The sequence below is a fragment of the Lathyrus oleraceus genome, chromosome 5 (assembly GCF_024323335.1).
Source record: "Lathyrus oleraceus cultivar Zhongwan6 chromosome 5, CAAS_Psat_ZW6_1.0, whole genome shotgun sequence".
Taxonomy (NCBI): domain Eukaryota; kingdom Viridiplantae; phylum Streptophyta; class Magnoliopsida; order Fabales; family Fabaceae; genus Lathyrus; species Lathyrus oleraceus.
Window position 1 is genome coordinate 456,013,044 of NC_066583.1, and position 144,179 is coordinate 456,157,222.

At 38.5% G+C, this 144,179-nt stretch overlaps 1 protein-coding gene across 1 annotated transcript in view; it reads left to right on the top strand.

Moving 5' to 3' along the window:
* LOC127085392 (2-hydroxy-palmitic acid dioxygenase MPO1) overlaps positions 1–162 on the top strand; it is a 1,083-nt gene extending 921 nt beyond the window's left edge. Inside the window, exon 4 of the mRNA XM_051025908.1 lies at positions 1–162. This exon is cut by the window's left edge and continues 71 nt beyond it. Within this exon, the coding sequence (XP_050881865.1) occupies positions 1–46 (46 nt within the window). The 3' untranslated portion in view covers positions 47–162.
* The last annotated feature ends 144,017 nt before the right edge of the window (positions 163–144,179 follow it).

Sequence of the window (144,179 nt, forward strand, 5' to 3'; positions counted from 1 at the left end):
TAATATCAAAGAATGGAAGGGCAAGCAGCGGAAGAAAGTTACTTAGCTTACAAAAGATTGTTAGAAAAGGAAATAAAGAAAACTAATAATTTATAGGAATCTAGATAAGATGGATGTTGTTGATCAATATTTGGGGATAATGAAAATGTTGACGTATTCGTAGATGAGATTTTCAAAAAAAAAAAATTGTTATTATTTAAATTAAGATTTTTTTTAGAAATACCCATTGTTAATAATTTAGTTACACTTTAAAATGGCTGAATTAAAATTTTAATATGACACTTTTTCTATAAATCTACTTTCACGTATTCTCTTTCTTTTCTTGGGTTCTCACCTCCTCTTCATTTCAAAATCAAATTCTTTCACCATTGACTTCTCATTTTAAAATCAAATTCTTTCACCATTGACTTGTTAATAAAAACACTAAAGGCCTATTTCAAATGCACCCTAAAAACTCTTTTTTAGTTTTTGAAAATTTAAAATTTAAAAATTTGTTTGAATATAATATATATTTCTAAAATTCTTTTCTATTTTTCAATTTTTAAAAACAAAAAAATCATACAGTTTAGTTGTGTTTTTGTTCTTACTTTTTAGTTTTTAGTATTATAAAACTTCAAGAAAAAACATAAAAATTTATAATTTTCATTAATAGTATTAATGTAATTTTAATAATTTTTATATTTTAAAAATAAAATAGAAAAACGTATTTGAAAGAGTATGTTATTTCTTTTATTTATGCTCTTTTTATGTATAAGTAATCTTTTCAAATATATTTATTTATTTTACTTAATTTTTTTTGTGTTTCTTAATTATTTTCACTATATAATTTTTTTTCTCTATTAAACGTGAAATACCATTTTTTTACTTTTTTTTTTATTATTATTACAAACAAATGCTATGTGATTTGTAAAATTAAAAATTGATTTAACGCAATTATTTGTATTCGACCAAATATCAATTAATTTTTTTAAGTTTATAATATTTTATACAATAAAATAGATTTTAAAAGTAAATGACAAAATATGCATTTTTATTCTCTTCTTAAAATACTATTAAAAGAGTTATTTGAACCCATTTATTGATCATTTAACATCCATTACATTAAAAAAACTCTTATGCAATAAATTTGTGTACGTTGATCCAAATATATATATATATATATATATATATATATATATATATATATATATATATAAATATATAAAAAAAAAATATATTATATTTTAATTTTTTTTAAATAAATTATTGCACTTGCGCGACCCGTGCGAACGCACGGGTCCTTTACTAGTACTATTAAAAGATCAGATTATCAAACAAGTTTTTTCATTTTCATATTTTCAAAACAGTTTTTAAAAATTAGTTTATCAAACAATTTTTTTGTTAATTTTCTTCTTAAAAATAGTTTTTTAAAATAGATTTGAAAAACAAATTTTAAGAACTAAAATTGAAAAGTGTTTCAAACAGGCCCTAAGTCTTCGATGCTTTATCTACCATAATTCAAATGCTTTATAGTTTTTAAGAGATATAAAGATAGGACCAGATAATTAGTGAAGGAATGAATTTAATTGTTACATTGAAGAATTGAATTCTCGGTTTCAAAAATAATTGATGGAAGAAAATGAGAGGTAAGTACCTTCTTCCAATGCTCCTAAAAATGGGAAGGGCGGAACCTATTTTCTTGGCATATGAGTTTCCAGACTACAAAGTTCTTATAAATAAATTAACTATGAAGTTGAGAGGGGTCTAGTTCACTTTGCAAAATTATAACATACAGCTTCACATTATCCATACCTAAGTTTGTTCTAACAATAAAATAATTTTTAAAATCTCTGACAGTTCTATCTAGCAAGAGGTAGTCCTATATTATATTTTTAACAAGTATAATTGATGTATTAAGCCCAGTTAAAACTAAATTAGGTCACCATAACAACATTCGGTTACATGCAGATAAATTCATGTCTTTGAACACTCGTCGTGAGCATATCTGACGTGAAGTCCTCCATATGCACGATATTCCCGACCGGGGGGGGGGGGGGGGGCTACCATCGGTAGCTAAGTTTAATAGGCGTAGTGACCCATATGAGCATGTTTCCCCCACTAACGCGTAAATGGTGATTGATGGAGCTTTTGGCTCTTTAGCACTTTAGAAATGCAGCTTTGAGATTGTACATGGGCTAGCCGCGACTATCGATCACCATCTATAAGGACTTAGTGAAAAAATTGATTCGTAATTTTGCAGCATGTAGGCACAGAAAGATGATTTCCACCATCCTTTTCAACATTCTCCAAGGACCCTCTTAATCTCTAAAGTAGTATCTCGCCCGTTTCAATGAGGTGACGGTCAAGGTCGTCAACCCCAACTAGGAAATGTTCATAGGTGCATTTCAAAATGGGGTAAGGGCCAATCATTTTAATGAATCCCTTACTCATATGCCTGCAAACTCTCTGGCTGAGGTAGTGACACATGTAGAATGTTATATATAGGGCAGTGAACGAAATGCTGAAAAGAAGGCTAGGGATGTCAAAATTATACCACTAGTAATCGTGACAACTCACAACGTTACGGAAAAACTATTACACCACTCCCATTAGAGACAGGGCAACGTTCAAGCAAAACGGAAAACATGCAGATAAATTCATGTCTTTAAACACTCGTCGTGAGCATATCTGACGTGAAGTCCTCCATATGCACGATATTCCGGGGGGGGGGGGGGGGAGGCTAGAGAATTTCAAACCACCATCGATGGCTAAGTTTAATAGGCGTAGTGACCCATGTGAGCATGTTTCCCCCACTAACGCATAAATGGTGATTGATGGAGCTTTTGGCTCTTTAGAATTTTAGAAATGCAGCTTTGAGATGGTACATGGGCTAGCCGCGACTCTCGATCACCATCTATCAGGACTTAGTGAAAAAATTGGTTCGTAATTTTGCAGCATGTAGGCACAGAAAGATGGTTTCCACCATCCTTTTCAACATTCTCCAAGGACCCTCTGAATCTCTAAGGTAGTATCTTTCCCGTTTCAATGAGGTGACAGTCAAGGTCGTCAACCCCAACTAGGAAATGTTCATAGGTGCATTTCAAAATGGGGTAAGGGCCAATCATTTTAAAGAATCCCTTACTCATATGCTTGCAAACTCTCTGGCTGAGGTAGTGACACGTGTAGAATGTTATATAAAGGGCAGTGAACGAAATGCTGAAAAGAAGGCTAGGGATGTCAAAATTATACCACTAGTAATCGTGACAACTCACAACGTTACGGAAAAACTATTACACCTATCCCATTAGAGACAGGGCAACATTCAAGCAAAACAGAAAACATGCAGATAAACTCATGTCTTTAAACACTCGTCGTGAGCATATCTGACGTGAAGTCCTCCATATGCACGATATTCCGGGGGGGGGGGGGGGCTAGAGAATTTCAAACCAACATCGATGGCTAAGTTTAATAGGCGTAGTGACCCATGTGAGCATATTTCCCCCACTAACGCATAAATGGTGATTGATGGAGCTTTTGGCTCTTTAGAATTTTAGAAATGTAGCTTTGAGATGGTACATGGGCTAGCCGCGACTCTCGATCACCATCTATCTGGACTTAGTGAAAAAATTGGTTCATAATTTTACAGCATGTAGGCACAGAAAGATGGTTTCCACCATCCTTTTCAACATTCTCCAAGGACCCTCTGAATCTCTAAGGTAGTATCTCGCCCGTTTCAATGAGGTGATAGTCAAGGTCGTCAAACCCAACTAGGAAATGTTCATAGGTGCATTTCAAAATGGGGTAAGGGCCAATCATTTTAAAGAATCCCTTACTCATATGCTTGCAAACTCTCTGGCTGAGGTAGTGACACGTGTAGAATGTTATATAAAGGGCAGTGAACGAAATGCTGAAAAGAAGGACAGGGATGTCAAAATTATACCACTAGTAACCGTGACAACTCACAACATTACGGAAAAACTATTACACCTCTCCCATTAGAGACAGGGAACCGTTCAAGCAAAACGGAAAACATGCAGATAAATTCATGTCTTTAAACACTCGTTGTGAGCATATCTGACGTGAAGTCCTCCATATGCATGATATTCCATAACCATCACCTCCAAAGTCGAATGTAATGAGACTTGAGGCTAGTAGATGGTGCAAGTTCTGCGAGGCCAAAGGGCATCATACCAATGATTGCTATCAACTTAAGAGTGAGATATATCACCTCATCCAAGATGTCCATGTAAAGAAAAATGCTAAAGGATATGCCCAAACGACATGTGGGTCTAGCTCTTGAGGGCAAGATGCCTTTAGGTGCCCTAGGTCTAAAAAGGGCAAGGAAATAAGCAATGGGGGTGAGGACAAAACTGTTGAGATATGATATTGTTTTATTCTTAGTGTTGTCTTTCCCCTAATTAATGGATTGGTTAGTATATCTTTTCCTTAATTAGTGGGATTAGTTAGGAGGGTTACACACACACACATGTGTCTGTGTGTACCTGCTTGTGCTAGTATGTGTGTGTGTGTATTCTCTCTACATAATTGAATCAGAAATTTATATTCAACTTGGTATCCAGAGCATGGTTTAAAACCCTCATTTTCCTTTTTTTTCTCTTGTTTTGAAACCCTAATTTTTTATGTTTTTTTCTCTCTTGGTTGTTCAAGAGTCTATTTTATTCAAATATGTCGCCGTTGAAATAGTGTCACGCAACCTTCTACGTTTTATGGAATTCACCAATCTCCCACATGTCAAAACCGCACCACCAATTAACCTGCCACACACCATCATCTATATCTTCCACGCGCTCCACTCTCTCCATGCCAGACGCTTGAAGGCCACACGTCGCCTTGTGACCGTCTATTTCCGATGATAATTGTTGCTACAAGATTGATTTCTCAATATAATTTCATTAGGATGACTTTCAGTGTCCGAGTCTCATGTTGAAGATGTGTTTCACGCCGTTCTTTGCCTCTGACATATTAGTATGCTATTATTGGGTGTTGTTGAGAATTTGTTACCTTGTTGAAGCATCAAGACTGAAAAATTCCTAGCCAAAGAAAGTTGTTGTTAAGGAGAATCCTCCTAAAAAGAGTATAATTTTTTGTGTTTCAAGGAACACCCGTTATTGCCACTAAAAAATTTAGTGATAATAAGAATTATTTGAATTGGTATGCTTCAGGGGAGTTATGGTTTTTGGGTCAATGTCTTCCAGACCGTCTTACTAAGAAGGTTTTAGAAATTGATGCAGCGATAAAAAATGATTGGGAATCTTTTAATTATGAACTTTCATCATTGTTATGGAATTCTATTGAGCCAAAGTTTATGGCACAATTTCGTCCATATAGAACATGTTATGAGGTTTCATAGAAGGCTAAAAACCTTTATTCTAATGATATTCAATGATTGTATGAATTAGTCTGCACCTTGGCCACTCTTTAGATGAATCAAGACTTATCTAAATATTTGACTCGTGCTCAGTCCAGTATTGATGGCCTTAAACTTATGCTGGTTAGTGAAGATATTATGAAGGTATTAGGCAAGCTTGACAATATGTTCATGGTGTTTGCTCATCATGGTCTCCCTAAATAATATAGTTTGGTTAAAGACTAGACGCAAACAAATATTATCATCCATACGGTATAAGAGATAATAGATCTCCTTGTGTGGGTATCCTTACCAAGTGATGACACTTTTGTTTCTAACTTTAGTAATGCATGACGTAGTGGACGTGGTAGAGGACATGGTAGAGGTAAATTTTATTGTACTCGTTGTAAGAAATATGGGCACACTCAAGATCGATGTTTCAACTTACATGACTTTCCCAACAAAATTGCTAACATTGCTCAAACCTCTACAATCCTTGAGTCAAAGGGTGAACTCGAAACCACTTTTTTTGTCGATGAGTATAAGGAGTATTTGAAATTTAAGGCAACATAATATTCCACCTCCTCGACTATCATTCCTCATACTAGTAATTCTATGATTTGTCTCTGTCACTTTACACCTATTGGCCGGGTTATGGATTATGGTGCTTCAAACCATGTGACTAATAATGCCTCAATTTTCTCTAATTTATTACCACTAAAATATCGACATTATGTTACTCTTGCGAATGGATCTAAAGTTGAGGCAACTGGTGTTGGACAAGTTTCACCTATTCCCTCTCTCTTTAAACTTTATTTTATTGATTCCTAATTATCCGTTCACTTTGTTTTCTATAAGAAAATTAACCATCTCTTTAAACTGTGCCATAACCTTTACATCTAATTCCTTTTTTATACAATACTAGAATACGGGATAAAAGATTAGAGTCAGAATTGAATCTAGTGGTCTTAATCATCTTCAACCTCCCAGTTCCACTACATGTGCTACTACTGAATCTTCTGATCTTTTTCATCATTTCTTAGGTCATTCGAATTTATAAAAATTGAAGAAATGGTGTCTGACCTTCCTCATTTAGACTACTTACACTATGAGTCTTGTTAGTTAGGAAAATATGTTCTAGTTTCCTTTTCCAGTCATATTAATAACAAAGTCATGTCTCTATTTGATGTTGTTCATTCCGATGTTTGGGATCCTAGTTGGGTTCCTTCTGTCTTAGGGTATACATATTTTGTTACATTTATTAATGATTTCTCAAGATGCACTGGGTGTTTTTAATGAATGATCATTTTGAGTTGTTTTATATTTTTAAGAATTTTTGTTTTGCAATCATGACACAGTTTGGCAAAACTAATTTCTTTTTACGCACCGACAATAAAAAAGAATATTTCTCTGATCATTTTAACTCTTCCATGCACTCCAAAGGAATTGTACATTAATCCAGTTATCCTTATACCCTCAAGAAAATGTTGTTGTTGAAAGAAAACATATACACATTGTTGACACTGAATGTACCCTATTGTTAAACGGAAATGTATCTCTGAAGTTTGGGGTGATGTTGTTCTTATTGTCAAGTATTTATTTAATAGGATACCATCCTCTGTGTGGAATGATGATGTTCCTCATTCCCTGTTTCACCTTACATATCCCTTATATGCTGCCCCCCCCCTCCCCCCGTGTCTTTGGGTGTACTTGTTTTGTTCATGATTTGTCCCCAGGTCGTCATAAGATGTATGCTCGTGCTATCAAATGTGTTTTCCTAGGTTACTCTCACGTTCAAAAGGAATATTGGTTTTACTCTCATTCTACATTGAGTTTACACGCCGGGAGATGTTACATTCTTTGAGTACATACCATACTTTCCCAACTCAAATGTTCCTGAAACTGATTTAGATAAAGTCTTCTCTATTTCGTATTTTTAAGTCGGTTGAGTACACTCCTTTATCATCTAGTCCACCCGTTGTGATAGATGAGTTTCCACCACCATTGGACCAGTATGGTATTTACCTATTATAAGAGGTTTGGACCACGTGATTCAACTCTTATTCCAAACGTCTATACCCTTGCTTCAACTATGTCTCATGATTTTCCCATTTCCATCCGTAAAGGTAATCATTTAACCTGTAACCCTTATCCTATTATAATTTTGTGTCTTACTATCAATTATCACTTACCCACTATGCTTTTGTTATTTCACTTGCATTTGTTAATATTCCTAAAATTATTCAGGAATAATTATCCCTTCCAGGGAGAAAATTAACAATGCTTGATGAAATTATAACTCTATAATCTAATCATACTTGGGAGCTTGTTCCTCTCTATTATGGTAAATCTATTATCGTTAGTAGGTGGATATTTAATGTTAAGGTGGGTCCTGATGAATAGGTAGATTGATTGAAATCTCGCCTAGTGGAAAAGGGATATACTTAATTTTATGGTCAAGATTATAGTGATACTTTTTCTCTAGTTGCGAAGATGGCATATGTTTGTCTCTTTCTGGGCATTACTGCCATGAAACAATGACCTTTATTTCAATTGGATATCAAGGATGCATTCTTGCATGATGACTTGGAAAAGTAGATTTACATGGAGCAACCTCCTGGTTTGTTGCTTAGAGAGAGTGTAATCATGTATGTAAATTACACAACTCTTTGTATGGGTTAAAACTATCACCTCGAACATGGTTTGGAAGATTTAATAAAGTGTTGCAAAAAAAATTGTGATGAACAATTGTGAATCAGAACACTCTATTTTCATTAAGTTCTCCTCACCAAATAAATATATGTATCTAGTGTTTTAAGTTGACGACATTGTAATTACAGGTGATGATTCTAAGAGTATAAAGGCTTTAAAACAACATATATTTCCGAACTTCTAGACTAAGTACTTGGGTCATCTTCGTTACTTTTTGGGAACTGGGGTAGCTCAATCAAAGTCAAGTATTTTTATTGCTCAAATGAAGTATTCTTTTGATATTTTAGAAGAAGAGGGTCTTACAAATTGCCAACCATTGACACTCCTATGGATCATAATGTAAATCTTCTTCCTAATCACTAGGGCATATAGTGATCTAGAAAGATATCGAAGACTTGTAAGGAAGTTGAACTATATTACCTTGACTAGACCCGATATATCTTTTCTAGTCAATTCCTGAACTCTCCTTGTGTCAACCATAGGGTTGTTGTTAGTCGAATCCTTAAGTTTATCAAAGGATCACTTGGAAAAAGGGCTTGTTTTTTGTGATAGAAACAACACTGATATCATTGGATACTCAAATGTTGATTGGGCACGAGGTGCAAGTGATAAACGTTATACATCAGATTATTGTGTTTTTAATGGTGGAAATTTGGACTCATGGAAGAGCAACAAGAAAACAGTTGTTGATCGACCAAGTACAAAAGTTAAGTATCGAGCCATGGCCCATGCCACATGTGAAATCTTGTTTTTAAATCATCTACTTCAAGAAATTTATTTTTGTGAAGTCTGTCTTATGGAACTTGTATCTGATAACGATTTAACTTTTCAACTCTCATCCAATCGCGTGTTTCATGACAGGACCAAGCATGTAGAAGTCGAATGTCACTTTCTTAGAGATAAGATTTTCACCGGGACCATCAAAACCTCATTTATTAACTTGTCGAACTCTTCACAAAGTCTCTTTGGACACCTCATATTATTTACATATGTGACAAGATGGATGCTTATGATATATGCACCACCTTGAGGGGGAATGTTGAGATATGATATTGTTTAATTGTTTTTATTCTTAGTATTATCTTTCCGCTAATTTAGTTGATTGATTAGTATATCTTTTCCTTATTTAGTGGAATTAATTAAGACACTTTCACACACACACACACACACACACACATACACACACATACACACACACACATACACACACATACACACACGCACACTTGAATGTGTGTGAGAGAGAGAGAGAGAGAGAGAGAGAGAGAGAGAGAGAGAGAGAGAGTATGTGTGTGTGTGTTTGTATTCTCTCTATATAATGGAATAAGAAATTCATATTAAAGTAAAATAATATGCCACACCCTTAATACCATTAAAGGAGGATTCTGCAGGGGTGGAGATACCAGTTTCTCCCGCAAAAGGTATGCTTGCCAAATCCTAACAATGGAAGGCTCGCCCACTAACTCTGGTATCGGTGTTATACCCTTAAATTTTCCGTACCCTTTCATCAACCTCACTTGGATCATGACTTTGGGTTCATCTGCATACATCTATCCCAACCATTCGTTCTCATTCATTTTGCATAAGGTAACATCATTGGTTCAAAAGATTTATGATTTCAATTGGCTTGTCTCAACATTTTGGATATTGATGTTTTGATCATATGACTGTGATTGATGCTCATATTGTTACTTATGGAACAATATATCATGGATTACATTTGAGGCTATTGGATCAAGGCTTCATTCTATGGCAAGTCTCCTGGATTAGGTTCTTGGTGGGTTTACTTGGAAAAAAGTGTTATGTTACAGTTGACCTTTTGGTCAAAGTTAACTTTGGAAGTTGACTTTTGACCTAATTCTTGGAAGTATCTCCATCTCTTATTCAAGCTATGGCTATTGAATTGATGCACATCATAAGAAGGAAGGGTTTGGAAGTCATTCATGACCTAGTTGAATTTTCGTCCACTATTGACTTCTGGTCAAACAATTGACCAAGTCTTTTGGAGTTCTTACTTTAACTTGGGCTATCAATTTTTGATCAAAGTTCTTCACTCAATTTGACTATTGCAAAGTTCAAAATTCAAAAGAAAAGTCATATTCAAGTTTTAAAGGGATGGAAATCTTTTTGCATTGCTTAAAGAATAAATTAAAATCCATATACAACAGTAATTACAAGCAAAATGAAAGTTACATGAAAAAAAATCCAAGTTTGACCTATAGTTGACTTTTGGTCAAACAGTTGACCAAAGTCTGAGCACACTTATCCTAAGCCTATTTTCTCTAATCTTCATCTTCACCATGTCTTCATGTTATCTTCAAGTTGTTGCACCATTTCTTGAAATCCATGTCCTTACTATGTCCAACCACCAAACTTGCATCACCATGTCCATGCCATGTTACCAACCTGTTATGTCACAAGTACCTGCATTGGGCCAGCTGCTCAACCTACAACATCAAGATACAATAACATCAATATATCATTTGGAATCCAAATAAATGCTCATGACATTACACATTTCCATCAAGTCCAACATACAAAATCAGTTCAACTCAGATCAAATACATACACAAAATGAGATAGCATGACTTCATGCCAAAGCCATGCCAATGCACACATACACAATGCCACATAACCAAACAATACACCTTAAGTCCGTGACAATTCACATAATTTCAAAACCATCAAACCTACATATCCAAAACAAGCCATGATACAAACATGCCATCCAAACATACATTAATTTCCACCAAATGATAATATATTATTCATTAACATATTCCAAACAATACAAACCACAAAGCAAGTTGCAAATCCAAGACAAATCCAAGACAAATCCAAACAATTCAATGCCATGTTTAACTCAATGCAACCACCATGATTATGCAATTCATAATATTTAGTCAATTCAATGCAAATCATGCTCAGCTACAATCATCCACACATCATCACACCTTACAATCCATAGCATACCATTCAATATAATGTAATCAAAGGCCATTCTACAACCAATAACAAACCAGACAACATGGGATCCAAATATGATGCAAGCATTTTGAAATCTAAGTTATTCAACCAATACCTACAACTAATTCATATGATCAATTTCAACTTGTGCTCACATACCATGAACTTAATGCTCACCACACAATCACCATAAACATAAAACAAAATGCTATACAAATAGCTTAATCATACATCATCATAACTATCATAACAACAATACATACATACAATTCTCATTCATAATAACCTAAACATCCAACTAACCCTTAACTATAACCAACTTTTAACTAATTTCAACTGACCTAACTACAAGCTAACCACACTCTTAACTTCCCTAACTTTACCTCTAAATAACTATGCCTCATTATATAATTACCCAAATTAGTTAGAAGTATTCCCAAATTTTTAATTGAAAAAACTAACATATAAACCCCTTCTAACCTGTAACCTTTTAACCTATCTCAACTAACTTTGCAACAAACTTATAACTGCCTAACAAACCCGCCATGTGTCCCAAAACAAAATTACTAAATTTCCCCTCATTTGAAATTCCCTCCAAATAAAGTTCTAAGCCTAACTAACTCTAACGCACAATCTAACTTCTCATCAATCACTCTCAACCATTGATTAACCCTAGCCTAGGATCACTATCCAAAGGATATAATTCAATCATTCTTAACCTCCTTAACTAAATCAATTAGCTTTCCCTGTGAAAACCTCTCAACCCTCATCTAAACCCTAGCCAATTTCTTCATCCCTAAGTTTCAATTACACTAAAAAAGCTCTGTCAAAATCTATTCCCAAACCTCACAAAAATATCACTCAAAGCTCATCAATCCACCATTCATCAGAGCTTCAAGTTGAATCTCTGAATCAATTGAGCATTAACCTTCATTATACAACCCTAATATGTGGCATCCTCAACCTCTCAGTTACTCATCAAACAACAACTATTACTTAGTCTCTCTACAAACTCATATCCATATTATTATAATACATCAATAACAACAACACACATTGGGAAAAAAAAAGTAAAAATCAAGAAGGAGAAGAAGAAAAGAACCTTATGAAGCATAAACAACAAGGAAGAAGATTTAATAGCTAGATCATGAAGTTCCTTTGGGTTTCTTTACCATCTTCAAGCTCTTCGCAACGTTCACCAGAGTAAACCTTCGCTTCTTTGGTAAAACTTTAACTTCAATCTTCTTCATCTTTTTGAACCTTTCTCCTCACCATGTTATACCATTAGAATTGTTGAAAAAAATCCCTAAGGTGGCGCCCTGATTCCATGGATCAAGGACATTTAATTTTACCTAGAAATTTCTAGGGTTTTCAAGGTTTGAAGTAGAATAAGGTTTTTGGTTAAATATTTAGGGAAATGGAGGTTGGGATGGAAAGAGGATGAGGAAATGAGTTTATTGATGGTAGTTAGGTTTGATTATAGGTCGCGTCGCCGCCGGAGGTGATTTCCAACGCGACGATTGCGATTTTAGGCGACCATGAGAGAGTGAGAGAAGGGAGAGATGAGTTTGAGATTGATGAGATGAATGAGGGAATTCTCACACCTTTGGCCCTTTCTGATTTCCTCATGGGCAATGGATCCAAGGCACATTGGCATTGGAAAATAATAATAAAATAAAAATAATATTGGTCCAATTGAACTATAGGCCTAGTGCCCCGTAATACTTCAAGCCTTCTTTTAACTTTGCATCCCCAAGCAGGTTAGCATTTTATTTATTTTATTCCTATTGTCTTTTTAATATTTTTTTATACACTAAAATGAAAATTTAGCTATGATTAAGATATAATATTAACTAATTTTAGGACTAAATTCCTAAATTAGGATTAAATTTGATAATTAGGATTATATTGGAATTAATTATAAAATTAGGGTTTTGTGACATAAATCTTAATTTATTTTCTTTTCTCTATATTCAAAAATCCACAAAAATCATGATGATTATTGCTTAAATTGTTTAACGTGTATGAATTGTATTTTTGCATGATCCCTTCATTGTCTTGATTTAATTAATTGATTAAATTCTATTTGGTAAATTAATTAAATTAATGACTTTAGGATATTATTTGATTAATCCTTTAGGTTAATTAAGTGATCAAAAACCCTAGGGTGAAAGCTTTGGAAAACATGTATGATAACATTAGGATTAGTAACCTTTTGGTACATTGATGTATCTTGCTTTGTCATCCCAATTATATTTGGTTAGTTTATCCATTTAATACTAAACTCTTTTTCTTAATAAACCATAAAATACCTAAAAATAATACTATGTGAATTGTGTGCCACGAGCTTTAAGAAATGGAGAAGAATGAGAGCGTGTATCTATATCCTTATTCTGAATATCTTTGGATATAGGATGAATGAACCATTTGTTAAAAATGTTCACCTCCAATCTTACAGTTTAGTGAAATTCAAATCAAGGAAATTTTCATAATCAAAGGAAGAAAAAGGAGGAGGCTGTAGACTACCTCTCCCTGAATGATTCAAACACTATTGTACAGCTCCTTGTCTGAATATTCATCTTCCGACTAAAATCAATCACAACCAGTATCAAAAACATTTCATAATCAGTCTCTCATGGTTCCAATACAACTCTTCTTGGTTTTGACACCCATTCTCTTCCTTTATCCCATTTTCCTTGTTAATCCCCTGGTTTAGAAAAACTCTTATTTCTTTTCCTGTTTGCCTTGTTGATCCCCTAGTTTAGACAAGCTCTTCTTCCTTTTTCCCATTTGCTTTGGTAATCCCCTGGTTTAGGGAGACTCTTATTCCTTTTCCCATTTTCCTTGTTAATCCCCCGGTTTAGACAAGCCTTTTTTCTTCTTCATATTTGTCTTGTTAATTTACGATTTAGGCAAACCTTTACAATTATTTGTCCTTGGTTAAGACACCGCCTTTACAATTCTTTGTCCTTGGTTCAAGCCAAACATCAATTTCTTTTCATAAAAGACCTATTATAATTCATTCCTTAGCAGTTAGACCCACAACTTACAGCGTCCGAACCAGGATTAAATAGCTAATTTCAAAATACTTCTGGGATACGATTATAACATTGTTCCCTAAAATTTACTAACAAACACTTATTTTCTACCCAACGAACTACATAACTCTAATTTTCTCATTGCATAATGGGAATACGTAGGCACATGATTTCGAAATCTTTGCGAGCACATTAGTTACAAACTTATTTTTCCCCTTAATTAAAACCAATCGCAAGTAACATTTATATAATAATACCCATATGCATAAAGAACAATTAAAATGATTCCCTTTGAGTACAGCGGATGTGAGGGGTGCTCATACCTTCCCCTTTCATAAACGACTCCCGTACCCTTTTCTCTTCCCGTTGAGTTTTATTGATATTTTCCATTTCTATTAGAATAAATAAAATTTAGTGGCGACTCTGTTGTATTTCGAGCGTGCGATTCGCTCAGGTATTTTTTCATCGAGACAGTTGGCGACATTGTTGGGCATAATTCTTAACCAAGTCAATCCTAGTTTTGTTTTTTCATTTGCATGTTTGGGTGTTTATCTTTATTGCTTTACTTGCTTTATTTTATTTAATTTTTATTGCTTTACATATTCATTATATTATGGATATCTTTTATATTCTCTATTGAAGGTTGGGTTTCATGATGCTACTTGAGAGAAAATCTCCCTACCCGAGCTTGAGTATATACACATGATAGAATCGTGGATAGTCATATTGACTTGCGTTTCACACGTTGGTTTGGCACAAGACCCATACCCATACTAGATTCACATGGAATTACCATTGTCCTACAAGCATTTTCTACGACAAGGTATTTTCATTTGAATCCATGACTCTGGGAGGCCTTTTTAGGAACCGCCTTTTTTCAAGACTAGAACCAAAACGTGTGAGGGATATGGTTTTTTGTGTGTGCAGGAAACCTAAAACTCTACCTACCTTGAGAATCGTGAATGCGTCGAACCTTTGAACCTATACTTTGAGAATCATATGCAGTTTATCCAGAATATGTCGAACCTTTGAACCTATGATGTTGCATATCATTACATCATATCATCATGAAAAACTAATTTAGCACATGCATACCATTTCCAGGGGATCCAAAAGTATTAGTCTTTGTTAATAATTTCAAAGAAGATGAGTACTAGCAGAAAGAGTACCTACAATTACAAGTTCATGGAACCTTAGTTGAAGGCTCTAAGAGGATTGTGGGTCTCGTTTGGTTCTTGATAACAAAGATGATTTCAAGAAAGGCTATGGCAACCTTCTGAGTATCTTGAACGCTGGAGTCAATGTAATAGCCATCCACACTCTTGTGCAATTCTATGATCCTCCATTGAGATGCTTTACCTTTCAAGAATATCAGTTGGCTCCTAAATATCTTGGGAATTGAGATCAAGGATCAAGTTCCACTCAATAGCTCGAAAGAACTTCCTAAGTTTCACCAGATAGATGAAGCACTCTACTTGAGAAAAAGGGATGTATAAATCAACCTCAAGCCTAAGGGTGGTACTTATGGTTTCACCTTGAAGTTCTTGATGGACAAAGCTATGACCTTTGCTGATATATGAATTTTGGATGCTTTCAACTTAATACTTGCTCTCCTCATATATGAGATAGTCTTATTCCACCATATTGAGGATTTTGTGGACTCGACCTCAATCTGCATTTACATGACCAAGAATATTGTTCCTATCTCGCTTGCTAATACTTATTATTCAAATCATTCAAGGAATAAGAAAAGGAAGGGAAATATTATATGTTATACACTCTTTCTATATAAATGGTCCATGGCCTATTTACCCAACAAAGGCCCTTTCTTGAAAATAAGGGAAATCTCAAATGGTCCTAGAGGATTATGTCTCTAACAGCTAATGACATATCTTGGTATTATTAAGACTACAATGATATCAAAATCATCCTTAATTGTGGTAATTTCCTTAACATACCTCTCATAGGAATTAAAGGGGGAATCAATTAAAATCCAAGTCTGGCTTTGCCTCAATTGGGTTAGCAGATGATTTAGAAACATGATACTAAGCTATTCAAAGAATTTTTCCTAACTGAAGGGGTTGATAATCCAGAATTGCTGAAGAAGATAAGAAAAGCTTGGGACGAGATTCACCATCATGGGAAGGCTGAACTGGGTAAAAAAACTGTATTGCTAAAGAGCCCTACACATAATGGGTCAAGGAGAGAGTCAAGGAGGTCATGTTACCTTTTCATTTGGAGCCTTCCATGAATACATAACATGTTGAACCAACTCATTTTCTTATCTAAAAGTTCAATTAACTTAAAGTTATCATCCAGGGAATGAAAAAAGAAAATTAAGAGTTACGAATGAGCCTCAGTCAAGTCACGCGTAAAAAGGATGACATGGAGCTCGACCTTGACCATAAGAGAAAGTAACTCCTTAAGAAAACATAGATGATCCAGGATGAGAACAAGAAAAGAAAATGAATAGGATAAGTGTTAAGAGACGTTGGCAGTAGTCTCAGCATAAAAAATCAAGAGTTGGCCTAAGCCCATCGTCAAAAGATGGATAATTGGTGGAAATTGGTCATGAAGGTTAAAAAGGAAATAAGGGAAGAATTTGAAGCTCAAGTGAAGAGTCTCCAAGCTGAATGCAAGGAAAACTAAGACTACCTAAAGAGCGACCAATGCTTAAAGGACCAATTTGAAAACCTGCTCACTAGACGTCAGTATGAGTTAGAAAATGCCTTCAAGGATATCAGCAAGCTTAGGGATCAAGACCATCAGAATATGGTTGCTTATGATTAGCTAAGAGAAGAAAGCTCCTATTAGGAAGTTAGAATTCATCACCTAGAGGTCCTCTTAGATCAAAGGGAAACGTTCATTCAAGACCTTATCCAGGGTAGAGATCAGAGGCTAATTCAGAATCTTCTCTGAAATGCTCAAGAATGGAGAGAGAAACACCCTTATCTAATAGAGTTTGTGGACCAAATAATTGAAGATATTCTGAAGAAATTGAAGATGACCTTTTCTGTTCTGATTCCCTAAAACACCCCTAGGGAGTTTTAAAATTTTGTTGCTTCTTGTAAAGTCATGATGACCGGATTTAGAGCCGAAATTAAGAGAGACTAATTGGCAAATAGATTGTAGCCCAACGATTGTAATCACTTATTCAATTGAATAAAATGAGTATTTTTGGCTTGTGCATAACTTTTGGTCTTATCTTTAGTCTTTATTTTCATGCTTTACGACTCATTGTCATCCTTCAAATTTTGCACTCCCCTTTTCACTTTTCATCTGACTTTTGGTTTGAGATTCATTTGCACTCATTCATGAAAAATACATTATATCATTCTTCCATGATTAGCACTATCAAACACATAATCATATATTCAAAGTTTGTGGTTATTTATACCTAACAAGAGTTAGGGTTTGCTTGAGAATCATGTGAAGGTGTGAAAAACAGAAGAGGGGGGGTTGAATTGGTTTTTTAAAAACAAAATATTTTTAACCAACTCAAAAACTACACACAATCAAAAGAATAAAGAGATAAAGACACTAGGATTTTTATCCTGGTTCACTTGAAATCAAAGCTACTCTAGTTCACCCGCCAAGGTGATTTCACCTTATACACAATGACTTAATCCATTATAACCAAACAAATTACATAACTCACAAAGAACAACTTTCTTTGTCTTCTCATGGATCCGAAAATAAATTAGTCTCCTTAAGGAAATCACAAAGAATAACTTTCTTTGTCTTCTCAAGGTTCCGACTACAACTTAGTCTCCTTAAGGAAATACAAACAAAAAAGTTTTAATATAGATTTTTGTGTTACAAGTTGCTTATACACAAGAATATTTTAGACAAATGAAATACAAACACTTAAAGAAAAGTATGCACAAAGTTGAGATCTTTCTCACGTAGAAAAAAATCTTGTAAGTTGTTGCATTAGCTTTCTTCAAGTATCCAAGTCCCACTTATATAGCATAAGAAAGTGATTGTTGGAGGGCAAATCCAGGATACCAAAAAAAAGTTGTCCACTAACGGATTAGTGACAGGTGTGAAGAATAGTATTGTCCTTCACCCATTTTTTCAGGTACTGGAAGGAATATTTGATTTGTATTATGTACTATTTGATCACGTATCCATTTTGATTTTATCTTCAAATTCACTGGCATCCGATGAAAAGTTGATGAAGCATGAAAATAATAAACACAAAGCTGAAAATCAGAATCTTCAAGATCCTCGGTCAGAACCTTGACCACGTTAGCGTCTGGCTTGAGATATTAAGACTCTTCAAGTAAGTAACAAAACCTCATAATCTTTAGTCAGAATCTTGACAGCATCAACGTCTGGCTTGAGATCTTTAGAATCTTCAGCTAAGTAACAAAACTTCGGAATATTGCCATTCTTCATAAGCTAGATAATCGGAGTCACATCTAGAAGCAGAAGCAGAGAGATCATTGTAACAACAACATATCGTCTTTCCAGAACTTCTTAGAAGTGAATCGGCGTAAAAGCAGAAAGAACATTGTAGCAACAACATAGCATCTTTTAGAACTTCTTAAGAGTGGATCAACATAAAAATAGAAAGAACATTGAAGTACCAATATAGAGCCTTTAGAAATTCTCATGAGTATTTCAACGCAGAAGCGAATTTGGAACAAATATTCAGAAACTGATGATATTGCATGTCATAAACTCAGAATCCAAACTGGTTGTTAAAGCTACACAATAACAAACCATTAGAGTACCAAAATTGTTCTCACACAAATACTACATTGTTATCATCAAAACTCAAAGGTATAAATGCAAAACTAAATCTTATTCTAACATCAAGCCCTAGGAACTGTGGTGATACGGTAAATATGGAATCCCATCATATGGATCAAGGTATGAAACCCTAACCCTTGGTGCTTGAGACCTTGGAGATCGCCTCATGGTGTTCACTCATACCTAAACCCTAGTTCTTGATCTTGGGAACTCACAGATCATGTGGTTTGCATTGGTGGACCATTTGGTTTGGAAGCCTTACTTCTTGGTTTAAGGTCTTTGATTGTATGATTTTCATCTTGATCTAGGTCTAACTATGGAATCCTGGTTCATTGAATGGGAAATTTGATCATTGTGTTTTAGAATCAATCATATATGGATCATGGCTTGTTATATGTATATTTGTTTGATGATTCCTTTTATCCAAGCCCTTGTTTCATTCTTGTTTTATTCATGCTTTCATTCAAAACCATAATCTCATGATCCATTTAGAAATCATTGGTGCATTACTAGTTCATTGGTTCATGTTTCATAGTGTTTCATAAATTAATTTAAGTTTCATAGCTCTCATTAAAGTCCATTGGTTAAAGCTTATAATTCATTCATTATCCATTAATTTAAAGAAGGACTTTTGGAGGGAAAATGGTTTCAAACTAATTTTAAATAAGGACTTTTGGAGGGAAAATTACAATTTGAATTTAAAGCATGTTTCATTGATCATAAGAGATTTTCTCATCTAAAAAGCTTTCATTTTATTCATATAAGATTATATTACAATGTCCATACAAGAATGCATACAAAATTACACAAAAACCCGATTTTGACCTACAGTTGACATTTTGGTCAACCAATTGACCAAACTCAACTCATCAAAATCCCTAAACTTAATACTAGTTTCATCTTTGATTCTTCATGCTTGCATCCTCATTTTTGACTTCATGACCAAAGATTTCTTCACTTATAAGTAACCATGTTTCTTCACATTTCATCCATGGCATCTTCATTCCAAGTCTTGATAGTATGACTCCAAATGTGTAGGGCATCCTGCATTCATATTACCATAGGCATATCAAGATTTGCAACATGACAATGCTATGAACACTTAACATACACCAAACACACAAGACAACTTGGAATTTAAATTTCATTCATCACATACCAAACATATCAAAAATTAATACCAAACAAAGCTCAAAGCAACTAGTAACCCATAACCTAGAAGCCACTAACCATTCAACCAACAAAATCAACATGTAACCATTCACTCAATCAAGCATCATAACAAGCATTGAACCAAAATCTCAAACAGTCCATAATCATACATGTTGATCATCACAAGGCCTGTCCAATAGCTGCAGTGATATTTTCATGCAATCCACAACATTGCATCACATCTAACCATTATTATGTTTAGTTTACATTTAAGTTCCATCACTATTTTTAAACAAAACTAACATGACTTTTATCATTGCATATAAAACAAGCATGAGCATCATTAATAGGTAATAATTAGCACCCTACCAGCCATTGCATCCCATTAGAATTAACATGCCTTGACAGAGTTTAAGTTTCAATTGATGGAACAATATCCTTGCATCAAAATAGTCCATAACAGAAAAAGTTATCATATCATCTACCTTCACCAATAAGAAAAACTAATTGTAGCAATGCATTTCATTGCAAAATACCTAGCAGGCAATTTTCTAATATCACATTCCATCTGTAATACCTCAAAATTTCCCCCCCTCATTCATGCATTCATTTTTAGGTCATTTAACATTTCATATTGCATTTCATTTAACGAAAAAATAACGAAAAAAAGAAGAAAAAAGAAATAATAATAATAAAAAAAAACGAAAACAAAAAATAATAAAAGAAAATAAATAAATAAATAAATAAATAAATATATATATATATATATATATATATATATATATATATATATATATATATATATATATATATAATATATATATATATATATATATATAATAGAAAAATCTTGGACTTGGACCTCTCTCATTTGAGCCCACAAAGCCACGAAAATCAGGTTATAAATTCTGAAATTTCAGTAAAGGAAAAAGAAAGAGAGAGAGAGGGAGAATTGGTGAAAACTGAAAACACTCTGAAGTTTCTTTGGAACAAAACCCTAGAGAGATTCTAACTAATTCAGAGCAACCTCCAGAGACTGAAGGGAACTCATCTGCAAAGAACCAATTCCCTCTCATATAAACCCTAAGATTGTTCTGCAAAGCCAATGGTGCAATTCAATTTCAATCAATCCTCCCCAATCAGGTATGCCCTATTTCCACTACTTTATACTTTCAACCTGAAATTTCTGAATGTATGAGGTATTATGGGTGAATTTGGAAGAGTGGGTATCGTTAGGTTTTGCATGTGGGCACATGTTTTAGTATGTATGTCATGCCTTGATGTGTGGATCATTTCCCCCTGACTTTGAATTTTGATACCCTTTTGATGCATGTGTTTGACAAGAGGTTTAGGCCTCCTACACTTGGTTGCTTTTTGTGAGCTCTTTTTGTGAATTTTAATGGCATGATTCATGTGGTTACATTTTGACTTGGGGCAACTCTTGATTGCACCCCATCTTGTCACTTTAACCTGTTTGTTGAGTTTTTTGTGAGGGCTCACATGACTCCTGAAAAGATAGCTTGCTTGGCATTCCACTTTATTTGTGGGATACCATTTGGAGATTTATTCCGATTACCTGTATTGACTTGCTTTCTTTGATGGTGCCAGCTCGAGAGATCTCTAGGTTTCTTATTTCTTTAGCTGTTATTACTTTGGATCTTTATCCGTGTGGTAGACCTCTTGATCCCTTTATCTTTCCCGCATTTGACTGCTTTCTTAGCTGGAAGACCTCAATAGTGTTGGTGTAAGCCCTAGAGGCCAATACTTTTGGTACTTGTATCGAATTATTTAAAGGCATTTTCTTTATTATGGTTGATTAATAAAGTCCCTGGAATAGATAGTCTGTTTAATGTATTAAGTGTGACTTAATCATGAGAACACATTAAACATAAGGACACTATTCTGAAAGTATCCGTAGTCGAGTTTTAGTGTGAAGTAGGATAACATTAAAGCATTAAGACTATTATGTTTGTAGACTGATGATCACATCTCATGGATCATGGATAAAGAGTTATCAAGTCTTAAACATAGGTATGAATATTAGGAGTAATATTTATACCGGATTGACCCGCTATGAGAATACTATATAGAAAGTTATGCAAAGTGTCATAAGTTATTCTCATGGTGATAATGGTGTATACCACTCTTCGACCTGAAACCACTATGGATCCTAGATGTAGAGTCGAGTGCTTTGTTGCTGATCCAACGTTGTCCGTAACTGGATAACCATAAAGACAGTTGATGGGTACTCCATAAAGCATGCTGAGGGACATGAATGTCCTAGATGGAATTTGCCCATCCTGCGTAACAGGATAAATGTCTATGGGCCCAATATTGAACTGGACAAGGGTGACACGGTCTATACCTTGTGTTTAATATAGACATAAGGGCAAAGGGGTAATTATACACATAATTATTATCACAGGAGGTTTTGTCAGATCACATGACATTTTCATGACTTGGGTAGCAGTGATGTGTTGCTAGATACCGCTCACTGTTTATTATGTTAAATGCGTGATTTAATATAATTGCCAACGTCGCGAAAACCTATAGGGTCACACACAAAGGACGGATTGATGAGAGATAGAGTAACTAAGGAACACCGTAAGGTACGGTGCACTTAAATGGGAGACGAAATATGGTAAGGTACCAAATACTTAAGTGATTTTGGGCATATTATAAGATATGGGCCAAAATACACTTAAGTGGGCTTTTTAGCTTGAAGCCCACACAAGTGGTTCTATAAATAGAACCCCTTGGGTAGAAGCATTGTAACTCCAATCCACTCAGACAGAAATTCAAGTAGAGACTTGGAATTTTGTTTCCCTCTTTCTCTCACTCAAAGCCTTCATTCATAACAGCTAGCACTGCGATTGAAGGAATCCGTTCGTGTGGACTGAGTAGAGACGTTGTCATCATTCAACATTCATGATCGCCCCGTGGATCTGTATCAAAGGTTTTGATCATTATCAGAGATCTGTACCAAAGGTTTGAATCGCCACAAGAGGTAACGATTCTATCACTGATCATGGCCATTCGTAAGGATCACTAAATGGAGAAAATTTTAAATTCCGCTGCGCCTTGGATGGCAATTCTCCTACAAATAGGAGGCAATATTTTCTTTTGTTTGTTTAATTTTGTGCCCAAAGACCTCCAAAAGGAGGCACCAGTGCTAAAGACCTCCACGAAGAGGCAATTGACGGATAAAAGGGATTAGTAATCAATCCCCAGTTATTCAGTGTGTCGTTCTTTATGCTCGCACTACATGCTGATGCTTCAGAACAAAAGCCCAAGATCTTTTGTCCGGTCAGTCAGTGGAGAAGGTTCCACCTTTCTGAATCCCCATTTTTTGTCATGAGCTCACCCTGTCCAGGGTTAAGAGCTATGAGGTCTTATCCTCATTACCCTTTTGATCTGCTCACCCTGACGTTCAATATCAGTGGTTAAGAGCCCATTTGATTACCTATTCCATGGCTTGTTTGTCGAGGTTGATATGACCCCTCTTGACTAAAGCCCTACCCATGTAGGTTTGAGCCCCCTTGGTGGCATTTTACTTTATGCATGTTTGTTTTGTATGGTGTGATCATCTCCCCATAGGATTGCTAGGCTTCGTATAGTCTCTCGTTTGCATGTCAATTAAGGTAGCACTGTTCCTTCGTCTAGGACTTTCTTTTTTGCATGAGCATTCCTAAAACCCAAACAAACTCATTGATTTTTCTTCTCCTAAGAACACGTTAACTCCTTCTACTACAGGCGAGTAAGTCTCCAAAGGTCGAGCATCCGGTAGATTGCGTAGTAACGTCGTTCATCTAAAAAACACAACTTTTAACCCGTAGTTAGCCGAACTATGGCTTGCTCTGATTCTCATTCCAGATGAGATACGTAGGCATAAGACGCGATGTCTTAGCGAGCCCACTCCTCTTTAACCCATAGGTAGCCGAGCTACGAAGACTCTGATTCTCATATTCAAATGAGATACGTATGCAGTGGATGCGACATCCGTGCGAGTCATTTTCTTTTGACCCCCTCTTTTAGCAAATAGTACATTAGATAAACCCACACCCTTTAGACAAGAACAACAAAAGTGGATCCCGTAGAGTACTACGGATGAGTAGGGGTGCTAATACCTTCCCTTCGCATAATCGACTCCCGAACCCAAGATTTGGTTGCGAGACCTTGTCTTTTCCTTTCCCTTTTCCAGGTTTACTTCGAGCGTTTCCTTTCCCTCCTTTGGGATAAATAACGCACGGTGGCGACTCTTCTGTCATTTCTTTCTCGCCGGTTGTTTTTTCGCATCTCCTTTTTCAGGTTGCGACAGCTGGCGACTCTGCTGGGGACCCTGGTTTCCCTGAGCGAGTCCCTCCTAGCTTTTGTAGGTTGTTTGTTTATTGGGTGTTCATTCTTTTGTACAGTTATTTATTTTTCAGCATTTACCTGCTTCATTGCATTGTGTACATATCATTACTATATCTGTTGGCTCCGCTGTTGGTTTGTTTGTTTGTTGGGATGGGGTGTTCTATGAGAGATAAGCCCATTACCCAGGCTTGAGTGTACACACAGGTTTTAGAGTGGATAGTCATGAGGCTTGCGTGGCGTGTTGCTACGTTAAGTCGTTCATGAAGACCCACATCCAAACGAGGTTTCTTTTGGATATATTCTGTCCTATGGGTGTTCCATAACGGCAGATGTTCCTCTAGAAATCGTCAACTCTGGTGACCATTTCCTGAGAACTCAGTCGAGGCCTCTCCTTCGAGACGTGATTATGTTAGCTCTGATGGGCGCATTATCGTTGATCAATCCGAGGACCCCAAGACTGGGAACTTGCTATTAGGATGTCCTGTTGAGGGGAGTCAATGGAGGTCTTTTATCCCGTAATAATGCCAAACCTTCAGTGGTAAACGTATTATTCTCGACTGAAGGGTCGAAGTTGAGAAACTTCTGTTCTTAGAACCTACCAGTGAGGGGCGGGCTAAATTCAGGAAACCTTAACCTCCAACCAACCCGGTTTTCTGGAGCAGAGCTTTGGTCTTGTATTATATTCTTCAGTGGGTTTCTCTTCAGACAGTGCAACCCGACAGATGTTCAAGCGGATCCAGCAATCCTGATTCCCATGTCACTGCACTGCATCACATCGTTTTGCATTCACATCATTGCATCACATCATTTTGCATTCATATCATTCAACACATGTTTATCTATTCCCAGGGGTTTATATCTTCTTCTTGATTCTAGTCGGGGTTTTCTGGTACTTTTAAAAGGGATATTTTATCAAATGTGAGACTGGAATCAAGGGGGTAGAATGCCCTTTGGAATTGATAAACAAGTCATTGCATTTGCATATCCATCAGCATGTCTTGCATAACAAGTACTGCCGCAGTGTTCTCAGTTGTTTGGTGTTCCACTAGCATGATAGCTGACTCAGGCATTCACCGGTACGGTACCCGCAGAAACCACCAGAGAGCAATGGAAAGCCTACAAGCAGAGCTCGCCGAGATGAAGATCCGCATGAACCAATTTGTGGATGTGGTTCAAGGGGTGGCTCAGGGACAGCAAGAGCTCAGGCAGATGATGCAGAGGAATCCCACCACTACTCAACCAGAGACGTTGACAGATCCTCCAACTGGAGAGGTTAACGGACCCAGTGGATCGGGGCCTACCCCGATCCTACATGTCACCTCCGGTCAACAACCCGTCCATGATGACCAGGAGGATCAGTTCCCCTTGCTTCAGGAAGACTTTGGAATGAGTCATGGTATGAACCCTATGTTTCGGAGACTAGAAGAGAGGTTGAAGGCAGTGGAAGGACAGAGTCCTCTGGGAGTAGACGTTGCTGACTTGGGATTGGTCCCAGGCGTGAGGGTGCCACCGAAACTCAAGGTCCCGATATTCGACAAATACAGCGGCAACTCTTGCCCGAAGACCCATGTGCAAGCCTACTTCCGTAAAATGGTTGCATACTCTGACGATGAAAAGTTGCTTATGTACTTTTTCCATGATAGCCTAGCTGGGGCATCCTTGGAATGGTATATGAGGCTGGACAGAGCCCACATCCGCTGCTGGAGGGATTTGGCTGAGGCTTTCGTGAAGCAGTATCAGTATAATGCAAACATGGCTCCGGACAGAACTCAACTTCAGAATCTGTCTCTTAAAGGCAATGAGTGCTTCAGGGAATACGCTCAACGCTGGAGGGAGACAACTTCCCGTGTTCAACCTCCTATGTTGGAGAAGGAAATGGCTAACATGTTCATGAACACTCTGCCCGGACCTTATTTGGAGCGCCTGGTGGGTTGCAATGCCTCCAACTTTGTTGATGTAGTCTCTACCGGAGAGAGGGTGGAGAATTATCTGAAGACATACAAGACCCAGAATGGAGGTGGATCTTCATCAGGGGTGAAGAAGCCGTTCATTCAGGGGCAGAAGAGGAGAGAAGGGGATGCAAGTGCCATATCTTCTTATCAGAACAGGGATAACCGGAGGAATAACTTTCAGAACTATCATCAGCAACCGTATGTTGCGGCTGTGACCATTCCAGCTGCAGCACCACTACAACAACAACAACCACAACGTCAGCAAGCTCAATACCAACCACAACAACCGGGTAACAGACTCGCTTATCAACAGAGGCCAGGGACGATGGACCGGCGTTTCGACACTCTTCCAATGTCGTACGCTCAGTTGCTTTCTAGTCTTCAACAACTACAACTTGTGCAGTTACGCACTCTGGCTCCTCCCGTTGGTAGACTTCCGGTGGGTTACGACGCCAACGCTAGGTGTAGCTTCCACTCTGGGGCACCTTGCCACAATATTGAGAACTGCAAAGCTTTTAAGCACGTAGTTCAGGACCTCATAGATTCAAAGGCCATCGACCTTGCACCGGCTCCGAATGTCTTCAACAATACCATGCCCCAGCATGATGGTGCAAATGTTAATATAATGGAAGGGGAAGCCAGATCCGTCAAAGATACGTTGAAGCTGAAGACTCCATTGTCGGATATCAAGGGATACTTGTTGAAGGCCGATGTTTTCCCCGGTTGTGGGAAGGTTTGTTTGGATTGTGCTATTCAGAGTGGAGGTTGTTTGAAGCTACAACAGGGTATCCAGGTCTTGCTCAACAAAGGTATCCTCCAGGTTGAAGATTTGTCTGTCCAAGAGTCTGCGGAAGGGGTTGAGGAAGAGGTGGTTGAAGATGCTACTGATGAATTTGCAGATGTTGTTCCTACTGATTCTGTGATCCATGATGATGTTGCTACTGATATTCCAAACATGGCGTTGGATTCTGATGTACTTGTTGAACTTGATTCCGATGTTTCGGATGTGTGTACTTCAGCGCCTCAGACTCGTCAGGGGCCGGTTACTTTCTCTAGTGCTGGCATCATTCAATATGGCCAGATCTCTACGGTCAACGATGAAGAGGGGGATAGTGATTACGACATCGATAACTGGGTGTGTCCGAGGATCCCAGGTGAAGTCATCAACAATTGGTCTTCTGAGGAGATTGTCCAAGTCACTTTTCTGAAGGAGTAATTTTCTTTGTTTGTTCATGCATATCCAAGTCTTACGTTCCGCCCAAGGCGTAATGACTCATTGTAGGGCTCATCTATGTGGATACCTGCATTTTTTATTATAAATAAAGGACGTCTTTTTGCATTCAAATATTTTGTTCATTGTCTTTCTATTTTTTGCAGTTTTTAAAAAAAATAAAAAATACATTTTGCGCAATGTTTTGTTTAGCTTTCATTCCTTGTTCACACTCATAAGCACATACCATAACTCATGCAGATGCACGTCACCGGATCCTATTGATAACAGTTCTGCTATGGCTCGCTTCGACTTTGAAAATCCAATCTTTCAAGCTGAAGATGAGGGTGATGAAGACTGTGAACTCCCTGACGAACTTACCAGGTTATTAAAACAGGAGGAAAGGGTCATTCAACCGCATCAAGAGTCTGTTGAAGTGATTAATCTCGGCACCGAGGACGCCAAGAGAGAAATCAAGATAGGGGTTGCTTTGGAAGATAATGTGAAGAAAGGGCTGATTGAATTGCTGCAAGAATATGTTGACATCTTCGCTTGGTCTTATCAGGACATGCCAGGGCTTAACACAGATATTGTGGTACACCGTTTGCCTCTCAAAGAAGGTTGTCCTCCGGTCAAGCAGAAGCTCAGAAGAACAAGACCATAGATGGCTGTCAAGATAAAGGAAGAAGTGCAAAAACAGTTGGATGCAGGGTTTCTAGCGGTCACAAATATCCACCATGGGTTGCAAATATCGTTCCAGTACCTAAGAAGGATGGAAAGGTACGGATGTGTGTTGACTACCGGGATCTGAACAGAGCCAGCCCTAAAGATGATTTCCTATTACCTCACATTGACGTTTTGGTGGATAACACAGCTCAGTTCTTGGTATTCTCCTTCATGGATGACTTTTCTGGCTATAATCAAATTAAGATGGCACCAGAAGACATGGAGAAGACAACATTCATAACCCCATGGGGCACCTTCTACTACAAGGTGATGCCGTTTGGTCTAAAAAATGCCGGAGCAACATATCAACGAGCGATGGTGACTCTTTTCCATGATATGATTCATCATGAAATTGAGGTTTACGTTGATGATATGATTGCCAAATCTCAGACGGAAGAAGAACATTTGGTGAATTTGCAGAAATTGTTTGAGCGTTTGAGAAAATTCAAGCTGAGGCTTAATCCGAACAAATGTACTTTTGGGGTGAGATCTGGAAAATTACTGGGTTTTATTGTTAGTGAAAAAGGGATTGAGGTGGATCCGGCCAAAGTGAAAGCGATACAGGAAATGCCTAAGCCAAGAACAGAGAAACAAGTCTGTGGTTTCTTAGGGAGGTTGAACTACATTGTAAGGTTCATCTCTCACCTAACAGCCACGTGCGAGCCAATATTCAAATTGCTGAGAAAAGATCAGGCTATTAGATGGAATGATGATTGCCAAAGGGATTTCGAGAAGATAAAAGAGTATTTGAAGAATCCTCCTATCCTTGTGCCTCCGGTCCCAGGAAGACCGTTGATTATGTATTTGACAGTACTAGACAATTCCATGGGTTGTGTTCTCGGTCAACACGACGAGACAGGTAGAAAAGAGCATGACATCTACTACCTGAGTAAGAAATTCACAGATTGCGAGTCGAGATACTCGATGCTTGAAAAGACGTGTTGTGCACTTGCATGGGCTGCTAAGCGATTGAGACAATACATGTTGTCTCACACAACCTTATTGATCTCCAAGATGGATTTAGTCAAGTACATATTCGAGAAGCCAACTCTCACTGGAAGGGTTGCTCGTTGGCAAATGGTACTGACAGAGTACAATATCCAGTATATATCCCAGAAAGCCATCAAGGGGAGTATTCTGTCAGACTATCTTGCTCAGCAGTCGATTGATGATTATGAGCCGATGAAGTTTGATTTTCCAAATGAAGACATCATGTTCCTCAAGATGAAAGACTGTGAAGAGCCAGTTGTTGAGGAGGGACTTGATCCAGATGAAAAGGGGACTTTGTTGTTTGATGGGGCTGTCAATGCCAGAGGAAGTGGAATTGGCGTTGTCATTACTACTCCGAAAGGTGCCCACATGCCTTTCACCGCTCGTCTGACTTTTGAGTGCACAAATAATGAAGCTGAGTATGAAGCCTGTATCTTGGGTATCGAGCAAGCCATTGATTTGAGAATCAAGACTCTGGACATCTTCGGAGATTCAGCTCTAGTGATCAATCAAGTGAATGGTGATTGGAACACCCTCCAGCCCAATCTGGTCCCTTACAGAGATTACACGAGAATACTATTGACTTTCTTCACAATAGTAAAGCTGTATCACATACCTCGTGATGAGAACCAGATGGCAGATGCTCTTGCCACCCTATCCTCCATGATCAACGTGATTCGGTGGAACCACGCTCCCAGGATCAATGTGATGCGCCTCGACAGGGCCGCGTATGTGTTTGCTGCTGAACTGGTAGTTGACGACAAGCCCTGGTATCACGACATCAAGCGCTTTCTGAAGAATCAAGAGTACCCTGCAGGGGCATCCAACAATGATAGAAAGACTTTGAGAAGATTGGCAGGCAGTTTCTTCTTGAACAAAGACGATGTGCTGTATAAGAGGAACTTCGATATGGTTTTGCTCAGATGCGTGGATAGACACGAAGCAGACATGTTAATGTAGGAAGTTCATGAAGGCTCCTTCGGTACTCATGCCGGCGGACATGCAATGGCTAAGAAATTGTTGAGAGCGGGATATTACTGGATGACCATGGAATCTGATTGTTTCAAATATGCTCGGAAGTGTCATAAATGCCAGATTTATGCTGATAAGGTACATGTGCCGCCAAATCCTTTGAATGTGATGTCTTCGCCGTGGCCTTTTGCTATGTGGGGCATCGATATGATTGGAAAGATTGAGCCGACCGCCTCTAATGGGCATCGCTTCATCCTTATTACCATCGACTATTTCACCAAGTGGGTCGAAGCAGCATCGTTCGCGAATGTCACCAGACATGTGGTTGCCCGTTTCATCAAGAAAGAAATCATTTGTCGCTATGGGATTCCCGAAAGAATCATTACTGATAATGGTTCTAACCTCAATAACAAAATGATGAAGGAGTTGTGCCAGAAATTCAACATTCAGCATCACAATTCTTCCCCTTACCGCCCTAAGATGAACGGTGTTGTTGAGGCGGCAAATAAGAACATAAAGAAGATTGTGCAGAAGATGGTCGTTACGTACAGAGATTGGCATGAGATGCTACCCTTCGCCTTGCATGGGTACCGTACTTCAGCACGTACATCGACCGGGGCAACCCCTTACTCCCTTGTGTATGGTATGGAAGCAGTCCTACCTGTTGAAGTGGAGATTCCTTCTCTAAGAGTCCTGTTGGATGTCAAGTTAGACGAAGCTGAATGGATTCGGACAAGGTTCAATGAGTTGAGTCTTATCGAAGAGAAGCGAATGGCAGCCATTTGTCATGGGCAGTTGTATCAGAGTCGGATGAAGATAGCCTTTGATCAGAAAGTGCGTCCTCGATGCTTCCAGGTCGGAGATTTGGTGTTGAAAAGGATCCTTCCTCCTCAGACAGATCACAGAGGCAAGTGGACTCCTAACTATGATGGACCGTATATTGTCACCATGGTTTTTGATGGTGGGGCCTTAATGCTTGCAACTATGGATGGTGAAAACTTCACTTCCCCTGTGAACTCAGACGCAGTTAAAAAATACTTCGCATAAAATAGACCCGCTGGACAGTAAAAAGAATAGTCCAGGCAAAAATGGGCATCCCGTCGAACCAAGAAAATGAAAAGGTTCGGGCAAAAATTAGGGATTAAAAATGAAAAGATCGTACACCCGGTAAGTTGAAAACCTGAAAAGGCAACTTAGGCAAAAATGGGTATCCCGGTGGATTGAAAACCCGAAAAGGGCGATCCAGGCAAAAGTTAGGGATTAAACGAATTACTGCATTCTGAGTAGTTCTGAATCTCATCTCGTGTCAATGACTGGAAACTTTTGAAGGATAGGAAACAGTCCAATCACTCTTTTCAGAAAGCTGATCATCTGGAGGATCTTGAAGACGAGCAAGTCATAGCAGAATTGGAACCCAATAGAAATCCATTTCACATTGCCATTAGATTAATTTCTGTTTTATATTTTGTGCGATTACCTCTTTCCAGGGATTGCTTCCTGATGTAAATGCCTATTCAGAGGCCATTCAATCAATAAAATCATGTTATTCAGTATATCTCTGTTTTCATTTCCATTTTACTGTTTTGTTTGCAAAAATGACGTCCGAATTTTTGATAAACATTGCATCATGAAACCTAAGAGCTTTACAAATACATGCTTAATAAACATTTAAAATTGCTGTAAATGTTAAGTGCTTTAGATCATCTATTCAGAACAGGTACCCTCGGGGCATTTCCTTAAGGTTCCCAACCGATGAATGCGAATGTTTTCCCCCAACAGTCGAAGTTGGTATCTTATCCCTGCAGAGCTGATTAGAACATTGGATTCTTCGATCCCCAACAGGCTCTCACTGCTGTACCTCCCCCAAGCGGTTGTTTCAGAATATACACTCCCCAGTAGAGTTGACAGTGCCAGACTATACATCCCCAGCGGAGTTGACAGTGCTTGACTGTATCTTCCCAGCAGAAGCGGCTGCTCCTCAGGGTTCGATGCCAGATCGATGATCTCGACGCCAGATCCATGGTCTCTTTCCTTGAAGCAGAATCTCGGTACCGTATCGGTGTTTGCTTCCCCTGCTAAGTCGTCTCTCTCGCAGATTATGGTTGCCAGAACCACTATCGCTTTCCTCAGCAGCAAGTTTTCAGTGCCATTCTCTCGCCAGTCAGGGTCTCGGTATTTCGTCATTGCTAGAACACCGTGTGGCAGATCATTTCCCCACAGAGTTCTTTGCGTTGTGCATCCCCAACAGCCTTGCCAGGGTCCAGAAGATGGTGATCATTTCCTCAGCAGATTCCCTTGCCTCCGCTTGGCATTCTACCCAGCATTTCGCATCCATGCATGTAGAATCGTATTGCATTGCATCCTCCCAAATCGCGTAGCATTTCCATTTTCATGTAAGCATAAAACATTCTCGGTATCCCAAGTGATAAGCCAAAAGTTGTTTCCGGTACTCAGACTGAAGATTGTTCATGACTTACCTTTATTATCCCCAGCAAGTGTCATTGGCCCATGCGCCGCCTCTATTATCTTTCCCTATTTCTGCCGATGTTGACAGACATGAAGTTTTTCCAGTATTCAGACCGAAGTGGCATTCAGGCCAATTTTCCGATGTTCAGATCGAAGAAGTTTTCGACATTCAGGTCAATGTAACTTGTGGCATTCAGGCCAGTTTTCGGTATTCAGACCGAAGTGGCATTCAGGCCAGTTTCCGGTATTCAGACCGAAGTGGCGTTCAAGCCAGTTTTCCGATGTTCAGATCGAAGAAGTTTCTGACATTCAGGTCGATGCAACTTGTGGCATTCAGGCCAGTTTCCGGTATTCAGACCGAAGTGGCATTCAGGCCAGTTTCCGGTATTCAGATCGAAGTGGCGTTCAGGCCCGTTTTCCGATGTTTAGATCGAAGAAGTTTCCGACATTCAGGTCGACGCAACTTGTGCCATTCAGGCCAGCCTCTCGGTATTCAGACCGATATTAATAGTCTCATATCTTCCGATGTTCAGATCGATGTCATTTCCAGTATTCAGACTGATGAGCGGCATTCAGGCCATGGTTATTTCTGTGTTACCATTTATTTTGATATCCAGGTTAATATTCTTTTTCGGTATTCAGACTGACTCTCACCGTACCAGACGAATTCTTCTTTCAAGACCACCTCAGTGCATTGTTACTTCACTTCACTTCACTTCAGTGCAAATTTTCGGGCTTTTATTGTATTCAATCCATTAATACCTCGAAAGTGCGAAAGTCGCTGCTATCTTCTTTTCGGGTCTCCAGTTGATTGAATAGGGGCAGCTGTAATACCTCAAAATTTTCCCCCCTCATTCATGCATTCATTTTTAGGTCATTTAACATTTCATATTGCATTTCATCATGTCAATCGGAATTAGATACAAGAAGCTTGAATATCATCCAAGACACTTTGTGGGTCCTATCTGGGTGATCAGTCAACACAAGGGAATGGCTTGAGATACTTCCAACATGTTCAAATGGGGTCTATTCATCAGTCAAAACGTTAATCTTGAAGGAGCAAAAGTTTGTTCATGAGCAGTCATGCTCGCTAGGCGAGCAGAATGGGTCGCCTAGCGAGTCCCAAGAAAAGCCACCAGAATCACCTGCGCTCAGAGGAAATTTCTGAACTGTCATGCTCGCTAGGCGAAGCCCACGCGTTTTGAAAAAAAAAAGAAAAAAAAAGAAGAAAAAAAAAGAGAAAAAAATAAAAGAAAATAAAAGAAAAAAAGTAAAAAAAAGAAAAAAAGAAAAAAAGAAAAAATATATATATATATATATATATATATATATATATATATATATATAACAGAAAAATCTTGGACTTGGACCTCTCTCATTTGAGCCCACAAAGCCACGAAAATCAGGTTATAAATTCTGAAATTTCAGTAAAGGAAAAAGAAAGAGAGAGAGGGAGAATTGGTGAAAGCTGAAAACACTCTGAAGTTTCCTTGGAACAAAACCCTAGAGAGATTCTAACTATTTCAGAGCAACCTCCAGAGAATGAAGGGAACTCATCTGCAAAGAACCAATTCCCTCTCATATAAACCCTAAGATTGTTCTGCAAAGCCAACGGTGCAATTCAATTTCAATCGATCCTCCCCAATCAGGTATGCCCTATTTCCACTACTTTATACTTTCAACCTGAAATTTCTGAATGTATGAGGTATTATGGGTGAATTGGAAGAGTGGGTATCGTTAGGTTTTGCATGTGGGCACATGTTTTAGTATGTATGTCATGCCTTGATGTGTGGATCATTTCCCCCTGACTTTGAATTTTGATACCCTTTTGATGCATGTGTTTGACAAGAGGTTTAGGCCTCCTACACTTGGTTGCTTTTTGTGAGCTCTTTTTGTGAATTTTAATGGCATGATTCATGTGGTTACATTTTGATTTGGGGCAACTCTTGATTGCACCCCATCTTGTCACTCTAACCTGTTTGTTGAGTTTTTTGTGAGGCCTCACATGACTCCTGAAAGGATAGCTTGCTTGGCATTCCACTTTATTTGTGGGATACTATTTGGAGATTTATTCCGATTACCTGTATTGACTTGCTTTCTTTGATGGTGCCAACTCGAGAGATCTCTGGGTTTCTTATTTCTTTAGCTGTTATTACTTCGGATCTTTATCTGTGTTGTAGACCTCTTAATTCCTTTATCTTTCCCGCATTTTACTGCTTTCTTAGCTGGAAGACCTCAATAGGAGGCAATGTTTTCTTTTGTTTGTTTACTTTTGTGCCCAAAGACCTCCAAAAGGAGGCACTAGTGCTAAAGACCTCCACGAAGAGGCAATTGACGGATAAAAGGGATTAGTAATCAATCCCCTGTTATTCAGTGTGTCGTTCTTTATGCTCGCACTACGTGTTGATGCTTCAGAACAAAAGCCAAAGATCTTTTTTCCGGTCAGTCAGTGGAGAGGGTTCCACCTTTCTGAATCCCCACTTTTTGTCATGAGCTCACCATGTCCAGGGTTAAGAGCTATGAGGTCTTATCCTCATTACTCTTTTGATCTGCTCACCCTGACGTTCAATATCAGTGGTTAAGAGCCCATTTGACTACCTATTCCATGGCTTGTTTGTCGAGGTTGATATGACCCCTCTTGACTAAAGCCCTACCCATGTAGGTTTGAGCCCCCTTTGTGGCATTTTACTTTATGCATGTTTGTTTTGTATGGTGTGATCGTCTCCCCATAGGATTGCCAGGCTTCGTATAGTCTCTCGTTTGCATGTCAATTAAGGTAGCACTGTTCCTTCGTCTAGGACTTCCTTTTTTGCATGAGCATTCCTAAAACCCAAACAAACTCATTGATTTTTCTTCTCCTAAGGACACGTTAACTCCTTCTACTACAAGCGAGTCAGTCTCCAAAGGTCGAGCATCCGTTAGATTGCGTAGTAACGTCGTTCATCTAAAAAATACAACCCTTAACCCGTAGTTAGCCGAACTACGGCTTGCTCTGATTCTCATTCCAGATGAGATACGTAGGCATAAGACGCAATGTCTTAGCGAGCACACTCCTCTTTAAGCCATAGGTAGCCGAGCTACGAAGACTCTGATTCTCATATTCAGATGAGATACATATGCAGTGGATGCGACATCCGTGCGAGTCATTTTCTTTTGACCCCCTCTTTTAGCAAATAGTACATTAGATAAACCCACACCCTTTAGACAAGAACAACAAAAGTGGATCCCGTAGAGTACTACGGATGCGTAGGGGTGCTAATACCTTCCCTTCGCATAATCGACTCCCGAACCCAAGATTTGGTTGCGAGACCTTGTCTTTTCCTTTCCCTTTTCCAGGTTTACTTCGAGCGTTTCCTTTCCCTCCTTTGGGATAAATAACGCACGGTGGCGACTCTTCTATCATTTCTTTCTCGCCGGTTGTTTTTTCGCATCTCCTTTTTCAGGTTGCGACACCATCCACTAACTGCATAAGTGCATCAATAGACTTTCACAATTCATCCATTAATAATTCACTACTAACTCACGAATAAACTTAACAACTAACAAACTATTTTCATCTAACATGTCACAAATCCCTAAGATGATAACTAACAAACTACTTACAACCAAATCTTGCCCTTTTTGCAAGTAACCTCCAATTTCTTGTTTTCTCTTGATCAAATGTATCCATCAACCTTATTTTCATGATCCTTGAGTTGAGTAGTCCATGGTTGACCAAAAATGTCAAAAGTCAAACTTTGACTTTGCCTCAGTTGAATTTGTTCAGATGAATCCAATTCTTGCAATGTTTAATGAATGAGATCTCTTGGGCGCATTGGATGATGTGAATTGATCAATTATGATCTATTTGGAGTCTTTGAACCATAATTTAAGCTTTGGGATCATGCCTTGGCTAAAAAGTCAACCAGTTGACGTTGTGGTAAAACCCTAGTTGAGGGTATCATATGAACTCCGACCTTGATGAATTTGAGATGGAATGATCTTGAACTTGATTCTTATTGATGGAAGTCACTTGATCACTTAGGAAGAATGAGGAGTTTGAAATGTTGAAACTCATGCCAAGTCTTGATTGATCAATCTTTGAAATCTCTTGGTGAAAAACCCTAGCTTAAAACAAACAAAGTAGAAAATATTTTTGTATTTTCAATAGGTTAGTAATACAAAGATGTTATATGTCATGCAAATAATACAAATGATGATGGCATCTTAAGGTTGAAAATTAGGGCATGACAGATGCCCCTATTTAAGTTTCTTCAATCTGGAGATATTAATATTGGAATTTTCATCTCGACGTGATTGGAGAGACTTAAATACAAAAATGCATAATTTTTTGCCCTAAGAGGCCACCAAATGCTTATGATATGATATGTATGCATAACTCAAGAATTATGTGAGGAACAATGTCACAGGAGAGTAATATTAGTTGAGAAAACACACAGGGATAAAGGAACACCACTGTGGGGACAAACAAAAGGAAATTCCACTGAGGAAAAGATTACAACTTCAGTTGAGGAAGAAGATTTGCAAATTCCAATGGATCAGGGCTTCCTGGGGAATAGATCATTCCAAAGGATCGTGACTGCAACTGGGTAAGGGGTGATGGCTCCAAGGGGATGAGATTATCAACCCTTATGGGGAATGAGACTACCAACTACCAATCACGAGGCAACATAAACAATAGGGTAGCTCAAAGAGGGAGGTATATTACCTACTACCAAACATGTGGTAGCCTAAGCAAAGGTAATCGTCTTGTTAGAAATATATTGGATCGCAATAGGTTTCTCAAAGGTAGAGATGGCCGTCTGTTCAAATAACGAGTCCAAATAAAAGTACGCTTCACTGAGGAAATATCTTCGCAACAGGTTTTCTCAAAGGTAGAGATGAACGTCTGTCCAAATAACGAGATAGGCTTTGCAACAGGTTTTTCAAAGGTAGAGATGACTGCCTGTTCAAATAACGAGTTCTAGCTTTCACAACAGGTTTCTCAAAGGTAGAGATGACCTCATGTTCAAATAATGAGTCCAAATAAGCTTACATGATCAAAACATGATTCAACCTCTTTACTCAAGTATTCCACTTAGAAAAGGAAAAATAAACCTATCCATGATTCGGGTCATAAGCCAACGAACGGACCTTGGTTTCTTCTTTAACCAAGTCTTTCTCTTGAAAAGGATCAGTGAACAAGCTCCTAAAAAGGTGACCACTTGTTGGGGAAAGAGAAGTAACTTCACCGGGGATATTCAAAGGATGCGGGTCAATTAATCTTATAAAAAACTGGAATTCTCAAATAAAGAGAAAATCACAGTAAGGATCTTCAACAGACTTCCACCATGATTTACTGGGGAAAGTACCATTGGTTATGATTAACACCTCACTAGTGATATAAGTTCTTGTAATGGAACACCTCACCGGGGATATAAAGTCCTATGATAAAAGAAATGTGCTTGTAGTAGTCTTCAACAAACTTCTTTGAGGAAATTTTCTTGGCAGATGGCCTTTTGTTGGAAAGAACGTTTGATATGTTGATAACTTCATTGGGGATAAACAAACTTCTCAAAAAGAGACTACCATCTGTTATTCAAAATGGGCGTCCAGAAATAGAATTAGCTTCTCGGGAAAAGATATCTACTTACTGGGGATCAAAGATCATGAAACAGGTTTCTCAAATAAAGAGACAACTACCTGTTGGAAGTCTTCATCAAACTTCTCTAGAGAGAAAACCATCTGATGGAAGAAAACTTTTATGTTGATAACTCCTTCGAGATAGACAACCTTCTCAAAAGAGTTAACCACTTGTGTCCATACCGGGGAAAAGGATATGTCTTTATTGGAGATAATGAAGATGCTTCTCCTGGGGAGACAGTGCAAAATAAATGCATTCTCGATCTAGGTTTAACAGGCTAGAGAGATTCACCATTAATTTCCAAATATTTGGCTTACTCTAGGAACAACTGGAGAGAAAACAATCAAGTAAGACTCTACCCATGGGGAATGAAACTGAATTGGGAATTTATCCTATCCAAAGATGGAAAAGGACAACTAAAGCAACCATCTTCCACGAGGAATGAACTCAGTGGGGAATTAGAAATGATATAAACTCTCTGCTTAAGGTTAATGACTCCTATGGGGAAGGAAACATAACACCCAAGGATGAACATAGTCAAAGAAATTAAGGTAAACGTCATCAAGGAATGTAAAATGGATGTGAATTTGGTTATTCATGATATATATGCATGTATGTGTATATGCATATATGCACGTTATGTTTATGCTGACAAAAACAGACAAAACAAACACGCTGGGGACATAATATGTTTCATAGCTTAACATGAGATTGGCTAGTTTTATTAAGGTGGAAAACATCACTAGAGATGAGTTAAAGGTCATCAAAGGATAAAAGTCTCATCACGAGGTCCAATTCTCTCTAGGGAGAGGAAAATGCTTCATCTGGGGATGAAATATGAACCTTTGATGGAGCAAAGATCTTGCTGCAGGGTTTCAATTTCTTTGGAGAAGAAAACTTCACTTAGGAAATAAAAAACATGTAGACTCTACCAAGGACGGGTGTAAATTGGTCATGAAAACCTTCAAAATGATTCTTTCGGGGACATCATCAAAATTTACAGCTTCCATCGGGGATAATGAAGATCGTTGAAAAAGCTTGACTATTTATTTTAAAGCTTGATAGAAAATCCAGGCTTAGCACTTTGCTGGGGAACATTGAGTTCCAACATCCAACACTTCACAGCTTATTCGCCGCTTGGGGATTTAACTGTGGATGTTCTATTTTTGCATTAACAAATCAAAAGAAAACAAAACTTTATTTTGAAAAACAATTTTTTTCAAATATTCGTTTCAAGAATCGTTATCAAAGTAAAAATGATATTTTTACGGAGAAGAAATAAAATAAGGATTGCCAATAAATGGATAAGTCTCGAATTTTATTGATAGAATGGTGATCCGCAAATGGCGTGACCCCATGGATATTTACAAAGTTAGAAAAATGGTAATATGGGAAAAGGCTACATTAAAATACAATGAAACCATTCTCCCTAACAAACTTGAATTCCAGATGTATTTGGGCTTTTGATAAGAGCCAATTGAGAGCTTTGATAGGAAGACATTGCTTCAAGTGATCCAATCTGATCTGATGCAGTTACTTGCCATAATGCTTTGTTTTTGCCTAGATTGCCTTTTCAGGTTTTCAATCTACTAGGATAATCATTTTCTGTTTATGTCTCTAATTTTTACCTGGACCTCCCTTTCGGGTTTTTAGTCCACCGAGACACTCATTTTTTACTAAGCCGCCTTTTCGGGTTTTCGACTTAGCGAGCTGTTTTTTTACTTCTAGGCAAAGTATTTCTTGACTACGTCAGTACTCACAGGACGTGGGAGCTCCTCACCATCCGTATTTGTAAGAATCAAGGCCCCACCGAAGAAGGCTTTATTGACAATATATGGACCATCATAATTAGGAGTCCACTTGCCCCTAGAATCAGATATGAAAGATTGAATCCTTTTAAGCACAAGGTCACCTTCTATGAATACGCGAGGTCGAACCTTTTTGTCGAATGCTTTCTTCATTCTCTACTGATATAACTGACCATGGCATAAAGTCGTCATCCTCTTTTTTTCAATCAAACTCAGTTGGTCATACCTTCTTTGACACCATTCAGCTTCATATAACTTAGCTTCCATCAAGACACGCATTGACGGGATCTCTACTTCTATTAGGAGCACTGCTGCCATGCCATAGACAAGAGAAAATGGGGTTGCCTCTGTTGAAGTGCGGATGGACATACAAAATCTATCAGAGCAAAAGGGAGCATCTCATGCCAGTCCTTATAAGTCACTACCATATTCTGAATGATCTTCTTGATGTTCTTGTTGGCAGCTTCAACAACACTATTCATCTTAGGTCTGTAGGGAGAGGAATTATGATGTTAAATATTGAACTCTTCACACATTTCCTTCATCATTTTATTATTCAGATTTGAACCATTATCAGTGATGATTCTGCTTGGCACACCATAACGGCAAATAAGTTGATTCTTGATAAATCTGACTACCACCTGCTTGGTCACATTGGCGTATGAGGCTGCTTCAACCCACTTTGTGAAATAATCAATAGCCACCAGAATGAAATGATTTCCGTTGGAACCTTTGGGATCAATCATACCAATCATGTCGATGCCCCACATATAGAAAGGCCATGGAGAAGAGAGAACGCTGAGAAGAGTCGGAGGTACATGTATCTTGTCATCATAAATCTAGCATTTGTGACACTTCTTCATATACTTGCAACAGTCAACTTCCATTGTCAGCCAATAGTGACCCGCTCTTAACATTTTTTTAGCCATTGCATGTCCGTTGGAATGAGTACCAAAGGAACCTTTGTGAAATTCTTGCATCAACAGGTATGCTTCATGGCTATCCACGCATCTGAGCAAAATCATGTCAAAGTTTCTCTTGTATAACACATCTTCATTAATAAAGAAGTTACTAGCCAATCTTCTCAAGGTCTTCTTATCTTTGTTTGATGAACTAGCTGGGTAATCTTGACTCTAGAGATAACACTTGATGTCATGGTACCATGGCTTATCATCAAAGACTTCTTCCATTGCAAATACATGAGTGGGTCTATCAAGACGCATAACATCAATCTTAGGCACATCATTACAATGATACACAATGATCATGGAAGCCAAAGTTGCCAATGCATCTGCCATTTGATTTTCCTCACAAGGGATGTGATGATATTCAATCTTGTTAAAGAAAGTAGATAACCTCCTTACATAGTCTTTGTATGGGATTAGGCCGGGTTGACGAGTTTCCCATTCTCCTTTAATTTGATTGACAACTAGAGCCGAGTCTCCATAAAAATCTAGATTTTTTATTCTAAGATCAATGGCTTCTTCTTGACACATGATGCAGGCTTCGTATTCTGCCATGTTGTTCGTGCACTTGAATGTTAATATTGAAGTAAAAGGGATATGTGAGCCATGAGGAGTGATGATTACTGACCCAATACCATTACCATAAGCATTAACTGCTCCATCATATATTAAACCCCATTGAGAACCTGGCTCTGGCCCTTCATTTGGCAGTGGTTCATTGTAATCTTTGGCTTTTAAGTACATCACATCTTCATTTAAGAATTCAAAATTTATAGACTCATAATCGTCGATTGGCTGATGAGCTAAATGATCGGACATAACACTTCCTTTGATATCCTTCAGGGTGTGATACTCAATGTCATATTAGGGTAAGAGCATCTGCCAACGAGAAATTCTTCCGGTCAATGCAGGATTTCAAAGATATACTTAATCGGATCCATCTTGGATATCAAACAAGTTATGTGATTCATCATATATTGACGAAGACGCTTGGCATCCCAAGTAGAGTACAACAAGTTTTCTCTAGCATGGAATATCGGGACTCCCAATCAGTGAATTTCTTGCTCAAATAATAGATGGCATACTCTTTTCTTCCCATTTCATCATGTTGACCCAAGATACATCCCTTAGATTCTTCTAGCATAATCAGATACATAATCAATGGTCTTCCCTCAACTGGAGGGGACAAGATAAGAGGTTCTAGAAAATACTCTTCGATACCATCAAAGGCTTTTTGACAATCATCCGCCCAAACACAACTCTAATCCTTTCGGAGGAGCTTTAAAATGGGAGCACAAGTAGCAGTCATATGAGACACGAACCTTGAAATGTAGTTCAAATGTCCAAGGAATCCCCTCACCTGCTTTTCTGTTTTAGGTGCTGGCATTTCCTGAATGGCTTTAACCTTGTCGGGATCAACTTCAATACTCTTTTGACTGACGATGAATCCTCAGAGCTTTCCTGATCGAACCCCAAAGGTGCATTTGTTTGGGTTCAAGCGGAGTTTGTATTTTCTCAAATGCTTAAATAGTTTCGAAAGATACTCAACATAATCTTACTCAGTCTATGATTTTGCTATCATATCATCTACATAAAGTTCAATCTCTTTATGCATCATGTCATGAAAAAGAGTAGTCATAGCTCATTGATAGGTGGCACCAACATTCTCCAAGCTGAAAGGCATTATTTTGTAGCAAAATGTGCTCCAAGGTGTAATAAACGTTGTTTTCTGCATATCTTCGGGTGCCATTTTGATTTGATTGTAACCGAAAAATCCATCCATGAAAGAGAAGACCTTGAACTTGGTGCTGATATCGACCAACATGTCAATGTGTGGCAGAGGAAAGTCATCCTTATGACTGACTTTGTTTAGATCTCTGTAGTCAATGCATATGCGAACCTTCCCGTCCTTCTTTGGAACTGGCACAATGTTGGCCAACCACTGCAGATACTCTGATGTGATAAGGAAACCTGCATCAATCTACTTTTGCAATTCCTATTTGACTTTGATCGCCATGTCTGTACGAGTTCTTTTTAACTTTTTCTTGATCGGTGGGCACTCGACCTTAACGGTAAAGGATGCTCCGCAATATCGGTGTCCAACCCTGGCATGTCTTGGTATGACCAAGCAAACACATCAGTATATTCTTGAAGAAGCTCTATCATCCTCTCTTTGACCTCTGGCGTGAGCAGTGCTCCAGCTTTAACTTCTTTTCTATCCTCTTCAGACCCCAAGTTGATTACTTCCATAGGCTGTTTGAATGGCTGAATGGTCTTTTCTTCATTTTTGAGTAGTCTAGAGATTTCATCTGGAATTTCTTCCTCTTCTTCTTCTTCCGCTTCGTACACAGGGAATTCAAATTTGCAAGAGGGCATAGGGACATTGGTTTTAATGGATATGTCATGAATTAATTTGCACATGTGATTTTATGCTTGTTTTAGAAACAATTAAAAGTGTGAAGTTATGTGCAACTATCTTGAAGTGTTTATTTGTTTATTTTAGATTACCATTTTCAGTAAAAACAGCAAAATAATAAAAACAACAATATGGAAACAAAATAACAGTTTCATTGATTTAATTCTTGAAACACAAGCCCAAACATTGTCACTTTCGCCTTAGGCATAACGAAAGGTTTTTTTGAAAAGAAAACAAACAACAAAATATTACTTTGAAATGTGAACAACAACAGGAACATCAACAAAGATCCAGTTTTGGCGAATCACTCTGCGAGCTATGAAGTTGGCCGGAACATCTTTAGGATTGTCTTCCACAATGGCATTGGCTACAGCTGCTTCGTCTTCTGACCCCGGGATATATTCAAGTTCTCTATGATGAGGAAAGTAGAAAGGCACATATGCATCTTCTGCCTCAAGATCATATTCAGGATCGTCGCAGTAGAGTTCACATGCTAAATCATCATCCTCAATGATGGCACTAACTTCTGGCAAAGTGGGATTGATGAACCCTCCACTATGGAAAGTTTCTTTGAACGAACATATCTACTTCCTTCTACAATCTTCTTGGAAGTAGGATAAAATCCTAAACCCTCTCGGTGTTTGTTTTTTGGGAAATCAAAAACTATTCCCCAACCATCGGTTATACCATCATTTACTAGCCGTTGTGCATCCTTGAATGAAGAGATGGATACTCCTCGCTTGACATATTTGTCAATTAAAGAAAAGGATTAGAAATGAGTTCCAACAGCTTCTTCAGGTTCAAGATAAGAGAAAGTTGATAAGTGACTCACAACCAGTGTTTGCTCCCCACAGACTGTCACTAGCTTCCCGTTCTTCACAAATTTAAGCTTCTGATGCAGAGTGGAAGTGAATGCCCCAACCTCATTGATCCAAGGACGACCCAATAAAAAACTATATGCAACTTCTAAGTCCATCACCTGGAATGTCATCTGGGAAGTATGAGGTCCGATGGTCATAGGAAGGTCGACTTCTCCAATGACTGTTTTTCTGGAACCATCAAAATCTTTGATAATAATCCCGCTACTCTTCATAGGAGCACCTTGAAAAGAAAGTATAGAAAGTATCGACTTCGGCATGACATTGAGAGATGAGCCTGTATCAATTAAAACACTTGACAAAGAGTCATTCATACAGTTGACTGAGATATTTAGTGCCATGTTATGATTTCTTCCTTCTTCGGGGAGCTCTTCATTACTAAAACTCAAGTTGTTGCAGGCCGTGATGTTAGCGATGATACCATCAAACGGTCCGACCATCACATCGTCGTCTACATAAGCTTGTTCTAAGACTTTCTGCAAAGCTTCATGGTGAGCCTCAGAGTTCATCAACACAGATATCTTGGAAGGTGTATGCAGTAATTGTTCCACCACATTATATTCACTTATCTTGATGATCTTCAACACCTTATCGTCATCACTTTTCGGAATCATGTTGTCAGATTGGCCAACTGGTTCAAAAGGGATCTCAACATGAGCCTGCTTTCCTGCTACGATATCCTCAGTCCTATTTGTAAATATATGCCCACTCCTTGTGACCCTCCTTACATCAGCGACATTAACAATGGAGGGTAGAGGAACATCATTTCCCTTATCATTCATTGTAGCATTGTACTTGTGAGGCACGACTTTATCAGATTGGTAGGGAACTGGGCCTAGTAAGTTAATGACCAGAGGAGTCACAGAAGTCTTTCGACTGTCATAAGTAATCTATATAGGCTCGGAGTCGTTGAACTAAGGAACTATGACATTCACTTCGTTATCACTATTGACCATATAGACCTGATTATAATCTCTGGCTTGGTAGGCTACAATGTAACCTTGGTCCATTTGATCCTGGAGATCCATTACAACAATTAGGCATCCTTGAGAGTTCTTAGAACAAACCCTGCAAGAGGCGTATTTATGTGGAGGCACAAAACGATTCTTGCTATATCTGGCGTGTTTCCTTACTAAGTTCTCGCCTAACAACCGTACATCAGAGATCCGAAAACTTCCCAGGAAACCATATACCATGTTAACTAAGGTTGAACCATGTTGCAGTAGAGGATTAACTTGAACATTTGGGTTTATGTCCTTAAATGAAAGGATACCACTCTTGATGAGCCTCGGAGCATCTGACTTTAGACCAAAACAATTTTCAATGCTATGACCTGGTGCCCGTTGATGGTAAGCATAAAATTGATATGCCTTGTACCAATAAGGAAGGTCCTTTGACATAGGTGGTGGAGACCTTGTCTGGACATGATTTTTAGCTAGCAGTGCAGGAAACAATTCTGCATAGGACATTGGGATAGGATCAAACTGTGGACTTTTTTTAATACGATTTTGATTGTTGAATTGAGAGAGAGCCTGTTGTGGAGGCTGTTGACGCCGTTGATTTGATGGTTGTTGTTGAACATATTGTTGTTGCTGATGCTGTTGAGGATACTGTTGTTAATGTTGATGCGAGAACTGTGACTGATAAATTGGCGCTACCATTGGTGGACTAATGATTGGTGAAACGACTGCAACATGTGGATACTTTCTTCTTTGTCTGCCATATGAAACGACACTAAGATCCGATTCTTTCTTCTTGGAGAAATTATTGGCGAATTTCTTAACATGACTAGAAGGGTCGACTTCCTTAGTCAAACGTCCCTCTCGGACTGCTTCCTCAAGTCGCATGCCCATGTTTACCATCTCGGTAAAATCACTGGGTGCAGTGGCAATCATGCGGTCATAGTAGAATGAACTCAAGTTTTTCAAAAAGATTTTAGTCATCTCTTTCTCTTCAAGTGGAGGGAAAATTTGTGCAGCAATTTCACGCCACCTTTGAGCATATTCCTTGAAACTCTCTTTGTCTATCTGAGACATGGCCCAAAGTTGATCTCTGTCCAAAGCCATATCTATATTATATTTGTATTGACGAACAAAAGCTTCACCAAGGTCGTTGAAAGTATGAGTCTTCGCGCTGTCCAAGCCCATGTACCACTTAAGAGTGGCACCAGTTAAGTTATCTTGAAAGTAGTGGATAAGAAGCTGATGGTTGTCAGTCTGAGTGGACATCTTCCTAGCATACATCACCAAATGACTTTGAGGACATGAATTTCCTTTGTATTTCTCGAAGTCTGATACTTTGAATTTGCACGGAATTTGAACATTAGGAACCAAGCAAAGTTCAGAAGTAGTCTTGCCAAAAAGGTCCTAACCTTGAAGAGCGTTGATTTCCCTTTGCATTTCTAAGAACTGATATTGAAATCCCTCTTGTAGCGGGGTATTCATTACCTTTAGATTTATTGACTAAATCAAAAGTAAATCATACAAGTCGAGTCGCCATCGCACTTCTATTTATCCAAAGGAAAGGTTAGAAAGCAAACAAAAACCGAGAAGTTTTATCGAATCAAAAACTAATAAAAATATCAGAGATCGGGGTAAGGGGGTTGGTTATGCAATGGGAAAGTTTTAAGCATCCAAAACATCCTAGGTACTCCTAGGGAGCCCTTTTCACACTTGTTGTAGGGTTGGTATTTTTGTGAAAATTTGTTTGTGCAAACATGATTGAGGAGATGAGAAGAGAATATACAAGTTATTTACAATTTGTGTTTGGATGGATAAACCCATTGCCTATGTACCATATTAAAAAGATTAGGATCAAAACCTCGTAGTTCGGGGTAAAAATCTCAAAACAAGTTGGTGAATTGGTTGGTCCAAAAGCCTTAAGGTCTTTTGTTATCCAAGGGAGAAAACTCAACCTAAAAACCACAAATCCACCATGTGAGGATAGCTTCAACATGCTAGTGAGGGGTTAACCCTATAATAAGCATGGAAGACTCATTGTCCATCACTAAGGATATAGGTGAGTATTACATCTACCTCAAGGATAACTCAAACCTAATAACTAAAGGTTATGAAAAGTTTTTGATAAGTGGCCATTGAAACCACAAAAGTATTTGAATGAGTTATATTTACCAATGAAAAGTATTTACAAAAATATGGTCAAAGTTGACTTAAAGATTCAATTCAAAATAAGTGTTATGAAAAGAAAGTTTAAAAATCAAAAGCATAATGCTTAGGTTTCTAATGTTTGAAAACAAGTGTTAATGTTTGCACAAAAGTTTTGGCTTGGGTTAGAGTGGAGGGAAGAAGAAGAATGGCTAAAGTCCTAATCATACAAGAGATAAAGGATAAGAAACAAGACCGCAAATGGAGTTCCTCTCTTGAGATCATATTGATGATCCAAGTAGCTCCCATCCTTTGGAATAAGCAATCAAATAAGTGTATACTCAAGCAATCAATCAATCAAGCAAAGCTCTTAGGAATCTTCCAATGGCTCTTGGATCTCTCACTTTAGAAGCACATAACAATGGTTCTTCAATTTGGCTCAAATAGGATTCCCTAGCACAAAAGCACACACATCAAAAAGTTCCATGAAGTAAATCAAGAATGGACAAGAGTGAGTTTAGAGATTTGGTCCTTCTAATTCCTCTTAAACATTAAGGCCTTTTTACTCCATTTTTGCATAGGGAATGTCCTAGAATCTAAGTCCTTTTTGTCCATTTTGCATTTTGGTCCACAACAATCAAAAGAAAACACAAGCACAATAATATATACACAATTATATGCTCAAGTGAGCAAAAGACAAATTGCATTAACATAAACATGTGCTCAAATGAGCAAAAGGCAAAAGCAAATGAATAATATGTGCAAGAATAGTAAATTGCATAAATGTAAAGAGCAAGAATTAAATGTTAATGGTTAATGGTTAGTGTTAAAGTTAGTGTGCCATAAGGCAATTTAGCGCTATGTTAAGCAATCGTAATTGGACTTATGTAGAAGTCACAACTATCTGAGGCCGATCAATAATAATCTAGGCAACAACACAAGTTAGAGATTTTGATTAGTGAATCAAACTCCTACAACTTGCCATGCCAAAAAGAAGATGAGAAATGATCTTGTATTGATTTAGGTTCTTTGCTTGATTAGGAAGCAACTTATCCTTAATGCAAAACCATTCACTTGATCCATGATCAAGATTAATTAGATTTGAATCAAGGAAGGTTAAACCTCCCATGTATCAAGGCTAACCACCAATCTTTAACTCATTGATCAAAAAAGAAAAAGAAGAAGATGAATATTAAAGTACATTAATGGAAATGAAATGAAATAATCAACAAGCATTGACCAATGATAGAGAAGATCAAGGTCAAACAATTGTAAACAGAAGCAAGATGAAGATTAGAAGTCAAGAAACAAATAGAATATTTTTTGTATTTTTTAAAATTAAAATAAAACTTGAATTAAAATAATAAAGAAAGGTCAAACTTCAAACTCACTTCAAATCAACTTTGAAAAGTCCAAGTGAATTATCCTAAGTTCGACAAGGTCAAACAAAGTTTGACAAAAAATTTCAGCATTTTTAGAAGTCAGAAACTATTTTTTATCAATTAAAAATGCATAAAAATAACCTAATTGAATTAAAATCTCAAATAAATCTCAAATCAATTAATAAATTGATGAGAATATTTTTCATAGATCTATCATCATTCAAAGAGGTTGGAAAAATATTTTTGTATTTTTTGAATATCAAAAACTATTTTAAATGAATTAAAAATAACCAGAAAAGAGAGAATTCCTAAAAAATATCAAATGATAAAATAAAAAAATTTAAAAATCATTTTTAGAAACTAGAAATTAAAAGAAGAAAAATGCAACTGGTCTCACATTTTTTGGACCAATAATGAAGGAGATATGAATTTTTAAAATGAAATGGAATTAAAATAAATAAAAGAAAATTAAAATCAGAATTTAAAATAATGAAAAAACGTGGAGCGTTGGATGAAGAGCTCATTAATTGAGCTGGCAAATCGCTTGGTCCACACACGCGCGCCTACCATGCATCTTAGTCAATGTAATCACACCTGGCCTTTAAACAAGTCATAACATTGAGTGGCCTGGATTAAATCTGGAAAAGCAAATGTACGGTTCATATTCAATCTGGAGACCAGACGGTGGTGTACACCACCGTCTTCTCTGGCCAACTTCCGGCACCGATCAAATTTGCAGAGAAATAAATGTTCACCAAAAGCCACGATCCAGATACCAAATGAAAGCTGGGGTGATGTACATCACCCATGTGCCAACCAAATCCACTCTAGATTCCTATTGAGAGAGAAATCAGAGGTTGAATTTTATGGAGTTCAACTGAAACTTGTTGGATTTTGAAAATTCAAAGCTCAGAAAGATTTCCTCTATGAAGAGGATTTCAGACAACACATCAACAACAAGAAACAAGCAATAATCAAGCAGATTCGAAGAAAATAAAATCTGAAGTAAACCTCTGATTTGTAGAGTTTGAGAGCACGATTTCTTGGTGATTAAGCTTGCAGTATGATCTATGGATTAATGTAAGCAAGGCTGAGGAACTTTAGATCTAAAAATCAATAAATGAAATTGAAGTTTAGATCTGAAAAAATTGAGAGAAAATGGTGAGTTCCTTTGAGTAAGGGTGAGGAATCAATCGTGCAGCATGTAAGGCGCCTTCAGGTTATTGAAATGAGGAGCACAAGGCACTTATTTATAGAAAAAGGCATGGCTGAAAGCATGATCAAAACTTTGCATGAATGGAAAGGGCCTCCATGCATGGGCCTGTACAGGTGCATGGAGGGCCCAATTCCACTTGGATTTGCAAGCTAATCATCAGCAGATGTAAATTGGACGTGCAGATGGTGTATGTTTAGCTCATGCAATGCAAATTTAATGAGTTTCCAAAATTGTATCAATATGTTCATGCTTTCGAAAATGCCATTTCCATAATTGAAACACAACCTTATGAGTAATGGTTGGAAAGCTTTTTGCATGAGGATCATTTGTTATGTTGATCAAAACTTCATTTGAAACTTGGAAATTGGTGAAAAGTGATCATGAAGTGTAGGGTGCAAAACATGTACATGTGAGAATTTCAAAAATGGCCAAACTTTAAGCACTTCTTTTTCAATGATGAAAGCTCCAAATGACAAAACCTTAAACATCAAAGTTGTAGATCTTTCCAAGAAAAAAATTTTGATCTACATTTTGCATCATTTGGATTTTTGATGAAGACGTTATGGGCACTTGAAGTTTGACTTTTTCATATTTCAATGCCCTAGGTCCAAAGTGACCTATAATGTTTTGCATTATCACATGTATTTCTTTTAGGATTATGAAACTTTGTTCAACATAACAATTTAAGTAGACATATTAAAATTTCCAATGCATTTGATCCCAACTCAAAATAATGAAAAATGAAGGAGTTATGTACTTGGGAAGTTGACCTAAAATTAGGGTTTCAGTCAAAATGACATATAATGTTTTGAAATGGATGATGCCTTTCCAAGCTTCAAATCATTTTTTTATGCACATGAAAGTTGTTCATATGGTTATTAATAACATTTTTGCTCTTGGGGTCATCTCCGTTTGACAAACACATAAAAAGTTAGGTCTCGGTGTACTTCAAAATAGTTAGATGAATTGACTGATCATCTTCTCAAGTCCAATACTCATTATCTTGATGAATTGATGATTGAGGACACTCAAATAAGCTCAAATATTCATGAAATGATGATTTAAGTAACTTCCCTTGATTGCATTTGATCAAAGGCTGAGGTTGCTTCATGAGCAAGGTACATTTGATGAACAGATGAATTAGGGTTTCCTTGAGAAACAAGCCTCAAACCCTTTGATTTGCTTTGATCAAAATAATGAATTGGGATACTTGGGAGGAATATTTGAAGGATGATAGCTTTGTGAACCATTTCCATGCTTGCTTCCATCTTCATTTGGCCATGCCAATGCACATGGGATATCCTAGAAGCTTTGGATCTTGTGAATGCTCAAGCTACAAACAAAAGATGTTAGTGACATATTTTTGTGCTTTTGGTTAGTAAATAAAATGAGAAAAGCAATAATATACAATTCAAGCATGCTTGGTGATCTCAAGCCAACTCACAAGTCCCACCCTAGGGTAAGGAGCCAAGATGTTATGATCCTTGAGGCAAGCTGAAAATGCAATGTTATGATGCCATGAGGAATATTAGGGTCAAAATTAGGGTCTTACACCTCTAACCTTTCATCTACTCCCACAAATTCGCTTGGAGAAGCGTGATAAATGTTTTCTTCATTATAAGGAGTCATATGCACCATAGGAGGAGGTATAGGCATCACATCAGTGACTACTAGAGCTTCAGCGTTTTAAGGGCGGTATCCAGTTGACATATAACCGTGAGGCATGCCCCAAGGAAAACCGTGTGGCATGTGATATTGTTGATCATTGGCGGGCGCGACTGGAATGGGCGTCGAGACATTCTCAGAGATTGATGTTCATTGCAATGGATCTTGAGAATTATTCGATGACTGATTCTGAGCAGCCACCAAAGTCTCCATCATAGTTGTACGCCTTTCCAAATTGTCTTTCAAGGTGATTACTTCCTCCCTGAGCTCTTGATTTTCTTGTTCAAGCTGACTCATCCTTCTCCGGCGACTGGCTCGAGTATTGTACTGGTGATTTAGTTTGACTATTGGAGGGGGAAGACACGTGTAAGTTTCTTGAAATGAAGGAACTTGTGCTTGAATGATGCATGATATGCAGATGCAAAAGATGATTTTTAATTTTTAAGAAACTCGATAATTTATTGCAAACATTATAGAGACAAAATTTGGTATAAGCTGAACAAAAACCTCTTTTTATTAAACAATTGAGGGATTAAAAGGGATGAAATACAATTTCAACTGTCCTAAACAATACAAGAGGAAAACAACTAAGTCTATGAGTCCTAATGAATCTCATATGTAGAAGGTCTTCTTGTTGGCTGATGCTTCCTCTTCTTCCTCTTTAGCTGAGTGTTCTCGATTATAAGCTTGTCGATGATTCCATTCCAAACATCTGAGGTGGGAGGTATGCTGGAGTACTCATGAAATGGCTGGACTTTAGAGATAAGTAAACCTTCTTGTTCCTCCTGTTTCTTCATAGCTTGCTGTTCCAGAATCTTAATCAAATCATCCTTCTCCTTTAGCTACTGTTCCATCTTCATCTTCTTATCATTTAAGACATGGTACTTACCTTTCCAAGTGTCTCTTTCCAATTTCAACCTAGCCAACCTTTCTTGAAACTCTTCCCTATTATCAATAGGAATGGTGGATGATGATGTTATAGCATAAGAGAATGAGAGCTTCTCAAGAGCATAGGGCATCTTAAGTTCACTGGCTCTAGCACAAACCCATTGGGTGTAGGGCTCAAAAGTAACACAATTATTTCTTCCTAATCGGCCTTTTCCTTTCCTATGAATGTTTCTCCAAACATGTATGATTTTATCCTTCAAACCGTAACTGTCTTCTTCCTTGATGTAAAAGAAACCTGACAACAGAAGGTTATCGGGTTTATTTACCATAGGATATCCTAACTGCCGTCTGGCAAGGATGGGTTATAGTTAATTCCCTCATGTACACCAAAGAGAGGTACATTAGGAAATTCACCACAACTGTCAATAATTACTCCAACATCATAGGAGGGGTCATACCAATGTATATTCCCTTGATCAATGGACATGAACCTCTGAGACCATCTAAGCTTTTATGGATTCTCCCTGAAGAGCCTATATTTAGGTATGTGAGAAATAAACCACTTATATAGGAGAGGTGTACAACAAAGAATGGTTACACCACCTTTCTTAGTCCTGTGATGGATAGAATGATAGGTACAAGTAATATGGGTACTGGGTTACCAATTAAGAAGATTCGTACAACATTAAAATCCATAAAGTCACCAATATTTGGGAAGAGCACAATTCCATAAATGAGTAGAGCAAAAATGGCTTCAAAGGCATCTCTACTATATGCTTCTGCAAAGTTAAAGGCTTTCTCCATCAGGAATCTAGAGGTTAGACCTACAATCCCTCCTTTTTTAATGAAGCTGGCCTTCACAATAGACATTTCTAGGTGAAGTGCTTCTGCAGTAGCTGCTGGTGTAGGGGTCTTCTCTGAACCATTGAATGGTAATTTGTCAGAGACTGGCAAATCAAACCAATAAGAGTATTCTTCTTGAGTATGCATAAGATGGTAGTTTGGAAATGTGAAGCAATGGTAGAGTGGATCATAAAATTGTACCAGGGTGTTGAGAACTCCATCTTCAACCTTGGTCTTCAAGATACCGATAAGTCTTCCATACCGAGCTCTAAAATACTTTGGACTAACTATCATAAAACCAAGCTTCTTCAACTTTGTTAAGTCAAGACTTTTGAAAGTGTATTTCTTGGTATTCCTCCTTCCAAGTTCCATTTTACCTATCGATATTTGCAAAAGAAAACTATTGAGTTTCTTGGTTTTTATGCAAAAATGTTTTTATGGATGCATGAATGCATGTTTCACAAATACGGGTTTAGGGTTTTGACATTAAGCATAGAGCCGAGGGTCTAACCCTCCCATAATGTATGAACTAATGGGCTTATTATGTACCTACAGAATGAGGTTCTAAAGTGGTCCCCAGAGTCATAGATCCATCTTTCAGATATTATCGAGTTAACAACTTGCTCGTAGACCAATAATATTCTCAAGAGAAACTCGTCTCAGTATAGCATCACGTAACAATTACCTCATATCTTACACCTGGATAATCTCCGCACTACATCCTAAAAAGACTTAGAGGGGTTGAAAGGGTTCTAAAGGTCCTCAATTTCTTAGACTCCTAGGTCGAAGATAATAATGCTACTATGATTTACTCGCAACAACAAACATTACCATCAAAGGGGTCTCCACTGAGCGGGGTTATATCATATGTTAATCATGCTTAGGATTACTCAAAACATGTAACTTTGATTATACCACCATCCTATCTTATTTATATTCTCTTATCTGAGTTAGGATTTCCTCACCACTTATAGATATCCATAATGAAACCCAAGCAAACATAGCAACAAATAATAATAATAATAAACACATATAAACAAGTTAGGTATCACCCATTTAATATTCTTATCCCCAGTGAAGTCGCCATTTCTGTCGCAGTGAAGAATAGGGGACCAAGCTATTGATTAGACTTGACTCATGAATCGAAATATCACCACCAAACTTTAATTTATCCAAGGGAAGGGGAAAAGATTCAAAAATAACCCAATATCTAGAAGATTAAACTTAAGCTAAGCAAAAGGGGGGAGATTCTAAGGTACAGGGGTGTGTTATGAAAAGGGAAGGTATTAGCAGCCTAATCATATATAGTACTCTATAGGAACCTTTCAAATATATGTGTTTGGTTTAAAATTATTTGCTATTTGATTGGGGAGATGAGAAAAAGAATATATTTTTATTGTTTGATGATTTGGAAATACATCGAGTCTAATGCCTACGTACCCGTGAAGGATCAAAACCTCGTAGTTCGGGTTCAAAAGTAAGAAGGGATTTGTTGAGGTTGATTTTATGAGAAAGATACAAATTGTCATCTTAAGGAGAAAACTCACTTTTAAACCACCACAAATATGTGGAAGATAGATCTTTGCATCAAATTGAAAGAAGGGCTCTCACTTGGATATAAAATCAGCAAGTATGCCACATACCTCTTCCAAATGGAAAAGAATCAATATCAATCTCAACAATGTTATGGGGTATGAGATTTAAATCTCAACTAGGGATGACTTATGTCTAATCCTTTTATGAAAAGGTTTTAAACATGGAAAAAACAAAGTGGAAAAAGGGTTTAAATTAAGTTTATGTTTTTTAGGTCTTATGAAAAGATCTTTGAATATACTTAAGTGTTTTGAATCATTTGATTAAGAAATAAAAGGGAAAAACGATGACCTAAGTCAAAGTTTCTTATGAAGCTAGTTATAAGAAGGAGATAGAGAGATAGAATCCTAAGGCTTACATTGAGGGGAACCTAAGATTGTATCTAGAAGTTTTTTGAATTAAGGGGAAGCACTGTTGTATAGAATGCAGATCAACACACATATGTAAAATAACAAGAATGTCATGATTCCTTTCCCTTGTATATAAACAATAAAAAGGTTGAACATGCATTAACATTAAGGCAGAAAATATGACTAAATACAATGGAAATCATAAGGTGAGTGAGGTATGGATGACAATATTAATCATGGGTTTTAGGCATTGAGATAAGCATAAACAAGACATGACGAAGTTTCACATAACATCACAAGACACAACACATTAATGGTGAAGACAAAATCATATTTAAAATGGTAAAAGCATTCATTGGTACATGGTAAACACAACATGAATCAATTTAGGTCAAACATGCATCACATTATGAGTCTTCACAAAATAAACATTAAACTTGAATCAAAGTTAATGATAATACCAAGGTTAAGTAGAAACCCTAATCATGCATCAAGATGCTTCAAAAGATTCATCTAAACAAAACCCTAAGTTTCATCTAAATAATCAATCACTAATATTTTAAAACAAGGCCATTTAATCATGGTATAATGCCCAAAATATGATCATGTTTAAGCAAACAAAATGCTACCAACATCAAACAAAACCTAAACAAATATACATTAATTACAAAAACATCTATGATCACTTAGAACAAGGAAACAATAAAAGAAAATCAATTAAAAGGCCTAAAAACAACATAAAATGCACTAGTTTTCTACGTAATAAGAATGGTCAAAATAAGTATTATTTTTTGAGAGTTTTTTTGTCGATTCATAAAATAGATGGGATAAATAACAAGTGTGCAAAATATCACTCAAAAATAATTAATTTTGCATATAGAAATAAATGCATGAAGATGTGAAGAAAACTATAAAAAAATAATGGTAAAAAAACAAGGAAAATGTGGCTAATGGAGTTTGAACCCTAGACCTTATGCATGCAAGAGACTTAACAAACTAGTGTTTTTCTACTGGGGCACAATGTCAATTCATATATTAAGTTACATCAATTAAAATATATATTAAAGTCACTTTTAAAATTCAAAAATGGCTCCAAACTTCATCTTCCTCATTCATCCCGTAATCCACCATTTCCACCATTTTCACAATTTCTCAAAACTGTAACTCTCTCAATTCTTAACGAAATCAAAAGTTCTAAAGACCAAAATTGCTTAGAATTTCGCAAGGAATCTAATGGTATTAACCAATTTCATTTATTTTTAAAAAATCTCTATAAATAAAAAAAAATGCATATGAACCCTAGAAATTAAATTTAAAATTAATTTCCAAACATCACCGATTAAGACCAATGATCACAGGGGTTTTGTTCCTCACATCTTGGCAAGTGAAATGGTAACAAGAATGATGCAAAATAGTGAATTAAATAATAAATTGCAGAAATGAATACATACCTCAAAATGAAAATCGTGTTTTGAAATATGGGTGTTCCAAATGTGATTTTATGATCTAAACAGCTTCCTTATACCTCAAGAAAGGTGTTTGAATGTATGGCTTGAGCTGAGAGTGAATGGTTCTTCCTTTCCAAACCAAGTTGCAAGCTATGAAAATGTGATTCAGAAGATGATGGTAGGGTTGTTACAGAAGTTGTTCAAGTGTTTGGACAACTTCTAATGGATGTTTAGAAGTTATTTGAAGTGTTGGTTTGGAGAAAACACAAGCACAATGGAATTTGGAAGTTTGACGTTTGGAGAATTTTCTACAATGGAGTTTTTGTGCCAATTCTGGTGTGTTGAGTTATGAGGATTGACTCTCTATTTATAGAGGCTCCATATGGTTCATGTAACTTGCAAAAATCAATCTTGGTTCAATTGGAATGCTAGTTTGGTGACTTGGTTTCATTTTGTACAAAAATGCATAATGAATCATGATGAAAAGGTGGAGTGAAAGGAGGAGTTTAGAGGTACTTTTCTTGAGGTTTAGGATGTTTCTTTCTGGTTTAGAGGTTAAGTGTGATCAGAAGAAACAAGTTGGAAGCTCAATGCAAGAGTGGTTGGAAAAGCTGACCTTTATCAAAATGGATATGAAGCTTTTTGCAAATCCTTCCAAATATGGCATCAAGACTTGGTCAATGGCTCAATCCCTTGTGTAATTCACCAAGGGTTTGTGTAATCTTATGATTAAGGTGAGATTTAGAAGCAAGATAGCCTGCAAATTAAGATTATGTAGCTTTGCCTCAAGGTTACGAGATGAACTTGCCATGAAAATGACCCAAAATTTAGATTTGGAGAGCCAACTTCATCTCTTCGAAACGCCTAGATCAAATATGTTAATTTCATAATCTTGGAATTTTTGGAAATCTAAGACCATCCTCTACAAATTTCATGTTGGGAGTTTTCCTTGAATCAATGTGGACCATGGTGAAAAATGATGATCAAGTAAGTCACTTTTTGAAGGCAAATTTGGTTGAAAAGTTTTCTAAGTGTTTCAATTTTATGATACCAACTTCATGGCTTCATAACGTGAAATCCTTGCATTTTTTGGGAATTAATCATCAAGGAAAAGTTTGAATTATAAAGTAAGACCTTTAATGTGACCATTGGAGCAGGGAAAATTGTAGCTTGTATCACAAGTTATGGCCTTGTAAAGTTGGGTACTTGATCATGTATTTTTTTCATAGCTTAGAAAAAATTACAAAACCAAATCTTGCTCTTTTTTCAAGTAACCTCAAATTTCTTGTTTTCTCTTGATTAAATGCATCAATCGACCATATTTTAATGATCCTTGAGTTGAGAAGTCCATGGTTGACCAAAAATGTCAAGTCAAACTTTGACTTTGCCTTAGTTGACTATGTATCAGATGAATCCACATTGGATGAATAGGATCTCTTGGGCATATTGGATGATGTGAATGGATCACTTATGATGTATTTGGAGTCTTTGAACCATACTTCAAGCTTTGGGGTCCTGTCTTGGCTAAAACGTCCACTTTGGGGTCAAAACCCTAGTTGAGGGTATCATATGAACTCTAGCCTTGATGAATTTGAGATGGAATAATCTTGAACTTGATTCTTGTTTATGGAAATCACTTGATCAATTGGGAAGGATGGGGATTTTAAAATTTTGGTGTAAAACCCTAGCTTAAGACAAACAAAGTAGAAAATCTTTTTGTATTTTCAATAGGTTAGTATTGCAAAGATGCTAGATGTCGTGAAAATGATACAAATGATGGTGGCATCTTAGGATTGAAAATTAGTGTATGACACAAATGTTACAACAAACTTGTGTCGTTCCTTGAAATCGGTGAAGATGAGGAAGTGTTTGTGTAGGCTAAGCAAGTGAATGAGTTCGTGAATGATGAGAGAAGGTGTTCGTGATGTTAGCATCTATGAGTGTAAAATTCAGAGTGGTAATTATTGAGCTACCGGTTGTATGTGAATTTCCAGAAGTATTCCCAGATGATATCACTGATTCACCACCAGAGCGAGAGATAGAGTTTGTTATTGACTTAGTACTAGGCATTAATCCTTTTTCAATGGCTTCGTATAGAATATCTTCTTTAGAGTTGACCGAGCTGAAGAAACGGGTTAGAAAAGTTACTTGAGAAGAAATTTGTTTGACCAAGTGTTTCTCCTTGGGGTACACCGATACTGTTAGTAAAGAAGAAGGATGGTAGCATGAGGTTATGTGTTGATTGTCGACAGATGAACAAGGTGACGATTAAGAATAAATATCCTCTTCCGAGAATCAGTGATTTTATGGATCAATTAGTCGGTGCTCGTGTTTTCACTAAAATTAATTTTCGGTAGGGATACCATCAAATTCGAGTTAAACCACAAGATATTTTAAAGATTGAGTTTAAAGGGAGATATGGTCACTATGAATATTTTGTAATGTCATTTGGGGTGTGACATACCCTCAAATTTACCCTACCTTCACATCACCTTCTTGAACCCTAATCTAAGCATACATCCCATACATGCCATCTCATATGCACTTGTACTTAATGGCTTAATAATCCACAAACTCAAAGGCATGGGGTTCATCTGCAAAGCCTCAAGACCATCTGATCATGTTGAGGTATTCCCAAGCCACTTTAGCCCTAATCTCATCCTCAAGCATCCAAGAAAGCTTAGACGATCATTAAATATATCTCACTTACTCTCCAAACCCAATTTGGATGGTGAGTCCCCTTTGAAGAAGCATCAAGATTCATCTGGTCACTCAAGGACCCTTACCCTAGCTCTTGAACCTCATTTGGATGGTACAAGTAATGATTCCCCTTGGATCTAGGCCATGTCATTGAGGACCCCTCAAATTCAAAGTTTGTTCATGCCCTACACCTATGAAACATCTCAATACGACCCTTGCATCTCAAGCCCTAATCCATATGGCTTTGGTTCTTGACAAAACTTGTGGCTCAAGAAACCCTAATTCGGGGATCCTTTAACCATTGACCTTGCTTCATTTTGATCACCAAATCACCCTACCATTCATTTGAAGGATAATTTCCATCTAAGGCGCAGCGGAATTTAAAAATTTCTCCATTTAGTGATCCTTACGAATAGGCATGATCAGTGATAGAATCGTTACATCTTGTGGCGATTCAAACCTTTGGTGCAGATCTCTGATAATGATCAAAACCTTTGATACAGATCCACGGGGCGATCACGAACGTTGAACGATGACAACGTCTCTACTCAGTCCACACAAACGAATTCCTTCAATCTCAGTGCTAGCTGGTACGAATGAAGGCTTTGAGTGAGAGAGAGAGGGAAACGAAACTCCAAGTCTTCACTTGAGTTTGAGTCTGAGTGGAGTGACAATGCTTCTACCCAAGGGGTTCTATTTATAGAACCACTTGTGTGGGCTTCAAGCTAAAAAGCCCACTTAAGTGTATTTTGGCCCATATCTCATAATATGCCAAAATCACTTAAGTATTTGGTACCTTACCATATTTCGTCTCCCACTTAAGTGCACTGTACCTTACGGTGTTCCTTAGTTACTCTATTTCTCATCAATCCTTCCTTTGTGTGTGACCCTGTAGGTTTTCACGACGTTGGCAATTATATTAAATCACGCATTTAACATAATAAACAGTGAGCGGTATCTAGCAACACATCACTGCTACCCAAGACACGAAAATGTCATGTGATCTGACAAAACCTCCTGTGATAATAATTATGTGTATAATTACCCCTTTTCCCTTATGTCTATATTGAACACAAGGTATAGACCGTGTCACCCTTGTCCAGTTCAATATTGGGCCCATAGACATTTATCCTGTTACGCAGGATGGGCAAATTCCATCTAGGACACTCATGTCCCTCAGCATGCTTTGTGGAGTACCCATCAACTGTCTTTATGGTTATCCAGTTATGGACAATGTTGGATCAACAATAAAGCACTCGACTCTACAACTAGGATCCATAGTGGTTTCAGGTCGAAGAGTGGTATACACTATTATCACCATGAGAATAACTTATGACACTTTGCATAACTTTCTATATAGTATTCTCATAGCGGGTCAATCCGGTATAAATATTACTCCTAATATTCATACCTATGTTTAAGACTTGATAACTCTTTATCCATGATCCATGAGATGTGATCATCAGTCTACAAACATAATAGTCTTAATGCTTTAATGTTATCCCACTTCACACTAAAGCTCGACTACGGATACTTTAAGAATAGTGTCCTTATGTTTAATGTGTTCTCATGATTAAGTCACACTTAATACATTAAACGAACTATCAATTCCAGGGACTTTATTAATCAACCATAATAAAGAAAATGCCTTTTATTAATTCGATACAAGTACCAAAAGTATTGGCCTCTAGGGCTTACACCAACATCATTCAACATCATTCCATATCCATTACAATCAAAATATATCATTCAAACATCCATTCAATCCATCTTACAAATACTTGGCTTGTTCATGATTTTTCATCTTTCAATGCTCTGATCCACCAATCAACTTGACCTAAAGTCATTCTAAAAAGTTCCAAATCTCATTTTCCATCATGATATGATAATATGAACTCAAAACATCCACCATTGTGCCTTGGAAATTAAGAAATCACAAAAGCCCATTTTTAGGTCATGTTGGTTGGCCACATTTTGTCAAGAATGGCCTATAGGGAGTTCCAAAGACCATAATTTTCTCATTTCACAAGCTTTTTAAATTCCACTAAGAGACAAATATACTAAGTTATCTTATACTCGACATTGTTGCAAGGCCTAAAACCTAGATCATTGAGGAAGGACTTCAATTTTTGCATTGGCCAAGCTGGTGTAACATGCCCACCATGCCCTAAAACAAGACCAAAACCTCTACTTTACCACATTTCCATTTCCAAACCATAACTCCTTTTGACCTGGTTCTTTTTGCATTCTATCAAGGACATGGCAAGGAACATTTGGCACAAGTTTGAGATAAAATGCACAAGCCAATTTCATCTGGCCTTGGTTCAAACATTGGTGATCATCTTGATTGGCAAATCAGACCAAGCCAAAGAAGAATTTGCATTTCCATTCACCAAGTCCTCAAAGCAATCCATTATGATCCCAATGGTCCCCAAACATTTTTCATATGGTATTATGGTAAATTATGAAGTCAACTTGCAAGTCAAAACTCTTAATAATGCAAAACCCGACCCCATGTGCAAAAACAGATTTTCCCAAATTGGCAAAAAGTGAAATCCATAGCAGGCCAAGCCAAGTCCCTTGTCTGTTCCAAATCAATGCTAAGGAACGAGATAAAGTGGTATAAGGTGTAACAAGGTCATAACATATCTATTTCATGTTTCCCTAAGTCCATCCAAAGCATGATTCGAGCCACTCACCAATCTGAAGCAAACATCTATTATTTTACCTCTAAACCATCAACACACCTTCCCTATAAATAGTGGAAGGTGTCCCCTTCATTTTCCACACTTGAAAAGCCCTCAAACCTTTGTTTCTAACTTTATATGAACCTCCAAAAATAGAGAATCATGTTTTCATTTCCAGAGCATTTCAATCCTAAACAACCACCCAGAGACCTTCACCAACATCCATTCAAAGTTTCCAAAGCACTAACTCATTCTCCCTAATCCTCATCTGAACTGAGCTCATTCATCGGAATACCCCCCTGAGATTGATTTTGATCAGGTAGTTCCCTTCACCCTTATCATCCAAACAATTTTCCAATCACTTCGAAACTTCATTCTGATCATTAACCCTAAACTCGTAGCTTTAATTACTCAATATCCAGAGTTCAATTTTAAAATTAGGTTAACTGGTTCATCTGAGATTTTTTGAAATACTCCATACTAGAGCCAATCAATGGCTCCTGAGTGTGGAGGTTGATTCGATTATGTGTTTGCAAGTTATTTCCATGATCAAATCTACTGAAAGACTCATACTTTGAAGTCTTTGCGCATTTTCAAATTTAAAATTTTGTGTTGGCACTCTCTGATTTGTCGTTCTACGTACGCATCCCATTTATTACTTGTTTTTATTATTTTATTTTTCCGGTGCGTTTCCTTATCACAAGCGCGCACTTGTCCTAGTGGGAGAGAGGGTTGATCCCCCCATGACCTCAAGGTCAGGGGTTCAAAGACACTTAGTAAACAACTTCAAGTTACAGTCTTTTCACCTAATCTCTACCCGTGTGACTTCTACCTAAGAACTCTTAGATATGAGATCCTACTCACTCCCCCTCAATCACAGCAGTGATATAAAACAAGAATTACAATAAAAAGAAGACACTCTTCAAAGACACATACTTGATCTTGCTTAAAAGCTTCAATCAAGTAAACAAACACTCAGGCTTCAAAGCTTTGAGTGGACAAATTATAACTCAAAAATCAGTCCAATTCAATCATCTATGTATGAATGAATGGCTTACAAAACACACGATCACACAAGACTCAAACCCTTATTCTGTCTCAATATTTCGTTCGTTATTTATTATGTATAAAATCAGGTTTTCCATGTCCTTTATATAGAAGCATTTGGCTGGGCTTAGACATCATAAAACCCTAAAACTATTTTCCATTCATATCTTCTCATGACAGTTGATTATATCTCGTTGGAAAATAAGTCAATCTGGTTGTAATTACTGATTGAATGTGAGTTTAATCATCTCTTCAATCATACATAGATTAGCATAAAAAACGCAATCACACAATACATAACATTTAGACTGAATGTTCTGTATACAGATGTCATGACATCGGGTTTGACATCTCAGTAAAATCCTGCATATTCACATTTTAAACATCTTGCAGGTACATGTTATCTTATGTCAAGACAACACTTGTGACAACTTGTGAACACTCTAGGTTTTACCAAAATTGCTGCCAACACATAGAACCAACAAACTCCCCCTTTGGAAAATTTTGGCTAAAACATACATCAGTCCTTTTGTTCACAAGAGTTAAAAAAAACATATCAGCTGTTTAGCAGTTGAAGTAATAAACCACGCATTTACTAGCTATAATAGCAACTAGTAAACACATTTTAAACACACAAATGTGCTTCTTCTCCCCCTAAGTCTGTTCAACACAGACATCTCCTTCAACAACACCTGTAACATCTATCACCCCATCTGACATCACCTGTACTACACACAACATCCTTTTCAACTAACATCCATCACCCCATCTAACATCACCTTCAATATCACTTATACTACACACAACATCCTTTTCAACATTATCTGTCATCTGTTTATAGCATAGCTACTTCATAGCATATATTAACTTCAGCTCTCCTTTAGCTACTTCTCCTTTAGCTACTTCTCCCCCTTTTTAGTCAAAATAGACCAAAGAGACCAATGAGACAAAATAAATGTCTATTAGTAGACGAGGATGTCACATAGAATGTTAAAACATATTGTCAGGTGTTACGGAACCACAAATATACACAGCTATATAAGCTGAGATAAAAAGAATCCAGAGAAATCACAAAGAACCCAAGACATTACATCAAGGCATCAAAACAAGACTGCCAAAAAAATATCAAACATCAAGGCATCCAGAACAGCACATCATCATAATAGGGGAACAATCTTCACCAACACTCAGTCAGAGGAGCTAGCATCTTCATCAGCTTCAGACCCAAAACTGCCACTTGATTTATCTTGAGATTCAGACCTCTCACTAGCGGTGTGGGCTTCTGTTTCCTTGGCTTGACCAACATCTTCTCTATCACCTTGCTCCAAGCTATTAATCAGAACCTCTAGAGCTTCTTTCCTAGCTTTAGCCACCCTTATCCCAGTCTCCAGTTCCTTACAGGTCTCTTTCAGTTCAACAATCAGACCACCTTGAGAGGTTGGCTTCTTCACAGCAGATGTCATGACAATGTCGTTGACATGACTGCCTTCAAATAATTTGTAATGAACTGACAGGGGAGGTTTTCTTCTACTAGGGATATCACTTGTGCTCAGAATTCCTGGTTGCTGGCTTAGGATTATCCCACAAATTATTGAGGGAAAAGCTTTGGGCAGCTTCACTGCATTTGTAGAAGAATGTTTGATAATTTGTTCAAACATGAATCTCCCATAATCAAAATTAAGCTTGGTTCTAATAGCAAATATGAGCCTTCCAAGAGCATTTGAGATTGTAGAGATGTGACTTGTTGGTACCCAGTTTGCTGACCCTATCTTGTGCAAGATAGCATATTTCACAATTAATTTTCCAGTAGAGAGATGCTTCTTGCTTGGCCACTCCTTGACCTTTCCAACCGTTATTTCCCTACATACCTCATTGCCTGTGGCCTCTAGTTCACCAGCACCTTCTGTTCCTCTTCCTAGGAACTTATTAATCACAGTTGGAGAAAACTTCACACACTTTCCTCTAGCAAACACCTTACAAAACTCTTTGTTGTTCTTATCAGCAATGTCCTCAGGGATGTTCACCACAAACTCTTTAACAAGACCTTCAAAACACTGAGATAACCCACTAACAGTCTTCATTAATCCAGCAGACTTAATCAGGTCCATGACCTCTTTAACCTCCACAACATCCTTTCCCATTTCTCTTTCCATAGCCACTCTCCTTTGGATTACAAATTTCCACTTTGCTGCATCATCTTCACGATGGAAGGAAATGTTATCCAAGTAAACAACAACAACCTTTGCAGGGGATTTTCTAACATTTGACCTTTTGATAGGAGAGATGTCAGGGACATCGTCTTCAACATCTTCCTCTGAATCATAACTTTCTCTTACTTTCCTCTTCTTTGCCTCCACTTTACTCCAATACTTTGAAGGGCCTACAGTAGTAGCCTTCTTACCAGTTTTGGCTGTCATCATCTTAGCCACAGACCTACCCTTCCTGGTCTTCATTCTCTTAGCAACACTTGGCTTCAAGTGATGAAGCAAGCTATCATCTTAATCATTTGAGCTCTCATCTTCCAAGTCGATCACCTTCTTAGCAGTGTCATGCTTCTTAGACTGAGAAGTGTCTACAGATTTCTTACTAGGCAAGGTTTGCCCTAAAGAGCATAGTCCCTCAGCAGCTATATCTTTTTCAGACCTAGATGACTCATCATCTTTCTCATTGTGAGGTTCAACCTCAGGAGAGGGGTCCCTTCTTGATAGAGGAGTAGAAACTCCCTTTACTGAGTGTCCTTCATTAAGGACCCTCGTGACAAGATTTCTAATGACACGATCAGTATGATGCATGTCATCCTTAGAGGTAGGGTTATCAAAACTGTTACCTTGAGTATGTCCTGCAGTGGAGGATGGACCAGGAGCGTCGCCTCGGATGACTGATAGGGGAATCACTTCCAAAATGTCTTCATTAAGAAAATCCATAAAGGGTGTTCTAGCTTTGTGCGCAGGTTTGGTGTTTTTAGAACTAGAAGATGAAGGATGTTGTGACATCTTGTTGAGCTTGTGAAAGAATTTTTGTTTCCCTAGCAGAGAAGGTCGATGAAGTTTGAGGAAGGTGGAAATGTTTGAGCTGAGGTTGCGTGTGAAAATGCTATAGATGGAAGTTCCAATACTAGGTAATGATTTACCATAAATGGGGCACTTTCTTTTAAGTGGGTAGATAATATTTTTATTACCTTTTCCACTCAAAATTAATTGCTATAATCATAGGTACAAATCCTTAATTTCCCTCTTAGATATTCAAATTGATTAGCATCCAAAGCCTTTGTAAATATATCAGCTAATTGCATTTCAGTAGTAACATGCTCCAAGGCTATGATTTTCTCTTCCACTAGTTCTCTAATAAAATGATGACGAATATCAATGTGTTTTGTCCTGTTGTGCTGAATAGGATTCTTAGAAATATTTATAGCACTCAGGTTGTCACAGTACAGTGTCATGACATCTTGCGTGACATTGTATTCAGTCAGCATCTGTTTCATCCAAACCAGTTGAGAACAACTACTTCAGTATCCTTTTCACTTGGTTTATGTGACTGACTTTTGGTTCAGCTTGATATCTAGCACAAACACCTACAGCAAAAGCAATGTCAGGTCTGCTTGCTGTGAGATATAACAGACTTCCTATCATACTTCTGTAGAGACTTTGATCTACACTAACACCATTTTCATCTTTGGAGACTTTCAGATGTGTAGGAGTAGGTATCCTTTTATGACTTGCATTCTCCATGCCAAACTTCTTAACAGTGTTTTTGGCATATTTGCTTTGAGATAGAAAGATAGAATCTTCCATCTGCTTGACTTGTAGCCCAAGAAAATAGGTCATCTCTCCAACAAGGCTCATTTCAAATTCAGACTGCATTTGTTTAACAAAATGGTCGACCATCTGATCTGGCATCCCACCAAACACAATATCATCCACATATATTTAAGCCACCATGAGTTTTCCTCCTTCATTCTTAACAAATAGGGTCTTGTCAATACCTCTCTTCCTGTATCCATTGTTAGTGAGGAACACTGTGAGTCTATCATACCAAGCCCTAGGAGCTTGTTTCAAACAATAGAGGGCTTTCCTCAACTTGTACACATGCTTTGGAAGATTTGGATCTGTGAATCCTTTAGGTTGTTCAACATATACTTCCTCATTTAATTAGCCAATCAAGAAGGAAATTTTTACATCTATTTGGAACCGTTTAAACTTCAGAATACATGCCACTCCAAGCAATAGTCTAATGGACTCAAGGCGAGCTACAGGGGAAAATGTTTCATCAAAGTCAACTCCTTCAACTTGAGTGTATCCTTGTGCTACTAATCTTGCTTTATTTTTAGTAACCACCCCTTGTTCATCAGATTTATTCTTGTACACCCACTTTGTTCCAATGATATTTATTCCTTCAGGTCTTGGAACTGAAATTCTGGTGTAGTCAGAGTTCATATGTTCTACTCCAAGTCATGACATCTGATCCAACATTGTTACTAATACAACAAGATAGTTATATAATTAAAACCCAGTACTAATGCGCACACATTCACAGATGTCACGACATCTGCTACTATATCCCCATAGAATGGAAGAACACCCAGTTCTGTCCATCTAGTACAAAGACACAGCAGAGATCAAACGTAGCACTTACTTCTTTTGAGCCTGCACAGTTATCAGCATGATGTCTCAATAGTGATTTGAACCTCACCTGTTACAGTATTACAGTTTGCTGGCCTTGTACTTGTATTTCCTAAAATAAAGGTTAAACAAGTTAACCTAATTTCCACATATTAGGGTGCTAACAAATAGGCTATTTGTTAGATTCATTAATTGTAGCTCAGTTGTTAGTTTCCTGGATTTTAGCTCAACTGTTGGATTCCTGAAGAATAGCCTGAGAAAAAATAATGAAACAGAAAAACTAACCATTCTACAATTTAGCATATGTTGTCAGGAATGAATGTCACAACATTCAGTTTGACGTCCAGAACATTGACCATATGCTAAGTCTGTTATTTTTCTGAAAACAGACTGTGCCAAATGCTGTACTGTAAAAGACCAACCAGTCTATACTTCAGTATCAGCTTACAGTAATAAATATCAAGACATCCAGTTTGACATTTTTACAATGAGCCTTATGCCAGGTCTGTTATCCTCCTGAAGAACAGACTGAAATAAATACTGAACTGAAGCAGAAAAACCAACCTGCCTATTATTCAGTATATGCTGTCAATGATGAATGTCAAAACATTCTGATTGACATTCAAACAGTATGCTATGTACCAGGTCTGTTATTCTCTTGATAAACAGACTGAAATACATGCTGAGTTATAACTTACAGGATTATAACGTGCAGAAGAAAAACAACACAGGAAATTGTTAACCCAGTTCAGTGCAACATCACCTACTCTGGGGGCATACCAAGCCAGGAAGAAGATCCACTATCAGCAGTATTAATTCAGAGTTAAACTCCCCCGTTTACAACTCTTCACTTAATCCCTACCCAATACAATCTATACCTAGGAACTCCTAGATAGAAACCACCAGTTTCCATTCCTATCACTACAATTTCAAAGTAATGCTAAACAACTTGAACTTGCTTCACATCTTTGTTCAAGACCATAACTACTCTTACCTACAGGCTTTGAGTCACAAATAATCTCATGCTTTGAGCACAGAGACACATATGGTAACCTTCCCACAGGTTGGGAGGTTTACCTCATACACACCCCTAATTTTTCATTCTTTGAGGCTTGCAAAACCTAGGTTACAATATGCTATTTATAACCTAAGCACCCAACTGGATTTGGGCCTTCAGAAATCGCAGCAAACTTCTTCTTTGCTGTTACAAAGTCAGCAGAAAACTTCTGCTACAATCAAGGTCTTCAATCTTTTAGTTCCTAAAATATCTCCATATATATCTCCATATTTAGAAACTGTATATTCTGATTGAGTCTTTAAGACCTCCACAAAGAAGTTAGGATATTCACTAAATATCCTCACTAATCCCAGAATATTAAATTAGTTAACACATGCCTGAATTAACTAATTCAGTTTTCTACACATGTGTGATGTTACAGTCACGATGTCGTGACATCGTACATGACATGTTGGTCCAGATGTTGAACTTCTTCAACCCAACATATTAAAACAACAGAGGTGATTACATTATTTGTTTTACAAAATTAATGTCAATCCTAAGGTATTAACAGGAACCAGTTCCCATACTACATTTCTCTTGAATTAGCCTAACTCTTCTTGCATGGCATTGATCTAGAACTCATCAGTCAAGGCTTCCTTGACATTCCTAGGCTCAATCTTGGACACAAAACAGCCATGTGAGATCACTTCCCTTGATCTAGTTGTGACCCCTTTATTTGGGTCTCCTATAATAAGATCTTTAGGATGATCCTTCTGAATTCTAAAAGAGGGTCCCTTATTAATTTTGTCAGCTTCAGGTTCAGCTTGAATAAGTTCACTCTCATTACTTTTGTCTGGGAAATCAGCTGGGGAATCATTTAGGGATGTCTCAACATCGTCTGTGACATCAGTCTGCTGATCATCAACCACAACATTGATAGATTCCATCATTACTTTTGTTCTGGAATTAAAGACTCTAAATGGTCTGTTGTTCGTTGAGTAGCCCAGAATTATTCCTTCATCACTCTTGGGATCCATCTTCCTTATTTGTTCACGATTATTCAAGATATAACATTTACTACCAAACACATGGAAGTATTTGACTGTAGGCTTCTCCCTTTCCAGACTTCATATAAAGTAGTAGGAGTCCCTTTCTTCAAGGTTACTCTATTGTGAACATAGCAAGCTGTGTTCATAGCTTCAGCCCAGAAGTGGTAGGGCAATTTCTTAGCATGAATCATAGCTCTGGCTGATTCTTGGAGAGTTCTATTTTTCCTTTCTACCACACCATTTTGCTGAGGAGTAATGGGAGATGAGAACTCATGACTAATTCCTTCTGATGCACAGAATCCAGCAAATTTGATGTTCTCAAATTCCTTCCCATGATCACTTCTGATTATGATAACCTGACTTTCTTTTTCTCTTTGAAGTCTTAGAAAAAGATCTTTGAAGACTTCAAATGCATCAGATTTTTCTCTTATAAAATTGACCTAGGTGTATTTAGAGAAGTCATCCACCACTACATAAGCATACTTCTTCCCACCAAGACTTTCCACCTGCATGGGTCCCATCAAGTCCATATGGAGAAGTTCTAGCACTCTGGAAGTGGTGTCATGTCTAAGCTTCTGATGTGACATCTTTGTCTGTTTTCCAATCTGACACTCCCCACAAACTCTTCATTCATCAATCTTCAAGTTGGGAATTCCTCTAACAGCTTCAACAGATATAATCCTCTTCATTCCTTTAAGATGCAGATGGCCCAATCTTTGATGCCATATCTTCACTTCTTCTTCTTTGGCTAGAGTACACATTGATGAATAACCAGTTTCTTAAGAACTCCACATATAGCAGTTGTCCTTAGACCTGACTCCTTTCATGATCACTTCATTTTCTTTATTAGTAATCAGACATTCAGTTTTTGTGAAGTTTACAGTTAGACCTTGATCACATGGTTGATTGATGCTTATTAGGTTTGCAGTCAGTCCCTTAACAAGTAGGACATTGTCAAGGTTAGGGACTCCGGGGCAGTTAAGCTCACCAATCCCCTTGATTTCACCCTTTGCTCCATCACCAAAGGTTACATAGCTGGTGGCATGAGGATGAAGGCCAGTTAGCAGGTTTTTGTTTCCAATCATGTGTCTGGAGCACCCACTGTCAAAATACCAGTCTTCTTTGGCTGAAACTCTGAAGGAAGTGTGAGCTATCAGGTTTGTAACACCAGTCCTAGGAACCCATTGTTTTTTGTTGACATGTCTGTGATGTTTGGGTCTAGGTTGATGATGAGAAAGACTAGGATAGCCATACAACTTATAACATAATGGTTTTATGTGGCCAAATTTTCCACAGTAATGACATCTCCATCTTTGATGTTTCCTTTTCTGTTGTCTTCCTTTATGATGTTGTGACATATGATGTGACATCTTTGGTTTGCTACCAGTGTGACTGCACTCAGGTTTGGACTTTGGTTTGCTACCAGTGTGACTTCACTCAGGTTTGGATTCATTGAAACCAATGCCAGACTTTTCTCCTGCCATTTGTCCCGTCTGGACAATTTTGTCTAAGGTGTCAGATCCATTATTTAGCATTCTGACATACTTTGTTATCTCATCCAGTTTGGAATTCAAGAACACTGCTTCAGTCTTTAACTTAGGATGGTTTCCAAGTGTTCTACCTTCTCATTCTCCAGTTGTGTTATCACTTTCTTCTGACTTTCAACTTGTTGACACACTTTTTCACTTCTGTGACACAACTTTCTGTAGGTAGTGGCTAACTCATCAAAGGTTACTTCACCGTCACTTGAGTCTTCATCAGAACCCCATCTTTCCTCACTAGTTTTTCATCTGACATCTTCTCACCCAGGAATCCTGAGGCATTAGAAATTTCAAGGATATTCATATGAAATTCATGAATATTTTCATCTTCTTTCATCCTTAAATTTTCAAACTTGGTAATGAGCAGCTGCAGTCTAGACATCTTCACTCTAGAGGTGCCTTCATGAGTGGTTTTGAGAATGTTCCAAGCATCTTTAGCCACCTCACAGTTGTTTACCAATCTGAAGATGTTCTTATCTACTCCACTGAATATAGCATTCAATGCTTTAGAGTTCCCAAGGGCTAGATCATCCTCCTCCTTGGTCCATTGTTCCTTAGCCTTCTTATCAGTTGTAGCTTTTCCTTCCTTAGTAATAAATGGATGTTCCCAGCCTATTAAAACAGCCTTCCAAGCCTTATTATCCAAAGATTTTAGGAAGGCTACCATTTCAGGTTTCTAGTAGTCATAGTTGGATCCATCCAGAATAGGTGGTCTGTGAATAGATCCTCCGTCTCTATCCATAGTACCAGAAAGTAACGCCCCTAGATCTCACCCAGAACCAGAGCAGGATGCCTGATCTGATACCAATTGAAATTCTAGTATCAGATATGAGATGTCGAAGGTAATGTCACGACACTAATATTTGAATAATATAAACAGGATAAAATATAAAGAACAATAATGCAAGAGACACAAGCAATTGTTAACCAAGTTCGGTGCAAACTCACCTACGTCTGGGGGCTACCAAGCCAGGAAGGAAATCCACTAAACATGATCAGTTTAAAGACTCTCAGTAAATAACTTCAAGTTACAGTCTTTTCACCTAATCTCTACCCGTGTGACTTCTACCTAAGAACTCTTAGATATGAGATCCTACTCACTCCCCCTCAATCACAGCAGTGATATAAAACAAAAATTACAATGAAAAGAAGACACTATTCAAAGACAACATACTTGATCTTGCTTAAAAGCTTCAATCAAGTAAACACACACTCATGCTTCAAAGCTTTGAGTGGACAAATTACAACTCAAAAATCAGTCAAATACAATCATCTATGGATGAATGAATGGCTTACAAAACACACAATCACACAAGACTCAAACCCTTATTCTCTCTCAATATTTCATTCGTTATTTCTTATGTATAAAACCAGGTTTTCCATGTCCTTTATATAGAAGCATTTGGCTGGGCTTGGACATCATAAAACCCTAAAACTATTTTCCATTCATATCTTCTCATGACAGTTGATTATATCTCGTTGGAAAATAAGTCAATCTGGTTGTAATTATTGATTGAATGCGCGTTTAATCATCTCTTCAATCATACATAGATTAGCATAAAAAACGCAATCACACAATACATAACATTCAGACTGAATGTTCTGTATACAAATGTCATGACATCGGGTCTGACATCTCAGTAAAATCCTGCATATTCACATTTTAAACATCATGCAGGTACATGTTATCTTATGTCAAGACAACACTTGTGACAACTTGTGAACACTCTAGGTTTTACCAAAATTATTGCCAACACATAGAACCAACAATATTGGTTGGTTTAGGATTAATTGAACCTTCCATACTTCAAACCTACTAATGGATGATCAAGTGTACATCCATGGTACTTTGAAGTATGGATAGGTTGACTTTATTTCAACCAACATAGGTCATTTGACATGTAGATGGAGCCTTACTTGTACATATGCTAACTTATAATTTCATCTGATATATTGTTATTTGTCTATATTGTACTTACCCACTAACCTCTTATACTAACTTGTTTATATAATACACTTACCCTTTACTAACTTGTTAATACCATACTTTGATCATATACCTTGTTTAACCTAATTAACTTTATCAATCTTAAAACTTTCAACCTTGAGTATGCATAGTCTTCCTTTTGTCAATCTATTGATAGATGGACTTGGGGTCGAATAACTTTCATTGGTACAAATCAATAGTAAGTTGATCCATTGATCATATTCCATACTTTTCATCAGTGATAAGTTATCCCCTAATGCGCCATATTTTTAATCTATTGATCTAATGATAGATAATCATTAAGTGTTGGTCCATTTTTCATAACCCTAATTTCACCTAACTTTACTAACTTTGATTATCACTAACCATTTGTTATCGTTACTATCATTGTTATTTTTTTATTTACTTTTATGTCATTTACTTTGTAATTTACATTTAATTACTCATCATCATCATCATTGTATAAACTTCATCATGCATGTTTATTATTTGTCTTTACTTTATTGTTATCGTTACATTTAAAAACAACAAAAACATGATAAAATGATAAGACGAAAACATAAATTATTCCACTTAATCAACTTGGACTTAAAGGATCTCATCCTAGGACCTTTGCTTTGAGGCCTTGTCCTAATCTCTGTGATACCTGGTTCAACTTTGGGTTTCATATGTAGTTACATTCATGTTGTAAGAATGACATCATGGCACCACCTTAGAGGGACAAGTTTGTAAGACCATTATCCCTTGTTTAGCTTAGGTCATTTTTTGCACACATAAGGCTTTCTCTTGGGCTACCTTACAATAAGACCCTTTACTTTCCTGTTGGTTACTCTTTATACCTGTTTCATTCCACTAGCCAAATTTCATAATCAAATAAACAAACCCTTGATCCAACGTCAAGTGGCATTTTCATAATCAATTTTAAAACACTTAAAAACTACGATTAATATTATGCGCCACGAGACATAAATGGTGGGGATTGAGTTAGAATGTAGCATTCCTAACCTTACTCTGATTATTTTGGATGCAAGACATTTGGCTTGTTGTATTGAATAATCACCTCCGTCCATAGACTTTAGTACAATCTAATCACAAACAAATCTTTTCGTAAACCCTTATTCAAGGTAAAATCAATTCAACCCATCAAACCTTATTTTTTGTGCCTCAGGGCACCACTCTGAAAATCCTTTTCTCAAAGGTAAAATTAAATAACACACAAACATTTTCTACTCCGAACTATGGAGATCTGATTCCTCATCCCAAATGAGTGATATGTAGGCACAAGGGTCATAATCTTTGGCGATCACAATAAAACAAAAACTCTTAGAGTTTAAGCATTTTTTTTACATATTCTTTTTGAAAATAAAAACAATAAATGTGATAAATACCCGCGTACATAAACAACCCAAATGGTTCCCATGGAGTACCATGGACGTGAGGGGTGCTAATACCCTCCTCCCCTTGCATAACCGACTACTGAACCCAAATCTCGGTTGTGAGACCGGTTCCTTATCTTTATGCTACCCGTGCATATCTCTTTTTCGAGGGTTTTATCGATTATTTCCCATTGCCTCTCTCATAGAGGCACATAAATAAAATTTGGTGGCGACTCTCCTATTTTCTATTCAAGCTAAAAAGGAGACGGACATTTCGGTTCTTCGTTACCCCCGGTAACGACAACTAGAGACTTTACTAGGGATCTAACCTAGAGTCTCTGGTTCCCCTAAGCAAGTCTAGCCTAGTTTGGGCTGTTTTTATTTTTATGCGTGGGTGAGAATCTATCCATTTATTCATTTTTTATTTATATTGTTGTTGTTACTAACCTATATTTTCTTTGTTTATTGGTCTGAAATCATGGCTCTGTGACGAAGAAAGAAAAAGGTTACAATGGTAACTGCAATGAAAACCTTGTGTGAAAGACTCTCCACTCGAGTTTGAGAGGTTTCTTGAGTTAGGAGAGGTGGAGTAGTGATGGTCCCCTAGGTGCCTTTCCCGTGTAGGGTTGTACGAGAACCTCACTTAGTGGTATACTCTCTTAAGGGGATTGATGACCATCGTGATTTCGGTGTAAGCATGATTTCCTTTATTAAAGTCCGTGACCCTAAGACCCTCATTTATAACATCTAACCTTGGCCGGCCTAGACCGATGGTCACGTAGTATAGGTCCCCGAGGAGCTTTTCTCATAGGGTTGATACGAAGATCTCACTTAGAGTAGATTACCTTGATGGAGCAGTCGCCTGACAAGTAAATTGACATAAGCGGTTGACAGTCAATGGAGTCCATGACTCTAAGGGAAGTGTCTTAAACCAAATTTCTCAACATCTTAGTTCTAAAAGTAGTTACTATTAAACCTCTTACTTCGTCACGATAGTCCCACACTTTAAACCCCATGCCTAAAGAGTTTCGTGACAATAATAAAAACCATTCATCCATTCATGCCATCATGCATCATAAATTAATAAAGCAACGCTCTTAAGCAGTTTTGTTGGTTTAAATGCATAATTACAAGAATTTATACCCACACAATCATGGATTTCTCAACAAGGAAAAATACCTATACTTTCAGATTCATGAGTGCAAACATCAGTTCATTGAAGGTCCTTTGCTCAAGAGTGTTATCCCTCAAAGACAACATGTTCAGAGCCAACTTTGGTAACATTATAGATATCCTGACCGAAAAGGTGAACTATGGTGCAATCATTACATTGGCTCAATACTATGACATCTCCATGAGGTGTTTCACCTTCCAATATTTTTCAGATCTCCCTAACTTTGGAAGACCTTGAGAGGATCCTCAACTGACCAATAAAAGAATACAACCCTTTCCCTAAGTTGGAAGAACGATTTTTCTTGTCCAAGCTCTCAACCGCTTTGGGTAGCAACACCATCGATCTAGTGGCCAATTGGGAATCCAAAGGTACTTTCAAGGGTCTGACTCAGAGATTCCTCGAAGCCCATGCTTCGGAGATTATTAAAGAAGAACGACCAGAGTTCTGTTGTGCAACATTAGCACTTTTTATTCCTTGAATTGTTCTATTCCCTAACATAGACAAGTTTGTGGATCATTTAGCGGTGAAAGTCTTCTTGACCAAGAACCCAGTGTCGTTTCTGCTCGCTGACTTCTATCATACCTTCCATACAAGGCATGAAAATAAATGAGGGACCATTATCTGTTGTACTCCCCTACTGTACAAATGGATGAGGAATCATATGCCTTAACGTGGACCTTTTGCTCAAAGCAACCTGTCATGGCCCCAAAAGTTTCCATCTTTCTCCGCCAATTCAATTCATTAGTACATGAGAGAATGGTAAATAAAGGACGTCATTACAATATTGTAATACCCCAAAATTTACCCTTCATTTTTCTTGGAAGCGTGGGATTGTGTTTCACATTGCATTAGCATCATACTAGGTCATACTCATTGCATACTACATCAGTGACTTGGGAAATCAGGGTTTGACTGGTCACTCCTTACCAGAAGGAGCCCACACAGAGCAAGACTGAGAATTGAACTTCATTCTCCAATTATACAAGTCTCAAGGGGTTCCATATGTCTTATTATGGTCCTCAGTTCATCAATGGAAGATTCAAAGCTCTCAGAGTGTGCATCTGCGCTTAATCAGGAAATTAGGGTTTGATGGCTACTTGCAACAGGAAAGGTTTGGTTGGAAGTGAAGGGGCTCATTCATGTCATGATTGGAGAGGCATCTTGGCCTAAGAAGATCCACAATTATCACAGAAAGATCCATTGGCAATCAGTGCAATCAGTTCCTAGTCATTTTTGCCCTAAAATTAGGGTTTTGCATAAAATCGGTTTATTTCTGATTCCTTGGGTGAAACTCATTTCCATGGCCCTCCATATGTCCACAAGGGTCTACATACAAAAAAATCAGCTCTTTATTTGAGCTAGAGGTGCTTCAATTGATCATTGGAATCGGGAATCAGACAGTTTAGGAAAAGTCAACTGTGGGGCCAGAAAAGTCAACTCCTGACATTTTGAAAGTGGAATCTCCAAATTCATGCATAAGGGAGCCTACATGTGAAATTTGATCAAGGTTGGATCATGGATTCATCATTTAATCAGGAGTTGGAAAAATTACTAAATTTGGAAATAGTTGACTTTCCATTTAAGGCAAGTTTTTATGGTTTTTGCATCCACTTTAAGCCTATATTCCATCAATGTGCAAGCTCCATTTGAAATTTTCTCCAACATGAAAGTTGTTCCTCTTGTCCCAAGATTTCTAGAGATATAAAGCTTGTTTCATTTGGATTAAAATTGAGAAAGTTATGTTTGGTCAAAGTAAGACTGTATTTTAGGACACTTAGAAAATTTTCTAACTCCAAAATTTGTAAGATTTGTCAAGATTATGGGCCAGATTTCTTGCATTTCAAGGCATCTTTTGAAAACACTTTCTTCATGACAGTTGTACCTTGATATGTCCTCTTTCACACCTTTTATGGAACCTGAACTTTATGGCCATTTTTCACCTCTTTCCACTCATCATTTCAACTTTTGTTCAACATGAAAAATGTTAAGTTCCATGCCCTCTTTCTACTGTTTGCATTTCCTTACCATTTGGACATTTATTCATCAGGATTTAAAGTCTTAAAGTCACCCTGTTGGACTTATTTCCATGTTTTGCTGCATAAACCAACCAACCCTTGCATTTCCTCATTTGGCCATTTGCTTTATGTACTTTTGTTGTTGTAACACCCCAAAATTTGACCCCCTCATTCATGCATTCATTTAGCATTTTATATTGCATTTCATCATGTCAATCAGAATTAGATCCAAGAAACTTTATTTAAAAAAATAATAATAAATAAATAAATAAATAAATAAAATAAAATAAAATATAATAGAAAAAACTTGGACTTGGGCCTCTCTCATTTGAGCCCACAAAGCCATGAAAATCAGGTTATAAAAGAGGGGGATCAGACAGAAAAAGGAAGAGAAGCAAAATACTCTGAGGTTTCCTTGAAACAAAACCTGGAGAGGAACCTGACAGAGAACTCAGAGCAACCCCCATCTCACGCAAACCCTAACATTTCAACCGGTCTCTCCCATCAGGTTTGCCTCATTCCCATAATTTTATGCTCTTAATTTGGATCATCTGAATGTATGAGGTATAATGGATGAATTTCATTATGTTTTTGCCCACGGGTTTAATTATGCATGAATGGGTGAAACCTATGCCTTGAATGTTTAATCACATGATTTCTGAAATGTATGCCACAGGGTTTGAGGTTTCTGAAACCATACTGTTATCCATGAAAAAAATGCTTATCGTGTTTCACTAACCCTTTTGTTGAGTTTTTGTGAGGGCTCACAGACTCTTGCAGAGATGGTTTGCGTGGTTTTCCCACTTTATTTGTGGGATACCCCCTGGAGGTTCATTCCGATTACCTGTACTGACTCACCTTTCTTTGATGGCATTAGCTTGGGAGATCCCTGGGTTTCTTACTCCTTTAATTGATGTTACTTCGGATCTTCATCCGTGTGGTACTTTTACCTCTTTTCCGCATTTTATCGCTTTCTTAGCTGGAAGACCTCGATAGGAGGCATTTGTTTTCTTTTGTTTATTTACTTCTGAGCCCCTTGTTGGCACATTTACTTTATACATGTTTATTTTGTATATGTTCGTATCCCCACAGGTAGCGTGGTTCCTTCGTCGAGAACTGCCTTTTTGCCCTTTTGCATGAGTAACCCCCAAACCCTAAAACCCAAAGCAACACGTTAACTCCTTCTACTACAGGCGAGTAAGTCTCCAAAGGTCGAGCATCCGGTAGATTGCGTAGTGTCAGACTGTATCTTCCTAGCAACAGCGGAGTGGTTGCATAACCAACAGATGAGAGGGTGATGTTCCCAGTGTTCATCTCATTCCCCAGCAGATTATTTTTAACAGATTTGTTAATCCCCAGCTTGAGGGCGATTAGCAAGTTCATATCCCCAGCAAAGGTCGTTTCCTACGACATTTCCCCAGGAAATGTTTTCCCCACAGACTCTCCTCACAGAGCCTCGCTGAACAAAGTTTCCATAGTTGATACTCCCCCCGCAAGGTCAACTTTTCAAGCAGCCAATTTATTTTTGGTGGCTCATTGGTCCCGGCAGACGGATCATTCCCCACAGAGCATTCAAGGATTGATACAGCGATCTGTTCCCTACCGGAGTTTGCTTCCCCAAGCAGATTTCTTTTTACTCCATGCATAACATTTGCATTTGCATGCATATCATATCAAGCATACACATAAGCTGATAAACAGGTTCTTCCAAGCAGACTGAAGAATTACTTTACAACCAAGGTCATGAGATCCAGCCAGAGGATCAAGCGTGAGTGATCCAGCCTGAGGGTCGTTTTGAAGATTCAGCCTGAGAATAGTTTTCCAGTGATCCGGCCTGAGGGTCATTTCGAAGATTCAGCCTGAGAATCGTTTTCCAGTGATCCAGCCTGAGGGTCATTTCGAAGATTCAGCCTGAGAATCGTGTTCCAGTAAGCCAGCCTAAGGCTCAATTTGAAGATTCCCCAGTGAGGTCGCCTACAAGCTTTATATCCCCAGCAAGCCCAAGTCTAATTGAGGAGTCGTTACAACATGTTCTAGCCCGACGAATATGTACGAAGCCCAAAAGTGGAATATTCTCGAAGCTGCATATCTAATATGAAGGTTGGGTGTAGATTTCAAAAGAGGGTCAACCAGCGCATGCCTCAGATGCGGGATCCTAATGATGGGAATTTATCATCAAAACAATCCAGGTCTAGCCAGAAGATCGAAGTAGATTCAGCCAGAGAATCGAAACAAAGAAGATCTAGCCAGAAGATCGAAAATCGCAACAATTCAGATCTAGCCAGAAGATCAAAGTAGATTCAGCAAGAGAATCAAAGGAAATAGATTCAGCCAGAGAATCGGAACGAAGGAGATCTAGCCAGAAGATCGAAGAAGATCTAGCCAGAAGATCAAAATCGTATCCAGCCCGAGGATCAAAATTAATATCCAACCAGAGGACTAAATTGAGTATAGGTTCAGCCAGAGGATCGAAACTCCAGATTAAGCCAGAAGACTGATTCAGATCCAGCTAGAGGATCGGAAGAAAAATAAACAGCGCGGTGTATTTCCGCGTTTTTGTGGTGTTCTCGGAGCGCAAATTTTCGGTCTGTCTTTGGTATTCAATCACAGCTCACCCCGTTTGTCTGATAAGCTGTTCGCTTTCATCCTACTCGGGTTAGCTGATGATTGAATAGGGGCAGCTGTAACACCCTAAAATTTACCCCCCTCATTCATGCATTCATTTAGCATTTTATATTGCATTTCATTATGTCAATCAGAATTAGATCCAAGAAACTTTATTTAAAACGAAAAAAAAAAAACGAAAAAAAAAACGAAAAAAAACGAAAAAAAAAACGAAAAAAATAAGAGGGAGATCAGACAGAAAAAGGAAGAGAAGCAAAATACTCTGAGGTTTCCTTGAAACAAAACCTGGAGAGGAACCTGACAGAGAACTCAGAGCAACCCCCATCTCACGCAAACCTTAACATTTCAACCGGTCTCTCCCATCAGGTTTGCCTCATTCCCATAATTTTATGCTCTTAATTTGGATCATCTGAATGTATGAGGTATAATGGATGAATTTCATTATGTTTTTGCCCACGGGTTTAATTATGCATGAATGGGTGAAACCTATGCCTTGAATGTTTAATCACATGATTTCTGAAATGTATGCCACAGGGTTTGAGGTTTCTAAAACCATACTGTTATCCATGAAAAAAATGCTTATCGTGTTTCACTAACCCTTTTGTTGAGTTTTTGTGAGGGCTCACAGACTCTTGCAAAGATGGTTTGCGTGGTTTTCCCACTTTATTTGTGGGATACCCCCTGGAGGTTCATTCCGATTACCTGTACTGACTCACCTTTCTTTGATGGCATTAGCTTGGGAGATCCCTGGGTTTCTTACTCCTTTAATTGATGTTACTTCGGATCTTCATCCGTGTGGTACTTTTACCTCTTTTCCGCATTTTATCGCTTTCTTAGCTGGAAGACCTTGATAGGAGGCATTTGTTTTCTTTTGTTTATTTACTTCTGAGCCCCTTGTTGGCACGTTTACTTTATACATGTTTATTTTGTATATGTTCGTATCCCCACAGGTAGCGTGGTTCCTTCGTCGAGGACTGCCTTTTTGCCCTTTTGCATGAGTAACCACCAAACCCTAAAACCCAAAGCAACACGTTAACTCCTTCTACTACAGGCGAGTAAGTCTCAAAGGTCGAGCATCCGGTAGATTGCGTAGTGACGTCGTTCATCCAAAACCCAATCCATAACCCCGTAGTTAGCCGAACTACGGCTTGCTCTGATTCTCATTCCAGATGAGATACGTAGGTATAAGACGCGATGTCTTAGCGAGCACACATCCCCCCAACCCATAGGTCAGCCGAGCTACGAAGACTCTGATTCTCATATTCAGATGAGATACGTATGTAGTGGATGCGACATCCGCGCGAGTCATTTTCGTTTAACCCTTTTTTTTTTGGTAAACAGCACAAGATAAACTCACACCCTTTAGACAAGAACTACAAAAGTGGATCCCATGGAGTACTACGGATGCGTAGGGATGCTAATACCTTCCCTTCGCATAACCGACTCCCGAACCCAATATTTGGTTGCGAGACCCCGTCTTGTCCTTTCCTTTTTCAGGTTTACTTCGAGCGTTTCCTTTCCCTCCTTTGGGATGAATAACGCACGGTGGCGACTCGTCTGTCATTTTCTTTCGTCGGTTGTTTTTTCGCGCACTAGATTTTTCAGGTTGCTACAGCTGGCGACTCCACTGGGGACACTAAGAAGTTGACCTCTTGCTGGTCCATCTTCCCTAAGCGAGTCCCTCCTAGCTTTTGTGAATTTCTTGTTTATTGGGTGTTCATGCTTTTGTACATTTATTTGCTTACCTGCTTGCATGCATTTGTTGTATCTGTTGGATCTGTTTGTTTGTTTGTTGGGATGGGGTGTTCTATGAGAGATAAGCCCATTACCCAGGCTTGAGTGTACACACAGGTTTTAGAGTGGATAATCATGAGGCTTGCGTGGCTGTTGCTACGTTAAGTCGTTCGTGAAGAACCACACCCAGACGAGGTTTCTTTTGGATATATTATGTCCATTGGGTGTTCCGTAACGGCAGGATGTTCCTCTAGAAATCGTCGACTCTGGTGACCATTTCCCGAGAACTCAGTCGAGGCCTCTCCTCCGAGACGTGATTATGTTAGCTCTGGTGGGCGCATTCTCGCTGCTCAATCCGAGGATCCCGAGACTGGGAACTTGCTATTAGGATGTCCTGTTGAGGGGAGTCAATGGAGGTCTTTTGTCCCGTAATAATACCAAACCTTCAGTGGTAAACGTATTATTCGCGACTGAAGGGCTGAAGTTGACGAACTTCTGTTCTTAGAACCTACCAGTGAGGGGCGGGCTAAATTCAGGAAACCTTAACCTCCAACCAACCCAGTTTTCTGGAGCAGAGTTTTGGTCTTGTATTATATTCCTCAGTGAATTTCTCTCCAGATGTTCAAGCGGATCCATCAATTCTGATTGACATGCCTTTGCATTGCATAACATCATTTGCATATTTGCATCCAACATCTCATGCTTATTCATTTGCAGGGTATTCCCTTTCAAAACGGGGGTGCCTTAAAACTGAACAAGCAGCGCATCGCATACCATGCATATTAACCCTTGTCTGTTTTGCAGGTGTCACCGCAGTGTCTAATGTTTGTTCCCTGTATCAGGCAGTTATTGGTCCCAAGCGAGTCCACAGGTACCCGACAAAGGAAAATCGTCCACAGCTAGCGATGGACCAAATACAAAAAGAGCTGGCTAATATGCGTGAAAGGATGGATCAGTTCATGACATTAATGACTGGTATGGCAGAAGGCCAGGAAAAGCTGAGGGAATTGGTTGAGCAACCGAGACCCGATCCGGAGGTGGAGATACCAAATGCTGAGGGAAACCCTGGTAACCCTGGGAACGCTGATAACCCTGTGAACATTGGTAACGCGGGTAACGCAAATGCTGATGGAAACCCGGGTAATGTTGGCAACACAGGGAATGTTGGAAATGGTATTGGCGGAAGGTACAATGTGAATCAAGGAATTCGGATTAACGGGCGCCCCGTTACTGAAGATTATCAGTATGATCAATTTTATTTGCACGACGAGGCCCTCGAGACCACTCGCCGTATGGATGAGCTTGCTGAGAAGCTCAAATCTTTTGAGTCTCAAAATTCCTTAGGCTTTGATGTCACAAATCTTGGTCTGGTTCAGGGAGTAAGGATTCCTCACAAGTTCAAACCCCCTACTTTTGAGAAATACAACGGGGCTTCTTGCCCACGCACTCATCTCCAATCTTATCTGGGAAGGTTGGGAGCTCACACGGAAGATGAAAAGCTGTGGATGTACTATTTTGAAGACAGTCTAACTGGAGCTTCTCGTGAATGGTATTCTCATTTGTCTCGTACTACCATCAAAAGCTGGAAAGACTTGGCAGAGGCTTTTGTCAAGCAATATCAATACAACTTGGACATGGCTCCAAATCGGACCTTGTTGCAAGGTATGTCTCAGACTGCCAAGGAAACCTTTAGAGAGTATGCTCAGCGTTGGAGACAGATTGCTGCGTCCGTCCAACCCCCTATGTCTGAAAGGGAGATGGCGGACATGTTCATGAACACTCTTCAAGGCAATTATATTGAGAGATTGGCTGCTTTCCCGTCAATCAGCTTTGCAGAGATAGTAATTGCTGGAGAAAGAATCGAGAGTCTGTTGAAGATGGGCCAAATTCAAGACAATAGTGCTTCCAACTCATCAGGTCCCAAGAGACCGTTTGCTGGTAACGGTCAGCAAAGAAAAGAAGGCGAGGCAAGCGTTGTGTATGCCGGCAGAGGCAGGGGTAGAGGACGCCCTAATTATTATCAAGATCAAGTGGCCGCAGTCACTATTCCAACACCTGTTCCTCAACCGCAATATCATCCGCAACAACAACCCAGGTACAACAATCAACAACAAGGAGGTAATCCGGGTCAGCAGAGACACTATCAACAACGTCCAAGGCAGACGGACCGGGTCATCGAGCCAATCCCAATGCCTTATTCAGTATTACTTCCCAAGCTGATTGACATGAATCTGGTTACGTTGAGAACTCTGGCCCCACCAATCGATCCCAATAATTTGCCTAGAGGTTATGATGTCAACGCCAGATGTGCTTTTCACTCCAACGCACCTGGCCATACTACATATAATTGCAAGGCTCTCCAGTTAAAGGTACAAGATTTGAGAGATGCCCAGGCTATCAATTTTGCTCTAGTGCCTAGTGTTATCTAGAACCCGATGCCGGCTCACGGCGGGCAGAGGATTAATGCTGTTGATAGTGGGGAAACTTTGAATTTGGTTTTTGATGTGACTAAGGTGAAGACTTCGCTATCGGTGGTTAAAGACCGACTTCTGAAAGGACAGATTTTCCCGGGCTGTGAGGAAGAATGCAGAAATTGTCAAGCTGCCGAAAACGGATATGATAGTTTGAGAAGGGGTATTCAGCAACTGATAGATGAAGGTTGTCTTCAGTTCGATCAGGCCCGTCCAGTGAAGAATGATGTATCGACGGTGACGTTTTATTTCACTCCTGAAGAAATATATGTTCCCGAGAGACTCGCTCCGATAATAATATATTTCCCAGAAAATACAGAACCAGCAGCGGTGAACATCGAAAGTTCAGCACCAGTTGCAATTTACTCTGACAGCCCTCAACCGACTTTGGTTGGTCCGATCACCATCACAATACCAGGACCCGTTCCGTATGAGAAAGACAGTGTTATCCCGTGGCACTATGGGGCTGATATCTACTGCCAGGGGCAGAGAGTTAACGAAGAAGACATTGACATTGGTAGCTCCGATGTAGACAATGTTGGAGGGGTTGGTGGCTTCACTCGCAGTGGATGCCTATTTGCACCATTAACATTACGCGCGAATACTGAAGCCGAGGCAGCTGCCAAGGCTAAAGGGAAACAGATGGCCGCCGAAGAGGTTACTACTGAGGAAGATCCTCCTAAGACCGCATTCGAGAAGGAAGTGGATGAGTTTATGAGGATTATCAAGAAAAGTGACTACAAGGTAGTCGACCAGCTAAATCAGACACCCTCAAAGATCTCCATTCTGTCACTATTGTTGTTCTCTGAGGCGCACAGAGCAGCCTTGTTGAAAGTACTGAATATGGCATATGTTCCACCGGAGATAACTGTTAACCAGCTGAAGTCAGTAGTTTCCAATGTAAACGCTAGTCGGGGGCTAGGTTTCACCGATAATGACCTGACATCTGAGGGCAGGAATCAGAATAAAGCCTTACATATCACAATGGAGTGCAAAGGGGTGATGCTTTCCCATGTTTTGGTTGATACAGGCTCTTCTCTGAATGTTCTTCCAAAGAAAGCCTTAATGAAGTTGGATTGCGATGACACCATCCTGAGGCCAAGTAACTTAGTTGTGAGGACTTTTGATGGCTCTAAGAGAGTTGTCTTTGGCGAAGTTGAGTTGCCAGTTAAGATTGGACCGCAGGTGTTCGAGAGCACCTTTTATGTGATGGATATCCAGCCTGCCTACAGTTGTCTGCTAGGTCGGCCTTCGATTCATGTTGCCGGTGCTGTTACTTCTACCCTCCACCAGAAGCTCAAATATGAACTAGAAGGTCAGGTCGTCACTGTATGTGGTGAAAAGGATATTTTTGTTAGCCACCTGTCTACATTTAAGTATGTAGAGATGGACGGCGAGATGCACGAGATGCTGTGTCAGGGCTTCGAAGCCATAAACATCAATGAGGTCGCGCCCGAAGCTGTCTTTTCACCTGAGTTTGAGAAGGTCGGGACTTCTATCTCTTTATACAAGCAAGCTGTCGAAGTGGTTAAAGCTGGTGATGCCCAAGGCTGGGGCAAATTTGTGGAGCCAGTCATCAAAGAAGACAAGTTTGGATTGGGGTATGCTCCAGGATCTCAGAAGAATGAAACCGGTACTCTCTCCAGCGGGGGTTTGGTTTCTCCCCACATCGTCAATGCTGCGGATGAAGACAAGGCTGACAGCGACTGTGACTTAGATAGCTGGATTCGCCCGTGTGTCCCGGGAGAAAAGCTCGACAATTGGTCGTCTGAAAAAATCGTCTGGGTTACTCTACTGAAAGAGTGATTTTTATTGTTTTCCTTTATTACATGCATAATAAAGTCTTACACTTTACCCAAGGTGTAACGGCTCATTTGTAGGGCCATCCATTTAGTTACATTTCGCAATTATTTTTATCATCAATAAAGGACGGCTTTTGCAAACAATTTTGTGTTCTCTTTCTTTCAGTTTTTTTTACTTTTACAAAAAAAATGGCAATGTTTCTTTTTTCGTTTTTTCTTTCTTTCCAAAAAAAAAAATCTCTCATTCTAAGGTAAAGCATGATCCTCCATCATGCAGAGCGGACCACCCGGATCTCACTACTAACGACACTGCTATGGCCAAGTATGACTTCGACAATCCTATCTATTAAGCCAAAGAAGGGGTTGAGGAAGATTGTGAATTGCCTGAAGGGTTAGCCAGATTGTTGAAACAGTAGGACCGAGCTATTACACCTTATCAGGAGGTGATTGAGACCGTCAACATCGGTACCGCAGACGACAAGAAAGAGATCAAGATCGGGGCAAGTCTACAGGCCGAGAGGAAAGACCGTTGATCATGTACTTGACTGTGTTAGAAAGGTCAATGGGTTGTGTGCTCGGTCAGCATGACGAGTCAGGTCGAAAAGAGCATGCAATATACTACCTTAGCAAAATTTTACCGACTGTGAACAAAGATACTCATTGCTCGAGAAAACTTGCCGCGCTTTGGCATGGGCTGCTCGCCGACTAAGACAGTATATGTTGACTCACACGACTCTATTGATATCAAAAATGGATCCAGTCAAGTATATTTTTGAAAAGCCAACACTTACCGGAAAGGTTACTAGGTGACAAATGATACTGACAGAGTATGACATCCAATACACTTCACAAAAAGTCATCAAGGGAAGTGTCTTGTCAGACTATCTTGCAGAGCAACCGATTGATGATTACCAACCTATGAGGTTTGACTTTCCTGATGAGGACATCATGTTTCTCAAATCGAAAGATTGAGAGGAACCACTCCCGGAGGAGGGGCCTGACCCTGAATCCAAATGGGTTATGATGTTTGATGGGGCGGTCCACGTCAATGGTCGCGGAGTTGGTGTAGTGTTGATCACACCGGAAGGGGGTTCATATGCCATTTGGTGCCAGAATAACTTTTCCCTGCACCAACAATGAAGCCGAATACGAAGCTTGTATCCTAAGACTTGAGGAAGCCGTCAATATACAGATTAAAACCCTGGATGTATACGAGGATTCAGCTTTGGTCATCAATCAAACCAACGGGAAATGGTGATATGCTGGAACTATGTACCCAGAATTGACGTATCTCGGTCAGAGACAAATGAAGAAAGCATTTGGTCAGAAAGTGCGCCCTCGGGGGTATCAAGACGGTGAATTGGTACTCTAAAGATTTCTTTCTCCCAACACAGATCACAGGGGCAAATGGACACCGAACTATGAGGGTCCGTACGTGGTTAAAAGGATTTTCTATGGCGGAGCTTTGATGCTAACAACCATGGATGGCGAAGGATTCTCGTCCCCTATTAACTCAGACGCAGTTAAAAAAAATATACTTCGCATAAAATAGACCCGCTGGACGATAAAAAGAATAGTCCAGGCAAAAAAAGGGCATCCCGACGAACCAAAAAAAAAAGAACAAAGAGGTTCGGGCAAAAATTAGGGATATAAAAAAGAGTACACCCAGTGAGTCGAAAACCAAAAATGGCGGATCAGGCAAAAATGGGTATCCCGGTGGATTGAAAACCCGAAAAGGGGGCGATCCAGGCAAAAGTTAGGGAATAAGCGAATGACTGTGATCTGAGTTCATCAGTGTTATATCACCGTTTCATTCAATCCGGCAATCTTCGAAGGTTAAAGATCGACTAATCATCCACTTTAGAAAGCAAGATGAGCAGAGCGTCTTGAGGACATACGAGCCATAGCAGATTCGAAACTCGGTGGGACCCCGTATCCCCATTGCCATTAGGATAGTTCTCTTTTTATAGCGATCACCTCTTTTCAGGGATCAGCTTCCTGATACCCTCGCGTATTCCTGGCACAAACTTTCTCCCCAGTAAGAGTCGAATAATTCAGTTAAAGAGCCTCTTTATTTTTCATTTATCAGTTTGTTTGCAAAAATGTCCGAATTTTTGATAAAACATATTGCATATGAACATAATGGTGGCTTTTGCAGATGATTTGCACAGGAAAACATTTAAAATTTCTTTGAATGTGCTTAATCCAGGACGGTGAATTCAAACCGAGTAATTCCCCCGAGGCATACGTGTATTTTTGGTTACAGGTCACAGGAACCGGATGCCAAGTCATGAATCCTCATCCCCAAGCGGTTTGCATTTCCTTACCATTTGGACATTTATTCATCAAGATTTAAAGTCTTAAAGTCACCCTATTGGACTTATTTCCATGTTTTGCTGCATAAACCAACCAGCCCTTGCATTTCCTCATTTGGCCATTTGCTTTATGTACTTTTGTTGTTGTAACACCCCAAAATTTGCCCCCCTCATTCATGCATTCATTTAGCATTTTATATTGCATTTCATCATGTCAATCAGAATTAGATCCAAGAAACTTTATTTAAAAAATAATAATAAATAAATAAATAAATAAAATAAAATAAAATATAATAGAAAAAACTTGGACTTGGACCTCTCTCATTTGAGCCCACAAAGCCATGAAAATCAGGTTATAAAAGAGGGGGATCAGATAGAAAAAGGAAGAGAAGCAAAATACTCTGAGGTTTCCTTGAAACAAAACCTGGAGAGGAACCTGACAGAGAACTCAGAGCAACCCCCATCTCACGCAAACCCTAACATTTCAACCGGTCTCTCCCATCAGGTTTGCCTCATTCCCATAATTTTATGCTCTTAATTTGGATCATCTGAATGTATGAGGTATAATGGATGAATTTCATTATGTTTTTGCCCACGGGTTTAATTATGCATGAATGGGTGAAACCTATGCCTTGAATGTTTAATCACATGATTTCTGAAATGTATGCCACAGGGTTTGAGGTTTCTGAAACCATACTGTTATCCATGAAAAAAATGCTTATCGTGTTTCACTAACCCTTTTGTTGAGTTTTTGTGAGGGCTCACAGACTCTTGCAGAGATGGTTTGCGTGGTTTTCCCACTTTATTTGTGGGATACCCCCTGGAGGTTCATTCCGATTACCTGTACTGACTCACCTTTCTTTGATGGCATTAGCTTGGGAGATCCCTGGGTTTCTTACTCCTTTAATTGTTGTTACTTTGGATCTTCATCTGTGTGGTACTTTTACCTCTTTTCCGCATTTTATCGCTTTCTTAGCTGGAAGACCTCGATAGGAGGCATTTGTTTTCTTTTGTTTATTTACTTCTGAGCCCCTTGTTGGCACGTTTACTTTATACATGTTTGTTTTGTATATGTTCGTATCCCCACAGGTAGCGTGGTTTCTTCGTCAAGGACTGCCTTTTTGCCCTTTTGCATGAGTAACCCCCAAACCCTAAAACCCAAAGCAACACGTTAACTCCTTCTACTACAGGCGAGTAAATCTCCAAAGGTCGAGCATCCGGTAGATCGCGTAGTGTCAGACTGTATCTTCCTAGCAACAGCGGAGTGGTTGCATAACCAACAGATGAGAGGGTGATGTTCCCAGTGTTCATCTCATTCCCCAGCAGATTATTTTTAACAGATTTGTTAATCCCCAGCTTGAGGGCGATTAGCAAGTTCATATCCCCAGCAAAGGTCGTTTCCTACGACATTTCCCCAGGAAGTGTTTTCCCCACATACTCTCCTCACAGAGCCTTGCCGAACAAAGTTTCCATAGTTGATACTCCCCCCGCAAGGTCAACTTTTCAAGCAGCCAATTTATTTTTGGTGGCTCATTGGTCCCGGCAGACGGATCATTCCCCACAGAGCATTCAAGGATTGATACAGCGATATGTTCCCTACCGGAGTTTGCTTCCCCAAGCAGATTTCTTTTTACTCCATGCATAACATTTGCATTTGCATGCATATCATATCAAGCATACACATAAGATGATAAACAGGTTCTTCCAAGCAGACTGAAGAATTACTTTACAACCAAGGTCATGAGATCCAGCCAGAGGATCAAGCGTGAGTGATCCAGCCTGAGGGTCGTTTTGAAGATTCAGCCTGAGAATAGTTTTCCAGTGATCCGGCCTGAGGTTCATTTCGAAGATTCAGCCTGAGAATCATTTTCCAGTGATCCAGCCTGAGGGTCATTTCGAAGATTCAGCCTGAGAATCGTGTTCCAGTAAGCCAGCCTAAGGCTCAATTTGAAGATTCCCCAGTGAAGTCGCCTACAAGCTTTATTTCCCCAGCAAGCCCAAGTCTAATTGAGGAGTCGTTACAATATGTTCTAGCCCGAAGAATATGTACGAAGCCCAAAAGTGGAATATTCTCGAAGCTGCATATCTAATATGAAGGTTGGGTGTAGATTTCAAAAGAGGGTCAACCAGCGCATGCCTCAGATGCGGGATCCTAATGATGGGAATTTATCATCAAAAAAATCCAGATCTAGCCAGAAGATCGAAGTAGATTCAGCCAGAGAATCGAAACAAAGAAGATCTAGCCAGAAGATCGAAAGTCGCAACAATTCAGATTTAGCCAGAAGATCGAAGTAGATTCAGCCAGAGAATCAAAGGAAATAGATTCAGCCAGAGAATCGGAACGAAGGAGATCTAGCCAGAAGATCGAAGAAGATCTAGCCAGAAGATCAAAATCGTATCCAGCCCGATGATCAAAATTAATATCCAACCAGAGGACTAAATTGAGTATAGGTTCAGCCAGAGGATCGAAACTCCAGATTAAGCCAGAAGACTAATTCAGATCCAGCCAGAGGATCAGAAGAAAAATAAACAGCGCGGTGTATTTCCGTGTTTTTGTGGTTTTCTCGAAGCGCAAATTTTCGGTCTGTCTTTGGTATTCAATCACAGCTCACCCCGTTTGTCTGATAAGCTGTTCGCTTTCATCCTACTCGGGTTAGCTGATGATTGAATAGGGGCAGCTGTAACACCCCAAAATTTGCCCCCCTCATTCATGCATTCATTTAGCATTTTATATTGTATTTCATCATGTCAATCAGAATTAGATCCAAGAAACTTTATTTAAAAAAAAAATAAAAATAAAAAACGAAAAGAAAAAACGAAAAAAAAAAAAACGAAAAAAAAAAATATATATATATAATAGGAAAAACTTGGACTTGGACCTCTCTCATTTGAGCCCACAAAGCCATGAAAATCAGGTTATAAAAGAGGAAGATCAGACAGAAAAAGGAAGAGAAGCAAAATACTCTGAGGTTTCCTTGAAACAAAACCTGGAGAGGAACCTGACAGAGAACTCAGAGCAACCCCCATCTCACGCAAACCCTAACATTTCAACCGGTCTCTCCCATCAGGTTTGCCTCATTCCCATAATTTTATGCTCTTAATTTGGATCATCTGAATGTATGAGGTATAATGGATGAATTTCATTATGTTTTTGCCCACGGGTTTAATTATGCATGAATGGGTGAAACCTATGCCTTGAATGTTTAATCACATGATTTCTGAAATGTATGCCACAGGGTTTGAGGTTTCTGAAACCATACTGTTATCCATGAAAAAAATGCTTATCGTGTTTCACTAACCCTTTTGTTGAGTTTTTGTGAGGGCTCACAGACTCTTGCAGAGATGGTTTGCGTGGTTTTCCCACTTTATTTGTGGGATACCCCCTGTAGGTTCATTCCGATTACCTGTACTGACTCACCTTTCTTTGATGGCATTAGCTTGGGAGATCCCTGGGTTTCTTACTCCTTTAATTGTTGTTACTTTGGATCTTCATCTGTGTGGTACTTTTACCTCTTTTCCGCATTTTATCGCTTTCTTAGCTGGAAGACCTCGATAGGAGCCATTTGTTTTCTTTTGTTTATTTACTTCTGAGCCCCTTGTTGGCACGTTTACTTTATACATGTTTGTTTTGTATATGTTCGTATCCCCACAGGTAGCGTGGTTCCTTCGTCAAGGACTGCCTTTTTGCCCTTTTGCATGAGTAACCCCCAAACCCTAAAACCTAAAGCAACACGTTAACTCCTTCTACTACAGGCGAGTAAGTCTCCAAAGGTCGAGCATCCGGTAGATCGCGTAGTGTCAGACTGTATCTTCCTAGCAACAGCGGAGTGGTTGCATAACCAACAGATGAGAGGGTGATGTTCCCAGTGTTCATCTCATTCCCCAGCAGATTATTTTTAACAGATTTGTTAATCCCCAGCTTGAGGGCGATTAGCAAGTTCATATCCCCAGCAAAGGTCGTTTCCTACGACATTTCCCCAGGAAGTGTTTTCCCCACAGACTCTCCTCACAGAGCCTCGCCGAACAAAGTTTCCATAGTTGATACTCCCCCCGCAAGGTCAACTTTTCAAGCAGCCAATTTATTTTTGGTGGCTCATTGGTCCCGGCAGACGGATCATTCCCCACAGAGCATTCAAGGATTGATACAGCGATATGTTCCCTACCGGAGTTTGCTTCCCCAAGCAGATTTCTTTTTACTCCATGCATAACATTTGCATTTGCATGCATATCATATCAAGCATACACATAAGCTGATAAACAGGTTCTTCCAAGCAGACTGAGGAATTACTTTACAACCAAGGTCATGAGATCCAGCCAGAGGATCAAGCGTGAGTGATCCAGCCTGAGGGTCGTTTTGAAGATTTAGCCTGAGAATAGTTTTCCAGTGATCCGGCCTGAGGGTCATTTCGAAGATTCAGCCTGAGAATCATTTTCCAGTGATCCAGCCTGAGGGTCATTTCGAAGATTCAGCCTGAGAATCGTGTTCCAGTAAGCCAGCCTAAGGCTCAATTTGAAGATTCCCCAGTGATGTCGCCTACAAGCTTTATTTCCCCAGCAAGCCCAAGTCTAATTGAGGAGTCGTTACAATATGTTCTAGCCCGAAGAATATGTACGAAGCCCAAAAATGGAATATTCTCGAAGCTGCATATCTAATATGAAGGTTGGGTGTAGATTTCAAAAGAGGGTCAACCAGCGCATGCCTCAGATGCGGGATCCTAATGATGGGAATTTATCATCAAAAAAATCCAGGTCTAGCCAGAAGATCGAAGTAGATTCAGCCAGAGAATCGAAACAAAGAAGATCTAGCCAGAAGATCGAAAGTCGCAACAATTCAGATTTAGCCAGAAGATCGAAGTAGATTCAGCCAGAGAATCAAAGGAAATAGATTCAGCCAGAGAATCGGAACGAAGGAGATCTAGCCAGAAGATCGAAGAAGATCTAGCCAGAAGATCAAAATCGTATCCAGCCCGATGATCAAAATTAATATCCAACCAGAGGACTAAATTGAGTATAGGTTCAGCCAGAGGATCGAAACTCCAGATTAAGCCAGAAGACTAATTCAGATCCAGCCAGAGGATCAGAAGAAAAATAAACAGCGCGGTGTATTTCCGCGTTTTTATGGTTTTCTCGAAGCGCAAATTTTCGGTCTGTCTTTGGTATTCAATCACAGCTCACCCCGTTTGTCTGATAAGTTGTTCGCTTTCATCCTACTCGGGTTAGCTGATGATTGAATAGGGGCAGCTGTAACACCCCAAAATTTGCCCCCCTCATTCATGCATTCATTTAGCATTTTATATTGTATTTCATCATGTCAATCAGAATTAGATCCAAGAAACTTTATTTAAAAAAAAAATTAAAAAAAAAAACGAAAAGAAAAAACGAAAAAAAAAAAACGAAAAAAAAAATATATATATACTCTGAGGTTTCCTTGAAACTTCATTTGAGCCCACAAAGCCATGAAAATCAGGTTATAAAAGAGGAAGATCAGACAGAAAAAGGAAGAGAAGCAAAATACTCTGAGGTTTCCTTGAAACAAAACCTGGAGAGGAACCTGACAGAGAACTCAGAGCAACCCCCATCTCACGTAAACCCTAACATTTCAACCGGTCTCTCCCATCAGGTTTGCCTCATTCCCATAATTTTATGCTCTTAATTTGGATCATCTGAATGTATGAGGTATAATGGATGAATTTCATTATGTTTTTGTCCACGGGTTTAATTATGCATGAATGGGTGAAACCTATGCCTTGAATGTTTAATCACATGATTTCTGAAATGTATGCCACAGGGTTTGAGGTTTCTGAAACCATACTGTTATCCATGAAAAAAATGCTTATCGTGTTTCACTAACCCTTTTGTTGAGTTTTTGTGAGGGCTCACAGACTCTTGCAGAGATGGTTTGCGTGGTTTTCCCACTTTATTTGTGGGATACCCCCTGGAGGTTCATTCCGATTACCTGTACTGACTCACCTTTCTTTGATGGCATTAGCTTGGGAGATCCCTGGGTTTCTTACTCCTTTAATTGTTGTTACTTCGGATCTTCATCCGTATGGTACTTTTACCTCTTTTCCGCATTTTATCGCTTTCTTAGCTGGAAGACCTCGATAGGAGGCATTTGTTTTCTTTTGTTTATTTACTTCTGAGCCCCTTGTTGGCACGTTTACTTTATACATGTTTGTTTTGTATATGTTCGTATCCCCACAGGTAGCGCGGTTCCTTCGTCGAGGACTGCCTTTTTGCCCTTTTGCATGAGTAACCCCCAAACCCTAAAACCCAAAACAACACGTTAACTCCTTCTACTACAGGCGAGTAAGTCTCCAAAGGTCGAGCATCCGGTAGATTGCGTAGTGACGTCGTTCGTCCAAAACCCAATCCATAACCCCGTAGTTAGCCGAACTACGGCTTGCTCTGATTCTCATTCCAGATGAGATACGTAGGCATAAGACGCGATGTCTTAGCGAGCACACATCCCCCCAACCCATAGGTCAGCCGAGCTACGAAGACTCTGATTCTCATATTCAGATGAGATACGTATGCAGTGGATGCGACATCCGCGCGAGTCATTTTCATTTAACCCCTTTTTTTTGGTAAACAACACAAGATAAACTCACACCCTTTAGACAAGAACTACAAAAGTGGATCCCGTAGAGTACTACGGATGCGTAGGGGTGCTAATACCTTCCCTTCGCATAACCGACTCCCGAACCCAAGATTTGGTTGCGAGACCCCGTCTTGTCCTTTCCTTTTTCAGGTTTACTTCGAGCGTTTTCTTTCCCTCCTTTGGGATGAATAACGCACGGTGGCGACTCGTCTGTCATTTTCTTTCGCCGGTTGTTTTTTCGCGCACTGTATTTTTCAGGTTGCTACAGCTGTCAAATCACTTAAGCTTTGCCACAATTAGATCTTCTAATACACCTCACCTTTTGCACCACTTTTTGCATCATTTTGTCATGAACCAAACCATACCCTTAAGCCCATTCAAACACTTAAAACCCTACATATTTAAGACTTGGAAACCCTAATCTGAGAGGGAGGCTGCTACATTTTCGACCTAAGCAAGAGCAAGTCAAGGGCAAGGCTGTTTCTCACTTCCATTTTCCATTCTTCAAGTTTGCAACACCATTGAAATATCTTCCTTCTCTTTCCTCTCATCCCAACAAGAAGCAGTGGACTGTCTCCACTAGGTAGTCTCTTTATTCCAACCTTCCATGGCCATGAATACTTTGCTTGCTCATTATTGTTTTTCATGCTTGCAATGCTTATGCTTACTATTGTTTTCATGCTATGGTCATGCTCTTATCATGTGTTTTTTTTTTCATGTTAACATCGTGCACTACTTGTCCATAAAACCCTCACCATGAGGCTTTGTTTTGAATTGGAATTCATGCTGTTATTTTTCACTCATATCCATGTTCATATGCCTGCCTTGCTGTTCATTTTTCTTCATGCTAAAGTCACTATTTTGCATAAAATAAAATACCATGACGTTCCTCTCATTTTGTACTTGAGTTTTGCTTTTTACACCATGCCATTTGATGCACTAAGTTGAGAGCAATGTTGTTTGGAAAATGGAAGGGTTAGCTTGCGTTTTCACGAATTCAATATGCATGCTGTAAGTTATTTCACGTTGCGTGAAGCAAAGCCATGCGTGTCTCTCCCCAGTCGTCCGATCGCGCGTAGGTGACGTGATCCTAGCCGTCCGTTTCCTCTTTTGTCCATTAGTAACTTAAAAAACCCTTGACCCATTGATATATATGACATGCTGATTTAATTAATTCTTTTTCCTTTCATTAAAATGCTGTGTCACGCTGGCAAACGCTTGGGCTGGGCTTAGCGCCCCATTTGCTTCCAACACCCTCCTTGCCTTGCCCATCACTATGATGCTCATTCATTCTATTTTGTTTTCATTTTTCATTTTATTTTTTCTGTTTTGCTTTTTAATTATTAAAAATATTTTATTTGTTCATAAAAATATCAAAAAATATTTTTTACTTTCCTTAATATTTTATTTAATTTATTCATTTTTTATTTTCATATTTTATTTAATGTTAATATTTTATTTTAATTATTTATTTCAAGTGGTTCTTTTAAGCATACTTTTTTTTATTTTTTTTATTTTCTTGACTTAAAATTATTTTTAGGTTCTGATTTTTGGGATGAGGGTTGACCAATGTCTCATGGTCAACCTGACCTTTTATTGGAATTTTATTTCCCATTTTTAATTTATTTTGGATTTATTTTTGACCTAGTTTGCTTGGTTGACTTTTCATTTGATTTCTGTTTTATTTCAATTAATTTATACACTAATTTTCATTGTTTTTGAAATCTTTTGGGGGGATGATGATGTCCTGACCCCACCTTACTTAGTTTAATTTTTCATAATTTTTGTGATTAATTTGCTATTTATTCTTGATTTATTTCTAACCTAGTCTTGTTGTTTGACTTTTGGGTTTGACCTTTGCTTTGATTCAATTAATTCAATAACCAATTTCCATTATTTTTGAAATCTTCTTAGGGATTATGATGTCCTGACCCCACCTAACTTAGTTTAATTTTTCATAATTTTTGTGATTAATTTACTATTTATTTGATATTTTTTAAGTTGACTTGACTTTACAGTTGACTTTTCTATGATTGATGTTTGACATAGGGATTGCTTATGGAAATTGAAGAGACCTTTTGATCCTCCCTTGTTCATCTCATGTGCCACATATTATAGGCCTTTCACCTTGATTTCATTTGATCCTTGCATCATTTCCCGATTAAATTATTCAGTGATCCTTTGTGTGCATAATTTCACCTGTTTGATGCATCTGATATTTTCTATACTTGTTTCTTTCATCCATGCTTCTATTGTTTGATTGTTTAACATGTTTATACTTCTCATGAATTGTCTAATGCTAATTCATTTCATTCTTTGATTATTTGACTTGATCATATACTTGTTTATATCTTATCTGTTTGATTAATTGTGGCCTACGTGTATGTTGTATGAGGCATATATTATTGTTGTTTGATTGCCATGAACAACCCCCATTCATAACAAATGTACCCCTATCCCATGAAGTGTATAATGTCTATTCTTTCATTCTTTATTCATCTGTTAATACAAGAAATAAAATGAACATCCGATAACCATTTCAAAACAAGATCAAAACCTCGATCCAACGTCGAATAATCATTTTCAAAACCTAATAGAACCAGCACGTTCTCATTCATCCTTTTGTAAGTCGATTGCTTCATGCATCGCCATTTCTCTTGTAAGTCGATTGCTTCATGCATCGCCATTTCTCTTGTAAGTCGATTGCTTCATGCATCGCCATCTACCACCCGTAAGTCGATTGCTTCAGGCATCGCCATCTACCCCTGGTTCCTTTCCTTGCTCCATCTTTCGATTCTTGTTCCGTTTAGGTAGCACCCATTAGGTAGAACCCTCTTTGTATGATAACATAGGTAGAATTCCCATATTCTTTTGTATGTTAACATAGGTAGAATTCCCATATTCTTTTGTATGATAACATAGGTAGAATCCCCTTATTCTTTGTATGATAACATAGGTAGAATTCCCATATTCTTTTGTATGATAACATAGGTAGAATTCCCTTATTCTTTGCATGCTAACATTAGGTAGATGCTTCCATTTGTAAATCCTAACACTTAGGTTCCCATTGCATGACAACTCTAGGGCAGAGCTTACCTATTTTTAGACCTTCTGTGCGTCTCCGATCTTGTGGCATGTAGTTCGTTCTATTGCAAAGAGGTAACTGCCTAAGACTCGATTCAGCGAGCTGCGACACCTGCTGCTAGGACGTGAACACATTGCCCACTCTCCTTTGACATAACTGGTGTCCTCCTTTGTAAGTCCATGTTCAAATGGCAATCCCTATGTAGCCGAACTACGGCAACTCTGATTCTCATGTTCAGATGAGATACGTAGGCACAAGATGTGATGTCTTGCCGAGTTCCTTTTTGACTGACAACTAACAACTAATCCTTGTTTGCTTTCGCCTTTGTTGCGATTCTTTTCTCTCGCCCTCGTTGCGATCGAGACCTTCCCCTTTCTCTTGCCCTAGTTGCAATCGAGACCCTTGTTCCCGTAGTTAGTTGAACTACATTTTGCTCTGATTCTCATTCCAGATGAGATACGTAGGCATAAGACGCGATGTCTTAGCGAGCACACTTCTCTTTCACCCATAGGTAATCGAGCTACGAAGACTCTGATTCTCATATTCAGATGAGATACGTATGCAGTGGATGCGACATCCGTGCGAGTCATTTTCTTTTGACCTTTTCTTTTAGTAAATAGTACCTTAGATAAACATACACCATTTAGACAAGAACAACAAGAGTGGATCCCGTAGAGTACTACGGATGCGTAGGGGTGCTAATACCTTCCCTTCGCATAATCGACTCCCGAACCCAAGATTTGGTTGTGAGACCTTGTCTTTTCCTTTCCTTTCTCCAGGTTTACTTCGAGCGTTTCCTTTCCCTCCTTTGGGATAAATAACGCACGGTGGCAACTCTTCTGTCATTTCTCTTTCGCCGGTTGTTTTTTCGCATACTATATTTTTTAGGCTGCGACAGCTGGTGACTCTGCTGGGGACCCAGTTTCCCTAAGCGAGTCTCTCCTAGCTTTTGTAGGTTTCTTGTTTGTTGGGTGTTTATTCTTTTGTACAGTTATTTATTTTTCAGCATTTACCTGCTTTACCTTATTGCATTCAAGTACATATGATTTGCTGTATCTGTTGGGTTCTGTGGGTTGTTTGTTTGTTGGGGTGGGATGTTCTATGAGAGATAAGCCCACTACCCAGGCTTGAGTGTACACATAGGTTTTAGAGTGGATAGGCATGAGGCTTGCGTGGCATGTTGCTACGTTAAGTCGTTCATGAGACCCACATCCAGACGAGGTTTCTTTTGGATATATTATGTCCTATGGGTGTTCCATAACGACAGATATTCCTCTAGAAATCGTCGACTCTGGTGACCATTTCCCGAGGACTCAGTCAAGGCCTCTCCTCCGAGACGCATTTATGTTAGCTCTGGTGGGCGCATTCTCGCTGCTCAATCTGAGGACCCCGAGGCTGGGAACTTGCTTTAGGATATCCTGTTGAGGGGAGTCAGTGGAGGTCTTTTATCCCGTAATAATGTCAAACATTCAGTGGTAAACGTATTATTCTCGACTGAAGGGCTGAAGATGACAAACTTCTGTTCTTAGAACCTACCAGTGAGGGGTGGGCTAAATTCAGGAAACCTTAACCTCCAACCAACCCGGTTTTCTGGAACAGAGTTTTGATCTTGTATTATATTCCTCAGTGGGTTTCTCTTCAAACAGTGCAACCCGACAGATGTCAAGCAGATAGAACAGTCCTGATTTCCATGTCACTGCATTGCATTGCATCATTTTGCATTCACATCATTTAATACATGTTTATCTATTTCTAGGGGTTTACATCTTCTTCTTGATTCTGGTCGGGGTTTTCTGGTTCTCCTGAGATGGGTATTGGCAGAAAGAGACATGTCACCTACAAGTTTCTTGTGGTTTGTTTGGAGCCTATTCAGCAGCTGATGAAGTTAATGGATCAGGATTCACTAGAAGGATTCCGGAAGGAGTATGGGTTGATTCTAAGTTTCGTCACGGTTCTCTCCAAAGATCAACATGATGCTCTCTTCACACTGTTGCAGTTCTATGACCCTCCATTGAGGTGTTTCACATTCCCTGATTATATTTTGGTCCCTACTATGGAGGAGATTGCCAGTTTTCTCAGAGTTCCTATCAAGCCGCAGTTGCTATTCTACAGTTCTGAGTTTCTGCTCGATCTCAACATGGTTGGTTCAGCCACATATTTGGGGAAATCAGTCTTGAAGTCTAATATGTGTCAGAAGGGAGGAGTCGGTGGTTTTCATTTGAGTTTCTTGGTGGGAGAAGCTCAGAAGAAGCTTGAAGATGGTGATCAAAGGGGTTTCAATGCTGTGTTGGCTCTTTGCGTATACCGGATTATCCTGTTCCCTAATGTTGCCAAATTTGTGGACGTAGACGCAATACGCCTTTTTGTGTTGGGTAATCCAGTGTCGACCTTGTTGGGAGATTTCTTTCATTCAGTGCATCACAGGAATGAGAATAGAAGGGGGGGGGATTGGTGAATTATTGTGCACTTTTGTTTTATAAGTGGTTCAGTTCTCACCTACCCAAGTCAGGAGCGTTCGTTGACTTCAAGGACTCGTTGAGTTGGTCGAAGAGATTGATGGGGTTGAGAGCTAAAGATATTTCTTGGTGGTCAGACCAGAACTTGCTTCGAGCGGATATCATTCACAGTTGTGAGAACTTCCCAAATGTACCGCTGGTAGGAAGAAGAGGAGGAATCAACTATAATCCTTCTCTAGCAGTTAGACAGTTTGGATATGCTTTAAGAACTTCGCCTTTGGAAAAGGATGTGGAAGAATCTCTGTTTTTCCATTCTTCGCCTGATTTGACTGTATCCCGTAAGGCAGCAGAGGCCTGGCTCAAGGTGATCAAGAGAGGAAGAACTGTGCTTGGAAAAGGAGATTGTAGAACTTACCCTCAGTATGAAGAGTGGCTTCAAGGAAGAGTCGAAGAGTTTGGTCTGCCGTTTCCTATTGAAGAACCTTTGTATCCACCTACTCATGAGCAATCAACAATGGTGAGCCGAGACAAGTATGAAAAATTGAAGAAAGCCATGGAGGAACTTCAAAACTGAAAACTCGGAGTTGAGTGTAAAATTGCAAGACTGTATGCATCTATCTCATGAGGCAGAATATCAGAAGAGGGAAGCTATCAGATTGCAAGAGGAAGTAGAGAGGAAATTAGTTGTGGAGGTGGACTTCTTCAGGAAGACAGACAAGGCCTTGGGATCATCCAGTTCTGAGTTGAGGCGAGTCAAGCAACAGTTAATGGATGCTCATGGTAAATTAGTTGGGTGGCAAGAGCAATGGGATGCATTTTTAGCTTCTCGGAAAGCAAAAGAGGAGGAGATGCTGGCCGAATTGACTAGTCAGATGGAGAAGTTGAAGATTCTGCTGGGGGAGAAGAACAATGAGCTTCTGTGCGCCCGTTCAACCAATGGTTACATCACGGATCAACTCAACAAGGCTCAAGAACAGATTGAAGAACTCAAGGTGCTGGCAGGTTTGAAGAGGTCTAGACTTGAAGAGGTTTTCGGGGAGGATGATGGGAAGTACTACATGGAGCACATCAACGAACTGGATGGGATTATTCACAGGAGGAATTTGCTTATCCGGCGTTTGACATAATCTCTAGATCATCCTGACACGGTGGCACTACTGGCTGAAGTGAGGAGCAGTCCTTATGGGTTGTATACAGGAGGATGATTCCTGATTTTTGTTCCTCTCTTTACTTATTATGTTGTTACTTTGTAGTGATGATCCAGAGGCTTGTTGTGGGAATCCTCTTCTGATATATTGTTCGCTAAGGCCATTCTCTTTGAATTTATCTGTATGAAGGTTTTCTCTTTATTGCATCTTGATCTCAGAAGCTTATCCATGACTCGGTCTTCTTGCACTTTCACCTGATGTGAGACTGGAATCAAGGGGTTAGAATACCCTTTGGAATTGATAAACATGTCATTGCATTAACATATTCATTTGCATATCTTGCATAACAGGTACCGCTACGGTGTTCTCATATTATTTGGTGTTCCACTAGCAGGATAGCTGATTCAGGAATTCACCGGTACGGTACCCGAAGAAACCAGCAGAGAGCAATGGAAGGCCTTCAAGCAGAACTTGTCGAGATGAGGATCCGCATGAACCAATTCATGGATGTGGTTCAGGAAGTAGCTCAAGGACAACAAGAGCTCAAATAGATGATGCAAAGGAATCCCTCCACTACTCAACCAGAGACGTCGACTGATCCTCCAGCTGGAGAGGTTAACGGACCCAGTGGACTGGGGCCTACCCCGATCCCACATGTCAACTCCGGTCAACAGCCCGTCCATGATGATCAGGACAATCAGTTCACCCAGATGCAGGAAGACTTTGGCATGGACCCCATGTTTAGAAGATTAGAGGAGAGGCTGAAGGCAGTGGAAGGACATAATCCTCTAGGAGTAGACGTTGCTGACTTGGGATTGGTCCCAGGCGTGAGGGTGCCACCGAAATTCAAAGTCCCAGTCTTTGACAAATACAATGGCAGCTCTTGCCCAAAGACCCATGTGCAAGCCTACTTCCGTAAGATGGTTGCATACTCTGACGACGAGAAGCTACTCATGTACTTCTTTCAGGACAGCCTAGCTGGGGCATCCCTGGAATGGTACATGAGGCTGGACAGAGCCCACATCCGTTGTTGGAGAGATTTGGCGGAGGCCTTCGTGAAATAGTATCAGTACAATGCTGATATGGCTCCGGACAGAACCCAACTTCAGAATCTGTCTCTTAAAAGCAATGAGTGCTTCAGAGAATACGCTCAACGCTGGAGAGAGACAGCTTCCCGTGTTCAACCTCCTATATTGGAGAAGGAAATGGCTAACATGTTCATGAACACTCTGCCCGGACCTTACTTGGAGCGTCTGGTGGATTGTAATGCCTCCAACTTTGCTAACATAGTCTCTACCGGTGAGAGGGTGGAGAACTACCTGAAGACCTGCAAGATCCAAAGTGGAGGTGGATCTTCATCAGGTGTGAAGAAGCCATTTATTGGAGGACAGAAGCAGAGAGAAGGGGGTGTGAATTCTGTGTCTTCATATCAAAACAGAGGTGTCCGGAGGAACAGTTTCCAGAACTATCATCAACAACCGTATGTTACAGCTGTGACTATTCCGGCTACAGCACCAGTACAACAACAACAACCATAACGTCAACAAACTCAGTACCAACAACAACAACAGGGTAACAGACCCGCCTATCAACAGAGACAAAGGATGATGGACAGGCGTTTCGACACTCTTCCAATGTCGTACGCCCAGTTGCTCCCTAGCCTTCAACAACTACAACTCGTGCAGTTACGCACTCTGGCTCCTCTTGTTGGCAGGCTTCCAGTGGGATATGACGCCAATGCTAGGTGTAACTTCCACTCCGGGGCACCTGGCCATAATATTGAGAACTGCAAAGCTTTTAAGCACGTAGTTCAGGACCTCATAGATTCAAAGGCCATTAACTTTGCGCCGGCTCCTAATATCGTCAACAATCCCATGCCGCAGCATGGTGGTGCAAATGTTAATATGTTGGAAGGGGAATCCAAGACAGTCAAAGATGTGTTGAAGTTGAAGACTCCGCTGTTGGAGATTAAAGACTGCTTGCTGAAGGCCGATGTTTTCCCCGGTTGTGGGAAGGGTTGTTTGGATTGTGCTACAAAGAGCGGAGGTTGTTTGAAGCTGCAGCAGGGTATCCAGGCCTTGCTTGACAATGGTATCCTCCAGGCTGAAGACTTGTCTGTCATAGGGGTGCTAATATCTTCCCTTCGCATAATCGACTCCCGAACCCAAGATTTGGTTGCGAGACCTTGTCTTTTCCTTTCCTTTCTCCAGGTTTACTTCGAGCGTTTCCTTTCCCTCCTTTGGGATAAATAACGCACGGTGGCGACTCTTCTGTCATTTCTCTTTCGCCGGTTGTTTTTTCGCATACTATATTTTTTTGGCTGCGACAAATATGTGGAGGATTCCCAAATGTACCTTTAATAGGAATGCAAGGTTGTAACAATTACAACCCTGCAATCCTCAAGAGACAGTTGGATACGCCATGTTGAGTTCTTCTGTGAACCGAGACTTTGTACCTTTCATTGTCAATATCGTGGACCCACTCGATTCAAGCGTGAAGAGAGTGCGAAGAGCTTGGACAAGCATAATTCGGATTAGCCAAGAGAGGGGAAAAATAATATCCTAGCAAAGGAACCCTACTTTGTGTGGGTAAAAGAGAGGGCTAGGGTGGTCAAGATGCCTTTCCTTTTTTACTCTTCTTCATTTCCGTTGGTGCCTGAACCTGGGCCCATTCTGCATGAAGACATGGAAAAACTTACCAACAAAATACAAGAGCTTGAGTTGGAAAACACTCAATTACGAGTCCAACTCAATTGTGCCAAGGAACACAACCACACCTTGGAAGACAAAGGTAAGCTAGTCTTTAAGAATTTCGCAACCAACAAGAAGAGGTTAAGGGAAATCGAAGGCCATAGAGATTGGGTTGGTGGTGCTCTTGAAGGATCCAATTCTGAGCTAGACGCTCGCAACGACTAGTTGGATCAAGCATTTCTAATCATTAGGGACCTTGAGAAGACCGTTGAGAGGTCTAATGCTATGAAGAAAGAGGCCATGGAGATTACGAAGCCCAAATCCTCGAGCTTAGGACCACTCTGAAGGAGTGCAAGGAACTTTTGGCTAAGGAATAGCTCGGGAGGGAGAAGATTCACCAAAGCTTCTTGCGTGAGCTATTCAACCTTACATGAGCTTGGGAGCAAATCAAGAACCTGAAGATGGGAATCTATGATCAAACATATGTGGAATTGCAGAACAACTGCGGGTATTTGAAGGAGAGATGCCATGGAGCCAAAGCCGCCACTTCTCAAAAGGATGAGATCATCCTCAACCTCCAAACCCTCTATAATGAGCGGAGAGACGAGTACGCTGACATGGTAGTACTAACTAACTATGTCCTCCAATACTTTCCTGATAAGTTGAAGGAAGTTGATATAATCATGTGCCCAGATAATACCCCAGAAGAGGTCTACCATTTCGTCAAATTCTTCAAGAAGACGATGGTAGAGCACGTCATCGACATTACGCCTCTCCATAAGTCTCATGGGGTCACTTTTAGGGTCAACATTTAGTCTGCTTATTTGTCTCATTCACTTGTAATTTTCAATTGCCATGTATTTGTAATATGTGCCATTCCCTTCAAAGGATGAATAAAGCTTTTGTGATTCACTTTGTGTGTTTTCCTTTATCTTTGATTGCAAACGTAAATTGTTAAGTATTTCTTGCAATAAACAAAATGAATAACTAAAGAGCTTTGCATTAACAAAAAATAACAACATCCATGCATCATGTGCATTTTCAAAACATAAAATAAAAAAAACTCATCCTTCCACCCTCTTTCTCTAATCAGAACCAATGCCTCCAAACTGACTTCCCAGTAGAACATGCACCGAAATCAGCAAGTCGTCATGGATCAACTTGAACAAAACCAAGTCGCGCTCAGAAAAGAGGTGTCTCAAGTGAGGTCCCAAATGGGGAAGTTGATGGAGATAATTCAAGAAGTCGTTAGAGGACAAGAAATCATGGCTAAAATGCAAGAGGAAATGAATCAACGTGCTCATGCAGCTAATCCTCTTATTCCTCCTGTGGTAGAGACTCATGTTCCTCCTCCTCAAGGAAATCCTCCAATTCATGTAAGTGCACCCGACAATGTCCCACCATTTAATATCAATCCCCCTATCATCGAGGTATACAATCAACATGATGCTTTCTTCAGCCCTATGGTTGCCTCCCTATACGAAGCTTTCGGTCCCACAACTAATGAAATGGAGAAAAAAGTCAAGGCCATTAAAGAAAAGCTAAAGGCGATGGAAAGTAGCGATGTATTAGGTCTCGATGTCTCCGAAATGTGCTTGGTTTTGGGTGTGATTATCCTGCCAAATTCAAAGTCCCTAACTTTGAGAAGTATAAGGGAGCCAGCAATCCCAAAACCCACATCAGAATCTACTGCTGGAAAACGACTTCCCACTCGGAAGATGACCAACTCCTATTGCACTTATTTCAAGATTCTTTAAGCGAAGCATCCTTGGACTGGTACATGCAGTTAGAGAATACCCATATTCACACCTGGAGGGAAATGGATGAAGTGTTCCTCAAACATTATCAGTACAATACTGATATGGCACCGAACCACACACATTTGCAAAATCTAGTGCAAAAGTCTGAGGAAACCTTCAAGGAGTATGCTTAGAGGTGGAGAGAGCTAGAAGCCATAGTACAACCCCTGTTACTTGAACGAGAGTTGATAGACATGTTGATGGGTAACTTCCAAGGCACATATCTCGATAGGATGGTAGGAAGTACATCCTCGGGCTTTTCTGGCCTAGTTTTGGCTGGCGAGAGGATTGAGAACATGATCAAGATGGGGAAATCCAGAATCCTCAAGTACCTCTAAAATGGTGAAGAAACCTTTTATCGCCTATGGCAAGAAGAAAGAAGGAGAGGTCAGCGCAACAACAACAATCAGAACCAGGACCCCGACATACCGTGTTCCCTATAAGTAAGTAGCCACCGTGGATGCTGTGTAACAATCACAACAACAACCTGTCACTATTCTTGTTCAACCTCAACAACAACAATGACAACGTTATGAGTAACCTCGACAACAACATCATCGTTATCAACCACAACAACAACAACAACGACAATACCACCAGCAACAGTAACAACAAATACATAGAAGACCATAAAGAAGGTTTGATCTGGTTCTGATACCCTATAGTCACATTCTACCATATCTTTTAAGAGGATCACTTGTATAATTAAGGGAATTGGTACGCCTCCAGCAGTTCTTCCTCCCGGCTACGATGTGAATACCCATTGTGAATTCCACTCTAGAGCTCCCAGACACTCAATTGAAAATTTTAAGGCCTTAAAGTACAAAGTGCAAGACTTAATTGATTCAAAAGAAATTATGTTCGCGCCCAACGGCCCGAATGTAAATAATAATCCCATGCCTTATCACAACAAGACGAATGTGAACATGGTAGAAATAGATGTCAGAAGAAGACTGATAACCTTTATCAATGAATTGAAAACTCCACTGATCGAGATCAAGAACGTGTTAGTGAAAAGTGATGCATTTCCAGTTTGTTCAACCACTTGTGAATAATATTTGATTAACCCACAACACTGTGTAAATTTTGAAGACCGTCATACAAAATCTGATGGACCAAGGGATTCTATTGATAGATCGCCCATCCATGATTGAAGAAATATCCACTCTTGAAATATTGTATGATGAAGTTATACCTTTACAGATTCCATACAATCTTTCACAGATGACCCTCTCAGCAGCTCCCATCACTCCAATAGTAATAAAATTCTCGACGTTGTTTCCATATAATAACACCAAGGTAGTCTCGTGGGTGTATGACTCCACAGTCTACATCCATGGCCAAAAGCTGCAAGAAAAGATGATGACGTCCAACGAGCCAATAATCAGTATAGCCAGCACCATCGGGGTCACCAGAAGCGATAGAATATTTTCTCCTATATCTCTCCCTACTGATAATAGCGGTCCTTAGACCCAAGACAAAGGCAAACAGATTAATAATGCCCAACAGAGGCAAGACTCTCTACCAACCAATGAGATAGACGGATTCTTGCGCATCAAAAAGAGAAGTGATTATCGAGTGGTTGAACAACTCAACCAAACTCCATCAATGATCTCTATATTGTCTCTGCTTATGTGCTCCGAAGCATATTGCAATGACTTGGTCAATTTTCTAAAAGTTTCTCACGTATTGTAGGAGATTTTTATGTGCCAATTCGAGGGAATGGTCAACAACATAGCTACCAGTATGAGCCTGGGGTTCAATAATGAAGAGCTCCTCGCTGAGGGAAGAAACCATAACAAAGCCTTGCACATCTACATTGAGTATTTAGATATTGTGTTATCAAGAGTCTTGGTGGATACTGGTTCCTTTCTCAACATGATGCCCAAGAGTTCGCTTGAAAAATTGACCATTGAAGGACTTGTTATGAAACCATATGAGCTAGTACTAAGGGCGTTTGATGGGTTGCAATGGACTGTGATCGATGAAGTAGATCTTCTCATCAAAATTGGCCCTCATACTTTCTTCATTACCTTCTTTGTGATGGACATACACCCAACTTATAGTTTCTTACTTGGAAGACCAAGGATACATTTGGCCGGAGCCGTTACTTCAATGCTCCACCAGAGGCTGAAATTTCTGATCAATAATAAACTGGTAGTTATGGTAGGTGAAGAAGACATTATGGTGAGCCACCTGGCATCATTCCGATACGTAGAAGGAGATGGGGAGTTGAAGGAAATCCCATTTCAATCGTTTGAAATCATCAATGTTGAAATGGTTTTCCCTATTATAAATGAATTAAAAAATGCTGAATTTCTAATGTCCTCCCTCAGATATGCTTTGAACGTCATAAGGAGTTGACACCCTATAGGATGAGGAAGAATGCTTGAGTTTCCTAACAACAAGAACCGCAATGGATTATGATACAATTCCTAAAACTTGAAGAAGACAATTCCAATAGATGAAACGGGACAAGTGCTCCCATTATCAAAGTACATCTCAAGTGTTGGAAATCTTTTAGATGGCAATGTATGTGCCTTAGAAGAGGATGATGAAGCTGAAGATGCAGGACTGGTCTTTTAGAAGACCGAAGGAAGAGGTGTTATCAATTGGACTATGTCGGAATTACCTGAAGTGACAATGATCGAGAAGTAATTTTCCTTGTTTTGTTTTCCTTTAATCAATCAAAAGAACCCATGTTGTGGCCAAGGCATGGGGGAATCATTTGTTGAGCCTCCTTTGAATTTCCCTTTTATCAAATCAATGAAAATCACCATATTTCACATTTAAATTTGTGATCTTTTTTCTTTCATTTTATATTTTCGCTAAATTAAAAAAAAATGGCAATGCTTTTATTTTTCTTTAAAGTTTTTCAAATCAATTTTTTTCCTTGCATATAAATAAAATCATGAATCCTAAGTTGTGCAAATCACCCTCGGTTACCACCAATAACAGCTCTGTTATGGTCACATATGACTTTGACAATCCGATTAATCACTCTGACAAAGACTGTGATGAAGATTGTGAGTTCCCAGGAGAGTTAGCTCGGCTACTCAAGCAAGAGTCGAAGGTCATCCAACCGCACGAGGAATCAGTGGAAGTAGTCAACCTTTGAATGGACGAGGAAGCCAAAAAGGTCAGAGTTCGCTCAGCTCTACAAGAAGAAGTAAATGCAAAGTTTGTCAAACTCTTAAAGGACTACATGGATGTGTTCGCATGGTATTACCAATACATGCTAGGGCCCACTACTGATATCGTAGTCCATCGCTTGCCTCTCAGAGAAGAGTTCCCTCCTGTGAAGAAAATGCTAAAAAGGACTCGTCCCGACATGGATATAAAGATAAAGGAGGAGGTGCAAAAATAACTCGACACGTGGTTTATAGCAGTTTCTAACTATCCCCAATGGATCTCCAATATTGCGCCCGTGCCCAAAAAGGAAGTAAAAGTAAGGATGTATGTGGATTACATACATTTGAATAGCGCAAGTCCCAAAGATGACTTTCCACTACCCCACATTGACGTGCTAGTGGACAACACCCCTCAATTCTCTGTTTTCTCCTTCATGGATGGATTCTCCGGTTATAACCAAATCCAGATGGCTCTAGAGGACATGGAGAAGACCACTTTGATAACCCCATGAGGTGTGTTCTGCTATAAAGTCATGCCTTTTGGATTAAAAAATATTGGCTCAACTTACCAACGAGCCATGGTCACACTCTTTCATGATATGATTCATAAGGAGATCGAGGCTTACGTTGATGATATGATCGCCAAATCTCAAACCAAAGAGGAGCATCTTATCAATCTGGATAAGCTATTTAAACGGTTAAGGAAGTTCAAGTTAAGGCTTAATCCCGACAAATGTACATTTAGAGTAAGATCTGGCAAACTGCTAGGTTTTATTGTTAGCCAACGTGGTATTGAGGTAGATCCTGAGAAATTGAAGGCCATACAAGCTATGCCTGAACCCAAAACCGAGAAGGAAGTATGGGGATTTCTAGGTAGATTGAACTACATCGCTTGGTTCATATCTCACCTTACCACTACTTCTGCGAAAGGATCAAGCTATCATCTGGAACAACGACTGCCAAAATTCTTTTGAGAAGATAAAGGAGTACTTGCAAGAACCTCCTATCCTGATGCCTTCTATACTTGGAAGACCTTTAATTATGTACCTTATCATTCTTGAAGGATCCATCAGACGTGTCCTCAGCCAACAAGACGAGACTGGTGGGAAAGAACACGCCATATACTACTTAAGCAAAAAGTTTACCGATTGCGAGAGTAGATATTCGATGCTTGAAAAGACTTATTGTGCACTTGCTTGGGCTGCCAAACGCCTAAGACAATATATGCTCACTCATAAAACATTGTTAATCTCCAAGTTGGACCCCGTCAAATACATCTTCGAGAAGCCTACTCTAACCGATAGAGTAGCCCGTTAGTAAATAGCTCTAACTGAGTACGACATCGAACATGTCACTCAAAAAGCCATCAAGGAGAGTGTACTATCTTGCACATCATCCCTTGGAAGACTACCAGTCCATGCGTTTTGAATTCCCCGACATGAACATCATGATGATTAGAGACTGCAATATAACAGACTCCGAGGAAGGGCCCGAACCGGGATCTCGGTGGACTCTTGCGTTTAATGGAGCTTCTAACGCTCATGACAATGGCATTGGGGCAGTCCTCACCTCCCCAACTGGTTTCCATTTTCCTTTCACTGCAAGGTTGTGTTTTGAATGTACCAATAACATTGCAGAATATGAGGCATGTATCTTCGGCATTGAAGCTGCAATTGATCTTGGGATCAAAATTCTTGAAGTATATGGAGATTCAGCCTTGGTCATTAGCCAAGTCAAAGGCGATTGGGAAGCTCGAGACCACAAACTCATCCCTTACAAGGAACATGTCTTGAAGCTAATCTCACACTTAAACGAGATTACATTCAATCACATCCTATAGCGGTAAAGTTTTTGAGATTAAGCTATCGATTAACTTAACTCGCAAAGCAAGAGCCGCCATCGCGCTTTTATTGTTTCCAAAGGAAAAGGGAAAAAGTACGAACAAAACTCGAAGAAGTTTTAAAAACAAAATTAATAAAAAGAGAACAAGGGTCCGGGGTTTAGTTATGCAAAAGGAAGGTATTAACACCCTAAACATCTATGATACTCCATGGGAACCTCTTTGAAAATGTGTACATTTTGGTTTGAAAAAGGGTGTTGTTTGTAAAAGATTGGAGGGATGGGAAAAATAAATATTTTTATGGCTTTTGTGTTTGCCATAGGAATCGTGTGCAAGTTTCACCCTGAGAGGTTGAAACAGATCAAAAGGGATTAATCCAAGGGTTTCATCATGGATTTGTCAAAGGATTTCATTAGGATCTCATCGTCATGAGTCCCATTAGAAGTTGTATAAGGGGTTTCACTAGGAATTTTGCCAAGGATTTTATTATGAGTTATATCAGGGGTTCTACCAAGGTTTTATCAAACAACAATCGGAGGATCGTCAGAGTCCTACCCAATTTCAGTAACATGATCGAATGATCATAGGAATTGTATGCAAATTTCACCCGGATGGGCTGAAATTAATCGCCAAGGTATTATTGGGGTTCCATCAAGGGTTGGTCTGGATGTCATGGAGCCTCAAAGATTGTTCAATTCTCGCGCATTCCCATAATCCACTGACTATATAGTCAAAAGTAGGATTTCTCTTTATATTTAACCATCTTCTCCTCGAGAAGATGAAGACTCATCATCATCATCTCAGTTTGAAGTTGATTAAATAGGGTCAACTGTCGTACCCCAAATTTTGTCCAGCCTTCATATATTTTCTAGTGCCATTTTATTTTGAATAAATGAAATGGTATAATTGGTAGATAAACATATGTAAGGAGTTACAAGGGAGAGGTCTTGAGTTTGAATCTCACTTTCCTCAATTTAAGAATTTTCCTTTTTTTTAATGTTTTAACTTCAATTACAATCAAATTTGTATTTTTAAAATTTTATTTAATTTTAAATATATTTTTAAATAAAATTTGCATTTTTTATTTTAATTTTGGAATATAATATATTTTTAATCTAAAAAGTTAAAATTAAAATTTTTTATTTTAATTTTTGAATTTAATATATTTTTTCTAGAAAAATCAAAATTTTGCATTTTTTATTTTAATCAAGATAAAATAAAAAAAATATATCTTTTCTTGTTATTATTATTACCACATAGTTTTTATTATTTACCAAAATAGTCAATTATTATTTCTCTATAAGTTAAAAAAATCCATAAAAAAAATTAATTTAATTTCGTTGACTGACTTTAATTATTAGAAATTAAGTGAATGATTTCATTTTAATCATGACTATCAATAAGTAGGCATGGCAACGGGGCGGGTCGGGGACGGTTTTTACCTCTCCCAAACCCAAACCCGAACCCCCAAACAATCCCCGTTCCCCACCCCAAACCCAAACGGGGATGGGGAATCAAAACCCAAACCCGTCCCAAACGGGTTCGGGTATCCCCGCCCCACCACCATTAATTTAGTAAAATCAATTTTTTAATAGAAATATTTATTTTTCCGAAATAAAATTACATTACAAATAATAAAATAAAACAATCTAAAAAAATTCCATACATACATTTCAAATATTTTAAATAATAAATTTAAATTAAAATATCAAAACATTGACCACATATTTAATATTTTAAATTATCAAAAATAAATAATAACGTACATAGTAAAATAAACGGGGCGGGTTCGGGGACGGGTTCGGGGTGGGTACTAGTGTCCCCATTACCCGACCCGTCCCCATATTTTAAAGTTGGGGAAAACCCAAATCCAAACCCAAACCCAGTCAAAGCGGGTTTTCCCCGTCAACTTCGGGGCGGGTTTGGGTTTGTACCCGCGGGTACGGGTTATATTGCCATGCCTATCAATAAGTTATTAAAGTATTATTAATTCTTTAAATTAGTAATGATTTACTATTATTATCCAGTATTCTTAAAAATTAAAACACGGATCCAGGAAAAAAAATCACAAATCCTCATATCCCAATATACCACTCTCATCATACGGTTTCACCAGGCACTATCACAAAAAAAAATCAGTCCAAATCATCCATTTATTATTTCTTCCTGAATCAGAATGTTTAATACCATTTTTCTTATAAAAAGGGGAGAGACATTGAACAAAAGGGGAGATTCAAATCAACAATTTACACAAGTTACCTATCCTAAAGTTGTTGTTCTTCACATCGAAGAACAACAACCCTAAAATCCTAAAAAATCCTAAAGTTGTTGTTCTTCACATCGAAGAACAACAACCCTAAAATCCTAAAAAATTTAAGCTCGAGTCTTTCCTGCAATCAAAATTCAAAAATAGCTCAATCATCACCAAAAGAAGGAGGAAGAGCAAAGAGGAAGGAGAAGGACGAAGTCTACCTTTGAGGATTCTTACCCTGTTAACTTTCGAGTTGATAGTCTTTTTGCTTCTTTTTTATTTTTATTTTCTGCACGTGCATATACTAGTTTATAATAGAAAGCAGGTACAATGCAAATGACTCATTCATAAGAACCAAATTTGTTTTTATTGTTTTTCTATTTATTAATTTATTTATTCATGGCTTTATAAAAAATGATGGTATAGTTTCAAGAGACCATTGGTTTGCCTTATCATTTTCCCCTTTCTTTCTTTTTTTTTAATAAACTTAAATTAAATTAACCGGTATCTTTTCATTTATTTGATAGCTTTTTTCTAAATTATTGTTTTTTATCTTTAATTCATATTTTAAATATTTTTTTGGGGAAAATAATAACTTTATTATTTTTATCTCAATATTTTCTAAAAAAACTAATCTATAAATATATTATATATTAAACTTGTTATTAATTGAACGGATAAAAAAACTTTGTGACGTACTTATGGTTATAAATTCAACTTATACTCTAAAATGTTCATTGTTTAATTTTAATTTTTTTTATTCAATATTATTATTAGTAAAATATAAAAATACAAAAACATCATGTTTAAGTTAATTATATTATTATTATAGAGAAAAATATTAAAATATACGGAAAAATATATATAATTAATTAGGATTATAATTTAAAATTAATTAAATTAATTTATGATGAGATTAATACAAAAATTAATTATGTGATTATTTAGATATTGATAATTAACATGAAAAATATATAATTAAGGGTTTAAATTGGAATTAGGTTTAATTCTATAATTAAACATAATTGGATTAATAATTAGTCAAATAATTAATAGTTCTCATTTAATATAATTAATAAGGAAACAAAGGACCAATATACATATATAAATCAAGAGTGAATGACCTATAATGCCTTATGAATCTCGAAGGGACCAAATACAAATAATGGGCCAAAGACCAATGAATCTTGAAAGTGTCATATGCTTAGAAGCAATAATCATGAATCAAAGACTCAAGATCTAGAGCACCATATGGATGGATGCTTGAACAAACCTTGACCCAGATGAAATCCCAGACAAGTTTAAAGTCTGTCATGATGTATGACAAGATGGTCAAGAATCTTTTTCCCAATGAGCTAGGATTTCAGTAAATCCCATGGTCAAAAGCCAAATCAAAATGGCGCCCAAGATCAAACATCCTTGATTAGGGTTTAATGACGCACACCTTTCTGATCAAAGTCTTCAAACAAAGCATAAAGCTCTACAACACATCCCAACACAAGGACCCCAAATTTAGGGTTTAGATGCACAAATGAAAGCTCATGAGGTCAAACATATGTTTCATGATTAGCAAGGTTATGAATTAGGGTCTGAATGCACAAATGGATATCAGGACGTGGCCTCCTTAAATCAAGGTCCCAAAAGGGCATGAAATCAGGGTTTTCCCCATATGATGAGTAAAATCACAATCCTCAAACAAAACTCCAGTCTTTATTATCTATAAGCTTTGAAACTATGACGCTTATTAGGACGTGTTAACATGAGTGAATGATGCATATGAATGAGGCATGAATAAGTGCAGATGAATCCCAAGTCATAAATTAGATAAAAAATGAAACGGGAAGGGTAAAATTTGGGGTACGACAATTATATATTGGCATAAATATTTGGCAGCCCAAGCTAAACCACAATAAGTTTTTTCAAGCATAGAATACCGAGGCTCATAGTCTGTAAACTTCTTACTCAAATAGTAGATGACATGCTCCTTTCTAGTAGTTTCATCCTGTTTATCCAAGTACACAACCCATAGACTCTTCTAACATGGTCAAATACATAATCAGAGGTCTTTCTTCCACTGGAGGAGACAAGATAGGAGGTTCAAGTAGATATTCCTTGATGTTGTCAAAAGCTTTCTGGCAGTCCTCTGTCCAAACACAACCTTGGTCTTTACGAAGAAGTTTGAAGATTGGCCCACACGTGGCAGTCATGTGAGATATGAATCTGGATATATAATTTAGACTCCTGAGGAACCCTTTGACTTGCTTTTCTGTCTTTGGTGCAAACATCTCTTGAATAGCTTTGACTTTATCAGGATCGACTTCAATACCTTTTTGGCTAACAATGAAACCCACTAGTTTTCCCAAATGGACACCAAAAGTACACTTATTAGGATTCAACCAGAGTTTAAACTTCCTCAACCGCTGAAACAACTTCAACAAATACTCAACATGATCTTCTTCAGTCTTCGACTTAGCAATCATATCATCAACATAGACTTTTATCTCTTTGTGCATCATGTCATGGAAAGTAGTAGTCATGGCTCTTTGGTACGTTGCACCAGCATTCTTCAAATCGAAAGGCATCACTTTATAGAAGAATGTACCCTAGGGTGTAATAAATGTTGTTTTTTCCATGTCCTCGGGCGCCATCTTTATCTGATTATAGCCGAAGAACCCATCCATAAAGGAAAATACATTGAACTTAGTTGTATTATCTACCAACATATCAATGTATGGCAGAGGAAAAATATCTTTCAGACTAGCTTTGTTCAAGTCTCTATAATCAACACACATCCTAACTTTACCATATTTCTTCGGAACTGGTACAATGTTGGACACCCACAGAGGATACTTATCGGTAACAAGGAACCCAACACCAATCTACTTTTGTAATTCTTCTTTAATCTTGACAGCCATATCAGGGTGACTTCTTCTAAACTTCTTCTTAACTGGCGGACATTTTGGCTTCAACAAAAATCTATGCTCTACAATATCAATATCAAGACCTGGCATATCTTGATAAGACCAAACAAACACATTCACATATTCTCTAAGGAGCTCTATCATCATCTTCTTAACATTTGGACAAAGTAGTGCCCTAATCTTGACTTCTTTCTTGTTATCTTTGGAACCCAGATTAATCACTTCCGGATCTTTATAAGGCTGAATGATCTTCTCTTCGTGCTCAAGCAACCGAGAGATTTCATTAGGAATCTCTTCGTCATCCTCTTCTTCCATTTCGAACACATGAAATTCAAAGTTGGGAGAATGTGTAGGGTCATTGTTTTCAATGGGATTAACAATTAATCTGCACAATGATTTTATGCTTGATTTTAGAATATGATCAAATAAACGCACATTATGATGCAGATATAAAAGTGATTATTATTTTGTTTTTTTTATGTTACCATTTTTCCAGAAAAAGCAGAAAGGAAAAGCATAATATGGATAAATGAAATAATATTTTATTAATGATAATGAAATCTGAAACAAAGCCCACATAGATTCACTTTCACCTTGGGCATAGTGAAAGGATTTTGAAAATAACAAAAACAAACATATTACTTCGACATGTGAATAAAAGTAGGAACATCAACAAAAATCTAGTTCTGGCACATCGATCCACGTGTCACAAAGTCTGGCACTTCTTGCTCTTCATTGTCTTCAAAAATAGCAGTAGACTGACCTCTCGAATGAATAAAGCCAGCACTGTGAAACACCTCCTGAATTCGCTTCCAATCTCTTCAGGTGGCGCCAGGTGAAAAACCCAAACCATCTATGTTCTTGTTCTCGGCAAGCTCAATAACTTATCCTCATCTAGCATATTGACCATTCTCCATCACAAACTGGGTATCTTTCAAGGATGACATGGATTCTTCTTTTTTATTAACAGAAATATTATCAACAGAAAGAGCTTGAAATAACGTTCCCTTAGCTTCGTCGGCATCGATATACAAAAATGAAGAGAGAGGACTCACCAACATGGCCTGCTCGTCACCCACAATCACTAATTTTCCATTCTTCACAAACTTCAGCTTCTGGTGTAGAGTTGATGTAACTGCCCCATCCTCATGAATCCATAGACGTCCTAAGAGACAACTGTAGGCGGGATGAATCTCCATCACTTGAAAAGTAATATGAAATAAGCACAAACCTATCTTTATTGGGAAATCAACCTCCCCAATTACAGTCTTCCTTGATACATCGAAGGCCTTCACAACAACTCCACTGAATCTCATTGGAGCACCTTGGTAAGCAAGTTTAGACATCGTAGACTTAGGCAGAACATTCAGAGAGGATCCAGTATCCACCAATACATTGGACATGTCATCTTCCTGAAAGTTCATAGAGATATGCATGGCCGAATTGTGGTTCCTCCCCTGCTCGGGAAGCTCTTCATCACTAAAGCCTAAATTGTTACATGCAGTAATATTGGCCATTATTCCATCAAATTGATCGATCTTCACATCATGGTTCACTTAGGCCTGCTATAGGAATTTCTGAAAAGCCTTTCGGTGTGCTTCCATAGGCCTTGTTTGTGTGTAATGATGCAAATGAGATGTGGGATCTTAGGGTTAAAAATTAGGGTATAGTAAGTAACATCTTTACAGAGCATTTTCAATAAGGACTTTCCCAGCAAACTCACTCACCGTGAGTCTTCAAAGGAATCTATCCAGTAGTCGGTCATCCCGAATGATCGTTATCAACTAGTTAGCGGGTCTTCACGTCTCACATCTCCAACTTATTAACTTATCCCACACAAGAGATACGTTCCATCAAATACACCAGGGTTTTATCAAAGGGTTACACCGGGGGTTTTCAAGGGGTTCCACCAAGGGTTTCATTAAAGAGCTTTTACCAGGAGTTCCATTAGGGGTTTCATCAGAAGTATAAAGGATTTTCATCAGGGGGTTCTATCAAGGGATTTTACCAAGGGATTTTATCAAATGAGTTTTATCAAAGGGGTTCAATCAAAGGGGTTTTCATAAGATCATTATCCACCAAGGGTTCACCAAGGTTTTACCAAGAAGTTTCAACGAAGTATTATTGTCAAGGGGTTTCATCATGGATTTATCGAAGGCTTTCACCTGAATTTTTTATCAAAGGGTTCCACCAAAATTTTATCAAGGGATTTTATTAAAAGGGTTTTCTTAAGGGATTTTATCAAAAGGGTTTATCAAGAATTTCATCAAAAGATTCTATAAAGGGGTTCTGCCAGAATTTTACCAAGAGGTATCATCCAGAGTGATTAGGGTATTGTAGTGGGGTATTCGTTACCATTAGAGATATTGACTAAATCCAAGGTAAATCATACAAGTCGAGTCGCCACCGCACTTCTATTTATCCAAAGGAATGGTTAGAAAGCGAACAAAAACCTAAAAGTTTTATCGAATCAAAAACTAGTAAAAATGTCAGAGATCTGGGTAAGGGGGTTGGTTATGCAATGGGAAGGTGTTAGGCACCCAAAACATCCTAGGTACTCCTAGGGAGCCCTTTTCATACTTGTTGTAAGGTTGTTGTTTTGTGAAAATTTGTTTGTGCAAACATGATTGGAGAGATGAGAAAAGAATATACAAGTTTATTTACATTTTGTGTTTGGATGGATAAACCCATTGCCTACGTACCATCTTAAAAAAAGATTAGGATCAAAACCTCGTAGTTCGGGGTAAAAATCTCAAAAATGAGTTGGTGAATTGATTGGTCCAAAAGCCTTAAGGTCTTTTGTTATCCAAGGGAGAAAACTCAACCTAAAACCACAAATCCACCATGTGAGGATAGCTTCAACATGCTAGTGAGGGGTTAACCCTATAATAAGCATGGAAGACTTATTGTCCATCACTAAGGATAAAGGTGAGTATTACATCTACCTCAAGGATAACTCAAACCTAATAACTAAAGGTTATGAAAATTTTGATTAAGGAAGTGGCCATTGAAACCACAAAAAGACATTTGAATGGGTTGTATTTACCAATGAAAAGTATGTACAAAAATGGTCAAAATTGACTCATAAGTTCAATTCAAATAAGTATTAAGAAAAGATAGTTTGAAAATCAAAAACATAAGGCTTAGGTTTCTAATGTTGAAAACAGGTGTTAGATGTTTGCACAAAAGTTTTGGCTAGGGTTAGAGTGGAGGGAAGAAGAAGAAAGGCTAAAGTCCTAAGCATACAAGAGGTAAGGGACAAGAAGCAAAACCATAAATGGAGTTCCTCTCTTGAGATCATATTAATGATCCAAGTAGCTCCCATCCTTTGGAATAAGCAATTACAAAAGCATAAACTCAAGCAATAAACAATAAAATGAACTCTTGGGAAGCTCCTCAATATATCTTGGATCCCTCTCTCTTAGAAGCTCATGGCAATGGTTCCTCAATTTGGCTCAATGTGGGAATCCCTAGCACAAGAACACACACATCAAAAGGTTCTATTAACAATCAAAGAATGGACAAGAGAGAGTTTAGAATATGGTCCTTTCAATGCTCATCTTCAAGCTTTAAGCATTCTAAAGGCATGAGGCCTAGTTGCTCTTTGACATTTAAGAACTCTAAAGGCATGAGGCCTAGTTGCTCTTCAAACTCCACTAGCTTGGGTAAAGTCCTAAAGTCTAAGTCCATTTTGTCCAATTCTTTGCATTTGGTTCACAACAAACAGACAAACACAAGCACAAAAGATATACACACAATTATGTGCTCAAGTGAGCAAAAGGCAAATTGCATTAACATAAACATGTGCTCAAATGAGCAAAGGGAAAATCAAATGAATAATGTGTACAAGAATAGTAAATTGCATAAATGTAAAGTGCAAAAAGTAAAGGTTAATGGTTAATGGTTAGTGTTAGTAGTTAGTATGCCATAAGGCAAATTTAGCGCTATGTTAAGCAATCGTAATTGGACTTATGTAGAAGTCACAACTATCTGAGGCCGGTCAATAATAATGTAGGCAACAACACAAGTTAGAAGTCTTGATTAGTGAACCAAGTTCCAACAACTTGCCATGCCAAAAGAAAAAGAGAATTGATCTTGTATTGGTTTAAGCCTTTTGCATGATTTAGGAAACAACCTATCCTTAATGCAAAGCCATTCACTTGATCAATTGATCAAGATGAATTAGATTTGAATTAAGGAAGATTAAGTCTCCCCAATTAATGTTAACTTATCAACCTTCAACTCATTGATAAAAAAGGAAAGAAGAAGAAGAAGAAGAAGAAGAAGAAGATGGATAATGAAAAGAAATAAGTGCATTAAATGAAATAGCATGTACCAATCAACAAGTGTTGACCAATGACATTGAGGATCATGGTCAAACAATCAAAAACAGAAGTGAGACGAAGATTGGAAGTCAAGAAATGAACAAAATATTTTTGGCATTTTTAGTATTTAAAATAAACTTGAATTAAAATAATAAAGAAAGGTCAAACTTCAAAATCACCTCAAATCAACCTAAAAAGGTCCAAGTGATTTATCCTAAGTTCAACAAGGTCAAACAAAGTTTGACAAATAATTTCAGCATTTTTAAAAGTCAGAAACTATTTTTAATCAATTAAAAATGAATAAAAATAACCTAATTGAACTAAAATCTCAAATAAATCTCAAATCAATTAAAAAACTTGATGAGAATATTTTTCATAGATCCATCATCATTCAAATAGGTTAGGAAAATATTTTTGTATTTTTTGAATATTGAAAACTATTTAAAATGAATTAAAAATAATCAGAAAAGAGAAAATTCACAAAAAAATATCAAATGACAAGATAAAAAATATTAAAAATCATTTTTAGAAACTAGAATTTAAATGGGGAAGAATGAAATTGGTCCTATATTTTTTGGATTTAAAATAAAGAAGTTATGAATTTTTGAAAATAAAGGAAATAAAAGAAATAAAATAAATAAAATCAGAAATTAGAAAAGGAGAAAAAACCAGCAGCGTCTGATCAAGCCTCATTAATTGACGTGGCTGATCAAACGCTCCACATGTGCGCGCTTATGGTGGTCTCCAGTCAAACGCGTCACACAAGGCATTATTAAAAGTCATAAGATCCAAAGGCTGGGATACAAACTGGAGATCAGATCCAAGGGCTCACAATTTATCTGGCAAAGAGACGGTGGTGTACACCACCGTCTTCTCCGGCGAGCTCTGGTGAGACTCAAAAATTGCAGAGATGCAAATGTCCACCAAAATGGGCGATCTAGGTACCGTTCGAAAGAGGAAGTGATGTACATCACTCCTGTACCACTCACTTCCACTCTAGATTCCTATAAGTGGAGAAATCAGAGATGGAAGCATGATGGTGTTCATCATGAACTTGCTTGATTTCAAAAATTAAACACAACAATGATGCCTCTACATTGAGGACTTCAGACAACACAATATCCAGTTCAATAGGTCAAGGAATAAGGAGTTTCGAAGAAAAAACCAGTTGAAGTAAACCTTTGAATTGTGAAGATCTGAGCTCATTTCCTTGCTTCCTTTAGCCAAATAGAACTTCTATGGAATGGATGATGAAGGTCTAGGAACTTTAGATCTAAAGATTCAACCAAATTCAGCTGAATTTTAGATCTGAAAAATTGAAGAAAATGTGAACTAGTTCCTTTAGGTATGGCTGGGTTTTGATTTCTGCAGCATTTCAGATTGATTTAGGGTCCTCAATTATGAAGCATAGCATGTCTATTTATAGATGGAATTGGCTGAGCAAGTGAAAATTCTCGTGTGCATGGCAAGTGGATATTCTTTGCATGGGCTTGCATGATCACGTAGAAGGCCCAAATTCAATTGCATTTGCATGCTGATGACCAACCCACTTGAAATGGACGTGCAGATGGCAATGTATAAGCTTGTGTAATGAATTCTCACATGTTATGCATAATTGAGCCTAAAACTTCACCTCTTCGAAAATGCCACTTGAAAAATTGAAACATAGGCATGTGGGTAATGGTTGGAAAGGTCTTGACATAAGGAACAAATTTTATGTTGGACCAAAACTCATTTGGAGTGTGGAAATTTATGAAAACAGGTCATGAAGTTCATAGTGCAAAACATGCCTTTGAGAATTTGGCCAAATTGGACCAACTTCAAGCCCTTATGTTTTGATGATGAAAGCTTCAAATGAAAAAACCTCCAATATCAAAGTTGTAGATATTTTTAAGACAATCAAAATGGACTTAAATTTTGCATCATTTGGAGTTTTGATGAAGGCGTTATGAGCACTTGAAGTTGGACTTTTTTGCCTTTCATTGCATTTGGTCCAAAGTGACCTATAATGTTTTGCATTATCACATGTATAACCTTTGAGATTTTAAATTTTTTTTTCAAAATAACATTTGAAGTAGACATCTTAAGCTTTCCAATTCATTTGATCCCACATCAAAATCATAAAAAATTAATGAGTTATGTTCTTGGGAAGTTGACCCAAAATTAGGGTTTCAGTCAAAATGACCTATAATGTATTGGAATGGGAGATGACCTTCCAAGCTTCAAATCAATTTTTTATGAACATGAAAGTTGTTCATATTGTCCTTAAGAACATTTTTGCGTTTGGGATCATCTCCATTTGACCAACACATAAAACGTTAAGTCTCAGTGCACTTCAAAATAGTCAGATGGATTGACTGATCAACTTCTCAAGTCCACAACTCATATCTTGATGAATTGATGATTGAGGGCACTCAAATAAGTTCAAATATTCATGAAATGATGAATTAAATAACTTCCCTTTATTGTATTTGACCATGGGCTGAGGTGGCTCCACTAGCAAGGCATTATGGATGATCAGATGAATTAGGGTTTCCTTGAGGAAGCAAAACCTCAAACCCTTTGACTTGCTTTGATCAAAAATGATGAATTGAGATACTTGGGAGTCATATTTGGTGGATGAGAGCTTTGGGAACCATTACCATGCTTGCTTTCATCTTCTCTGGACCATACATTTGCACCAATGATTTCCTTGAAGCTCTTGACCTTGTGATTACTCAAGCTACAAACAAAAGATGTTAGTGACATATTTTTGTGCTTTTGGTTAGTGAATAAAGATGAGAAAAGCAATAATATACAATTCAAGCATGCTTGGTGATCTCAAACCACTCACAAGGAGTCCCATCCAAAGGCAAGGGGAACCAAGATGCTTATGATCCTTGAGGCTTTGCAAATGCAATGTTATGATGTCATGAGGGATCTTAGGGTCAAAATTGGGGTCTTACAGATGCCTCTATTTAAGGTCATTCTAGTCGGAGAAGTGAAGGTTAAAATCTTCGTCTCGACGAGGTAGAATGGGCTTAAATAATATCAGAGAGACGAATTTTGGTCCCTAAGAGACCTCATGATGCAAATGTATGTATGCAAAAGGTAATACTCTATGGAGATATGTGTCCACAAAGAAAGAAAAGAAATCAGGAGAAACTGATAATCCATATGAGTAATTTACTCCATGGGATGGAGACTCTGGGACTCTCATGGGGATAAGAAAAGGAATAAGATGCGTGAGCAGGTCACGACTCAAAGCTTGGGGAGCAGAAATCAATGGAAAGACCCGAGCTGACTCAAAGGCGCATGTATTGGGGAATATGCCAATACAACAAAAGTTATTCATAACGGATACTCCGGATAAAAATCCAGGCTCAGGCTAGGAGAATCCACTAAGGGACCTCACTGGGGAAAACCGGAACAAAAACTCCTCCGAGGAAGCAACAGGATGAGGTATTACCGGTTACTGGGTAATAAGCTCAAAGAGACATGTGATCCGAACACCTGGTATAAGGGTGAGGGAACAACATGCTCGGGGGAATGAATATCTAAGACCGGTATAAAGGTGAGAGATATCAAACATCCGAAATCATCTGAGGAAGGCCTAAAAAGGTATACTTCAGCTCAGGAAAATCTGACTCCGCCAGGGACAAAAAGTCATAATAGGGAGCAGGGAGGAAGGAACACCAGGGATACCGGTTACTGGGCATATAATAGGTGACCAACCAAAGTGTGAATTGGGGAATATTCCCAAGACACTCATCATCCAAAAGAGGGCTTAAAAGCAAACTCGATTATAGGATGGACATTCGATTCCAAGAAAGGGATACGAATCTTACTCGACTAGGGAAGAGCAAAAGGCTTCGACCAAAGAGTGCATGAGATATATTATCTATTACCGTCAGAACGTAGATAATATACTCGCATGGAAGATTATCCACAACCAGTTACTGGGTTAATAAAGGATAAGTCGACCGACAAAGAAAGGCATCGGGATACCGAAACTAGGTATATAATGATGACCAATCCAGGGGAGAAACAATCGTCACCAACAACAAAGGGTAGACGAGATGACTCACTGGGGATAAATTGCTTGATCAGAGCAATTATCCCGAAAGATGAGGGAATATCAGCACCAGATATTGGATAAAGATAACCGTCAAGGAGGGGATTACATCTACCGGATACTGGGTAGAAAACCATGGAAAAGTAACCGTCATCAATTAGGATGAACAAAAGGTTAACTCTGCGAGGGGATAAAAAAAGGGTTTATGACTACCAGTATGAGGGTAGAGAACCACAAAAATAGGACTTATAACCACCGGTATTAGGGTAGACGGCCACAGACTCCGCCGGGGAGAAGATGAATAATTATTGGTTACTAAGCAATCATTCATTTACACCACATGGGAGTGCAAGAAGCAGCCAAAAGAGGCCAATGCTGAAACAAAACTTGTCCCCAAGAGGATATAACTCAATGGGGAACTCCATCCCAACATATGTGTTGGGAGGAAATAGAAACAATCATTATCCACGAGGATATAACTCAGTGGGGAATATGGAAAGAAGGATAAACACTTTCTGCTTAAGGGGCTGACTCTATATGGGGAGATCAGGCACCGACGTCTGCTTGGGGAAATGTATTACCAACTAGCAGGGGATAACAAACAAAGATATATGGCAAAGAATGCAATCATGAATATCTGAATGTTATCATTATGCATATATGCATGGTTTATGTATGATGAATGCTGACAAGCAGACATATATAACACAAACAAGTCCAACAAATAAGTACACAAACATCCGGTACTACATCTCAAGGGAGAAAGCCAGGACCACAGGGATCTCCGAAGGGGAATGAGCCTCAGTCCCTCCAACTGTGGCAAGGATCATCATACAAATGAAATCCGCCATGGAAGCACTCTACTAGAGGAATTATCCGGGGGAATCAGGGAACTCCGTGGGGAACAACCACCAAATCAGAAGTTTCCAAGGGTCATCAAACACTGTCCTAAATAATGAGATCACATCTGCTGAGGAGGAAGAAATCACTATTCTGCTAAAAGGAAGAGGGATGAATAATCTTATCTAACACTCTGCTTGGGAGAAAACCCACAAAAGGCTCCGGAGAAAGAGGACATAAGCATGCCAGGAATATGAACAAAATGTCTTACCCTGTCAAGAATCTTACCATCCTTGGGAGAGCACTGAAGACATCTCCAGTATCCTCTCATCTTTGTGAATGTTCACTTTGTTTAAAAACAAATTATGAAAGATTTAGTTAAAACAATGATATTTTTCATTTAAAACATGCAAAACATTTGTTGAAATGGAAACAAATAAGAGTGCAAATAATTGGATAAAGGCTCAAATTTATTTGATGGAATGGTAGTCTAATGGCAAAACTCCATAGATCTTTCAAATTTGAAATTGGTGATATATATTGGAAAAGGGCTATATTGAACATAATGACCATTTCTCCACCAATTCTGAATCCGATGTATTTGAAGCTTTGGTTGATGATGAATGAGCGAGAACCTCTGACGGATGACAGTTGGAGAACAAAGTCTTGTCAGGATGCAGTTACTTGCCAAATCCCTAATTTTTGCCTAGATTGCCCCAGGGTGAGGTACTCAATCTAGCGGGATACATATATTCATTTTTTTTATATGTCTCTAATTTTTTCCTGGATCTCCCTTTCGGGTTTTCAATCCACCGAGATGCTCATTTTTGCCTAAGTCACCCTTTCGGGTTTTCAACTTAGCGAGCTATTCTATTTTTATTTTTAAGCGAAGTATTTCTTGACTGCATCTGAATTCACAGGACGAGTGAAATCCTCCCCATCCATAGTTGTAAGTATTAATGCACCGCCTGAAAAGGCTCTCTTAACAACATATGGACCTTCATAGTTTGGAGTCTACTTGCCCCTAGAATCGGGCGCGAAAGACAAGACTTTCTTGAGCACAAGGTCACCTTCTCGGAACACACGAGGCTTGACCTTCTTATCAAAGGCTTTCTTCATCCTTTGTTGATATAACTGTCCATGGCACATGGCAGTCAATCTCTTTTCTTCTATCAAATTCAACTGATCATAACGACTCTGAACCCATTCAGCATCAGTCAACTTGGCTTCCATCAAGACTCTCATTTATGGGATCTCCACCTCTACTGGGAGCACAGCCTCCATGCCATAAATGAGAGAAAAAGGGGTTGCCCCTGTTGAAGTGCGGACAGATGTACGATATCCATGTAAAGCAAATGGCAGCATCTCATGCCAATCTTTATACGTGACAACCATCTTCTGGATAATTCTCTTGATATTCTTATTAGCAGCTTCAACAACCTCATTCATCTTGGGTCTATAAGGAGAAGAATCATGATGTGCAATCTTGAACTCACTACACAGCTCTTTCATCATCTTGTTGTTCAAGTTAGATCCATTGTTAGTAATGATCTTATCCGACACGCCATAACGGCATATGAGTTGATTTTTGATAAACTTCACGACCACCTTCCTGGTCACATTCGCATATGATGCCGCTTCAACCCATTTGGTGAAGTAATCAATTACTACGAGGATAAATCTGTGACCGTTGGACGCTTTCGGCTCTATCATGCCAATCATGTCAATTCCCACATAGAGAAAGGCCATGGTGATGAAATCACATTTAGAAGTGTCGGAGGAATATGAATCTTATCCGCATAAATCTGACACTTATGGCATTTCTTCACATATTTGCAACAGTCAAACTCCATTGTCAGCCAATAGTAACTTGCTCTCAACATCTTTCTGGCTATGGCATGTCCATTGGAATGAGTACCAAATGAACCCTCATGGACCTCAGTCATCAACAGGTCTGCTTCGTGTCTATCCACGCATCTGAGCAGCACCATGTCAAAATTTCTCTTGTAAAGCACATCACCATTGAGGTAGAAACTTCCTGATAATCTCCTCAGAGTCTTCCTATCTTTCATAGATGCCCCAGGTGGGTAAATCTGGTTCTGAAGGAAACACTTGATATCATAATACCATGGCTTATCATCTTTTACTTCTTCTACTGCAAATACATGAGCTGGTCTGTCCAAGCGCATCACAGTGATATTGGGAACTTCATTCCAAAGTCTTACCACAATCATTGAAGCAAGTGTAGCAAGAGCATCTGCCATCCGATTCTCATCTCGAGGAATATGATGGAAGTCAACCTCAGTAAATAATGTTGAAATCCTCCTCGCATAATCCCTATATGGAATGAGGCCGGGCTGATTCGTTTCCCACTCACCCTTAATCTGATTAACAACAAGGGCCAAATCACCATAAACATCGAGATGCTTGATCCTTAGATAAATGCACTCCTCCAATCCCATAATACAAGCTTCATACTCAGCCATATTATTCGTGCATTTGAAAGTTAACCTTGCTGTAAAAGGAAAATGTGTGCCCTGAGAGGTTATAATCACTGCCCCAATACCATTTCCATATTGATTTACAGCGCCATCAAACACCATACTCCATCTGGAACCAGGCTCTGGCCCTTCATCGAGCGTAGGCTCATCGCAATCTTTCACTTTCAAATATAGGATCTCCTCATCTGGGAAGTCATACTGAACTGACTGATAATCTTCAATCGGCTGATGTGCCAAATGGTCAGCCAAGATACTACCCTTAATAGCCTTCTGAGCTCGATACTCAATATCATACTCAGATAACAACATCTGCCAACGGGAGATCCTCCCTGTTAAAGCAGGCTTCTCGAAGATATACTTGATTGAATCCATTTGGGATATCAACCAAGTCGTATGATTTATCATATACTGACGTAAGTGCTTAGCAGCCCAAACCAAAGTGCAACATGTTTTCTCAAGCATTGAGTATTGAGACTCACAATCAGTAAACTTCTTACTCAAATAGTAGATGGCATGCTCTTTCTTTCCTGATTCGTCCTGCTGGCCAAGGACACAACTCATTGAGTCTTCAAGAACTGTCAGATACATAATCAATGGTCTCCCTTCCATAGGCAGAGACAGAATCGGAGGCTCAGACAAATACTCTTTAATACTATCAAAAGCTTTCTGGCAATCCTCGATCCAATCATGGGACTGATCTTTCCGAAGGAGCTTGAATATCGGTGCATATGTGGCAGTCATGTGGGATATGAATTTGGAAATGTAATTCAAGCGGCCAAGAAAACCTCGGACTTGCTTCTCAGTTTTGGGCGCAGGCATCTCTTGTATCGCCTTGACCTTTGTAGGATCAACCTCAATACCTCTTTCACTAACGATAAAGCCCAATAGCTTGCCGGAACGGACTCCAAATGTACACTTGTTGGGATTCATACGAAGCTTGTACTTCCTCAAATGCTGAAAAAGCTTCGACAGGTGTTCTACATGCTCAACTTCCGTTTTTGACTTAGCAATCATATCATCAACATATACCTCAATCTCCTTATGCATCATATCATGAAACAAGGTAGTCATAGCTCGTTGATACGTGGCTCCGGCGTTCTTCAAACCGAAGGGCATCACTCGATAATAGAATGTTCCCCAAGGTGTGATGAATGTTGTCTTCTCCATATCCTCGGGTGCCATCTTAATCTGATTATATCCGGAAAATCCGTCCATAAATGAGAAGACCTTGAATTTAGTTGTATTGTCTACCAACATATCAATATGTGGTAGTGGAAAATCATCTTTCGGACTAACTTTATTCAAGTCTCTATAGTCCACACACATCCGGACTTTTCCATCTTTCTTAGGCACGGGCACAATATTGGCCACCCATTGAGGATACGTAGAAGTCACCAGAAACCCCGCATCAATTTTCTTCTGAACTTCCTCTTTGATCTTCACTGCCATATCGGGATGTGTTCTTCTGAGTTTCTACTTCACAGACACACATTCAGGCTTCAAAGGTAGGAAATGTTGCACGATATCAGTATCTAGACCCGGCATGTCTTCATATGACCAAGCAAAGACGTCAACTTATTCTCGTAGCAATTCAATCAACCCCTTCTTAACAGATTCTTCCAGGAGTGCCCCAATCTTCACTTCTCGCACATAATCTTCAGACCCTAAGTTGACTGTTTCCAGATTCTCAAGATGCGGCTGAATGATCTTTTCTTCATGCTCAAGTAGACGGGTAATCTCGTCAGGAATCTCTTCAACATCATCTTCTTCCGCCTCAAATACAGGGAATTCAAAGTTGGGAGATGGTGTTGGATCATTATGTTCAATGGGTTTGATCAACCTGCATAATGATTTTGGATATAAAAGAAATTTTAGAATTCAAACAAAGCAAATCATTATGCAGATGAAAAGATTGATTTTATTCTTATTTTTAGGGTTTTATGTGATCACCAATTTCATGCAAAAAGCGATAAGGGAAAATAATTGGAAAAACAAACATTTAACATGAATTTATTGAATGAAAGTATCATTGCATTTATGCGCCAACAATGTCATCACTTCTCCTTTTGGCATGGGAGAAGGGTTTTCAAACATAATGAACATTACTTTGATTTATCGATAACTGTTGGAATATCCACAGCGACCCAATTATTGCAGATTCCTCCAGGGATAAAGAAATTGCCAGAATCCTCTTCGTCCTCTTCCAAAATGGCAGCAGCCTATTCGTCTTGACTGGTGTGGATAAATCCACCACTCTTGAATAAACCTTACTTGTTGAAGACCCCAGAAGAATAGCCTATGCCAGCCCGGGACTTGTTGTCTTCCAACTCAATCATTTGCCCCAATCCAGCAGTTGCGCCATGCTCAATGGCCAACTTTGCATCTTTGTAGGAAGAAAATGAAGAAGTTCTCTTCTTAACAAGTTCAGCAATAGATAAATCTTGGAACGGAGTTCCAACTTCATCCTCAGCATCTATATATGAGAAGGAAGACAAATGGCTAACCAGGAGAGCCTTTTCTCCCCCTACCACCACCAACTTCTTATTCTTTACAAACTTCAATTTTTTGTGTAGGGTGGATGTCACGGCGCCAGCCTCGTGAATCCATGGTCTACCTAAGAGACAGCTATATGATGGGTGAATGTCCATAACCTAGAAGGTAATCTGGAAATCACTTGGTCCGATTTTGACTGGGAGATCAACCTCACCAATCACAGTTTTGCGAGACCCATCGAAAGCCTTCACAACTACTCCACTCTGCCTCATGGGAGGCCCCTGATATGACAATTTCGCGAGAGTGGTCTTCGGCAATACATTCAATGATGACCCAGTGTCCACCAACACATTGGACATGGCGTCGTCTTTGCAGTTCATAGATATATGTAAAGCCAAGTTGTGGTCTCTTCCCTCCTCGGGGAGATCAGATTCACAAAAACTCAGGTTGTTACAAGCGGTGATGTTTGCAACAATGCTATCAAATTGTTCTAGCGTGACATCATGATCTACGTACGCCACATCCAACACCTTCTGCAGAGCTTCTCGTTGTGGTTCTGAATTCAATAGTAGTGATAACACAGATATTTTGGATGGCGTTTGTAGAAGCTGGTCTACAACGTTGTACTCGCTTCTTTTGATGAGCCTTAACTTCTCATCACAATCTTCTTTCGCATTTCCACTCAGGCCAGCAGAAGCAGGAGTTTTCAATATAGAGGAGGGCTTAACAACAAGTGCCGGATTTGGAGTGCTCACAACATTCCCAATGGGGCGTTCGACAAAATCAGCGTCAACATTTTCTCGAGCATCAGCCTGGGGTTTCATTGGGGCTGAAAATACACGACCGCTACGGGTCAAACCACTGACGTCAGCAATGTTTACAACAGACGAAGAGGGCAAGGGAACCTCTTTCCCACTCTCCACTGCTACATCATTGTAGCAATAAGGAACCGCCTTCTCAGATGAGTACGGTACAAGTCCAGCTGGCTTGATAGTCAGAGCTGGAGCAACCTTCTGCTTGCTACCATCATACTTGATAACAATAGGCTCAGGTATCCGGAATACCGGAGAAATTACGTTGACTTCGAGCTCATCTTCGTCAACATTTCTATTTTGAAGGATCTTGATGACTCCCTCATCCAACATCTCTTGAACATCCCTGCGCACCTGGCGACACCCTCTCTGATTGACAGAACAGACTCTGCATCTATCATGGTCATGCTCATAATGGCTATAGTCACACAGCAAGCGATGCAACTCAACCAGCGATTGCCGGATATGGCTGACGTATTTAACTATGTACTTTCCAAGACAGCCCTGGACCATATTAACAGACTTCCCATGCTCGGGCAATGGGTTCTTCTTCACATTCGGACATGCGTCCTCGAAAAACAAAATCCCACTTCTCACAAGGTCTTGCACCTTGGTCTTCAAGGGATAACAATTCTCCACGTCATGTCCGGGAGCACCGGAATGATATACATAACGAAGCTCAGGCTTATACCACCACTGGGGGTTAGCAGGTACAGCGGGAGGGTCTCACGGAGTGATTAATTTTCTATCGATCAGAGATGGATAGAGTTTAGCGTAGGTCATCGGAATTGGATCGAAGGTGACCCTCTTCCTCTCATAGTTGGTGCTGGCATTATTGTTGTTATTTCGAGGCTGGTAGGCCTGCTGTTGTGGACACTGTTGTTGTTGCTGATATTGCTGAATTTGCGGTTGTTGATAATGTTGAGCTTCCCTGAAAGCAGGTAATATATGAGCCACCTGATGCTGATTATTGACTGGGCGAGCAATCTTCCTCTTCATAGAGGGTCTTCTCTTGACATGGGAAGTCACAGCGTGTGCCTTTCCCTCCTTCTTCTTTGCAAAGCTTCCATATCTCTTTGCTGAAGAGCCTTCATCTCGAGTTAAACGTCCTTCATGGACCCCCTCTTCCAATCTCATTCCCATATTCATCCTCTCGTAGTAAAACGAGCTCAAGGTTTTCAAGAAGATCTTGGTCATCTCTTTCTCCTCTAAGGGTGGCACTATCTGAGCTGCCAATTCGCGCCACCTCTGGGCGTACTCTTTGAAGGTCTCTTTCTCTTTCTGGGACATCGCCCTCAATTGGTCCATATCAGGAGCCATATCCACATTATATTTATACTGCTTGACGAAGGCCTCGCCAAGATTGTTGAAAGAACGGATGTTCAAACTTTCCAGACCCATGTACCACCGGAGAGCGGCACCGGACAGACTGTCCTGGAAATAGTGGATGAGCAGTTGATCGTTATCAGTTTGTGTCGACATCTTACGAGCATACATCACAAGATGATTGAGTGGGCATGTATTTCCCTTATACTTCTCAAAGTCCGGCACTTTGAATTTAATAGGGATCTTCACGTTGGGCATAAGGCACAACTCAGCAGCACTCTTACCAAAAAGGTCTTTCCCCCTCAAAGTCTTCAGTTCCTTGCGAAGTTCAAGGAATTGGTCTTTCATGTCGTCCATCTTCTCGTAAACGTCTGAGCCTTCAGATGGTTCAGAATGATAGATGGTATCTTCAACCCTTGGTAAAGTGTGCACGACGGGAGGTGGCACGGACATGACCGGGCTAGATGCCGACAAAGAAGCAAGAGTTGGAGCAAAACCCTCTGGCATGAAGTTGGCGGGCATTCCCCAAGGGAATCCGGCTGGCATAGATGTCGCAAAATGAGTTATTGCAGCAGGCACAGTAGAAGTCACGATCTCAGAAATGACCGTCCTCTGGGGAGGAGTTGCAGGTGTTGGAGAAGACTGGCTCTGAGTGGCTGAGAATGACTCCATCAGGGCAGTCAATCTGGCTACTTCCTCCTTCAACTCGCAGTTCTCTTGTTCCAAATGATCCATCAGTCTTGAATAATTGGCTCTGGTGTAGTACCGGTGAGTCAGCTTGTCTTCAAAATAAATGAAGAACACAGAGTTAGACCATAGGACAAGAAGCCTGGAGCAAAACCTGCTTATGCACATGATGCATGCAATGCTTGTGCATATGATTTATTTTTTATTTCAGGGGAACTTTAGAACTCTACTTGCAAATTTTGGGAAATATTACATTTTTATCACATATGGAAACATCTTATCAATAATATCTGGAAAATATATTTTACACCAAAGAAGTTCAGCATTGGTAACCAAATACAAGAGAAAAGGAAAATAATCATCTTATGGATCCTTAGAAACAGTCATCTAAAGCTCGGGATACAGGAAGATAAGATGCACAAAGCCTCTTCACCTCCTCCTCGTAGGCTGCCTCCATATCTGCCTTCTCCTTGGCGAGCCGATCGTACTTCCTCTTCCAGAACCTAGAAGACTAAGGAAGTAGAGAAGTTTATGTATCAAAGCATCCTTCTCCTTAATCTGCTGAAGCAACTCTTCTCGTTCATGGATCCAAGCACATGAGCGGTCTTCATCTCTCAACTCCTCTACTCCTTGGTCAGGAAGGGTTGAAGGCCCAGCCATAACCAAAGGTGTAGGTCTCGGATACTCGTAAGGCATGAGATACTCAGACGCTCTCTTCCTAACCCAAGCAGTATAAGGCTCCAAAGCGACACAATTCTTAGGACCTAACTCATTTCTTCCTTTCCTATGAATCTTGCGCCAAGCGCGGACCATCCTGCCCTTCAAGCCTTGGGGATCTTTACCCTCCTGAAAGAACACACCTTCTAACAAAATGTTATTGGGTTTATCCTTTAGGGGGAACCCAAGTTGACGACGTGCCAAAATAGGGTTGTAGTTAATCCCACCACATGTACCAAGAAGAGGTACATTGGAGAATTCACCACAAGAGTCGATAATCTGCACACCATCATACACACGATTGTACCAAAAGATATCATCATTAGTGAGAGACATAAGTCTCGTGGACCACCGTAGACATCCATTGTTCTCCTTGAAGGCGACCGTCTGTGGTAAGTGAGAAATAAATCACTTATACAACAGAGGCAAACAACACACAATGGCACCACCACCTTTTGCACTCCTCATATGCAAAGAAAAATAAGTGTCACCCAACAGAGTCGGAACGGGATTAAGAGTAGACAAAATCCTAATAGCGTTCACATCCACAAACTTGTCGATGTTGGGGAACAACATTATCCATTGATGAGAAGTACAAATATGGCTTCAAAGGCATCCTCACTCATGGCCTTCCCATACACAGTAGCTTGAGCAATGAGGAACTCAGAAGGGAGACCTTGAATTCCACCTTTGGTAGTCATATGAGCACCAACCAGAGATTCATCTATATGTAACACATCAGCTATCTCTCGAGAAGTAGGAATACTCTCTAAGCCATTGAACGGCAACTGGTCTAGAATAGGTATACCCACAAGGTAGGCATACTCCTCAAGCGTAGGCAAAAGCTGGAAATCCGGAAAAGTGAAGCAACGGTACAAAGGATCATAAAACTGCATCAATACACTCATCAATCCTTCATCCACTTGAGCAGTCAGGAGAGGAAGAAGCTTCCCAAAACGAGCCTTGAAACCCAAAGGATCTAATACATAGGATGTCAAATTCCTTAGCTCTTTCAAATCTGGTTGTCTGAAGCTGTACTTCTTTGTATTCCTTCTTTGTCTTTCCATGTATGAAAATTTTGCAAATAGACCTCTTAAGTTCCTTGAAAATTTTCTTATTATTTTGATGATATGGATGCAAATGGGTGCGTGAATGCATGAATGCAACAATCACACTCAAGGATCAAGCAAAGCACACCAAACAAAGGTCATGGGATGGATCAGATCATCCTTAATATCAATCATCCATTTTGGTGGATTATGGTTTACACCTTATCAACACCCAAGTTCCATTGATATTAAGGATACATGAACGGATCAACCATGAATCAAGGGTTTGTTGCAAGTCACGAGCATGGAGTCTCGGTTAAGAACCACCCAAAGGAAGTGTACTAGGGTTTAACCTGCCAAACATGTTCTACAAGAGGTTCCCATAGTCATCATCCCATCTTTCGGATATTATCGGAGAAACGACTACTCGTATTCCAAAAATATTCTCAAGAGAGACTCTTATGAGTGTAGTATCGCGTAACAATCGTATCAAATCTTACACTTGAACGACTTTCGCACTACATCCTAAGAATAGGCCAAGATGGGCTTGGTAAACTAAGGCCCTCAGCTTCTAAGGTCTATATTGGAAAGAGTAATGTCTAACCACAACTACTTGTGTGACATTATTGATCCCAACATGACCTCCACCAAGTGAATGGGCTTGCAAGTCAACTTGCTAAGGAATAACTTCACACAAGTCAACAAGACTATGCCATTCTCCTATCCTAAGTGCACTCGAGTTCGGGTATAGAACTCATCTCACAAAGATCAACAAGCATACAAGGAATTAATATTCAAGCAATTCAATCATTACATACAATACAGTAATCCCAAATTGCACAAAAATATATCACCAAACAATATACAATACAATACAACAATATGAAAAGTAGGCAAACCCCACTAGGCAACATCCCCAGTGGAGTCGCCACTTTTCTGTAGCGGGGTATTCGTTACCATTAGAGATATTGACTAAATCCAAGGTAAATCATACAAGTCGAGTCGCCACCGCACTTCTATTTATCCAAAGCAATAGTTAGAAAGCGAACAAAAACCTAAAAGTTTTATCGAATCAAAAACTAGTAAAAATGTCAGAGATCTGGGTAAGGGGGTTGGTTATGCAATGGGAAGGTGTTAGGCACCCAAAACATCCTAGGTACTCCTAGGGAGCCCTTTTCATACTTGTTGTAAGGTTGTTGTTTTATGAAAATTTGTTTGTGCAAACATGATTGGAGAGATGAGAAGAGAATATACAAGTTTATTTACATTTTGTGTTTGGATGGATAAACCCATTGCCTACGTACCATCTTAAAAAAAGATTAGGATCAAAACCTCGTAGTTCGGGGTAAAAATCTCAAAAATGAGTTGGTGAATTGATTGGTCCAAAAGCCTTAAGGTCTTTTGTTATCCAAAGGAGAAAACTCAACCTAAAACCACCAATCCACCATGTGAGGATAGCTTCAACATGCTAGTGAGGGGTTAACCCTACAATAAGCATGGAAGACTTATTGTCCATCACTAAGGATAAAGGTGAGTATTACATCTACCTCAAGGATAACTCAAACCTAATAACTAAAGGTTATGAAAAATTTGATTAAGGAAGTGGCCATTGAAACCACAAAAAGACATTTGAATGGGTTGTATTTACCAATGAAAAGTATGTACAAAAATGGTCAAAAATGACTCAGAAGTTCAATTCAAATAAGTATTAAGAAAAGATAGTTTGAAAATCAAAAGCATAAGGCTTAGGTTTCTAATGTTGAAAACAGGTGTTAGATGTTTGCACAAAAGTTTTGGCTAGGGTTAGAGTGGAGGGAAGAAGAAGAAAGGCTAAAGTCCTAAGCATACAAGAGGTAAGGGACAAGAAGCAAAACCACAAATGGAGTTCCTCTCTTGAGATCATATTGATGATCCAAGTAGCTCCCATCCTTTGGAATAAACAATCACATAAGCATAAATTCAAGCAATAAACAATCAAATGAACTCTTGGGAAACTCCTCAATATATCTTGGATCCCTCTCTCTTAGAAGCTCATGGCAATGGTTCCTCAATTTGGCTCAATGTGGGAATCCCTAGCATAAGAACACACACATCAAAAGGTTCTATTAACAATCAAAGAATGGACAAGAGAGAGTTTAGAATATGGTCCTTTCAATGCTCATCTTCAAGCTTTAAGCATTCTAAAGGCACGAGGCCTAGTTGCTCTTTGACATTTAAGCACTCTAAAGGCATGAGGCCTAGTTGCTCTTCAAACTCCACTAGCTTTGGTAAAGTCCTAAAGTCTAAGTCCATTTTGTCCAATTCTTTGCATTTGGTTCACAACAAACAGACAAACACAAGCACAAAAGATATATACACAATTATGTGCTCAAGTGAGCAAAAGGCAAATTGCATTAACATAAACATGTGCTCAAATGAGCAAAGGGAAAAGCAAATGAATAATGTGTACAAGAATAGTAAATTGCATAAATGTAAAATGCAAAAAGTAAAGGTTAATGGTTAATGGTTAGTGTTAGTAGTTAGTATGCCATAAGGCAAATTTAGCGCTATGTTAAGCAATCGTAATTGGACTTATGTAGAAGTCACAACTATCTGAGGCCGGTCAATAATAATGTAGGCAACAACACAAGTTATAAGTCTTGATTAGTGAACCAAGTTCCAACAACTTTCCATGCCAAAAGAAAAAGAGAATTGATCTTGTATTGGTTTAAGCCTTTTGCATGATTTAGGAAACAACCTATCCTTAATGCAAAGCCATTCACTTGATCAATTGATCAAGATGAATTAGATTTGAATCAAGGAAGATTAAGTCTCCCCAATCAATGCTAACTTATCAACCTTCAACTCATTGATCAAAAAGGAAAGAAGAAGAAGAAGAAGAAGAAGAAGATGGATAATGAAAAGAAATAAGTGCATTAAATGAAATAGCATGTACCAATCAACAAGTGTTGACCAATGACATTGAGGATCATGGTCAAACAATCAAAAACAGAAGTGAGATGAAGATTGGAAGTCAAGAAATGAACAAAATATTTTTGGCATTTTTAGTATTTAAAATAAACTTGAATTAAAATAATAAAGAAAGGTCAAACTTCAAAATCACCTCAAATCAACCTAAAAAGGTCCAAGTGATTTATCCTAAGTTCAACAAGGTCAAACAAAGTTTGACAAAAAATTTCAGCATTTTTAAAAGTCAGAAACTATTTTTAATCAATTAAAAATGAATAAAAATAACCTAATTGAACTAAAATCTCAAATAAATCTCAAATCAATTAAAAAATTGATGAGAATATTTTTCATAGATCCATCATCATTCAAATAGGTTAGGAAAATATTTTTGTATTTTTTGAATATTGAAAACTATTTAAAATGAATTAAAAATAACCAGAAAAGAGAAAATTCACAAAAAAATATCAAATGACAAGATAAAAAATATTAAAAATCATTTTTAGAAACTAGAATTTAAATGGAGAAGAATGCAATTGGTCCCATATTTTTTGGATATAAAATAAAGAAGTTATGAATTTTTTAAAATAAAGGAAATAAAAGAAATAAAATCAGAAATTAGAAAAGGAGAAAAAACCAGGAGCGTCTGATCAAGCCTCATTAATTGACGTGGCTGATCAAACGCTCCACATGTGCGCGCTCATGGTGGTCTCCAGTCAAACGCGTCACACAAGGCATTATTAAAAGTCATAAGATCCAAAGGCTGGGATACAAACTGGAGATCAGATCCAAGGGCTCACAATTGATCTGGCAAAGAGACGGTGGTGTACACCACCGTATTCTCCGGCGAGCTCCGGTGAGACTCAAAAATTGCAGAGATGCAAATGTCCACCAAAATGGGCGATCTAGGTACCGTTCGAAAGAGGAAGTGATGTACATCACTCCTGTACCACTCACTTCCACTCTAGATTCCTATAAGTGGAGAAATCAGAGATGGAAGCATGATGGTGTTCATCATGAACTTGCTTGATTTCAAAAATTAAACACACAGCAATGATGCCTCTACATAAAGGACTTCAGACAACACAATATCCAGTTCAATAGGTCAAGGAATAAGGAGTTTCGAAGAAAAGACCAGTTGAAGTAAACCTTTGAATTGTGAAGATCTGAGCTCCTTTCCTTGCTTTCTTTAGCCAAACAGAACTTCTATGGAATGGATGATGAAGGTCTAGGAACTTTAGATCTAAAGATTCAACCAAATTCAGCTGAATTTTAGATCTGAAAAATTGAAGAAAATGTGAACTAGTTCCGTTAGGTATGGCTGGGTTTTGATTTTTGCAGCATTTCAGATTGATTCAGGGTCCTCAATTATGAAGCATAGCATGTCTATTTATAGATGGAATTGGCTGAGCAAGTGAAAATTCTCGTGTGCATGGCAAGTGGATATTCTTTGCATGGGCTTGCATGATCATGTAGAAGGCCCAAATTCAATTGCATTTGCATGCTGATGACCAAACCACTTGAAATGGACGTGCAGATGACAATGTATAAGCTTGTGTAATGAATTCTCACATGTTATGCATAATTGAGCCTAAAACTTCACCTCTTCAAAAATGCCACTTGAAAAATTGAAACATAGGCATGTTGGTAATGGTTGGAAAGGTCTTGACATAAGGAACAAATGTTATGTTGGACCAAAACTCATTTGGAGTGTGGAAATTTATGAAAACAGGTCATGAAGTTCATAGTGCAAAACATGCCTTTGAGAATTTTGCCAAATTGGACCAACTTCAAGCCCTTCTGTTTTGATGATGCAAGCTTCAAATGAAAAACCCTCCAACATCAAAGTTGTAGATCTTTTTAATAAAATCAAAATGGACTTAAATTTTGCATCATTTGGATTTTTGATGAAGGAGTTATGAGCATTTGAAGTTGGACTTTTTTGCCTTTCAATGAATTTGGTCCAAAGTGACCTATAATGTTTTGCATTATCACATGTATAAACTTTGAGATTTTGAATTTTTTTCAACATAACATTTGAATTAGACATCTTAACCTTTCCAATTCATTTGATCCCACCTCAAAATCATAAAACATGAATGAGTTATGTTCTTGGGAAGTTGACCCAAAATTAGGGTTTCAGTCAAAATGACCTATAATGTCTTGGAATGGGAGATGACCTTCCAAGCTTCAAATAAATTTTTAATGAACATGAAAGTTGTTCATATTGTCATTAAGAACATTTTTTATTTTGGGATCATATCCATTTGACCAACACATAAAAAGTTAAGTCTCAGTGCACTTCAAAATAGTCAGATGGATTGACTGATCAACTTCTCAAGTCCACAACTCATATCTTAATGAATTGATGATTGAGGGCACTCAAATAAGTTCAAATATGCATGAAATGATGAATTAAAGAATTTCCCTTTATTGTATTTGACCATGGGTTGAGGTTGCTTCACTAGCAAGGCATTGTGGATGATCAGATGAATTAGGGTTTCCTTGAGGAAGCAAAACCTCAAACCCTTTGACTTGCTTTGATCAAAAATGATGAATTGAGATACTTGGGAGGCATATTTGATGGATGAGAGCTTTGGGAACCATTACCATGCCTGCTTTCATCTTCTCTGGACCATACCTTTGCACCAATGATTTCCTTGAAGCTCTTGACCTTGTGATTGCTCAAGCTACAAACAAAAGATGTTAGTGATATATTTGTGTGCTTTTGGTTAGTGAATAAAGATGAGAAAAGCAATAATATAAAATTCAAGCGTGCTTGGTGATCTCAAACCACTCACAAGGGGTCTCATCCAGATTGGTTTTGATATCACTAAAGTCCTACCCGACTGCATCGACATGATCAGATGATCATAGGAATCATAGGAAAGTGTCACCCGAAGAGGTTGAAACTGATCACCAGGGATTTGGTCAAAGGGGTTCCACCAGATTTTTATCAAGGCGTTCTACCAAAAATTTATCGAAGGGGGTTTCATCCAGAGTAATCAAGGTATCACTAAAGTTCAACTCGATTCCAGCAACATGATCGGATGATCATAGGATTTATGTGCAAGTTTCACCCGGAGAGGTTGAAACAGATCATAAGGGATTCATCCAAGGGTTTCATCAGGAATTTGTCAAAGGATTTCATTAGGATCTCATCATCAGGAGTCCCATCATAAGTTGTATCAGGGGTTTCACCAGGAATTTCCCCAAGGCTTTTATTAGGAGTTTTATCAGGGGTTCTCTCAAGATTTTATCAAACAACAACTGGAGGATCGTCAAACTCCTGCCTAATTCCCGTAATATGAACGTACGAGATTGGAAATCATACACAAGTTTCACCTAGACATGCTGAAATTAACCAACAAGGTAGCGCTAAGGTTCCACCATAGGATGGTTCAGATGCTAACGGAGCTAATGACTGTCCAGTCCTTGCTCATTCCCAGGATCTACTAATTTCATGGTCAAAATTAGGATTCCTCTCTATATTTAATCATCTTATCCACGAGAAGATGAAGACTCGTCGTCATCATCATCTCGGTCTGAGATGGTTAAATAGGGGCAGCTATCGTATCCTAAATTTTGACCACCTCTTCTTTCTATTTTTCAGTTAACACAAACATAGTCAGATATTCAACCTCAGGACCTAAAAAGTCAATGGGGACCGTTTTGACTTCTAAGTTCCTCTTAGGAGTTGATTTTAGTTTAGATGTATTATTTAGACTTTTCAAGATAATATAATTTGTAGGATTATGTTAAAAAAGGGTTTATAACTATTAAAATTAATTTTTAGAAAAAAATAAATATGATTAGTAATTATAATAGTATATCTCATTAGATTATATTAGTTAAAAAATATAAGTATTATATTAGGGTGTTAATTATTTAATAAAATTATAGATTAATAGTTTAGGAGGTTTTAAAAAAAAGATAGATTAAAAGTTTAGTTATTATTTGCTATGAAAATATTTTAGTAATCTAATGTATTTAAATTATTTGTTTTTTATTTATTTGGAAGTGTCATTTTATTTTGAATAAATGTAATGGTCTAATGGAGGATAGCACATGGATAAGGAGTCTTAAGTGCAAGAGGTTATGAGTTCAATTTCCAATTTACTCACTTTTATAGTGTTTCTCTCCTTTTATGTTTTACTTTCACTAAATATTATTTTATAATTAAAAAATTCACTTTTTACTTTTTATTTTATTATTAATAAATTTTTTATTAATAAATTTTTAATAAATATTATAATATTCATTTTTATATTTTTAATGGAAAAATTAAAATTAAAATATTTTGTTATCATTATTATTATCATTATTCTATTTTATTATTTAAAATAAGTTATTTATTTTTTACTCAAATTCACCCAGCCATGAATCCATCCGGATTCATTGGCTTGGGCTTTAAGAAAGAGAAGAATCAGGTCAAATTAACTCATTCCAAAAATAGATAATCTCATTCAATTTCTGACCTAATTTTTCATTTATAAATAGTGCACATGTCCACACTTTTCAATCATCCACAATTTACAAATATTACCATCCCTAAGGTTGTCGCTCTTCACATCGAAGAACAACAACGCTAACCCTAAATCTAAGCTTTAGTCATCTCTGCAATCAAAATCCAAGGAGGCAATCCTTGCAACCTAAGAAAAACAAGAAGAGGAGTCAAAGAAGGAGGAGTAAGAACAGGGAAAATGGAATTCTTCCCCCGATAACTTTCGGGTCGGTAATTTCTTAACCTATGATCCTTAATAGTGTATTATGTTAGATGTTGTAATTTCCTGTAAATGGTGATTTACCACCTGTGTATAATGACAAATATAAACTATAAACTTTAAATTATCCTTTTTTTTTCTTTGAATCATGTTTTTTTGTAATAATCTAACTTAAACCAAATTAAAAAAAAACAATACAATCTAATAATGAAAGTTTTTTCAATATTACATATCTTAGTTGCTAATTTCAAAACTACCATTTAATTTGCGTTTTAATAAAATAACATGTATGTTCTTGAGTTCCTTATACTAATAATAGAAATTTAAAAGCCCCATCAAAAAACAAAAGAAATCAAAATTCTTAACAAAATAATATTAAAAAAAAAAGAAAACAATAATGAATTAATGTTGAAAAGTCAAAGTTAATTATGTTAGTTTTAATTTCATTTCATTAAGAAAATTTTAAGACAGGGAGATGGAACGGACCCATGTGGTCATGTTTTTATTTTCAATCAAATTTTTTATTATTATTTATTATTATTTAATTCTAATTGATTTAGTTATTAAGGTGAGTAATATTTATTTAGATTTTGGACTTTCTCCTTTATTTACCGTAATCATATTCCAACTTAACATTTCTTTAGGTTTTATTAATAATTTAATTTATTTATTTAATTAGCATCTATACTCAATAAAAATACAAAATACAAAACATGTTTGCTTTCATAAAAAAAAAGAAAAAATATTCTCTTAGTTCACTAAAATACAAAAATTCGTTTCTCTTTATTCTACTATTTTTAATTTAAGTTTTTA